Source organism: Ursus arctos, unplaced genomic scaffold (assembly GCF_023065955.2).
Source record: "Ursus arctos isolate Adak ecotype North America unplaced genomic scaffold, UrsArc2.0 scaffold_1, whole genome shotgun sequence".
NCBI lineage: Eukaryota > Metazoa > Chordata > Mammalia > Carnivora > Ursidae > Ursus > Ursus arctos.
In genome coordinates this window covers 80,633,931-80,778,109 of record NW_026622763.1, presented here as the reverse complement: position 1 = coordinate 80,778,109, position 144,179 = coordinate 80,633,931, and the positions used below count along the sequence as shown (strand labels likewise).

The 144,179-nt window shown below is 41.8% G+C and overlaps 3 protein-coding genes, 1 long non-coding RNA gene and 2 other non-coding genes across 19 annotated transcripts; 2 read left to right on the top strand and 4 right to left on the bottom strand.

The window, feature by feature from the left end:
• The first annotated feature begins 51,280 nt into the window (after window positions 1–51,280).
• CMKLR2 (chemerin chemokine-like receptor 2) lies at window positions 51,281–95,916 on the top strand. Of its 10 annotated transcripts, XM_026492110.4 has the most exons (5): window positions 51,292–51,513; window positions 55,224–55,302; window positions 63,057–63,107; window positions 83,805–83,877; window positions 92,738–95,845. In XM_026492110.4, exon 5 carries the CDS (start codon window positions 92,780–92,782, stop codon window positions 93,848–93,850), a length of 1,071 nt encoding a protein of 356 aa, XP_026347895.1. In that variant the 5' UTR covers window positions 51,292–51,513; window positions 55,224–55,302; window positions 63,057–63,107; window positions 83,805–83,877; window positions 92,738–92,779; the 3' UTR covers window positions 93,851–95,845. The 10 variants fall into 10 exon arrangements, 8 of the variants coding, with proteins under 8 accessions (XP_044237158.1, XP_044237160.1, XP_026347895.1 ...); XR_003314081.4 differs by lacking the exons at window positions 83,805–83,877; window positions 92,738–95,845 and adding an exon at window positions 63,225–63,950 and having other exon boundaries at window positions 51,287–51,513; XM_044381223.3 differs by lacking the exon at window positions 83,805–83,877 and having other exon boundaries at window positions 51,291–51,513; window positions 92,738–95,916.
• Window positions 65,967–78,071, bottom strand: LOC113250542 (uncharacterized). 3 transcript variants are annotated; one of them, XR_008956359.1, is made up of 5 exons: window positions 77,974–78,071; window positions 77,451–77,601; window positions 73,097–73,320; window positions 67,722–68,279; window positions 65,967–67,000 (listed from the first exon to the last, which is right to left on the bottom strand). It is a non-coding gene; the product is annotated as an uncharacterized LOC113250542 (long non-coding RNA). The 3 variants fall into 3 exon arrangements; XR_003314085.4 differs by lacking the exon at window positions 73,097–73,320; XR_003314086.4 differs by lacking the exon at window positions 73,097–73,320 and having other exon boundaries at window positions 67,722–68,214.
• A 6,139-nt stretch (window positions 95,917–102,055) lies between the features above and the next one.
• On the bottom strand, window positions 102,056–105,015 carry EEF1B2 (eukaryotic translation elongation factor 1 beta 2). Its single transcript, XM_026492115.3, has 6 exons — window positions 104,554–105,015; window positions 103,998–104,120; window positions 103,240–103,366; window positions 102,903–102,969; window positions 102,367–102,492; window positions 102,056–102,257 (listed from the first exon to the last, which is right to left on the bottom strand). The coding sequence occupies exons 1-6, from the start codon at window positions 104,631–104,633 to the stop codon at window positions 102,103–102,105; spliced, it is 678 nt and encodes a 225-aa protein (XP_026347900.1). The 5' UTR covers window positions 104,634–105,015; the 3' UTR covers window positions 102,056–102,102.
• On the bottom strand, window positions 102,621–102,753 carry LOC113250922 (small nucleolar RNA SNORA41). The gene has a single exon (XR_003314254.1). It is a non-coding gene; the product is annotated as a small nucleolar RNA SNORA41 (small nucleolar RNA).
• On the bottom strand, window positions 103,047–103,125 carry LOC113250920 (small nucleolar RNA SNORD51). Its single transcript, XR_003314252.1, has one exon. It is a non-coding gene; the product is annotated as a small nucleolar RNA SNORD51 (small nucleolar RNA).
• Window positions 105,012–132,980, top strand: NDUFS1 (NADH:ubiquinone oxidoreductase core subunit S1). 3 transcript variants are annotated; one of them, XM_026492117.4, is made up of 20 exons: window positions 105,142–105,305; window positions 105,390–105,466; window positions 108,466–108,530; window positions 109,251–109,342; window positions 111,291–111,398; window positions 112,104–112,180; window positions 112,836–112,917; window positions 113,007–113,137; window positions 113,578–113,763; window positions 115,419–115,553; window positions 116,622–116,736; window positions 117,497–117,642; window positions 118,344–118,472; window positions 119,401–119,530; window positions 123,073–123,233; window positions 128,550–128,704; window positions 130,273–130,448; window positions 131,014–131,148; window positions 131,244–131,316; window positions 132,642–132,980. In XM_026492117.4, the coding sequence occupies exons 3-20, from the start codon at window positions 108,470–108,472 to the stop codon at window positions 132,731–132,733; spliced, it is 2,184 nt and encodes a 727-aa protein (XP_026347902.2). In that variant the 5' UTR covers window positions 105,142–105,305; window positions 105,390–105,466; window positions 108,466–108,469; the 3' UTR covers window positions 132,734–132,980. The 3 variants fall into 3 exon arrangements, with proteins under 3 accessions (XP_057160273.1, XP_026347902.2, XP_026347903.2); XM_057304290.1 differs by lacking the exon at window positions 105,390–105,466 and having other exon boundaries at window positions 105,012–105,305; XM_026492118.4 differs by lacking the exon at window positions 105,390–105,466 and having other exon boundaries at window positions 105,187–105,389.
• Window positions 132,981–144,179: the final 11,199 nt, after the last annotated feature.

Below are 144,179 nucleotides of genomic sequence, written 5' to 3'. Positions count from 1 at the left end.
CCCAAGAGCACCGGCCACCACCTCGAGGGAAACACTGCTGTGGCTCCATGATGCACTGTCTAGGGTCCGGTGTGGCCACGATTCCCCAAACTAACACGGGGCAGCTCAGAAAGTGGGGTCCCCCTAAGCTGCCTCAAAGAGTGCGGTGAAGAGCGCCAAGCCCCCCAGAGCCCCGCAGGGGACCCAGACGAAGCCCAGACACGGCCGCATGCGGTGCTGCGAGGGGGCCACCCAGGAGCATGGATGGGGCTGAGCAAGTGCCACGGTGCGCCCGGGCTGCTCGCTGGTGCCCAGACCAGCCTCCGCAGACATAAAGAATGTTCCATGACATTTGTGAGGATGCTGAGGCAGGCATGAGTCGGATCACAGCAATAGATACAGGGGCCCCTCGAACTGGGACTTCATTTCGGGGAGAGAGGGCCCTTCAAACTAACTACAGCACACACAAGTGCGAATTATAATTTAACAGCAGGGTCGGGGACAGTGGATGGAAAAGACGCAGAGGAAACTAACAGGGGATCTGGTTAAGGTGACCACACAGGATTCTTGCTGAAGACAGCCCAGAGGGGTCAGTCACATCTGGGGAAGGATGGCATCCTGGCAATCCCGAGGAGGTATCCTGGGTGTCCAGAGATGGAAGGAGTGGGTTCTGGTCAAAGCTCACCCAGCAGAGTGCTTCCTAAAATTCACTTTACAAGGAGGTACAAAGATGACCCTCAGAGAAATTCTGGAGCCTGACTGAGGTCTGGGAAAGCAAAAACGTTGTCACGGAGGAGGCCCCCGTAGACGGTGAGCAGCACAAAGTTCCAGGGTGCCTAGTGTCGCTGCACAGGTAGGACACCACGTGCAGTGCGGTGCACGGCCCCCTTACTGTGCGCACAACACACGAGTTAGTGATGCGTGCCGAGCGGCGGTGCTGTGTCACATACAGTGCCACTTTACGGAAAACAAATAGTCACCGACACTCGTTCAGATGTGAGACACGCTTTATAAGGGACCTCGGCAATAAGTATAAGGATCTCTGACTTTGGGATTCCTGCTTTAGGGAGAGACTGGCTCAGCTCGAAATATAACCGGGGCAACAGTGACTACAGAACTGAACTAACACATGAGTTTCCCTTAGCCGCTGAGTTTGTGCCACTTCAGAGCAATAGAAAAAATTTCAGTAATCAGTTGGAAATCTATGGTTATATTTATTACACAAGCAATACACAAATATTGCCCTTACAAATTTTTAAACATTGACCTACGATACTGTATCAAACTTTAAAACTTTTGCACTTCAGGGCAAGAATCACTAGAGTAAGGTGCAACATACAGAAAAGGAGAACATAATTACAAATCAAATATCTAAAAAACAATTTCCTATCCAGCCTATTTCAGGAAATTCTGCAACTCAACAATATCAAAACAAACTGCCTCATTTACATGGGCAGAAGACATTTCTCTAAAGAAGGTACACAAACTGCCAACTAGCATATGAATGACGCCCAGCATCACTAATCATCATGGAAATCCATATCAAAACCACAGTGATATCTTATCTCACAGTATCAGAATAGCCGCTATCAATAGAACAAAAATGACTATTGCTAGGGGGATGGAATTGGGAGGTAAGAACACAAGACACTGTCCCATGCAAATGTGAACTTTGTACTCCTCCCTGGTGGAAAACCATATAAAGGTTTTTAAAAATATGAAAATTGAGACTAGGACATGATCCAAGAATCCCACTTGTGCTATTAACCAGAACTACTAAAAGTTGTGTTGGAAACACATCTGGACCCCCATGTTCATTAAAAAATTGTTCAAAATTGCAAAGAGATGATGCTATCCCAAAAGTCAATCACTAGAAGAATGGAGAGAGAAAATGGGGTGCAAACGCACAATGCAATACTCTGCAGCCTTCAGAAGAACAACAACAAAAACAGCAACAACAATTTCAGATACTATGGCATGAATGCACATCAAGGACAATTTACTCAGTAAAATAACTCAGTCCCAAGAAAGATAAATTGGTTGGCCCCACTTCTTCAAAGCATGGTACCACTGGTAGGTGCGCCAGCACGGGGAACGGTGCCATGGTACGGTGGTAACGCGATGGGCGTTCCTACAGGGCGCCACGGTTACGGGGAAAGTACACTCCATGACACTTGTTAAAGGTGGAAATGCAGCTTTCACTCAGGAACACTGCAATACGTGCAGGGACCTCTGCTATTGGGCTTTCCACGTGGGAGAGACGGGACCCACTCTGAATACAGCAAGAACAATGTGCAATTGTTCCGGTGATTTTTTCTTTTCTGACCATGTGTGCAACAGTAACCCCAGAGCAGGTGAGAGGACCGTGGATTGATGGAAAATCCTAACAGGAAACCTCAAGGAAGAAGGGTTCTGGATGTGTATCCATTGTGGATTCTTGCAGAAGGCAGGTCGAGGTGATGAGACCTCAGTGGCAGACGGGATGGGTAACAAACCCGATCACGTAGTCAAGTGATCAGGAGTGGAGGGGGCAGGTTCTGCGGACACAGACGTTGCAAGGTGGCAGTTTCTACTCGATTTGACAAGGACGTGCACAGTGAGTCTAAGAGAACGTTCAGGAGCCTGACCTCCTATGGTGAACAAAGCATTCTCCTCACCAAACAGCGCCTGCAAAGGCCTGGAAGGGAGGCGAGAGGTACCGTGCAGGGGTACAGTGGCAGTGAGGTCCCGAGGGAGGGGACAGACTTACGGTACCGAGGTACGATGCCGCCTCAGAACCACTCAGGGGCGCACGAGCGGGGCCGTGTATGACGCTGCTCACGGAGCCGAGCACGATTATGGAGGAGCGATGTCGCCCACGGTGTCCAGCAGCAGCGCATCACGTGGACCCTGCTAACGGAAAGGAGTCCTCAGTGACCTTGTTCAACATGGGAATGCAGACTTCTTCAGGACCACGGCACTGCCTATAGGGACCCCTCCAACGGGCGCTTCTCAGCGCGGGACTGACTGGGACCAACTCCGAATACAGCATGGCAAGTGCGCACCTGGAGACAAGGAGCCCGTGCGGACCGTGCATGGGAATTACTAAGAGGGAACGTCAGGGTAAAGGGGGCTTCTGGCTAAACCCATTTAACAGGAGTCCCACAGAAAACAGAAGGGGGCGACCAATTATCAGCTGGGAGATGGGGAGGCACGTGGATTCTGACTGCGTGCCCAGGGCGCTCAGATATGGCTGTTCTGGTGAAATTCGTTTAGCTTGGCTCCTTCATACATGTTTTACAAACAAGTGCACACGTGAGCCCTGGCTGAAGTTTTAGGAAGCGGAATAAAGCGTAGCGAGGTAAAGAATCTTTGTCGCCAAAGACTACCTTGGCATAGGGCTGCGGTATGGTAAGGAGAACCATCTGGATTTGGTGCTACCTACTGAACCAAGGTGTGGTGCGAAGTAGGGGACAGTGCAGAGCTGAGGGATGGAGCCAGGTAAGGCGCCCCAGGTAATGCCGGGTCAGGAGCCTGGTCTCAGAGCAGCAGTGGGATACAGTGTATCTTATCAGGCACACACCACTGTAAAAAATTAAATGTAATGACACTTGTTAAGATCATAGAAGATGTTATTCAGGACCTTAGCAATACATATAGGGACCTCCGCCACTGGGATTTGTGACTGGGGGAGAGACTGGGCTCAGCTCACAATCCAGTCTTGGCAATTTTGACTACAGAATTGGAACTAATAAATGAGTTGCCTTTAGCAGCTGAGATTGTGACAATTTTTTACACAGCAATAGAAAACTAACACAGTAATCAATGTGACCTCAATTATTATATTTATTGCATAAAATACAGAAATATATGGTCCTTATAAGTTTTTGAAAAAATGATCTGTGGGACTACATCAAAGTTTAAAACTTCTACAGCTCAGTGCAGAAATCCACAGAGTAAAAGGCAACTTACAGAAAGAGACAAAATAATTGCAAATTATACACTGATTAGGGAATTTCTATCCAGCATATTTCAGGAAATTCTACAACTCAACAAGAGAAAAACAAATAACCCAATTAAAATAAGGGCATAGGATTCAATAGACATTTCTGCAAAAAGGGAATAAATATGATTAACAAGTATATAAAAATGTTCCACATCACTAATCATCAGGGAAATGCATATCACAACCACAAAGATACAATGCCTCACACGTATCTAATGGCCCTTACCAAAGGAACAGAAAATGACAATTCCTTGCAGGGCGGAAGTGGGGGGAGATGAAGAAGTTGGAACACAAGAGCTACTGGTGTGAATGTAAACAGTGCACCCAAATACTTTACCCATGCAAATAGAGAACAGTAGGGAATTGCTCAAAAATATAAAAAGAGAGGATACCATATGATCCAATAATCCCACTTGTGATATTCAACTGAAATCACTCAGAGGAGAACCTTAAAGAGGTATTTGGACCCCCATTTTCATCACAACACTATTCGCTGTTGCCCTGTGGTAGAACCGATCCTTGTGTTCATTGCTAGATGAGTGGATGAGAAAATAGGGTATATACATACAGTGGAATACTATGCACCCTTATGGAAAAAACTTCTTTCACATGCAACTGCATGAATGGGCCTCAAGGACATCATGCTAAAGGACATAGGCCAGTCTCAACAATGACAAATACTATATGATCCCACTCGTTTGAACTATCTGAAGAACTCAAAAGTCATAGAAACAAAGTAGAATGACAGTTACCAAAGGCTAGGGGAAAGAGAGAGGAGACATTAGTGTATTGGTTATACAATCTCAAAACTGTAAGATAAAAAAGCCTTGAGGAAATGTTCAACACAAAGTGAACACACTGAACGCTAAGTATACACTCAAAAACGGCTAAGATAATAGTTAGGAAAATATTTTTTACACACAGTAAGTCCTCAATGGCATAAATGATGAGGTCAGAGGGAAAAGTAACTTGAAAGGTCTGTATGTTGAGCTCTGAGCCTTGGCTCACCATCTGGGAGAAGCAATAATTAAGCAAATACCTCGCTATCCTAAGATTCAGGACTGACTAAAAGATCCTTACACTCTAGGAGACCACGGCTGGGAACCATCACTTTATCCTGCCCAGTGTCCACACTGTTCAAACTCTCCAATCATAGTTTGTACCAGTTTGGTTACCTTGCTTAGCCCACTTTTTTTCCCCTTAGTCTTTTAGGTAAGCTCTACACCAACGTGAGCCTTGAACTCAGGGCCCCGAAATCAAGAGTTGCACGCTCTACGGATGGAACCAGCCAGGTGTCCCCTTGCTTAACCCCTTTCCGCCTGAGGAAACATCCAACAATACTCTAGCCCACAGTTTCTGCCCACCTTCACTCCCCTGACCAAACGCACGTGCTGATCATGTGGACTGCTACCCCAGTGGCCCTTCTTCTCACCCGCATCAAATGATTCTACGACACCGTAAGTATGAAAAGCTATTTTCCTATACAACAATCATTTTTGCGCCTGTGCATATAAGTATCTGCAAAACCAAATCCGGGGTATCTTATTAGAACAATTGGTGCAGCCAGCAGGGTTGATTCACGAGAAGAGGATACATCCTCGGACGGCTTGAGCTCATCAACCAGACCCAGCAAACATAGCAACCACCTAAAGGACACCGCTGCTTGTTGGCGTGCTCGCTGCTTGACTGCTACTGCATTCTGTTGTTTTTGTCCAACACGGCCAAGATTTCTCAGCTGAAAATCTGTGCTCCCTGCAAGAGCCTTCATACAGAGTGCGGCTTTCAGAGCCATGCCCCAAGCCTCTGTAAGAGCATATCCTACTACCCCACGCAGAGTGCAGCCAAGGGTGCCTGGTATGTGAGACTGTCAAGGCTAGAATCCGATCAAGCTCCTTTCCGCCCACACTGGGGTAAACATGGAAATGGATAGCAAGAGAAATAGTGAAAAATTCACAAACCTGTGGAAATTGAAGCACAAGAACAATCAATGAGTCAAACAAGGAGATCAAAGGGAACAAAAACATGATCGTGAACAGAAAAAAATGAAAACAATATATAAGAGAGTTTGAAATTCAGCAAATTTAGTTAGGAGAAGATATTTAGACTAAGCACAAGACATGAAATATAGAGAAAGATCTCAAATAACAACCTAACTTTAACCTCAGGGAAGGGTGAGAAAAAACTATTAAATCAAAAATTAGTTATTGGAGGAAAAAAAATGGATGGAACAAAAATGAAGGATAGATAGAAGGACAATAGAAAGATCAACGAAAAAGAGATTCCTTTTATTTCTTTATTTTCTTAAGATTTATTTATCTTACAGAGAGAGTGAGCACAAGAGGAGAAAAGGGTTCTAAGGAGACGCCGCGATGAGTGCAGAGACTGATCTCATGACCACCTCACGATCCTGAGATTGTGACCTGAGAAAAACCAAGAGACGAGTGCTTAACCGACGATGCCAAGAAGGCATGTGAAAATAAGACATATCTTTTAAAAAGACAAACAAAATTGACATGTGTTATTTAGACTAACCACACAGAAAGAGGGAGGAATCCAATTAACAAAATCAGAAACATGGGGCACTTGGGTGGCTCAGTCGTTAAGCGTCTGCCTTTGGCTCAGGGCGTGATCTTGGAGTTCGGGGATCCGGCCCCACATCAGCTCCTCCGCTATGAGCCTGCTTCCTCCTCTCCCACTCCCCCTGCTTGTGTTCCCTCTCTCGCTGGCTGTCTCTCCCTCTCTCTCTGTCAAATAAATAAATAAAATCTTTTTTAAAAACTCAGAAACAAAAGGAGAGACATTACAACTCTCACCATAGAAATACCCTACCTGCCCTGCCGCCTCTCCTGTGGTAGGGGACGCAGAGGGGATGAACGTCTCCTTCAGGGCAATCTTCTTCCTGTCTATGTTCCTCACTCTTTCTGCCCTAAACCATGCCGGGCAAAGTAGCTCGGACCCCGGGCCTGCAGGCACATGGATCCCCGCACAGAGCCGAGGCCACAAACCCTGAACGACTCGGGCTCACGGCCGGGACCCAAGAGCACCGGCCACCACCTCAAGGGAAACACTGCTGTGGCTCCATGATGCACTGTCTAGGGTCCGGTGTGGCCACGATTCCCCAAACTAACACGGGGCAGCTCAGAAAGTGGGGTCCCCCTAAGCTGCCTCAAAGAGTGCGGTAAAGAGCGCCAAGCCCCCCAGAGCCCCGCAGGGGACCCAGACGAGGCCCAGACGCGGCGGCATGCGGTGCTGCGAGGGGGCCGCCCAGGAGCATGGATGGGGCTGAGCAAGTGCCACGGTGCGCCCGGGCTGCTCGCTGGTGCCCAGACCAGCCTCCGCAGACATAAAGAATGTTCCATGACATTTGTGAGGATGCCGAGGCAGGCATGAGTCGGATCACAGCAATAGATACAGGGGCCCCTCGAACTGGGACTTCATTTCTGGGAGAGAGCGCCCTTCAAACTAACTACAGCACACACAAGTGCGAATTATAATTTAACAGCAGGGTCGGGGACAGTGGATGGAAAAGACGCAGAGGAAACTAACGGGGGATCTGGTTAAGGTGACCACACAGGATTCTTGCTGAAGACAGCCCAGAGGGGTCAGTCACGTCTGGGGAAGGATGGCATCCTGGCAATCCCGAGGAGGTATCCTGGGTGTCCAGAGATAGAAGGAGTGGGTTCTGGTCAAAGCTCACCCAGCAGAGTGCTTCCTAAAATTCACTTTACAAGGAGGTACAAAGATGACCCTCGGAGAAATTCAGGAGACTGACTGAGGTCTGGGAGAGCAAAAACGTTGTCACGGAGGAGGCCCCCGTGGACGGTGAGCAGCACAAAGTTCCAGGGTGCCTAGTGTCGCTGCACAGGTAGGACACCACGTGCAGTGCGGTGCATGGCCCCCTTGTACTGTGCGCACAACACATGAGTTAGTGATGCGTGCCGAGCGGCGGTGCTGTGTCACATACAGTGCCACTTTACGGAAAACAAATAGTCACCGACACTCGTTCAGATGTGAGACACGCTTTATAAGGGACCTCGGCAATAAGTATAGGGATCTCTGACTTTGGGATTCCTGCTTTAGGGAGAGACTGGCTCAGCTCGAAATACAACCGGGGCAACAGTGACTACAGAACTGAACTAACACATGAGTTTCCCTTAGCCGCTGAGTTTGTGCCACTTCAGAGCAATAAAAAAAATTTCAGCGATCAGTTGGAAATCAAGGTTATATTTATTACACAAGCAATACACAAATATTGCCCTTACAAATTTTTAAAAATTGACCTACGATACTACATCAACCTTTAAAACTTTTGCACTTCAGTGCAAGAATCACCAGAATAAGGGGCGACTTATAGAGTAGGCGAACATAATTAAATCAAATATCTGATAAACAGTTTCCTATCCAGCCTATCTCAGAAACTTCTACAACTCAACAATATCAGAACAATAGCCCTGTTAATACAGGAAGAAGATTCCATAGACATTTCTCTGAAGAAGGTACACAAATTGCCAACTAGCATATGAATGACGCCCAGCATCACTAATCATCACGGAAATGCATATCAAAACCACAGTGATATCTTATCTCACAGTATCAGAATAGCCACTATTAAAAGAACAAAAAATTACTATTGCTGGGGAGATGGAATTGAGAGTTAGGAACAAAAGACGCTGCTGGTGTGAATGTGAATTGCGCACCCCTCCTTGATAAAAACAGTACAGACGTTTCTCAGAAATATGAAAATTGAGACTAAATCATGATCCAAGAATCCCACTTGTGGTAATTAACCAGAACTACTAAAAGTAGTGTTAGAAACACATCTGGACCCCCATGTTCATCAAAAAATTGTTCAAAATTGCAAAGAGATGATGCTATCCCAAAAGTCTATAGCTAGAAGAATAGAGAGAGAAAATGGGGTGCAAACGCACAATGCAATACTCTGCAGCCTTCAGGAAAACAACAACAACGACAACAACCACCACCACCATTCCGGATACTAAGGCACGAATATACATCAAGGACAACTTACTCAGTAAAATAACCCAGTCCCAAGAAAGATAAATCGGTTGGCACCACTTCTTCAAAGTATGGTACCACTGGTAGGTGCGCCAGCACGGGGAACGGTGCCATGGTACGGTGGTAACGCGATGGGCGTTCCTACAGGGCGCCACGGTTACGGGGAAAGTACACTCCCTGACACTTGTTAAAGGTGGAAATGCAGCTTTCACTCAGGAGCACTGCAATACATGCAGGGACCTCTGCTATTGGGCTTTCCATGTGAGAGAGACGGGACCCACTCTGAATACAGCAAGAACAATGTGCAGTTGTTCCGGTGATTTTTTCTTTTCTGACCATGTGTGCAACTGTAACCCCAGAGCAGGTGAGAGGACCGTGGATTGATGGAAAATCCTAACAGGAAACCTCAAGGAAGAAGGGTTCTGGATGTGTACCCATTGTGGATTCTTGCAGAAGGCAGGTCGAGGTGATGAGACCTCAGTGGCAGACGGGATGGGTAACAAACCCGATCACGTAGCCAAGTGATCAGGAGTGGAGGGGGCAGGTTCTGCGGACACAGACGTTGCAAGGTGGCAGTTTCTACTCGATTTGACAAGGACGTGCACAGTGAGTCTAAGAGAATGTTCAGGAGCCTGACCTCCTATGGTGAACAAAGCATTCTCCTCACCAAACAGCGCCTGCAAAGGCCTGGAAGGGAGGCCAGAGGTACCGTGCAGGGGTACAGTGGCAGTGAGGTCCCGAGGGAGGGGACAGACTTACGGTACCGAGGTACGATGCCGCCTCAGAACCACTCAGGGGCGCACGAGCGGGGCCGTGTACGACGCTGCTCACGGAGTCGAGCACAGTTACGGAGGAGCGACAGGAGTCCTCAGTGACCTTGTTCAACATGGGAATGCAGACTCTCCTCAGGACCACGGCACTGCCTATAGGGACCCCTCCAACGGGCGCTTCTCAGCGCGGGACTGACTGGGACCAACTCCGAATACAGCATGGCAAGTGCGCACTTGGAGACAAGGAGCCCGTGCGGACCGTGCATGGGAATTACTAAGAGGGAACGTCAGGGTAAAGGGGGCTTCTGGCTAAACCCATCTTCCATGAGTCTCGCTGAAGACAGAAGGGGCTGACCCAATACCACCCGGGAGATGGGGAGAAATGCAGATCCTGATCGCATACCAGGGCGCTCAGATATGGACGTTCTGGTGAAAATCATTTAGCAGGTGAGAATCCTTCATACGTAATTTACACGCAAATGCACACATGAGCCCTCGGTGAGGTTTCAGAAACCTGAAGAAAGTGTCCTGAGGTAAAGAATCATTGTTACAGGGCTGCAATACGGTGGGGAGAACCATCCCGATTTGCCGCCCCCTGCCGACCGAGGTGTGGTGCGGAGTCAGGGACGGTGCAGAGCTGAGGGATGGAGCCAGGTAAGGCGCCCAGGTCACTCCCGGTCAGGAGCCTGGGCTCCGAGCTGCAGGGCTTCCAGAGCTACTCCTTATGCACAGAACGCAATGAGGAAAAACAAAGTGTAATGACACATGTTGAGATGGTAAGAAAGGCTTTGTTCAGGTCCTTCCAAATACATATAGGGACCTGTGCCTTTGGGATTTGAAACTGGGGAAGAGACTGGGCTCTCCTCCAAATAGACCCTGAGAAGTTTTGACCACACATCTTCAACAAATATATGGGTTTCATTTAAGCCACTGAGTATGTGGCAATTAGTTACCCCGTATTAGAAAACTATTACAGTTTTCTGTAATCAATCCGAAATCAATCAGCATATTTATTACACAAGGAATACACAAATACTGCACTTATACATTCTGAAAAATAGACAAATGGGGCTACAACAAATTTTAAACATCTGCACATCCTAGGAGGTAATCACCTGAGTAAAATATGGGCAGACGACTGGATAACCATTTCTCCAAAAAGGGTATGAACGTGGCCCACACACGGATAAAAAGCTGGTCACCTTGACCGATCCTCCAGAAAGCGCACATCAAAACTGCAATGAGATAATGCCTCACGTGGATGGGGATGGACATTATCAAAGGAGCAGAAAATGACAACTGTTTGGGGCAATTGGAGAAGGTGCAACACCAGAGCCGTTGTGTGAATGTAAACAGTGCCCCACGATGGAAAACACTACGGGGGTGACCCAAAATATAAAAAGAGGGAGTGCCACACAGTCCTGCAATCCCTCCAGCGGTGTTCACCAAAAACCACTCAAGGTGGGATCCTAAAGACACACGTGGACCCCCATCTTCATCACAGCATCATTTCCATGAGTTCAAGCCCCACGTTGGCTGTGGAGCCTAAGGAATAAAATAAGACTCTTGCCCCTAGTTTCCCACACTTCCCCTGCCTCCTGTCCTTGCAGCCACGTCCCCCGTGATGTTTCTGGGCTTTCCAGGAAATGTTTCTAGGGGGCTTTGAATTTTCAAAAAGTTTTTCCCTCAGGACAACATGTTTGTGTCTGTGTCTGTCTTTGTAACTGCACAAACAAGTCCAGGGTTCATTTCCAGAACACGCGGAGCGATAAGCAGCATCGCTGACACCGGGCGCACGCACTACACGCAGGCACTGCTGGCGCTCCACACTGTCCTACCGGCACGGCCACCGCCGGAGCGGCCCTGCAGGGTGTTGGCATGCTCGCTGACATAGCAGCTGCATTCTGTGGCTTTTTCTCAGGTATCACCAGGATTTCTCAGCCTAAAAATGGGGAGCTTGAAAAACCAGTGTTTGCTGAGCGGTCATCTAGAGAGCCACAGGCGAAACCCCGAAGAGTGTCGCCTCCCGCGCCACACAGAGCGCCTCCAACGGTACCGGATAGACTAGAGCGTCATATCTGCGACCATAACGTCTTCTTGTCTGGCCACACGGGTGTGAAGGGAGAAAATATTACGGGAAGAAAAAAAGAAAACTTCACAAACTCATGGAAATTGTACCACAACGCCAGCACAACCAATGGGTGAAACTTGTGACCAAATGGAACACAAATTATCTGGACACAATCAATCATCAACACACACAGACAGACACGCACTAAATAGGAATGCATCCTAACACTTTATGGGATGCAGCAAAAGCAGTTCTCAGAGGACATTTGTACTGAAAACTACTACCGTAAGAATAAAGAAATATCTCAAGTGACAACGAAACTTTAGTCTACGGGAAGAATAGTGAGAACAAGCTAATAAATCAAAACTTAGCTGTAGGAAGGAAACTGTACTGATGGTGCAGAAATTGAGGATTTATAGAGAGAAGCACAATAGAAACACCAACGGATATGCATTCCCTATAAGAAGGATAAAAGAAATCAACAATTTTCCCTAGACGGACCAAGACAACAAGAGGAAGGACTCCAATTCGTACCACCAGGAACGAAAGAGGGGACACGTCAACTCCTACCACAGAAGACCACGGACCAGAGAGAGGACTATACAGTTACATGCCCACAACACGACAGCCTAGAGGAAGCGGTTAGATCCTACCTTTGCGCGTCTCCTTGACCTTGCTTTGCTCCCTACTTCCCGACAAACAGTCTGCCCAGGCCCAGTCCCAAAACGCCCTCTCCCCTGTGCCTGCTGACCTTGCGGGCTGCTTCCCCGAGGGCCCTGTCCGCCCTGCCAGCTCCCTGTCCTAGGGGACCGTGGACATTGTACGAACTTCTTCCTTCAGGGCAATCTTTTTCCTGTCTCTGCTCCTCACTCTTTCTTCCCAAAACCATGGCAGGCCCGGTAGGTCGGATCCCGGGCCTGCAGGCACGTGGATCCCCACATAGAGCTGAGGCCACACACCCTGGACGGTTCGGGTTCATGGCCGGGACCCAAGAACACCGGCCACCACCTCAAGGGAAACACTGCTGTGACTCCGTGATGCACTGTCTAGGGTCCAGTGTGGCCACGATTCCCCAAACTAACACGGGGCAGCTCAGAAAGAGGGATCCCCCTAAGCTGCCTCAAAGAGTGCGGTGAAGAGCGCCAAGCCCCCCAGAGCCCCGCAGGGGACCCAGACGAGGCCCAGACGCGGCCGCATGCGGTGCCGCGAGGGGGCCACCCAGGAGCGTGGATGGGGCTGAGCACAGTGCCACGGTGCGCCCGGGCTGCTCGCTGGTGCCCAGACCAGCCTCCGCAGACATAAAGAATGTTCCATGACGCTAGTGACAATGCTGAGGCAGGCATGACATAGATACAGGGGCCCCTCGAACTGGGACTTCATTTCGGGGAGAGAGCGCCCTTCAAACCAACTACAGCACACACAAGTGCGAATTATAATTTAACAGCAGGGTCGGGGACAGTGGATGGAAAAGACGCAGAGGAAACTAACGGGGGATCTGGTTAAGGCGACCACACAGGATTCTTGCTGAAGACAGCCCAGAGGGGTCAGCCACACCTGGGGAAGGATGGCAATCCTGGCAATCCCGAGGAGGTATCCTGGGAGTCCAGAGATGGAGGGAGTGGGTTCTGGTCAAAGCTCACCCAGCAGAGTGCTTCCTAAAATTCACTTTACAAGGAGGTACAAAGATGACCCTCGGAGAAATTCAGGAGCCTGACTGAGGTCTGGGAAAGCAAAAACGTTGTCACGGAGGAGGCCCCCGTGGACGGTGAGCAGCACAAAGTTCCAGGGTGCCTAGTGTCACTGCGCAGGTAGGATACCACGTGCAGTGCGGCGCACGGCCCCCTTACTGTGCGCACAACACACGAGTTAGTGATGCGTGCCGAGCGGCGGTGCTGTGTCACATACAGTGCCACTTTACGGAAAACAAATAGTCACCGACACTCGTTCAGATGTGAGACACGCTTTATAAGGGACCTCGGCAATAAGTATAGGGATCTCTGACTTTGGGATTCCTGCTTTAGGGAGAGACTGGCTCAGCTCGAAATACAACTGGGGCAACAGTGAATACAGAACTGAACTAACACGAGAGTTTCCTTCAGCCGCTGAGTTTGTGCCATTTCAGAGCAATAAAAACAATTTCAGTAATCAGTTGGAAATCTATGATTATATTTATTACACAAGCAATACACAAATATTGCCCTTACAAATTTTTAAACATTGACCTACGATACTATATCAAATTTTAAAACTTTTGCACTTCAGTGCAAGAATCACCAGGCTAAGGGGCAACTTACAGAAAAGGAGAACATAATTACAAATCAAATATTTGATAAACAATTTCCTATCCAATCTATTTCAGGAGTTTCTACTACTCAGCAATATCAAAACTAATAGCCCCATTAATACGGGAAGAAGATTCCATAGACATTTCTCTGAAGAAGTACACAAATTGCCAACTAGCATATGAATGACGCCCAGCATCACTAATCATCACGGAAATGCATATCAAAACCACAGTGATATCTTATCTCACAGTATCAGAATAGCCACTATTAAAAGAACAAAAAATTACTATTGCTGGGAGGAATAGAATTGAGGCTTAAGAAAACAAGCCACTGCTGCTATGAATGTGAATTGTGCACCCCTCCTTAATAAAAACAGTACAGAATTTCTTAAAAATATGAAAATTGAGACTAGCACATGATCCAGGAATCCCACTTGTGGTATTAACCAGAACTACTAAAAGTAGTGTTAGACACATTTGGAGGGGCACCTAGGAGGCTCAGTCGGTTGGGCGTCTGCCTTCAGCTCAGTTCAAGATCCTGGAGTCATGGGATCCAACCCCACATCGGGTTCCCTGCTCGGCAGGGAATCTACTTCTCCCTCTCCCCCTGCTCCCCTCTCTCTCAGTCAAATAAACAAATAAAATCTTTTTTAAAAAATGAAACACATTTGGACCCCGTGTTCATTACAAATATGTTCAAAATCGCCAGGAGATGATGCTATCCCAAAAGTCAATCACAAGAAGAATGGAGAGAGAAAATGGGGTGCAAACACACAATGCAATACTCTGCAGCCTTCAGGAAAACAACAACAACCATTTCGGATACTAGGGCATGAATGCACATCAAGGACAATTTACTCAGTAAAATAACTCAGTCCCAAGAGAGATAAATTGGTTGGCACCACTTCTTCAAAGTATGGTACCACTGGTAGGTGCGCCAGTGCGGGGAACGGTGCCACGGTACGGTGGTAACGCGATGGGCGTTCCTACAGGGCGCCACGGTTACGGGGAAAGTACACTCCCTGACACTTGTTAAAGGTGGAAATGCAGCTTTCACTCAGGAGCACTGCAATACATGCAGGGACCTCTGCTATTGGGCTTTCCATGTGAGAGAGACGGGACCCACTCTGAATACAGCAAGAACAATGTGCAGTTGTTCCGGTGATTTTTTCTTTTCTGACCATGTGTGCAACTGTAACCCCAGAGCAGGTGAGAGGACCGTGGATTGATGGAAAATCCTAACAGGAAACCTCAAGGATGAAGGGTTCTGGATGTGAGTCCATTGTGGATTCTTGCAGAAGGCAGGTCGAGGTGATGAGACCTCAGTGGCAGACGGGATGGGTAACAAACCCGATCACGTAGCCAAGTGATCAGGAGTGGAGGGGGCAGGTTCTGCGGACACAGACGTTGCAAGGTGGCAGTTTCTACTCGATTTGACAAGGACGTGCACAGTGAGTCTAAGAGAACGTTCAGGAGCCTGACCTCCTATGGTGAACAAAGCATTCTCCTCACCAAACAGCGCCTGCAAAGGCCTGGAAGGGAGGCCAGAGGTACCGTGCAGGGGTACAGCGGCAGTGAGGTCCCGAGGGAGGGGACAGACTTACGGTACCGAGGTACGATGCCGCCTCAGAACCACTCAGGGGCGCACGAGCGGGGCCGTGTACGACGCTGCTCACGGAGTCGAGCACAGTTACGGAGGAGCGACAGGAGTCCTCAGTGACCTTGTTCAACATGGGAATGCAGACTCTCCTCAGGACCACGGCACTGCCTATAGGGACCCCTCCAACGGGCGCTTCTCAGCGCGGGACTGACTGGGACCAACTCCGAATACAGCATGGCAAGTGCGCACCTGGAGACAAGGAGCCCGTGCGGACCGTGCATGGGAATTACTAAGAGGGAACGTCAGGGTAAAGGGGGCTTCTGGCTAAACCCATCTTCCATGAGTCTCGCTGAAGACAGAAGGGGCTGACCCAATACCACCCGGGAGATGGGGAGAAATGCGGATCCTGATCGCATACCAGGGCGCTCAGATATGGACGTTCTGGTGAAAATCATTTAGCAGGTGAGAATCCTTCATACGTAATTTACACGCAAATGCACACATGAGCCCTGGGTGAGGTTTCAGAAACCTGAAGAAAGTGTCCTGAGGTAAAGAATCATTGTTACAGGGCTGCGATACGGTGGGGAGAACCATCCCGATTTGCCGCCCCCTGCCGACCGAGGTGTGGTGCGGAGTCAGGGACGGTGCAGAGCTGAGGGATGGAGCCAGGTAAGGCGCCCAGGTCACACCCGGTCAGGAGCCTGGGCTCCGAGCTGCAGGGCTTCCAGAGCTACTCCTTATGCACAGAACGCAATGAGGAAAAACAAAGTGTAATGACACATGTTGAGATGGTAAGAAAGGCTTTGTTCAGGTCCTTCCAAATACATATAGGGACCTGTCCCCCTAAGCTGTCTCAAAGAGTAGGTGAAGAGCGCCAAGCCCCCAGAGCCCCATAGGGGACCCAGACGAGCCCTGACACGGCCGCGTGCGGTGCCGCGAGAGGGCCACCGAGGAGCGCGGACGGGGCTGAGCACAGCATCGCGGTGCACTCAGGCTGCTTGCTGGTGCCCAGACGAGCCTCTGCAGACATAAAGAACATTCCATGATGCTAGTGAGATTGCTAAGGCAGGCATGACTCGGGTCATAGCAATAGATACAGGGGCTCCTCTAACTACGACTTCACTTCGGGAAGAGAGCACCCTTCAAACCAACTACACAGCATAGACAAGTGGGAATGATTTCTAAGGTGAACAGGAGATGGGAAATCCTAAGAGGAAATTAAGGGACACTCTGGTTAAAGCAATTGAAAAGGATTTTTCTGGAAAAGAAGTACGTTGACTGAATATGGATGGTGGGGTTCTCTTCAAAGCTAACCTAGTATGGTTCTTGCTAAAACTAGATTTTACAAGGACATGCACAGGTGAGCCCAGCAGAAATTTCGGGAGCCTGACCAAGGTATGGGAAACCAAAAAACTTCATCACGGCAGTAGCTGAGGTATGGTGCACAAGGTGTTAAGAGTCACTGTGCAGGTAGCCCCCACACACAGTGTGGCACATGGTCCCCTCTACTTGTGCATGAATGCAGAGGTTGGTGCTGCGTTCAGATCAGCGGTACAGTGTCGCATGTAGTGCCACTTTACAGAAAACAGATATTTGCTGACACTTTTTAGTCTTTATTTTATTTATTTATTTTTTAGATACTCTCTACCCTCAATGCAGGGCTCGAACTTATGACCAGGAAATCAAGAGTTGCTCCACTGACCAAGCCAGCCAGGTGCCCTGCTGCACTTGTGAAGATAATAAGTAAGGCGTTATTCAGGACCTCAGCAATAGGTATAAGAACCTCTTCATTTCCGATTTGAGATTGGGGAGAGACTGGGCTCAGCTCCAAATACAGCCTACACAGTTCTGACCACAGAACTTGAACAAATGGGTTCCCTTTAAGCCACTGACTTTGTGGCAATTTGTTACACAGCAATATAAAACTATTGCAGTAATAAATGTGAAATCAATTATAACAATTATTGCATAAGAAATACACCATGTATTGTTCTTATAAATTTTTGAAAAAATTGATTTATGAGACTACATCAAACTGAAACTTCTGCATATCAAAGGAAGCATTCAACAGTAAAAGGCAACTTACTAGAATGGGAGATAATAATTGCAAATCATATAGAAAATAAGGAGATTTTTTTTGTTTTGTTTCTAAAAATGTATTTATTTGAGAGAGAGAGACAGAGCAAGAGCTACAGGGGGAAAAGGGCAGGGGAGAAGAGACTCCCTGCTGAGAGCACGGAGCCCAACGCAGGGCTTGGTCTCACAACCCTGAGATCATGACCTGATCAGAAACCAAGATCGATGCTTGACCGACTGCGCCACCAGGCACCCCCAAGGTTTTTGTTTGTTTCTTTCCTATCCAGCGTATTTCAGGAACTTTTACAAGTAAAAAACAAAACAAACAAAACAAATAACATGATTAAATCTTGCCATTTGCAATGACATGAATGGAGCTAGAGAGTATTATGCTAAGCGAAATAAGTCAGTCAGAAAAAGACAAACACCATATAATTTCACTTGTATGTGGAATTTAAGAGAGGAAACAAACAAGCAAAGGGGGGGGAGAGAGATGCAAACCAAGAAACAGACTTTTAACTACAGAGAACAAACTGATGGTTACCAGAGGGTCTGGGTGGTGTGTGTGTGTGTGTGTGTGTGAATGAGTGAAATAGGTGATGCGGATTAAGGAGTGCACTTGTGATGAGCACCGGGCATTGGATGGAAGGGTTGAATCACTATACTGTACACCTGAAACTAATAATACACTGTATGTTAATTAAGTGGAATTTAAATAAAACCTTTGAAAAATATATCATGATTAAAATTTGGGCAGGGGGCGCCTGGGTGGCACAGCAGTTAAGCATCTGCCTTCGGCTCAGGGCGTGAACCTGGCGTTCTGGGATCGAGCCCCACATCAGGCTCCTCTGCTATGAGCCTGCTTCTTCCTCTCCCGCTCCCCCTGCTTGTGTTCCCTCTCTCGCTGGCTGTCTCTATCTCTGTCGAATAAATAAATAAAATCTTTAAAAAAAAAAAAAAATTTGGGCAGAAGAGGGGCTCCTGGTGGCGCAGTCGAGTAATCGTCCAGCTCTTGGTTTTGGCTCAGGTCATGGTGTTGGGTAGTGGGATCGAGCCCCACATTGGGCTCTGCGCTCATGCAGATTCTGCTTCTCCCTCTCTCTCTGCTCCTCACTGCTCATGAGCTCATTCTCTCTCTCTCTCAGATAAATAAAGTCTTTTTAAAAAGATATGGGCAGAAGATTGGATAAACATTTCTCCAAAGAGGTTATAAATATGGCCAACAAGCATACGAAAAGATGGTCAACGTGGGGTGCCTGGCTGACTCAGCATGCGACTCTTGATCTCACGGTTGTGAGTTCAAGCCCCATGTTTGGGGTGGAGCCGACTTCTTAAAAAAATTAAAAATTCAAAAATTTTAAGAAAGATGGTCAGCATCACTAATTATCAGGAAAATGCATATCAAAGGCACAACGGTATAATGCCTCACATGTATCAGGATGGCCGTTATCAAAAGGACAGAAAATGATGACTTTTGTGGGGAAATGAAGTTGGCACACAAGAGCACTGTGGTGTGAACGTAAATTGTGCTCCATGATAGAGCACAGTATGGAGGTTACTCAAAAACATAAAAAGAGAGAATGCCATATGATCCTGCAATCCCAGTATGCATCCAAAATACTCAGCATAGGATTTCAAAGAGATATTTGGACCCCCATGTTCTTTGCAGCATTATTCATGACACCAAGAGGTACACCAACTCAAATGTCCACTGCTAGATGAATGGACAGAGAAAATCAGGTATACACATACAATGGAATAGTATGTAGCCTTAAAAAAAATCTTATCACGGGGCGCCTGGGTGGCTCAGTCAGTTAAGCATCTGCCTTTGGCTCGGGTCATGATTCCAGGGTCCTTGCTCAGTGAGAAGCCTGCTTCTCCACCCCCCACTCCCACCCCACTCGTGCTCTCTCTCAAGTAAATAAAATCTTTTTTAAAGTCTTTTTTTTTAGGGGCGCTGGGGTGGCTCAGTCATTAAGTGTCTGCCTTCGGCTCAGGTCATGTCCCAGGGTCCTGGGATTGAGCCCCTGCATTGAGATCTCTGCTCAGCGGGGAGTCTGCTTCTCTCTCTCCCTCTGCCTGCTGCTCCCCCTGCTATGCTCTCTCTCTCTCTGTGTCAAATAAATAAATTAAATTAAATTAATAATAATTAATTAATTAAAAATACAATTAAATAAATAAATAAATAAAATCTTTTTTTAACTTAAATTCAATTAGCCAACATATAGTACATCATTAGTTTCAGATGTAGAGTTCAATGATTCATCAGTTGCGTATAACACCCAGTTCTCATCACATCATGTGCCCTCTTTTAACTGCCTATCACCCGGTTACCCCATCTCACCACTCACCACCCCTTCCACAGTCCTCAGTTTGTTTCCCAGAGTCAAGAGTCTCTCATGGTTTGTCTCCCTCTCTGATTTCCTCCCATTCAGTTTTCCCTCCCTTCCCCTGTGATCTTCTGAGCTATTTCTTATATTCCACATATGAGTGAAACCATATAATTGTCTTTCTCTGATTGACTTATCTCACTTAGCATAATGCCTTCCAGTTCCATCCACATTAATGTAAATGGTAGGTATTTATCCTTTCTGATGACTGAATAATAATCCATATTCCATTGTATTTATGAACCACATCTTTATCCATTCATCTGTTGAAGGACATCGCTGTTCCTTCTATAGTTTGGCTAATGTGGACATTGTTGCTATAAACATTGGGGTGCAAATGCCCCTTCTTTTCACTACATCTGTATCTTTGGGGTAAATATCCAGTAATGCAATTGCTGGGTCATAGGGTAGCTCTATTTTTAACTTCTTAAGGAACCTCCATACTGTTTTCCAGAGTGACTGTACCAACTTGCATTCCCACCAACACTGTAAGAGGGTTCCCCTTTCTCCACATCCTCGCCAACATTTGTTGTCAGAGGAAAAAAAAAAAAAGAAAAGAAAAAGAAAAAATCTTGTCACGTGCTACTGGACATCAAGAAGATTATGCTAAGAGAAATAAGCCAGTAACAAAAATGAGAAATCTTGTATTATCTCACCTCTATGAAATATCAAAATGGTGAAAATCACGGAAACAAAAGGAGAAGGGAGGGAATATTAGTGTTTGTTGGTTATAGGACTACAGGATGAATAATTTCAGAGAGCCGTTGAACAACAATGTAAATATACTTAACACTGATTAACCAAATGCCTAAAAATACTTAAGATGGTACAATTTAATGCTATGTACTTTTTACACAGTGAAAAATAATTTTTTTAAAAAGAAAAGCACCAAGGACATAGAATGATGCGATAAGTAACTCTGAAGACTGCATCACGGGCTCCAAGCTATAGCTTAGTGCCATGGAGAAGCAGCAAGTAGCCACGATAGCATGAGTTCTGAGATTCAGAATTTACTAAAAGATCTTCAGACTCTGTGGGATGAGATTTTACGTGGCAGGAGAACCATGCTTAGCCCAGAGTGAGCCCAAACTTTTCAAACTTTCCAATCATAAGTTCATATTTCTTGCCTACCTTGCTTCACTCATTCCCTCCCCCAAAAAACCTCCATTAAGGTTTCCACTACAGCAATTCCCTTCTCTCTCTCTCTTTCTCTCTCCCTCTCTCTCTCTGCCTGCTGATCTTGCAGACTACTTCCCTGGTTACTCTATGTACCCCGCAATGCTTCCAGTGCACGATCATAATAAAAATATTCTTCCTTCACAACAGCCATGTTCATGACTGCGTCTCTTACTGTTCTGCTCAAAACAAGTCAAGAGTACATTATTAGAACGATTGGTGCAGTCAGCAGGTGGTTTCCCCAGAAGGAGACGATAAGCCCTTGGACTGCTTGGACTCACCAACTGGACCCAACAGCTGCAGCCACAGCCTAAGGGGCACCGCTGCCTGTTGGCACGCTTGCTGCTTAATGGCTGGTGCATTTGTTGTTTTCGTCGAGTATTGCCAAAAAATTACTAGCGGGAGAAAAATTGGAAAATTCACAAACATGTGGAAAATAAGCCCCAACTCCGGAACAACCGATGGGTCAAAGAGGAAATCAAAAGGGAAATCACAAAGTATCTTAAGACAAATGAAAATAAAAATGCAACATAACAAAGCTTATGAGATACAGCAAAAGCAGTCCTAAGAGGGGCATTTCTAACATTAAATGCCTACGTTAGGAAAAAAGAAAGATCTCAAATAAGCAACCTAACTTTAATCCAAGGAACAAGAGAGAGAGGAACACACTAAACCCCAAGTTAACAGAGGAAGGAAACAACACAGATTTGAACAGGTCAATGAAGGAGAGACTGAAAAGACAATAGGAAAAAAATCAACAAAATTAGAGTCGATGTTCTGAAAAGAGACAAAATGGGCAAAACTTCAGCTAAACGAACAAAGAAATAAAGAGGCAGGCCTCAAAATCAGAAATAAAAAAGGAGTCAGTGTAACTGGTAGGAGTGAAATACAGAGGATTATAAGTGACTACTGAAACAATCATAGGCCCACAAATCGGATACCTAAAAGAAAGAGATAAATTATGTTTGTACCCCTTGCTTACCTCATTCACCCAAAAACTTCCGCAAAGCTCCCAGCGACAGGTCACCCCCTCCTGTCTCTCTCTGCCCGCTGGATTCTTCTCCGGTCGTCCTGGTGGACTGCCAGTGTCTTCTGTTTCTCCGGGGGCATGAGTATAATAGAAAACGTCTTCCTTCAATTGCAATCATTTTGGCGTCTGTATGTCTTACTATTTTTCCTCAAAACTAGTCCAGGGTACGTTTTTAAAACAACTGGCGCCGCGAGCAGAGTAGTGCGCACCAGGACGTGGTACAGCCATCCTGGACGGCGTGGACTCATCCACGGGACCCACCAGCAGGGGCCACAGCCTAAAGGGACATTGGCTGGTCATTGGCCCCTTTGTCACTTGATGCCTGGGGCACTGTGTTGATTTTTACAGAGTATTGCCATGATTCCCCAGCCTAAAATTGAGGCGCTCCAAAAGCTACTACGCAGAGAGCTGCTTAGGGTGCTCTCCGCCCCCGGGTCCTGCGCACGGATCTGCGCAAGGTGCCCAGAACTTTGTCACACGTGCTGCGGGGGCTACAGTGTCGAGAGTCTGAGACTCAGGGCGGAGGGGTGCTCCATCGTTTCCCCACACTATGTGCTCCCGGGAGCACTTGAAAAACCACTTTCCACTTTCTCTGACTTTTTCTGAGTCAAATACTAGCCTCTGCCGAGAGGTGAGGCAATGCCCTCCCTGCCTTTCCTTCAAGCGTCTGGGAGAATTGCTGAGCCGCTGCACACTCTCTTCAGATCGCGCCCTCCGCGGTCAGGATTGGTACTCCTACCCACCGGTAGGTAGGGGGTTTGTGTTTGCAGAGAGAAAGACAATCTCAAACAAAAATGGAGCTTGCTGCTAGTAGACCTGCCTGCAAAAATTGTTCAAAGTTTTCTTTAGAGGAAGGCCTGGCTGGCTCCTTCCTTAGAGCATGGGACTCTTGATCTCAGGGTTGTGAGTTCAAGCCCCAGCTGGACGTCCAGCTGACTTCAAAATAAAATCTTAAAAAAGAGTTTTCTTTAGAGAGAGAGAAAAAGTCTATAGCTAGGAACTCAGAGATAAACGTAAAGACAGGAAAAACATCAAAGGAATAGTGAAGGTAAAATAAAAACTTTTCTTTTTCTTTTTTTTTTAAAGATTTTGTTTATTTATATGACAGAGAGACAGCCAATGAGAGAGGGAACATAGCAGGGGAGAGGGAGAGGAAGAAGCAGGCTCCCAGCTGAGGAGCCCAATGTGGGACTGGATCCCGGAACGCCGGGATCATGCCCTGAGCCGAAGGCAGACGCTTAACGACTGTGCTACCCAGGCGCCCCCCAAAACTTTTATTTTTCTTATTCGTAATTGAAGTTACAGATAACAGTTCGTTCCCAATATTAATATCCTCAATGTATTAAGGTATGTGTGCTTATGTACATATCTTGACCATATATATATATATATATATATATATGCTTCATCATGCTTATGTAAGTGAAATGAATGACAGCGATGATACAAAGGACAAGAAGGAAAAATTAGGACTCTTCTGTTTTTGTAAGATACTTAAACTATCCCAGGAGTTGTATGGAGTTTTTGGAAAGTGGACTTGGACTTGTTGTACATGTTTATCGCAAACTCTAGGGCAATCATTAAAAACTTTTTGAAAAAGAAATCAAACGAGTGAAGAAAATCAAGCTAGACACTGAAATTTACTGGAGTTTGCAAGGAAAGCTATACAGCGTTTGTCTTTGGAGGTGTCTATGAGAAAAGAAATGTGGGCCTGTACATCACAGAGCTGAAATACTTATTGACTGAGTAAATAAAAACACAGTCTTAGGGAATTAGATAATCACTTGCATGAATGAAAAATTCATGTGATTGCTTGCCATTCTTATTCTAAAATGCTTGATAATTTTAATTCTCCTCCACTCTCTTCCCACCTTGGTCAATCCATTTCTCTTGTGCATTCAGGAGCTGGTGTGCTTTCTTGCTTATATCTGAACAATTATATGTAATACAGCATCCCAGAAACAAAACTTGGTTCTATGAAAGGACTAATCCAGTAAACTTTTCACTAGAAAAAGCTATAATTAATTAACTAATTAATTAAAATTTTAAAAATAGGGCATCTGGCTGGCTCAGTCAGTAGAACATGTGACTCCTGATCTCAGGGTCCTGAGTTCAAGCCCCACGCTGGGCATAAAGTTCACTTAAAAAATAAGGAAAGAAATTTTTTTTTTTAAGGTGAATGAATGGAGGAAAATATATCAGCTAAGAACAAGGATAGCTGTATTTATTTCAGACAGAATGGACTTCAAAGCAGGAAAATGTATCAGGGATAAAAAAGGGTACTAGGGGTCAATTCTCCAAGAAGACATAACAACCCTTAACAAGTATGCACCTGACACCAGAGTCAAACTATGTGAGGCAAAAACTAATAGAACAGCGAAGAAAAATCGATGAATCCACTATCATAGTTGGAGACTTCAACATCTCTCCATCAGAAATGGACAGATTCAGCAGGCAGAAAATCAGTAGGGATGTAGGTGAGCTCAGCAGCACCATCAATCAGCTGGATATAATCAACATCTATAGACAACTTCATCCAACAACAGCAGCATAAGCATTCTCCTCCAACTCAAATGAGACATTGACCAAGAGGGACGCCTGGGTGGCTCAGTCGGTTAAGCGTCTGCCTTTGGCTCAGGTCACGATCCCAGAGTCCTGGGATGGAGCCCCAAATCAGGCTTCTTGCTCAGTGGAGTGTCTGCTTCTCCCTCTCCCTCTGCTTGCCGCTCTCCCTGGTTGTGCTCTCCCTCTCTCTCTCTCTCTCTGACAAATAAATTAAATAAAATAACCAAGATAGACCACATTCTGAGCTATAAAACATAACTTACTACACTTAAAAGAATAGAAATTATGCAGTGTCTGCTCTCAGACCACAATGGAATTAAACTGGAAATCAATTACAGAGATAACTGGAAAATTAGGAATTGTGGGGAGATTAAAAAGTACACTTCTAGCCTTTCTTTCTTTTTTTTTTTTTTTAAGATTTTATTTATTTATTTGACAGAGATAGAGACAGCCAATGAGAGAGGGAACACAAGCAGAGGGAGTGGGAGAGGAAGAAGCAGGCTCATAGCAGAGGAGCCTGATGTGGGGCTCAATCCCATAACGCCGGGATCACGCCCTGAGCTGAAGGCAGACGCTTAACCACTGTGCCACCCAGGCGCCCCCACTTCTAGCCTTTCTGTGCTACCCAGAGTGAGGGTCCATACAGCATTGTTCTGGGTTTCTATTATAACCTAGAGGGAAACATTCATGACGTCTGGAGCCCTTGATGTCCTGCAAATCACAGAGGAGGATGTCCTCAAATTCCTCGCAGCACAAACTCACTGAGGTGGCACCAACCGTGACTTCCAAATGGAACAGTGTATCTATAAAAGGAAAAGCAATTACATCTTCATCCTAAGTCTGAAGAGAACCTGAAAGAAGCTTCTGTAGGCAACTTGTGCCATTGAAAACCCAGCTGATATCAGAGTCATATCATCCAGGAATCCTGGCCACTGGCCTGTGCTGAAGTTGCTGATGCCTGGAGCCACTCCTGTTACTCGTGCTTCACACCTGGAACCTTCACTAGCCAGATCCAGACAGCCTTCTGGGAGTCATAACTTACGGTGCTTACTGATTCCAGGGCTGATCACCAGCCTCTCATAGTGGTGGCTTCGTTGTATGTTTGTTTGTTTGTTTAAGGTTTATTTATTTATTTTAGAGAAAGAGGGTAGGGGGGAGGGAGTGCAGAGGGAGAGAGAGAGAGAATCTGAAGCAGACTCCTCACTGAGCGGCCAATTGGATCCACTGGAGTGATAGTCCTGCCATAAATAAATAAATAAATAAATAAATAAATAAATAAATAAATTGGAGACAAGAAAAACAACAGAAAATAAGAATGAAACTAAGAGTTGGGGTTTTAAAAAGATAAACAAAATTGACCAACCTTTAGCTAGAGTAACCAAGAAAAAGAGAGGACTTGAAGTTATAGATGAGAGAACAGACATTGCAACTAACACCACAGAAATACAAAGGGTGTTAAAAGGTGACTGTGGACAATTATATGCCAACAAATTGGATAATCTAGAAGAAATGGATAAATTCCTAGAAAAATACAGTCTATCAAGATTGAATCATTTTGAAATCAAAACTCTGAACAACTAATAAAAACTAAGGTGATTGAAGCAATAATCCCCACCTTCCCAATCAAGACAAGCACAAACCAAATGGTTTCACTGGTGAATTCTACCAATCTAAAGAAGAATTAACACCAATCCTTCTTAAACTCCCCCAAAAATTTGAAGAAGAGGAAACACTCCCAAACTCATTTAATGAGGCCAGTATTACCATGATACCAAAACCAGTTCTCACTATGAGAAAAGAAAACTAGAGAGCCAATATCCCTGATGAATATAGATGTAAAAATTCTCCACAAAATTCTACTGAACCAAATTGAACTGCACACTAGGATCAAGTGGGATTTATCTTTGGAATAAAAGGACATTTCAACATATGCAAATCCGTTAACATGATGCACAACAGTAATAATAGAATGAAGGATGAAAATCATATCCTCTCAATAGAGAAAAAAGTTTTTCACAAAAATTCAACACCTTTTCATGATAAAATCTCCTAAAATTGGGTACAGAATAAGCATATTTCAACATAATAAAGGCCATGTATGACAAGCCCACAGCTAACATCATACTCAACAATGAAAGAGTTCCTCAAAAATAAGGAACAAGACAGGGTGCCCACTCTCACCACTCCTGCTCAGCATAGTACTAGAAGTCTTAGCTAGAGTAATGAGGCAAAAATAAATAGATAGATGAGAGATGCGAGATAGATAAATCAATAACATCCAAGTCAGAAAGGAAGAAGTAAGATTGTCTCTGTTTGCAGATTACATGGTCTAATACAAATAGAAAACCACAAAGATGCCACTGAAAAAATTGTCAGAACTAATCAATGTATTCAGTAAAGTTGCATGATAACGAAATCAATGTACAAAAATTTTTTGCATTTTTGTACATTAACAATGATGTATCTAAAAGAAAAATAAACAATCTCATTTACAATAGACTCAAGAAGAATAAAATACTTTTTAAAAAAGAATAAATTATTAATGAATAAATTTAACCAAGGAGGTGAAAGATCTGTACAATAATAAGATATTCGATAAAAGAAATTGAGGGAAAAAATGTAAATCAATGGAAAAACATCCCATGTTCATAGAAATAATATTATTAAAATGTCCATACTACCCAAAATCATCTACAACTTTAATTTATTTTTAAGATTTTATTTTATTGTAGGTCCACCTGGGTGGCTCAGTCAGTTAAGCATCTGACTCTTGGTTTCCCCTCAGGTGATGATCTCAGGGTCATGGGATCAAGCCCCAAGTCAGGCTCCAGGCTCGGCATGGAGTCTACTTGGGGTTCTCTCTCTCCCTTTCCCTCTGCCAACCCCCCTGCCCCACTCACACTCTAAAATTTTTTTTCTTTTTTTTTTTTTTGACAGAGAGAGAGAGCACAAGCAGGAGGAGCAAGGAAGAGGGAGAAGCAGGCTCCCTGCAGAGCAAGGAGCTTGATGCCGGGCTCAATCCCAGGACCCTGGGATCATGACCAGAGCTGAAGGCAGATGCTTAACTGATTGAGCCACCCAGGTAACCCCCCTCTTTTTTTAAGTTTTTTTTTTTCTCTCTAAATAAACAAGATTTTATTTTTTCTTTTTAAGTAAACTCCACACCCAGCATGAAGCCCAATGTAGGGCTTGAACTCATGACCCTGAGATGAGATCAAGAACTCATGACCATGAGACCTGAGCTGAGATCAAGAGTCAGACGCTTAACTGACTGAACCACCCAGATGCCCCTTTAAGATTTTATTTTTAAGTAATCTCTACACCTGACGTGGGACTTGAACTCATGATCCAAGATCAAGAGTCACATGTTCTACTAACTGAGCCAGCCAGGGACTCCCAAAATCATCTGAAGATTCAAGGAAATCCCTATCAAAATTCCAAAGTTGTTTTTCACAGAGTAAGCAATCCTAAAATCCATATGGAACAAAAGACCTTGAATAGCCAAAGCAATCTTGAGAACGAATGAAGCTGGAGGCATCACACTTCTTGATTTCAAACTATGCCACAGAGCTATGATAATCATATGGTACTGGCATAAAAACCAATACATAGACCAATAGAATAAATTCAGGTGCACTGGAATCAATCCAGGCATATATGGTCAATTAATATTTGACAATAGAGCCAAGAACTGAATGGGGAAGAGATAATCTTTTTAATAAATGGTGTCAGGAACACTGGCTATTCACATGCAAAAGAATGAAATTGTACTCCTCTCTTACAGCATTCACAAAACTTAACTCAAAATGGATGAAAGGCTTAAATGTAAGAGTTGAAGCCATAACACTTCTAGAAGAGAACATAGGGAAAAAACTCCTTGACATTGGTCTTGGATATGACACCAAAGCCTTTTGGATATGACATCAAAAGCACGAGCAACAAAAGCAAAAATAAACAAATGGGACTAACATCAGACTAAAAAGCTTCTGTTCAGCAAAAGAAACAATCGACAAAATGAAAAGGCAGCCTACAGAATGGGAGAAAATATTTGCAAATCATCAATCTGAGAAAGGATTAAGATCCAAAATATATAAGGAATTCCTACAGCTCAATAACAAAAGAAACAAATAACCTGATTTAAAAATGGTCAAAGGACTTGAATAGATATTTCTCCAAAGAAAGCATACAAATGGCCAACAAGTATATGAAAGATGCTCAATGATCACAAATCAGAACCACAATGAAATATCACCTCACATCTGTCAGGATGGCTGTTATCAAAATAACAAAAGATAACAAGGGTTGGCAAGGATTTGGAGAAATTAGAACCCTTGAACACTATCAAATGGTGTAGCCACTATGGAAAAGAGTATGGATGTTCCCCCAAAAATTAAAAATAGAACTACCATATGATTCAGTAATCCCACTTCTGGGTGTATATCCAAGAGTTGAAGTCAAGATCGTGAAGAGATATGTGCACACCCGTGTTCATTGCAGCATTACTCACAATAGTCAGATATGGAAACAACCTAAGCGTTCATTGACAGGTGAATAGATAAAGAAATGTGGTATATACATACCAAGAAATACTTTTTCAGCATTAAAAAAGGAAATCTCATAATATGTAACAACATGGATGAACCCGGAGAACATTATGCCGCCTGAAATAACTCTCTTACAGAATGTGAGGTACCTAAAATAATCAAATTTATAGAAGCAGAGGATAGTTGCCAGGGGCTGGGGACAGGCAGGGGTGGGAGTTGTTGTTCAACAGAAAAAGTTTGAGTTACGTGAGATGAATAAGTCCCAAGATCCGCTGTGCAACATGGCACCTATAGTTAACAACACTGTATTGTGCACGTAAACAAGGGATAAATAACCTGTCAAATGTTTGGATCACAAAAAAAAGGCAGGGGGCATAAGGAAGCTTAGAGGTGATGGGTATGTTAGTTACCTTTATTATGGTGCATAGGTGTCTTCGTATGTCCAAACTCATCAAATTACATATATTAAATATTTGCAGATTTTTGTATATCACTTACACCTTAATAAAGCTATCTTTTTTTTTAAGATTGTATTTATTTATTTGACAGAGAGAGAGAGAGAACACAAGCAGGGGGAGCAGCAGGCAGAGGGAGAGGGAGAAGTAGACTCCTCGCTGAGCAGGGAGCCAGGACCTGGGATCATGACCTGAGCCCAACGCAGATGCTTAACTGACTGAGCCACCCAGGCTCCCCAATAAATAAAATCTTTAAAAAAATGTTTTTAAATCCAATGTACTACTGAGAAAAAGAATATTCTACTTTCTGTGTGATTTATTTCCCATCAAATTAACGAAAATTTAATGGAATAATATTGAGGACTGGGAAGAGTGATAGAAAACAAGCATTCTCATATAGTGCTGGTGTCGGTCTAAATCAGAAAAGCCTTCCTGAAGGGAAATTTGATGGTGTATGTGAAACCTTAGGTTGAATATACATTTTGACCAGGAAATTCCACTTCTAAGACCTAGGTACAAGCATTTACCCACACATGCACTCAGAAATTTATGCTGGTGTATTTTCTAAAACATTGCAATTAGAAAAAAAACTGTAGGGACACCTGGGTGGTGCAGTGAGTTAAGCGTCTGACTCTTAGTTTCAGCTCAGGTCCTGGTCTCAGCGTCGTGCTCTCAGGCTCATGAGATCAAGCCCTGCATCAGACGCCGTGCTCAGCAGGAAAGCTGCTTGAGACTCTTCTCCCTCTCCCTCTGCCCTTCCTCCCACTTGCTCTCTCTTTCTCTCAAATAAATAAAAAATATTTTTCTTTTTTTAAGATTTTATGTATTTATTCATTTATTTGACTGAGAGAGACAGAATGTGTGCACTGGGGGAGGAGCAGAGGAAGAAGGATAAGCAGATTCCACGCTGAGTGCAGACCTGGTGAGGGACGTGATCCCACGACCCCAAGATCATGACCTGAGCCAAAATCAAGAGTCAGACGCTCAACAAACTGAGCTACCAGGTGTCCCATTAAAAAAAAAAAAAAAAAAACTTAAATAAACCTATAGCTTCTAAATGATCTCAATAAGAATATTGATCCCCCCCAAAACTTTGATATATTTGTACCACAGGGCACTATCCAGCCATTAAAAAGAATGAGGTTAGCTCAGGGGTCAGCAAACTATGACCCACAGGCCAAATTTGTTATGTGGCCTGTTTGGTGCGGCCTCTAAGCTAAGAAGGTTGTTCATATTTTGTAATGATTGTAAAAAAATTTTTTTTTAATTAAAAAAAGCAATAACAACAACAAAAAAGAAGTGACAGAGACTACATGTGGTCCATAAAGCCTAAAATTATCACTATCTGGCCCTTCACAAAAAGTTTCCCAACCCTTAGATCTTTATGTTCTGACATGGAAAGATTTCTAAGCAAAGTTATAGACTGCTGTTACCACACTTATTTTTTTTTCAATCTCAGATATGTGTGAACCCACACAGAGAGATACATGTGCAGACAAAAGATCAGGCAGACAGAAGGTAAATGGGTGTCAGTAATTCCCTCTGGGAAATAAGGTGGGAACTGAGGTGAACATTCACTTTTTACTCTACAAATTTCTGTTGTTTAATCTTCTGCAAAGTGAATATATTCATGTATTACTTTTATAATGTAAAATAATGAAAAGATAAAAATAACAATACCTTGACAAAGCATACTAGAGTGCATATGGCAGATTGGTGCTCAGTACACATTCTTTCTTTTTTTTTTTTTCTAGATGTCCTATTTTATTTTTTTATTTTTTATTATTATTAACATATAACATATTATTTGTTTCAGGGGTACAGATCTGTGATTCATCAGTCTTACACAGTACACAGCGCTCACCATGACATATACCCTCCCCAGTGTCCATCGCCCAGCCACCCCATCCACTCCAGCAAACTTCAGTTTGTTTCCTGAGATTGAATCTCTTATAGTTTCTTCTCTCTGGTTTCACCTTATTTCATTTTTTCCTCTCTTCCCTTATGATCCTCTGCCTTGTTTCTCAAATTCCACATATCAGTGAGATCATATGATGATTGTCTTTCTCTGATTGACTTATTTCTCTTAGCATAATACCCTCTAGTTCTAACCACATCGTTACAAATGGCAAGGTTTTTTTTTTTTAAGATTTTTTATTTATTTATTTGACAGAGAGAGAGAGAGACAGCCAGCGAGAGAGGGAACACAAGCAGGGGGGAATGGAAGAGGAAGAAGCAGGCTCCCAGCAGAGCAGAGAGCCCGATGCGGGGCTCGATCCCAGGACTCGGGGATCACGCCCTAAGCCAAAGGCAGACGCTTAGCGACTGACCCACCCAGGCGCCCCGGTAAGATTTCATTTGTTGATGGCTGCATAATATTCCATTGTGTGTATACACCATGTCTTCTTTATCCATTCATCCGTCAATGGACAGCTGGGCTCTTTCCACAGTTTGGTTATTGTGGACATTGCTGCTATAAACATCAGGGAGCAGGTGCCCCTTCAGATTCTCAGTTTGCATTCTAATCTCTTTCTAGTGTGTTCTCCTATATCAATGATAAAAAGATTAAAGAAAAAATATCCCACATTTTCCAAACCCCTTCACAGCTAAAGCTCTGAGCATGATTTAGATTCCTCACATCAGATCATGAGGTAAGAGCCCTGCTTTTCTTCTTTCTATGTTTCTATGTTTTGTTTTTTGTGTTTTTGAAGACTTTATTTATTTGAGAGTGAGAGAGAGAACAAGTAGTGGGAGCAGCAGGCAAGAGAGGGAGAAGCAGGCTCCCCACTGAGCAGGGAGCCCAATGCGGGGCTCCATCCCAGGACCCTGCGATCATGACCTGAGCCAAAGGCAGACACTTAACCGACTAAGCCACAACTGTCTTAGTATAAGCATCATTCTCCAGGCCACACCAGTCAAAACAGACATCGTCTAGAAGGATAGTCTCGATTCCATTCTTGCCGATGCTGTGGGAATTCCAGCGTTCCCTCAAACTCCTCCCAAAGGGTGCTGCTTGTCTGTGGTGGGTGCCTTCGACGTACCCTCGAAGCAACCCTCCATGGGCAGCTGTTCTATTGGGTGTCAGGGCCTCTGAAGCCACCACGACGTTGCCAAGGCCTGATGTCCTTCCTGCTCTCACCCCCTGAGTCACTGTGTCCTCTGCCTGCTCCAACAGCACCCAATGAGGAAAAATATCCTTTTGGGTGGGCGTCAAAATAGTTAAAAGCAAGCTTAAAAGCTTAAAAGCAGTGACTTCTGCCTTTCAAAGGCCATGTATGTACACAGTTCCTATCAAGAGACAAAGGAACGTCTTCACTGCCTCTTTCCACGTGCAGACGCTCGTGGGGGAGAGAGGAAAAGCAAGACTGAAATTTCAAAGACACTGGCATCTCTAGGTTGCTAAGCTGCGTGTTACCAGGTCGGTGGTGCACGGCTTTAGCGGAGGTGTGAATGCCACATCAGCTCCAAGAGGAAAGGCTTGAAGAATGAAGAGAGGTTAGAGAATTTAAATTGGTGGCAAGGCAGGAAAATACAGAGAGTGGGTGTCTTGGTTTACATTTTCCCAAAAAGCAGCCCCTGGGGAGCGGCGTAGGTGCAGGCAGTTTGTTTGGGAGGTGTTGCTAGGAAGCAGAAGAGAAGGCGGGGAGTAAAGTGAGAGCCAGCGAAAGATATGCTAATGAGGGCATTACCGGCGTGGGCAGGTTTGTCCCAGTCCTGCTGGGGACCCCTGAGGAGCTGTGCCGAACTGCCCCCAAATTGTCCCACTGCAGGATTGGAAAGCTGGAGCATTTATCTACCTGTTTATGCCCGTCATCGGTTGGGGGTTGGCACTAGTGCATTAAACCCCCGGTCCTGAGCCTGAGAAAGCCTTTTACGCAGCAAAGCAAAGCATTTAGGACCTTGAAGTAGAGGGCAGGACCTGCTTGGTGACAGGCCACCAAAGTGGAGGGTGGATACGGAGTGCCATGCGAGCAGGAGTCAGAGGTGGCCGTGGGAAAGCGCACCGGACATCAAAAGAGCAGGTGCTCTCAGATGAGTCTTCCAGGTCATTTCTCCTGACCCTTCGTGCATCTTCCAGAGGTTAGACATGGGACAGCTCTTTCCATTTGCACGTGATTGTCTATTGCAGCTCCTTCTCCCAGGACTCGGGAGTGCAGCCCAGGGGAGCAGCCCCGGAGGACAATCTGAGTGGCAGCCACTCCTCCCCCCCATGCTGTCCTTAGAAGCCCCTGTCCTCCAACACTTGCTCTCTCCCTGTCTTTGAACTGAATTCATGAATTTCTTCTCCATGAGTCTCCTAATGCAAAAAGACCAGCTTCCTGGCACAGGTCAGCCCCCCAGATCAGGCCACAGCAAGTCCAAATCCTGGATGACCCCAGTTTAGGCTGTTGCGGAGGGCTCCCAGCTACTTGCCTGCAAACCTGCCTATGGGGCAAATGGGCTTAGCCTCCCAGCCTCCGGCCCTGGCGGGGTCGTAAACAAACCACCCTATGGGCAGTTTGGTTAGTGCTCAGAGGCAGACCCTGCATTGAGCCAGAAAGAGCTGTTTTTCTATCCACTGGAAAATATTTCTAAGACAAAGCCTGGTCCTCTGAAGCATTAGCTAGGATTTTGTGCCATGGGCGACTTAATCACATTCCTGCACAGTGGGCTCCACGGAGGGAAAACTGGCGGAGTTGCTAAGTTACCACTGCAGTGCCTGAATGACGTCAGCAAGATTAAGGCAGGTCACAAATTCCAGATCCTGCCTGAAGATGGGGAAGGAGTTCCTAATATTCCGTCGTGCTTGGTTCTCAGAGTTTCCAGGCCTGGACAGGGTCAGATTTTCCAACCTTTCCTTTCGTTAATCATGTTCTTTGAACGCTTACCAAGTCCTCTACAGACTTCCTAAAATTTGGAGTGCCTTGTCCAGCAATTGCTTTCATTCTTGTGAAAAGACACGTAAAAACCTTCTGTGAAAACATAGAACAATGGTGTGGGTACTCAAGAAACAGATACAGCTGTTCCCAGAGTCAACAAACAAAAGTCAACAATTACCTGCCACTGTTCCTGCCACGGGAGACACCGACAACTAGGGGACAGAGAGATGGAGAATGCAGAGAGGATGACATGAACTTCTCCCTCGGCCACACCGGGAAGGTGTTGTCACCAACATCTCACTAAGAAAAGCTGGTATCAGAATCCATTAAGCATCTTTTATATTTTATTTCATTAAAAAGTATCCTATGGGCCACCCAGCTGGCTCAATCCGTACAGTAGGTAGCTCTTGATCTCAGGGTCATGAGTTCTAGCCCCACCCTGGACATAGAATTTACTTTAAAAAGAAAAGTATTCCTAAATCAGATGGGCTGAGTTCTGCTATAATGACAAGCAACCCCAAAATGTCAGTGGCTTGAAACAGGAAAGGCTCAGGGGCTCCTGTGGCTCAGTCGGTTAAGCATCTGCCTTCAGCTCAGGTCATGATCCCAGAATCCTGGGATCAAGTCCCCTATCGAGCTCCTTGCTCAGCACGGAGGCCTGTTTCTCCCTCTGCCTGCTGCTCCCCCTCTTTTTGTGCTTTCTCTCTTTCTGTCACTGACAAATAAATAAAATCTTTAAAAATAAAAAAAATTTTTTTAAATAAAAGTTCTTTTCAGTTCTTAAATTATATTCTACAAGGATGTGCAGGCAAAATATTGTTTTGGGTTTTTTTTATTTTTTTATTTTTTAAAATTTATTTATTATTATTATTTTTTAAAAGATTTTATTTATTTATTTGACACACAGAGATGCAGCCAGCGGGAGAGGGAACACAAGCAGGGGGAGTGGGAGAGGAAGAAGCAGGCTCCCAACCTGATGTGGGGCTCAATCCCAGGACCCTGGGATCACACCCTGGTCCGAAGGCAGACACTTAACAACTGAGCCACCCAGGCGTCCTGCAAAATATTGTATTTTAAAGTCTCTTAAAGTACTGTACTTTTTTTTCTCTGTATGGATATGCTAAAAACTTGATATGTAGTTAGGTTCACTAGTGTTAGTTTGTTTTCGATTTTTTTGTAAGCTCTATGCCCAGTGTGAACTCACAACCCCGAGATCAAGAGTAGCTTGCTCTGCCAACTGAGTCCGCCAGGCACCCCAGTTTGTTTTCAGTTTTTAAGGATTGTTCCTGAAGGAAACCAGAATATGTCACCCCAAAATAGGCCAGGTGGACATACTGAATAATTTGAATTAAAGGCATTTAAGAAAGAGCCAGTGCAAGAAAAACTTTCTGACCCTCGTATGTCCTCCTAAAAGCAGGAGATCTCTCTCTCTCATGTGAAAGATGCCCTCCCTGTGCTAGCAGAAAGGAAGACATTCCTACCAGAGACAGGAATTTGGGGCCAAGAGACCTGTACAGACAAATCTTGTTGAATTAACTCTTACCTTCCTAGTGAATTCTTCACCATTTCCCACGCTTAGCCCAAACGCTTTGTCTTGCCAGTTTTTCACAAATTTCTAGTTATATTGTCTAAAAGGTAAAAAAACTTCCTGCCCTGGTCACATCCAGTCGTCATTCCCTTGTGAAGGATCCCATGTAAGTGCAACAAACTTAATAAGAATTTATACTTTTCTCTTGTTAATCTCTCAGGATTATGTCAGTTTAATTCTTTTTTTTTTTTTTAAGATTTTATTTATTTATTTGACAGAGAGAGACAGCCAGCGAGAGAGGGAACACAAGCAGGGGGAATGGGAGAGGAAGAAGCAGGCTCCCAGCGGAGCAGGGAACCTGATGTGGGGCTCAATCCCAGGACCCTGGGATCACGCCCTGGGTCGAAGGCAGATGCTTAAGGACTGAGCCACCCAGGTGGCCCTATTTCAGTTTAATTCTTGGACCCAAAAAGGATAGAGCTTTTCTTCCCCTAATATTCTTTTAATGTGATTCAATTCAATTCATTATCAAAAACAAATATAGTTACTAACAAAGATTCTTTGATCAAACTTTAGTCAAACCCCTGAAACTTCTCCTAGACCCATCTGTGTACTTCCTTATAAAATCTGATATTAGCAAGAACCCTGCTAAATCAGCTTTGTGAGAGTCCCCCATCCTCCATGGGAAGGGTCCAAACCACTATTTGTCTAATATATCCCATAATTTGTCCTTTCCATGGTGAGTCATGCTGGGTAAACCGTACACAAGGAACTGAGAGTTAGACTTAGAAGCGACCCAGCAGCCATCTTGGTGTTTCCAAAGTCCATTTAAGTGGATTAAACATCCAGCTTTTTAAGTTGTTATTTGGGCCTTCCTTAAGAGGCATCCTGAAGAAGTTTTCTCTCTTGAGGAGGGTGAATAATCCTGCCAAGGGTCTAGGGCCTTGAAATGGGACCTAGGGGCGTAGTCCCAAGGCTTGGAAACTGCTTGGGTTTCTTGAATAGTTGGAGAAGAGTTCATTGTTATCATGGTGGAGAATTCTCCTAAGTTGACTTAGCAGGATTCTTGCTAAAACTGGCTTCTACAAAGAAGAATCCTTATTGAGGAGAAGGTTCAGTGGATAAAGTCTGGCCAAGCAAAAAATCTTTGTCAATATATACACATATACATACATACATGCATACCCTGTCTTACTCAAAAGATAGCATACTCTGATGCAGTTCTGGACCCATCTTTCTGTACTCAAATCTATCTTGCTGAACACTGTCAGTATATAGAGATGCTCTTTAATCCTTTTTCACCCACAGAAGGCTCCTTAGTGCAGAAGAACCATCATCTCTTTGATTTAGGTGTGCCTCAGATACAACATGGCATTGAGTTAGCTTGTAAAATGTCATGAAACGATTTATAATTCTAAAATTATAAATTTTAGAATGCATACTATATATGTATGACATTTCTATGAACGACTGCCATAGAAAATGTTTCCTTCCACTTGAATTAGGTCATAGTTTGGATAAGCAAGGCAAAATGCTGGGAAAGCAGTAATCTTACTCCGTACGTGTTTTGCACATCATCTTGGACATTGGGGCTGTACAATAAGACGTCTCAGGACCCTGCCAAGAATTTTCGGAGAAACCTCCCTCCAGAGTCCGGCGAGACTAAACTTAAGATGAGATAAATACACATTGTCTGGGAGCTGTCGCTGACATTTTATTGCTCTTTGACAGCTTAACTAAAGGAAAGTTGGTGCTGACACAGACTGGGCCGATACAAAAATGCTCCTCAGCGTATGAACTGTGACGTCACTCAGGGCTCTTGGCAATGATACCCACCTGAAGGTTGCAAAGTCGCCCATTTTGTCACATTGGCTGTTCGGGTAAAGGTCCTTGTGTGTTTCCACCATTCAGAAACTTCACCCTGAGCCACTGGGTTCATCCCGATTCTGTGTTGTGATACTATAGTTGACACACTGGCAAATAGGAGTAGAGAATCAGGAAATGGTGAGCCAAGCCCTCAGGACTTTTCTAAATATACATCCTACCTGACATAATCAGTTTAGAGCTTAGAGATAGGGCACGATTATAGCATTTCTCTCCTATCCCAGAAATAACACCAGGAGATTACACCTTGTTGCCTGGCACTCTCTGTGAGTAGAGGTGATTTCTCTTGTACTTCTAGTCTTATGAAGGAAGTTCACCGACTTTCCTTTATGCCTTGCCTTCTCAATCACCTGTGAGCTGAAATCCTCCTGAATAATGAATTCATCAGACAATGAGTTTAGGAAAATAGTAATGATCTAGAATGTCAACTCATGAGCTATAAAAATGATCATCCTTGGTTTTTAGCCCAAGGACAAAGCAAGATTTTTGTCTAGTGTGTTTTCTTTTGCAATGGCCCTATAGCGGTAGCCCACTAGCTTATACTATAGCCTATACCATAGCTGATAGTATAAGCCAAACCATGACGACGTGCCAGGGACTGTATTAGACAAGTCAATTTATGTGCTTTTTTCTTTTTCATTCCATTCTTAGAACAGCATTGGGAGGTAGAGTCTCAGTCAGTTAGGTTTTTTGTTTGTTTCGCAAACGAGCTTACCCGGGTTACTTCTACAATGAGACTCTGTTATGATGATCCCTTGAATGCTGACGGTGTCATCATTTTTCGGGAAGTCTGATATGGCTGGTTTGTGAGTCACAATCTGCTTTGGTGACAGCTAACAGCAAACTCAAAGTAACAGTGACTTAAACTCATTAAAGGTTTACATCTCTCACGAAACAGTAAGTTTGGAGGTAGAATATTGCGGGCCTCACTTTAGTGCCTCAAGAATTTCAAGGCTGCGAGCTCCAGGATTTTAGATTCTTTCTAACTTCTCCGCTGCACTTCTCGTTCCTCTATAGTTCCAAAGCGCTGCTGAAGCTTCCATCATTTTGTTGACCTTCCAAGGCATACCTCCAAAGCAGAGCCAGCTTGAAGCCCCAGCCAAAGTTTTCCACATTAATCCCTGTGGCCATTCTCAGCTTCAGGGGAAGCCGGGAAGCCTAGTGTTTTATCTGGACACACTGCTGTCCTAAATAAAATAGTGCTTCCGATGATGAGAAAGAAGGAAGGAAGGGATTTTGAGGAAGCAATTGTGGGCACTGGTACAAAGTGAATAGGTGGTAATAGCACCTCATCCACAGATAATAGAACTGGAAAGTACCGTGGGCAATTCATGGCAAGTAATAATAACAGAAACATTTATGGAGACGTTACTCTTTATGTGCTTCCTGTATACTGTCTTACAGAAACCTTACAACAACACTGCGATGTAGGTAATGCCATTATCATTCTCAAGATGATAAAAACCAGGGCTTGGAGAATTTCAGAAACTTGCTTAAAGCCATTCAGCCAGTCAGTGGGAGAGCAGCCAGAATAGAATCCAGGTTCTCCTAAAGCCCAGATTTTGCCATCAGTATGTGGTAGTTTCCCCTTTTGCCCTGAACCAAGTAACTAATCACAGAATTGAGAGTCTGTCTAGAGAGCAGAGACCTCTCCTAGAAAACCTTTCTCGGGCCCCTTGATCTCAAAGTGCAATGTTACTTAATCAGCCTGACTCTGCTTTTTCTCCCAGCGAATAATATCGTCAAACACCATTTCCATATTCTGTTTTGGCCGTTAAGTGCCCTCTCTTTGCGTTTATCACCCTTATGTGTATTGGTACCATAATGATTTGGGGGAAGTTTTCCAGGTAAGTTTCCAAGTGTGACATTTACTGCAACACTTTGATAACCGAAATGACAGGAAAGAAAATAAAATATTAAATATGCTCTTTAAAATGCCATAAATTTGTATTCATTGGCGAGGGTTCCTGGACTCTAACTGAAGCTATAAACTTGCAACTCTGTTGCTAACTGACTCTGGAGGATGCAGGAGAAGCTTTCATTTTTCCATCTAATATGCTTATAATTCAACAAAATTTGTTCTCACTTTGCTTCCTGGACCTCATAAAATTTAAATGGAAATATTAAATGGTTTAATAACTGGGCAACACCAAATAGCATGCTTGGCGTGACTTAGCATTTTTAAAATACGGAGCCTCATTATATTAAATGTGTCTCATTATTGTAATTATGGGGCTACAAATGTAGTGGATAACACATCACATCATTATTTAATTTTATGGAAAAGCTTTCTAAGTTATTTGTTGACAGAGAAAGTACCGGATTCTGTTTCTATTTGCTTAAATTGCAGCCTGTGTTAGGGTTTTGTGGGGATTTTTTTCCCCTATGCTAGGATTTTATATTTCACTTCAGTATTTCTTAAAATGTGCTTATCTTTGGGATCCAGCTTGATAGTGTTTATTTCACTATTTTAAGATAGCATGAATTGCTTTGAAGACGGCACTACAACTTTTGTGTTCTAGGATGACAATAAAATTGCCACGTTTTAAAATGTTTTAAAGAACTTCTGTGATATTATGCAGTCATTAAAAATATGTTTTTGGGGGCCCCCAGGTGGTTTAGTCAGTTAAGCGTCCAGCTCTTACTCTCAGCTCAGGTCTTGGTCTCAGGGTGGTGAGTTCAAGCCCCACACTGGAGGTAGAGATTGCTTTTAAAAATTAATTAATTAGCTACTTAATTAGAGTATAGAAGTATGCGAAAACATCATGGGTTCGGTTCCGTAAATGGTGGATGTTGGGATGATTTTAATTGTTATTTTATGCTCTTTTCTATTTTCTGAAAATTCTATGATAAGAATTCTACTTTTTTTTTTAAGATTTATTTATTTATTTGAGAGAGAGTGCACACGTGTTCATATGAATGTGAGGGGGGGAGGAGCAGAGGGAGAGGGAAAAGGAAAGAAGCAGACTCCTTGCTGAGCACAGAGCCCACCAGACAGCCGGCAGCCGTAGAGCTCCAATTCACAACCCTGAGATTATGACCTGAGCCGAAATATAGATTGGACGCTCAGCCTGAGCCACCCAGGCGCCCCAACGTTCTGCTTCTTTCATTGAAAAAAGTTAATTAGTTTGGCAGTTACTTTGAATGAGTGGGTGGAAGGTATTGTAGCATGACATTGACTAAGAGCAATAAAGCTGAAACAAAGCAGCTGATACCTCATTTCATGGATAGTTTCAGTCCAAGCATAACAAGCATCTTCAAACATGAGAGACTATGGACTATGAGAAACAAACTGAGGGCTACAGAGGGGAGGGGGGTGGGGGAATGGGATAGACCGGTGATGGGTAGTAAGGAGGGCACATATTGCATGGTGCACTGGGTGTTATACACAACTAATGAATCATCGAGCCTTACATCGAAAACCGGGGATGTACTGTATGGTGACTAACATAATATAATAAAAAATCATTATTAATAAAAAAAAAAAACAAACAAAAAAAACAAGCATCTTCAAAGACTATGGTAAAAAATAATGGCCTGGGCCCCTTTCTGACTCCTCCAGGAACTCCACCTGGACCTCCGCCTCTCCCAGCAAATCAGGTTGTCCCTGGCAGGACCTGCTCATATCGTTCTTTCTATGCACATTGCTGCTGAGATTGGTTCCCTCACCCCTTACCCTGCCTTTCTTCATGCTGGTTACTTAGCCTGAGGTCCCTTCTCCGTCTAACCTGTCCACTGAAGTGCCTTTTAAAAAAAAATCTTTTTAGAGTAATTTCTTCGCCCTACGTGGGGCTTGAATTCATGACCCCAAGATCAAGGGTCGCATACCCCACCAACTAAGCCAGCCAGGTGCCCCTTTTTGAAATGTCTTTTAAAAATTCAATTCCTTAATGGGTATAGAGTTGCACATTTGGAAGATTTAAAAGTTCTTTTCCACCACTGGGTATTTAGCAAAAAAGAAAATGAAAAGACAAATTTGAAAAGATATAGGTACCCCTATGTTTATAGCGACATTATTTACAATAGCCAAGATATAGGAGCAACCCAAATGTCCATCAATAGATGCATGGATAAAGAAGATGTGAGATATATATATATATATATTTCAACAAAATTTCACACACACTGGAATATTACTCAGCCATAAAACAGAATGAGATCTCACCGTTTGTGACAACATGGATGGAACCTAAGGTTGTGATGCCAAGTGAATTAAGTTGGACAGAGAAAGACAATTACCATTTGATTTCACTTACATGTGGAATCTAAAAAACACAACAAATGTACAAACAAACAAAAAAAGCAGAAACAGACCCATAAATACGGAGAACAAACTGGTGGTTGCCAGAGAGGATGGGGGTGAGAAGATGGGGAAAAAGGAGTGAAGGGGAGTGGGAGATAGAGGCTTCCAGTTATAGAATGAAGAAGTCACAGGGATGAAAGGCACTGCATAGGGAATATAGGCAGGGGCACTGCCACAGTGTCCCGTGGTGACAGACGGGAGCAACACCTGAGCTGAGCAGAGCATAGTGCATAGACTTGTTGAATCACTGTGTTGTACACCTGAAACTAGAGGAACACTATGTGTCAGCTACACGTCAGTAAAAAAAAAAAAAAAAAAAAAAAAAAGTGGAAAAAGTTTTGAAGATCTTTTTCATGACAGTGTGAATCCTGAGCTATTAAATTGTGTGTTTTAAAATGGTAAATCTGGTAAGTTTTATGTCACGTGTTTCTTTAACCACAATTTTAAAAAAAGAAAAAAGTGTTAAAAAATCAGTACAGGGGCGCCTGGGTGGCGCAGTCGTTAAGCGTCTGCCTTCGGCTCAGGGCGTGATCCCGGCGTTATGGGATCGAGCCCCGCATCAGGCTCCTCCTCTATGAGCCTGCTTCTTCCTCTCCCACTCCCCCTGCTTGTGTTCCCTCTCTCGCTGACTGTCTCTATCTCTGTCAAAAAAATAAATAAAATCTTTAAAAAAAAAAAATCAGTACAAAGAGCTCCAACAACAGAATAAGCCCAGTGATTCTGAACACATCTTGCTGAGTCCATGAGGTTAGTGACATTTATGCCACTTTGGCCTTAGGATTATTTTGACCCGAAGACAATTAAGAAACAGCAGACCCAGAAGGAATTCTGCCGAAAAGCAGGGCGTAAATGAACTTCCCACTTATAAAGGTGTCTCCCCTCCGTGGACCAGGAAGAGGAGACTGCCTGTTATCACTAGTGATGGCCCTGACTTGAGTCTGCATCACCAACCTTACTGTCTTAGTCCATTCCGGCTGCTGTAAGAAAATACCACGGATTGGGTCGTGTATAAATGATGTAAATTTATTTCTCACACTTCTGGAGGCTGGGGTGTCCAAAGAAGATGCCAGCATAGTTGTGTTCTGGTGAGGGCGCTCTTCCTGGGTCACAGCGGCACTTTCTGCCTGTGTTTTCACGTGGTGGCAGAGCGAGAGGGCGCTCTGGAGCTCTTTTATAAGAGCACGGATCCCATTCAGGAGGGCTCCACCTCATCACCCAAACACCTCTCAAAGTCCCCCCCCTCCTAGTACTGTCACTTCTGGGGGTTAGGACTTAACACGTGAATCTTGGCAGGGACACAAACATTCATACCATAGCACTTACTAAACAACCCTTATCTACTATATATTTCCTAGTCATCTTCCCCCAAATTTATCACCCGTAGAAGCCCACCTCCCCCTCTTCTTTAGTCCATCACTTCTTCTCAATGTAACATCCTTTGTTAAAATGGTATATTAGTTCCCGGGCCTAACTGCTTCTTTTTTTAAATTTTTTTTAAGGTTTTATTTATTTATTTTAGAGAGAGAGTGCAGAGGAAGACGGAGAGAGAAACCCAAGCAGACTCCACGCCGGGTGTAGAGTCCAACTTGGGGCTCCATCCCACAGCCCTGAGGTTGTAACTTGAGCTGAAATCAAGAGTCGGATGCTTAACCAACTGAGCCACTGGGGCACCCCTGTTTCTTTTTATATCTAACTAACAGTTGGTAGATCCCTTGGTTGCAGTCTGATATAATAATATCTTATGCAAATAATTGTCCAGTGACAGGGCTCAGGACTTGCTACTCTAAATATGGCACCTTGCCATACTGAATATTTTAATCATGAAGGGATTTGAGAAAGAGCGCGTGCAGAAAGAGCCTTCTGACCTTCTCCTGAAGCTGTCCTCAAACCCTCGGGTGCTAGGTGCCCTCCCTGCTACACCTGAGGAAAAGAGCAGCCTTATACCCACGACTCCAGGAGGAATTTGAACACACAGGCCTGGCTGTTTCCCCAGTCTATACACCTAGCTCATACCCTTCTTTGTCCTACCACATTTTTTCACAACTTTTCGTTCTCCACCAGAGAACGAACTGGCATAAAACACTCTTCAGGTCTTCATTTCCTTGTGAAGACTCCCATGCCATGTAAAACTGATATTAACTAAATTTGTATGTCCTTCTCTTGTTAATGTGTCTTTTCTTACAGTGGGGCCCCACTTAAAAGGTTAGGAGAAAAAGATACTTTTCCTCTCCTACAGCAGCAATTAATAATTGAATTTTAATGAAACAAATCTGTCTACAGAAGATACAATTAAATTCCGTCATTGCTGTAATGCTTCTACTTCTTGAATCAGTCTTTCAAATATTGTTTTAAAACAATTTTGCTAATGTTTTATTTATTCTTTTTAAGATCTTATTTTTAAGTGATCTCTACACCCAATGTGGGGCTCAAACTCACAACCCCAACATCAAGAGTCGCATGCTCCACTGACTTAGCCAGGTAGACGGCCCTTAAAACAATTTTTAAAAATGATTATCAAGGGGCGCCTGGGTGGCTCAGTTGGTTAAACATCTGCCTACAGCTCTGGTCATGATCTCAGGGGTCCTGGAATGGAGCCCCCAGTCAGGCTCCCTGCTCAGTGGGGAGTCTGCTCCTCCCTCTGCCCCCCACCCTGCTCTTGCTCTCTCTTCTGCTCTCTATCTCTTTCAAATAAATAAATAAAATCTTTTTTAAAAATGATTTTCAACTTTAAAAACACTCTCCAAATTCAGTAAAAAAAGAAAAGTTTGTGGACTAAAATTTACATTTGCCAAATAAAAAACAGCAGACCTTGCAGCTCTCCTTTTGTCTTACTGGTCCACATTTTAAATAGAACGACGAACTCTAAGTGGTACGGTGGAATGAAGAGACCGAAATGATTTAAGTTCAGTTTCTTCATTTTTACCATGTGCTATCGCTGTGTGTTTCAAATCTATAGTTGAAATATAAGCATTTGTAGTATCACCGTGGGGAAACACGACCTACCAATGATTTAAAAGCATTACCAACTTAATCTCAAAAGAAAGCAGCACTGAGTGCACTCATGGCACTGGGGCATCTCTACAGTAGGGAGTTTTTTCAATCAACTTCCATGCAAACTACATTGTCTATTAAAAAATAAGTAACAAAAATTAAAATGAGAATAAGTAGTTAAGTTTCGTGTAAAACACCTTGTCAAATAAAATGTATGTGTACATATATGGAATTCTATAATATATACATATATATATATATAATTAAAACTCGTAGTTTTCCAAGCAACTGTTTAGACCTTAAGCCAACAAAGGATTTTTTTGAGGGAGGAGTATTTCATCACTGACCTTGTTTAGAATTGCTGGCACATGGTGATCACACAAAAAAAGCAGAAGGGCTTTAATTGGTTTTATTATTGTTTTTAAATTCCCTGCAGACAGTGCCCTCCCTTATCAGCTGCACCTGGGCAGATGGCGCCCCAATGCACCTCCTTTGGCATGCCACTCTTCCACAGTTAAGCTGGTTAAAGTTGGTTTTGTTAATGTCATCATATTTTATAATGCATTCAGGTTTTACTAGGGAAAGGCAGAGGATTCTTTTTTTTTTTATTAAAAAAAAAAAAAAAACCGAAAATTCCTCATGTAATAAAAATGACCACCCAGTGACTCCTCTCTCTGTGCGCTCAGTTTTCCTAAATTGAAGAACTTCAACAGGAAAAGAATTAGAAAGGAGCACAAGGGTTGAAAGGGCAAATTCCTGGAGGGTCAGATGGGCTATTGTCCATGAGTCAAGGAGGGCAGGGGAGAGAGGGACGGAACTGGCAGCAACGCTCTGCCCCAAGTGAGCCAATGGTTCTGGGAGCAGCCGCTCTCGGCCTCCTGCCACTGTATCCTTTTGGGACGCAGGCCCATTGTTACCCGGATCTGTCCATTTTTTCATGAGGAAATGATAATCAGGAGGGCTGTGTAAGATCTCCTGATTTTTAAATGATGGAAATTAATTCAAACTCTAGAAAACACCGTGCAGTGCAAACAAAACACGTCTCCAGCTGCAGTACGCCCCTAGGCTACCAATTTCCTAATGAAAAATGCAAATAGTGATTGAACCAGTTACAGAAGTCGAGAAAATATGCTTTATTCTCTGACCCTTTTCCTTTCCCAAAATGTGACATTTTAGAAAAATACAGATGTACTTACATCATACCCATAATCAGCAGTTTAACGAGCAAAGTAGCATAATTAGAGTAGATAGTTGGGAGTAGCCTGAACTCCCAGAGCAGTCCTTTCTCTTGAATGAGGACCAAGGATGGTGTCACCCAGATGCCTGTTGACTAAGTGATATACAGCAGATTTATTTAACCACTGGCAAACCACATTTCTTTTTCCAGGGCAATAAGTTAAAAGGTTATTTACTTCCCTTGGTTACAAAAAGAGGAAATGCTTCTTCCAAGAATTAGGGGAGCTGCGACCAGTTCTGGCAGAGAAACTATTAGCCATAAAGATGACTGAGAACACAGAGCCCTGCCTCGGCCTACTTGCCTCCCTGCAGCTAGCTGCAGGGCACAGGTACCCCCGGAGAGGGGTTTGCTCTGCCTTCCAAAAGCTTTCAGGCCCTGAACATCTGAGATTTGTAGTTAAGAAAACCAGTCTAAATCCTTCTGATGAGATCTCATTTGATGTGGCATTTGCCATATTAAAAGAGAAGAATCTCTAATTCATTCAAATTAGAGATAACAATAGAAGCAGTTCCCCACATTTCCGCAGGTAATTAGAGCTTTGTGTATTTTAATTAAAAAGATGTATAGCTAAATCCTCTAACAGACTTCCTGAGCATCCTCAAGGCTCTGTTCCTGCAGGGGCCATACAGAATTAAAAGCAAGAATTTGGAGAAGGCCTTTGTCCTCAATGGCCTTTCAGAATTGTCCGCTTTAAGTGGGTCCGGGCTGGTTAGCCTGGCTCCTCCGTGCGCCCTCCCAGAGCCACCGGGTCTGCGCCTGGGAGTCCGTTTCAGTGTCTAGGAAAAGCTTTGCATGGTTCCAGCCACACTGTTCAACCCAATAAAGGCCCCAGAGTTTAATCTCTGACCCTGAAGAGACAGGCCTAAGAAGGGCACTTACACAAAGCGACCGTCGTCTCCCTGTACAACAAGAGGGGGGAAAAAATGAAAAGAAGTGAAGTTTTCCCATTGTTCCCATATCAGCTTCTTGAGTAAGAAAATTATCTCTTTTCCAGTGTTCTAGGCTGAATTCTTCTTTTTCTTTTTTCTTTTAAATAAGTGACAACAAAAAGATTAGAAATGATCATTAACAAAAATCAATGTGACCGGACTGTATTTTCCCAAATACCTATTTCTAAAAGTTCTATCATCAGGAGTATTCAGGTGTTTGGGGCAAGTAGTCTATTTTAACGACAAACAAGAGAGGAAAAGAATAATGATCTTGATCATATCAAAAGAGGGGAGACCAAGCTGCTGACCCCAATTTTTTTTTCTGGTGGGGATGGGTGGGAAGAGGGGACGATGATCTTAAAATTGCCCAATCCATTTTACCTAGTAGAGCATCACCAGATTAATACAAAGCTTTTCTTCTCTTTTTAAAAATTTTTAAGAAGATTTTACTTATTTATCTGAGAGAGAGTGAGTGAGAGCGAGCGAGCACGAGCTGGGAGAAGCAGCAGCAGTGGGAGAGGGAGAAGCAGACTCTCCTTCCAACAGGGAGCCTGACCCATGGCTCCTGGGATCATGACCTGAGTGGAAGGCAGACCCTCAACCAACTGAGCTACCCAGGTGCCCAGAAAAGCTTTTAGAGAGAGCCATATTGTTACCCAAAACAATATGATAGAAGCACTGTCTCCTCTGGGCCCAGTTGGTCCTACAAAGCTGCTTACACACAGGACCCCTTGAAATCCTAACCCCAACAGTCCTCAGAGAATTTGCAATGATTTGAAAAGTGGTGGAACTGTCCTGAAAGCCTCTAATTTGGCAGAAGTCATTCTGCCCCTTCTTCCCCTTCACTCAATTCTGGAAACATCTCTTCTCATAGAGAGACAGTCTAATGGTTAAGTCTCTCTCTCTCTCTCTCTCTCTCTTAATTAAGTAGGCTCCAGACCCAACGTGGGGCTTGAACTCATGACCTTGACATCAAGAGTCACATACTTTACCGACTGAACCAGCCAGCTGCCACTCTACTGGTGAAGTCTCTCGAGAGCATGGTGTTTGGAGTCAGAATGCCCAGGACTGAACAACTATGCAGCTTACCGTAGAGGCTCTCTTGACCCGTCTCCAATGAACTGACTCACCCGCTTAACCAAAACACCCAGTAGCCTGGCCGATGTCCAGTGCACCAACGCATGCTCAGGGTGGCACGTAAGTTCTCTCTACTACATCTGAGCACTTCAGCTTCGACTAGTTTTGAACAACAGATCAACTATAAGGGGTGTTCAAGGGGAGCTCTTCAAATGCACAGCAAACTATAGGGAGATTTTGCCTACTGTTCCCGAGTTTTGGGGACCAATTTCAAAGATAAGTAAGCATATGTTTCAATTCTGTTGTTTTGGGTGCTAACTAAATCATTAAAATAAAAATGGTTACGCTGGGGAACCTGGCTGGCTCAGTCAGTGGAGTGTGCAACTCTTGATCTCGGTTGTGATTTGGAGCCCCATGTTGAGTAGAGATTACCTAAAAACAAAATCGTTTTTTAAAAAAGATTTTATTTATTTATTTATTTATTTATTTATTTATGAGAGAGAGAGAGAGAGTGGGGGAGAGAGATCGAGAGAGCACAAGCAGGGAGAGTGGCAGAGGGAGAGGGAGAAGCAGGCTCCCCACCCAGCAAGGAGCCCCATGTGGCTCCTTGACTCCAGCCGGAGGCAGATGCCTAACCGACTGAGCCACCCAGGCACCCAAAAATAAAATCTTTTAAAAAAATGTGCTCATACTTTCCGTGGTTTCAGTGTATAAACTGCGCTTGGTACACAGTAAATGCTTGCTGTCATTTCTCTTGTCTTCTTTCTCTTTCCCTTGCTACTCAATGCTTCCTGCTCTACCGCTAAAAAATAAAGTCAAAACTATGTAAAGTAACCAGAGCTTCGTGAAATTCTCCTCAAAATGTGTTTTGTGGATGAAATTGTGCTTTGATGTGGTTACAGAAGATTACATATGATTATTAAGAAATACTAATATTGCTGATACAAAGGGGTAGGAACTGGTGACTAGCCAGGAGTCTCCAGCAGATCGCTCTGCTGCTACCACCTTCAAGACCATCTCTAGGCTCAGATCAGACTGAAAAGAAATATGCAAAGATTGTTAATTGTGGTTATTATCTGTGGAAATCAAGGGATAGGGGGCAAATGTGGGAGAGAGTACGTCCTTATGGGGCTGTGGGATATTTGTATTTTGAAAAGGCATGGGCACGCAACCCCCCAGGGTTATTCTGATATGCTCCCACCCCACCCCACCCCCACATGAGGATGACTGCATTAGATTTTCTAGACTTGGTCTTGTAGGGGAGGAAAAATAATTTTCCCTCTACCTTTCACTGTTCTTGGCTAAGACCCCCTCCTGTTCACCACCACCACCAACAAAAGATTAACAGGAGGAGAAAAAAACCCATTTTAATTACATACATGGGGGGGCCCCACTAGAATATGAGACTCAAAAGCCCAGAAGATGGAGGATTACGTACCATCCAGAACTAAGGAAAGAGATAAGGGTCTGGGGCTGAAAGCAGGGGAAGGCCATTCACCGGAAGGCAATTCACGGGAAGGTGAGAAGAGGAAATGTTTGGTAAACAAAGGTTGCCTTGCCGGGCAGATAAGTCTCAGGTGAAAAAGTCATCGCGGGTAATAGCTCCCTTCCTGATACAGGCCCCCTTTCTAATGTAAATTTCCTTTATAAATATCAATTTCCCTCACAAAATGGTAACTTCTATTCCGTTTTCAGAGCTTGTTCTGTGTCTGCAGTTTCTTAAAAATAATCAGCTCAAAATCATCGTTATGCCGAGGAGGCATGTTTTGGGGTGGCAGAGTAGGCTACCCCTTCGGTCAAATACAAGATCGTGTGCTTCTCTGGCGGCTCAGCTACCGATGTTCAATTAGCCAGCCTAACAATGTTTTATGACCTAATAATGTTCAGTTTCCAATATCACATGATAGAGCTGATGTGAGAGCTTACAAAAATCAAGTTAGCTCTGCAGAGAGAAGCTAACCACATCACGGCTTGCTTACCTTCAGCCTCCATGTTTCTCATCCTGGGAATTTCTGAATTCTGAGCCCTGCCTCAGATACACAGATGTGCTCACATCTGCCAGACCACAGAAGGAGATGAGGGATTTAAAAAAAAAAAAAATCAATCCTTTCATTTCCTCAGATCCTAGAGAGTTGTCGCTCAACCTACCTGGCAAAGAAATGAAAACTAAAACACATAATTAACGTGTGATTACAATTCTCCACTCTCAGAAACACACTGAAACCCAGTAAGTGAAATCTCTCTCGTAATGAGCCCCAGAGTTTGCTGTGCAGTTGAAGAGCTCTCCTTTGACATTCTAAGGTTCTTTTCATTCCCTCCTTAGAAAGAAATTTAACTTGACTTTTCATAAGCAAAAGCCCACCAAACAAAGGAAGGATCGGTGCCCCCCCCCATCTCTTTTCAGCCTGAGGCACCGCAGCCAATAGCGAGGATTGCCATTCAAAAAACAAACCTCAGTTATGCACACATACACGCTGAGCAAAAGAATTAATTTGTGCAGTATGTTCATTGCTTACTTTGCTCCTGGAATACATGATGAATTTTTATGGAGGGTGGTGGAGGAAGGGAAGAACCACATTCAAATGAAACCCAACATCACTCTCCCTGTACAGTGTCATTTCAAAAGCCAGATAAAAGCCAAATGAGGAGGCTGGGAAAGAGTGTCCAGCGTAGCCGTTCTGAAAACCACCCTCCATTTCATTCTGGAGCCGGGAGGTCACACCCAGGCATCAAAATAGCTTCTCTCCTCAAAGTAAATTAACTGGTAAGTGCTTTCTTGTTTGTTTTCCTCAGACTGACACATTTGCAGCTGACCTGATGAGGATTTTCTGCAGATGATTTATTTACAAAACAGTATGTTGACGAACTACCAGCTGGCAAAACAAGAAAAAAGACTCCTGATAGTTTAGGAAAAGCTCTGTGTGCAGATTCATATTTTTGGTCCTGTCAGAGTGTTTGGGGAAGGTCATACCCGAGCTTGCTACGGCTGCCGATTAAAACCTCAAACACGGAAAGAGAGAACAGGAGGATGTTGCTGGGGGGAGGAGGGGGGGGAGGGCACAAAGAACTTTCAGTAATTCCCTCGGCTTTTACCTAGGAAATTACAGCTCATAAATGTGGATTTTAAGTCGTTGTGACTCAGAAATAATCAAACATCATTTGTGGAAAGGCCACTTAGAGAAAACTAGTAGGAGGAAATGGTGCTCTCAAATGAAAATTGATTTTGCCCTCCTTAGATGACAAGGTAGGGGAAAAGTTCTAAATGGAGCTGTAATGTGGTTTGGTTGGTTTTTTCCCTCTCTTTTAAAGATGAATAGCTTGTGGTTCGTCAAAGCAAACGTTTCTTTGTTGTTGCTGCATTTTTGAAATCTCATAATCAATTGCTTGTGAGAATAATTGGTACCTGGGCCCCCCTAATGAAGGACAAATGGCTAAATGCAGGGAAGTCGCTGGAAGAAAAGGTTCAGCGAACTCGATTGTTCTTTTGGGAGGCAGATCACTGTGAGCACAATTGCTTTCTGCCTAATAGTTGATCCTTCCCTCCAAGTGAAAGCTAATGAAAACCGAATGAAAAGTTGATAACTTTCATCAGCAATTATTCTTTCCAATTGGCCGTTTCACTTAAAACAGAGTCTTTCGTCCAGCTTCCACAAACTTGTTGCTCAATGAATCCACCACTATTTTTTTGTTTATTGTGTGGGGGGAAGAAAAAAAAAAGGCCAAGGGACCTTTCTCTGGGTCTTCAATTCTAGTTCAATTAATTCCTCTTACTGAATGAATTCTCATCACATTTGCACATCTTCCAGACACGAAGTGCTAAATGCCCTTTAAGTTTTTTCATGGCCTTTATTTATGATTTTACCTGAGACTTTAGGCATTTAATTTATAACAGAATGTCACATATTTGCTGTGTTACTTTACTACTCATTGTCATCTTTCGGAGACGGATAGTTAAGTCAACATTCCCTTTTCGAAGGCCACAGCCGTCGGAGATAACCCATGGAAGTAATTTTGAAAGGAGAAAAGCTTTACGCTCAAAAATTTTTCTCCAAATTATTTATAATTTTTTAAAAATCAGAAGCAGTCAAATATTCAATGGTAGGAGTCTAGTTAAGGAACTTCTTATACAGGCTCTCATTGAAATATTTTGCAGTCATCAGGAAATCATAATTTGGACGATTATGTTGCATCATGAATGAGTGCTTATAATATTAACAATGATTATAATTAGTAAAAAGTAAATGCAGTTGAGAAAACTGAAGAAAATATGAAAAATTGAAATAGTTGCATTAAGCCAAAAGTGAGTTTATGATGTATCGTTGGTGAGCTGATGGTATGTTAGGGAGAGAAAACTTTCCTTCTATCCTCTTAGGTTCAGTTCTGAAGATCTGCGAATTAAATGACTAATGACAGATTAATAAGAAAAAATACCAAATTTAATCACATATTTTTATTAACATTCAGAGGGTAGTTCAGAGAAAAATGTGACTCAAAGAGATGGCTAGAATTTGGGGTTTATATACCATCTTAATAAAGGAAGGTGAAGAGAAAAAAGGACACTAATGGGAAAACAAACGACTTTTTAGAAAGATAAATGGGCCCTTAAAGGAATAGATGTGATTGTTGTCTCTTTAGGTGTGGTGTGAAGACTTCTCATCTCTGATGAGGAGTCAGTCTTCCTTGGTTGCTTTCCAGGAAGGGCTTTATGACAATTGAGTTATTTTGTGACCTCAAATACCTTCTGCTCAAAATAATTTTTATGCCACAGTGGTGTATGCTGGGACCCTTTATGTGATACATCTCTTCTTTTTTTCCTAAACTTTCTCTAATAATCTGTTACTTTTATCATTTAAAAACTCTATCATATTGAAATTTCCTATTTTTTTCTTCAGTCTTCAATTTTCATAAAAACCACAAAAAGTTAAATCCTTTGATCTCATGGGGGCTCTTCAGTTCTAATTCCCCTGGTTTCTTTGGTGACATTAACTTTAGTAAAGGATTCTGCCTCACAAAACTTCTAATGAAAGTAGTGAAAGCCAAGAGTACAATAAAAACTGATAGTATAAAACTTAATAGGAAAAAACAAACTACTTAAACGAAGATTACTAACAGCATTCTGTCAAATCGGACAATGTCCAAATCTATGATTGCACGATATCTTTACACTTGCTATTTTGATTTTGCCTGTCACCCCAGAGCTGTAGTACCAACTCTGCTTTTAGCTTGTTTCACTGTTTGAGGCAGAACAAACTCTCCGGGCCTCAGTTTCCTTTTCTCCAAAATAAATCTGATGGGCTGGGTTTTCTTCCAGCACCACAATCCACCTCCTCCCCCCGCTTTTTTTTTTAAAGTAAGCTCGATGCCTAATATAGGGCTTGAACTCATGACTGTGAGATCAAGACCGAAGCTAAGATCAAGAGTCAGATGCTTAACCAACTGAATCACCCAGGTACCCTACCTCCCTCTCTTCTTAAATGTCTGGTTAAGTCATTGCTCAATGTGACATATATAATAGGTACCTAGCACAAACAGTAGGTACCTAATAAATATTAGTTGAGACAACTCTTTCATTCAGACTGTTTTTTCATATCCTTCAATTATTATAGTATGTTTTGACTATTCCATTGATACTCAAATAAGATGAAGAATGCTCTTCATTGTTAAAGACAATAGTGTCAGTTGGAACAAAGTATACATGATTGAGGCACAAATGTTTTGTTAGAAATTATGCAGTTGTGCCTTCAGCTAAATTAATATATTGGTCAAATGATTAATTAGAGGGTGGAGGGCAGAGGTTAAATAGGGCCTAGCTTTGACTGTGGAAGAGTTTCTCTCTTGAAAGGAACTGACCCAGGGGAGAGCCAACCTTCTGATCTTGGCCACGTTGGCTCTTGTTCATTGTTAAAACAACAGTCAACTAGCCCATGTGAACTTGAGTGTATGCAATATTGCATATAGCAGCTCTCTTCAGGATGCATGCAAATAAAGACTTGGTTTGTGATAAAGGAATTCACCAAATCAAATAAATAAAGTGTGTTAGGACTTTCTGAATGGTTTAAATATTCTTTTGTTGTGTCTTACTCTATTTCACCACCATGTGAAAGATGGAAGATGGGGGGCACCTAGCTGGCTCAGGTGATAGAGCATGTGACTCTTTTTTTAATAATTTTTTAAAAAGATTTTATTTATTTATTTGAGAGAGAGTGCATGCACGAGAGTGGTGGTGGGGGGGGTGTCTCATGGCTCCATCTCATGACCCCAAGATCTTGATTTCAGGGGTGTAAGTCTGAGCCCCATGTTGAGTGTAGAGGTACTTGAAAAAAATAACTATAAAAATCTTAAAAAAACAAAAAGATGGAGGTTGGAAATTTTGGTTGCTTATTTGGAAGTCCGCTATTTTTCATTTTGTGGGGGAGAGAGAGGTTATTTGTTTATTATTAACTAAGAGAAGCTGTCTGTACATGTCCTATTCAGTCAAGCAGATATCCATGGAACCCTCAGCTCTGGTGGTAGAAGAAGACACAAGAATTTTAAAGGAAGATCCCTGCCCTGGGTAAGCTTCAAGTTGTGCTGCCTGGGGGACAAAATGCTTACCGGGCCTCAAACTCATGACCCTGAGGTCAAGAGTCACATGCTCTGCTGAGTCAGCTAAGTGCCCTAAACTAAAAAGGTTTAGAAGTGGGGCGCCTGGGTGGCTCAGTCAGTTAGGGGTCTGTCTTCCACTCAGGTCATGATCTCAGGGTCCTGGGATCCAGCCCCACATCAGACTACTTGTTCAGTGGGGAGTCTGCTTCTCCCCCTCCCTCTGCCCCTCTCCTCTGCTTGTACTCTCGTTCTCTCTCGCTCTCTCGCTTTCTCTCTCTCTCTCTCAAATAAATAAAATCTTTAAAAAAAATGTTTAGGACTGTGGAATGCCTATAGAAGATGGCGTTCACAAAAGGGAGGCGGGATATTAACAGGAGTATATAAATTAATGGTTCAGGGAGGAAGCGAGGCCGTGAGAGAGGTGGATATCCGTGTCCCATCATGAGTCAAAGTGAGATGAGTAGATTTGGACTGGACTGAGGAACTGATGGGGCAGACCCACCAGAAGTCCTCCTCAGCCTGAGACGCTGGCGGAAGAACTTGCTAGGAGGGAGGAGCACAGACCTTTGACCCTGGAGAGGAGAAGGGGTATGAGAGCAGCACGCTACTGAAAAGCAAAGAGCTGTTTCCACTAAAACGTCAGGGCATAGCAGCCCTATTTGGGATCTCCTCTAAGAAAAAAAAATCCAGGAAAGAGAATTCTCCATTCCACTACCCTCACTTCATTGGGAAGCTCCACCCAGCTTTGACAGGGCAAGCAGCCCGGGTCTCCAGACGCCCACCCCATGGAGTCGTGGCGCCCAGCAGGCACAAACTTGAACACAAACACCTGTAATTCACCTCTGGGAGGACCCGGAAATACTTTTTGGTGAACTCTTCTCACGTGTGATGTATTTATTGGGCAAACACAGTGCGTACTACATCAGCCAATGGAGACACCCCAATGAATCCTGAATTAAATCTCAATTACTACCCCGTTTGTGCCCACTGTCAACTGGGGAAGTTTTCAGGTTACAGTAGAGATATATTTATATAACACTTGATGTTTTTCACTGCTATTTTCAGCAATACTGCTGACTACTGTCCTCTGGAATCCTCATCTAACTCAATTCTGCATTGAAGGTTCTCACTTAAGTCCTGAAAACCTGTATTACCAGTGTGGTTGAGCTGTGTGAAGTATTTCAGAATTTAACCAATCCGGTAATACAGCTGGGCTCAAAGTCAGACTAACCCAACTAGGACCAGGAAATTTCCAAGCCAACTTTGTTTTGAGTGTACTTTTTATCTTTTATTTTTTCACTTTTTATTTATTTAAGATTTTATTTTTTTAAGTCCTCTTCTGCACCCACTGTGGGGCTCGAACTCACACCTCTGAGATCAAGAGTCACTTGGTCTACCAACTGAGCCAGCCAGGAGCCCTTAGAGGGTACTTTTTTTTTTTTTTTTAAGATTTTGTTTATTTATTTGACAGAGAGAGAGAGCACACAAGCAGGGAGAGTGGAAGAGGTAGAAGCAGACTCCCCACTGAGCACGGAGTCCAATGCGGTACTCGATCCCAGGACCCTGAGATCCTGACCTGAGCCAAAGGCAGACGCTTAACCAACTGAGCCGCCCAGGCGTCCCTTGAGTGTACGTTTTAAACTGAAGACGGAAGTAGAGTAGGAAAGGTATTCAGGCCCATCAGTGCCTTAGGCAGACATTTTAGAATACCAAAACAGGAGGCCTTGTTGGTATTACTGTCAAAAAGGCAATCTCAGGATTACAAAGTTCCAACTAAGGTGAAGCCAAGAAAGTAATTCATTTCATAAAGTTTAACACATAAAGAATCCCGTGAGGAAACATCATAGTGCTCCCTCAGGAATCAGGCAGAAGCAAACAGGTTTCACTTGTGTTCAAAATGGCTTCCAGGGTTACTCTCTGAAGCTCTAATTTTGTATTTCTTTTTAATGCCCCCCCCAAAATGTTATTAAAGAACTGTCTATGGTCAACCAGTCAGTCATCTAGTATAATAACTGAATCAGTTGGGTTTAATTCTGCCATTTCAAATGTTTTACATAATTGCATGTAATAGACCTCGCTATTCAACAAAAAGTGATCATTGCAAACACATGTAATGTAATCATTACAAAAGTGTTCGAGGAACACTAGGGGGTGTATCAGGGCTTGGGATAAAGGCAGAGTGGCTATGAAAAAAGGGAGGACTTCACGGAGAAGGATTTTGAAAGGAGGTATGCAACCTGGCAGCTTGGAAAAAAATTTAAGCCAAGTCTAATAAATGTTTGCGGTTGAATTTTCATTAAGACCAAACCGTCCCTAATGGAATGAAAAATAATTTGTATATAAATCTGTATCACTGGAGCTAGAACAAAGTGCTTATAGATATGACATCCTTAATTTTTCATAAAACTTCCTCTTTGGAAGTTTATAATGATAAACTTTGTTTGAATAGAAAAAAAATATGGTAATGGAGTATTCTGCTTAATTATATAGTTAAGAGTTGACAGTTTTTTTTTAATTAGGTTATACCATATAAAATCCTATTATTTGACTTGACCATCTGACCTATCAAAATGGCAGTTTCTTATACTTTAACAGAAAACATGGAACTAATTTAATAAAAACAGTAAGATATATATATATATAAATAATTACTTGTTTTATTATATAAATATGTGTTTGATTTGTGTATTTTATTTATATACATGATATAGTTAACTATATTTAACATACTATAGTTTTGATGACTAAGAAAGCACTTTCTCCTTCATTCACTAAACTTTTATTGAGCACCTATTATGTTTTCTGCACTGTGCTCTGTGCTCGACACATAGGACAAGCAAAGCATAGTCTTTGCCCTTGAGGCTCTCACAGTTTAGTAGGGAAGATAAACACATCCACAGATAATTACCACAGAGGTTGTGTACGAGGGTTAAGAAGGACGTCTCTGAAGTCAGACAGACCCAGAAGTCTTGTCTGAGTTTCAACACAACTGCTAAATAGCCAACTTCACTTTGCCTCATGGAAATAATAACAGTATCTCACAGGGTTGTTGTGAGAATTAAATGTGAAAATGCATGTAAAATTGCTTAGTATTGTATTGTACTCAACAAGTATGTGGGAAATGCAGGGTATTGCCATATAGTGTTAAATGCTATTAAATAATTAGGTGTGCCCGGGATTTGCATGTGGTTAGCTGAACTGGTTTTAATTAAGAGTAGTACATGATTAGACAACCATATGGTTAATAGTGAACTGGTTTGCTTTTGGTAAGATGTCAGAGGAAAATTTCCTCACCTTTCCCTGGAAGTAAGATCCATTGTCAACCAAAAGTCCTTGTCTAATTAACTGACTGAACAGATTTAACACATCCCTCAGGAGTGAGGCTCTTTCCTAAGTACTTGACATTCGTTTAACACCTTTAATAAAAAAGAGGAACTGAACACAGGAACTAACGAATTTGATGATAATCAAGAACTTAAACTCTCGCCTCAAACTCACCTTTGCCATCTCACATAAAAATTATTGTTAGTTATTGTCGGGATGCCACAGTCTTAAATGCCATCCATCAAAAGCCACTAAATCGTCTTCCTGCTAGTCAATAAATATTATTGAGCTCTACTATTTGCCAGGCACTGTGCTAGGATCTGAGGTTATAAAGGCAAGCAAAAACTACAGCCTGCTGGAGGAGAGACATTTATCAAATAAGTATTCAAATATATAACTAAAAATTATAAGTAAAGTAGAGAGCCGTGACCCTGATTGAGACTGAGGGACAGGCTCGTGGCAGTCAGAGAAAAGTTTATTTAGGGAAGTAACATCTGGGGGCTCAGTCGGTTAAGCAACCAAATTCTTGGTTTTGGCTCAGGTCGTGGTCTCAGGGTTGTGAGATTGAGCCCCACGTCAAGCTCTGAGCTCAGCAGGGAGTCGGCTTAGGATTCTCTCTTTCCCTCTCCCTCTGCCCCCCCCCTTGTGCACACACTCTCTCTCTCTGAAATAAATAAATAAATCTTAAAAAAAAAAAAAGTAACATCTGAAAACACTGCTTACCCTTGAGTAGAGCAGGTGATTTCCTTCCAAATTCCAAAACTATTTTAAATAAGGTATTTGTATATATAGTTACTTGTTTTATTGTTGTGTTATAAGGAAGTAAAAGCTTAGTCAAATCAATTATCTGGCTACATTATGAAAAATACTAAGCTGATATAAATTACTTACTCTTAGCCAATCAGATGACTTTCCTGTTCAATTGCCATTCTGTCCCACATAGGCTTTCATTCCATTACCCTATACAAAATAAAGGCCTTCACCTCTGGGGTGGTTTTCTCATTGTCGACACGCTCGCACAAAATGTGTACTTCATTACAGCCCTTCACATGCACTAACCAAGAAGATGGGGAAAATTTAGAAGACAGTAAAATGACTAAGTTCTTACCTTATCTGGGATGATATTTAATGTATAAACATGCCATTTCTCCATGGCTTGCCTTTTTTTTTTTTTTTGAGAGATTAAATAAGGAAGGGAGAACGTCAGCACACACTTAAGATTGCTTATCTCATAGGAAGGATTGTAACATACCAACCACGATATAAAAGATTTCCTCAGAAAGGCATTGTGTCTCCCAGAACACAGTGGTGGTGGGGGTGGTGGCTGTAGAGAGTGTCTATCCACTTTAACTTTTTATTAAAATATTTACAGGGGCACCTGGGTGGCTCAGTCAGTTGAGCAACTGACTCTTGGTTTCTGCTCAGGTCATGATCTCCTGATTGTGGGATCGAGCCCCGCATCAGGCTCTGTGCTCAGGGCAGAGTCGGCTTCAGATTCTTTCTCCCTCTCCCTCTGCCTCTCCCTTGCTCTCTCACTCTCTCTCTCTCAAAAAAAAAAAAAAAAAAAAAATTTACAAGAATCTTCACATCCTTGGCTGGCTCAGTTGGAAGAGCATGTGACTCTTGATCTCAGGGTCATGAGTTCGAGCCCCATGTTGGGTATAGAGATGAACTTAAATTAAAGTTAAAAAAAGAATATTCACATTCATTTATTTCAGCCTCAAATAAACAAAAGCTTGATTTTTTAAAAACTAGATCTATTTTTGCCATGTCCAATGGAATCTGCTCAAATCCACTGAGTATTCTTCAGTAATCTAAAGAAAAACAGTTTCTTCCATTTTACATTTTTCTCAAGGAATCGGTAAATAACTTACTCATCAAACTTGAGAGAATGCCCCAAAAGAATTTCTTCGGAAAAGCTGGTTTTCTTCTCGCTGAGCCACACAATCACTGTGTTTTCTAGCCAGTTGGATTACAGCTAGTCAGTGAGATCACAGCAAGAAGCCCAGCTATGTTGTACCCGTTTTTATCACAAGAAATGAACTCATCTACACGAATCATTTGGTGCAAAATAAATAAATTCCTTTAGTAGAACATTATCACAGGATCAGAATGTCCTACTTTGGAAAGGAAGGAATGAACACAATGTAGCTTTACAGTAACAGCAGGAAACCATTATTTTGTTGCTCACAGTGGTGTGTTTCAGCCCATGTTTTCTTAAAATGAAACATAAATCCAAAATGTTAGCTAAACTAATCACGAATAATATCAGATGAGCTCTCTGAGCCAGTGATCATTACATTAGCTGGAAGCCTACGAATTTATTACCTTTCAACAGTCATGTTATGTGAATTATTTCATAATATGCCCTAATAAATAGATTAATTAAAGATAATAATAATAGCTCACATGGGATGCCTGGGTGGCTCAGTTGGTTAAGCAGCTGCCTTCTGCTCAGGTCGTGATCCCAGGGTCCTGGGATCGAGTCCTGCATCGGGCTCCTTACTCAGTGGGGAGCCTCCTTCTCCCTTTGCCTGCCTCTACCCCTGCTTGTGCCCTCTCTCTCTGTCTCTCTTTCTGACAAATAAATAAATAAAATCTTTAAAAAAATAATAATAATAATAACAGTTCACAATTCTTGAGCTCCTCCTGTAAGCCAGGCGCTGTGAGACACATATGTATCTTGCGTAGTTTTTTTAAGTGAAATATAACCTCAAGATTATATTGTCTTTGTAATAAAATAAAATATGACACTTAGAACTAGATCATTTGGCCCTTTCTCTTCTTTTTTTTTTTTTTTTTTTTTTTTTTTTTTTTTTTTTAAAGATTTTATTTATTTATTCAACAGAGATAGAGACAGCCAGCGAGAGAGGGAACACAAGCAGGGGGAGTGGGAGAGGAAGAAGCAGGCTCATAGCAGAGAAGCCTGATGTGGGGCTCGATCCCGGAACGCCAGGATCACGCCCTGAGCCGAAGGCAGACGCTTAACCGCTGTGCTACCCAGGCGCCCCTGGCCCTTTCTCTTCTTACCAAAGTGCTTGCTTCTCTTAATAGCCAGCATTCTCCTAGATCCGCAGTTGGGATCAACACATTCAAGCCTCAGCACAATCTTCTTCATAATTTTAGCCTTTTTCCAGAAAATCCGTCCGCCCACGATAGCCACTCTGCTTCCTGTCATAACGCCGCTTTCCCTGGGCATACAGAGAATCCTTGCCCTTCTTGTAATGTGTCACTTTGTGGGGTTGGTGTTTGCCACACTGCTTACAGAAAGTCTGGCGGTTTTAGGAATGGTCACCATGTTTGTAAGAGTGCTATCTGGGTGGTATCTGGTATAATTCTTACAACAATCCAACAATGGTTTACTCATGGGCTTTCTCCCCAGATCACAGATAGAGAAACTGAAGTTGATTGTAATTAAAATGATGTGATACCCTGGACACTGTCTTTGATTTGCCATTATAGGAGAGGGAAAAAAAAAACTATCTTTTCCTCCTCCTTTTCTAAATTCTCATCTGGGGCCCCTCTAACAAAGGACGGAGTATCAAGAGAAAAGCATACAGATTTTTTAATGTAAATTTTACATGACACGGGAGCCTTCATAAGGAAATGACCCAAGGAAACAGTTAAACCTGAGTTTTGTTTTTTTTTTAAAGATTTTATTTATTTACTCGACAGAGATAGAGACAGTCAGCCAGAGAGGGAACACAAGCAGGGGGAGTGGTAGAGGAAGAAGCAGGCTCCCAGCGGAGGACCCTGATGTGGGGCTCGATCCCACAACGCCGGGATCATGCCCTGAGCCGAAGGCAGACGCCCAACGACTGTGCCACCCAGGCGCCCCAAACCTGAGTGTTTTTATACTACGTTTGAGCAAAAATGGGGACTCATGGAAAATGTGCCAGGACAAAGGGTAATGAGCAGAGAGTAGTACAGTGGGGGAAGCAAAGCAGGGCTTGTTGGTTCAGATTCTTCTCAGAGTCCCTCCTTCCTCAGAGGTGCTTTCCTCAGGGTGTAGGGAGGGCACCTCTCACGTGAGACTCATATGAGCTGCTTCAAGGAGACCAGGAAAGGTCAGAGAGTCCTTCCGAAACCTGCTATTTCTCAAGCTCCTTCGCTTAAACTACTCAATATACCGAGGTGCCGTATTTTGGGGTAGCATGTCCTGTACCTTATCAGTATCTACGGTGGATTGAAAAAAAAATGTGAAATAATACCTACAAATAAGACGGTGGGACATAGAAGTACACTGGAAATAGGGGGAGAATGGGAAACAGGGCGTCTGAAGGCAGGAAAAAAACAATTATAATAGTAGGCAGACACTGAGCGTCACTGGACTGCCTCATTTCATCCCCACAGCGACCCAGTCAAGTAGGTATTATTATTATTATCCCTCTTTTACAGATGGAGAAATTGAGGCTTGGGGCTTTTGACTAACTTCGCAAGGCCACACAGGTAGGTAGTAAGTAGAACTGGAATTTGAAACCAGGGTCTGCCTGACTCCAGGGCCCCAGGGCTTCACTCCGAAAATACCGCCCAGAAATGCTCACGACTGCTGTGGATCTCACCCAGGCACTTGGAGAGGATGGACTGGTGGGAGAGAGAGACGAGGGTGACAGAGAAGACAGACATGGAAGACTGGAAAGGAAATGGAGAACTAAAATTCAACTTGGGGCGGTGCCTGAGTGGCTCAGTCGGTTAAGTGTCTGCCTTCGGCTCAGGTCGTGATCTCAGAGGCCTGGGATCGAGTCCCGCATCGGGCTCCCCGCTCAACGGGGAGTCTGCTTCTCCCTCTCCCTCTGCTCCCCCCCCACCCCCCGCTTGTTCTTGCTCTCTCACTCTTTCTCTCTCTCACACGCAAAAGTAAATAAATACAACCTTTAAAAAAATAATAAAAACAAAATAAAATTCAACTGTATGTAAACACCCTACCCTAAATATTATTTAGATATCTCAAGGGGGAGTGGGGAGCAAGGGCAGTGACAGATGAGACATAACTGGAGTGTCGTTGGGGGCTGCCATGGCTTCTCTTCATCTCACATTGGTGAGCCAGATACGTATCCTCGGGCCAAGGAAGGCAGTCTGTGTTCTGGAACTGCAGCGTCGATCAGGCAAAATGCCACATCTAACCAATTATCTGTAGTTTGGGGGTGGCTAGAGCATGGGCTTGGCTCCCTTCCTCTGGGTAGCTGCAGCAGCAATTAAAGTAGCCTCAGTCTGACTGCAGGAAAGAGAAAGAAAGAAAGAAAGAAAGAAAGAAAGAAAGAAAGAAAGAAAGAAAGAAAGAAAGAAAGAAAGAAGGAAGGAAGGAAGGAAGGAAGGAAGGAAGGAAGGAAGGAAGGAAAGAAAGAAAGAAAGAAAGAAAGAAAGAAAGAAAGAAAGAAAGAAAGGAAGAAAGAAAGAAAAAAGGGAGAAAGAGAGAAAGAAAGAAAGAGAGAGAGAAAGAAAGAAAAGAAAGAAAGAAAGAAAGAAAGAAAGAAAGAAAGAAAGAAAGAAAGAAAGAAAGAGGGAGAGATAAACGGAGAGCTGTACATATCTGAGTACTGGGTTAGTGTTCTGGCTGTGCAAAGCAATTCTATTCATCTTATTTATTGGTCTCTCGATTCCAACAGTCCTACTAGGGACCTGGCTTCTAACACACGGTCCTTAAAGAGGACAGGTAAGGGTGCGGGGAAGAGAGTCTGGGATCCCTCAAGAAAGAATTTGCATCTGTAATACCAAACTTGGAGTGCTATCAGAATTTTCTCTCCTGAAGCCCTTCCCTGCTTGTCTGGAAGTCCACTTAGCCCTCCTTTCCTCTGAGGGACTGCTTCCCCATCTTGATGTTCAGTTCCATCATTATTCTAGGAGTGGGAGGTAAATTTAGGTTTTGGAAATTGAGTGGACCAGAAAGAAATTTCATATACATTTTTTAAAAACCTTACCACACCCCCATCCTCCTCTCCCTCTTCATTGTCCTCTCAAGGTCAGACCAACACTTTTGGACTAAAGCTCTATTAAAAGATAATTTTTTAAACAGTTAAATCATGACTCGCATACAAATATAAAATTAACATGTCTCAAAGTTCTTTTTTTTTTAACTCATTAGTGAATGATAGACTCAGTAAGATGTTACCATGGGTTAAAAAGAGAATTCAAAGTATCACGCATGTATAAGCCATCAGGAACGTTGAAATGAGTTTATAAACCGTTGCAAAATTGGCAAAACTGCTTAGTAATTCACAGGGCAACAATCACTTGCATTCCACTGGAATTCATTCATATTTCTGTGGAAAAGGATCATTTGCATTATTGTAAGTTATCGACAATGTGCACAATTGTGAAATATTCAGATAGTAACAGGCAGAGAACCCAAAAACACACACCAGATAGGATACTCAGAACCTGTCTTCCCATTTCAGTATCCTTCACAATTTTTCCTGACAGGCCCTAAATACTGAAAAAATTATATCCCTCTTCATATGTAATTCATATGTAAAAAAAATACATATATATATATATACACTAAACCAAACTCATAAATTTCGTAATGGAAGTAAAATAGTTTTTTTTCCAGAATATCCTTCCTGCAAAACTATACATTGACCCATAAAGTTAGACCTTTTTGTTGTTTCACTGCCTCTGCTTTGCAGGTGTACTAACTTAGTCCCCTTTTGGAGTGATAACTCCTCCCATGACAACTCAGCTTTTGGCCACGCTGGTGACATCTTTAGTAAAGTCCTCTTATAGGCCAATAAGCTGAGTATTTTCTAATGAAATAGATGGAAGAAAAAAAATGGAAGAAATATTATGTAGTACTGTCACTGTAAATGGGTAAAATATCTGAAATAAACCCCAGCTGTAGGGAGGGCCTGGCTGCCTTGGTCGGAACAACATGCAACTCTTGATCTTGGGGTTGTGAGTTCAAGCCCCATGTTGGGTGTAGAGATTACTTAAAAAAATTTTTTTTAAATCTTGAAAAAACCACAACAACCATAAATTGTATTTTTCAGGACACCTACACATCACAAATCATGTCTTACAATATACTTCTGTGTTAGGACCGCTGTAGTGATTTTAATTCTAATGTTCCACGTCAACGTGTCAAGAGGTCGAGGAGTATTTGTGTGTGTGTTTGTAAGCAGCATGATAAGATGTCACCTGGAAAACACCAGATATTTGCTGGGTCTGTTAGTTAAGCGGATATTTTTTTATTATTCAGTGTAAAATAACTAATTACAAATTATTGGGTTTTTTATAGTAACTTTTTATTATGTTATATTAGTCACCATACAGTATATCCTTAGTTAACTAATTACAAATTTAAACAAATTATTTTATTTTATTTTTTAATGATTTTATTTCTATATTTGAAGGGGGAGGGGCAACAGGAGAGGGAGAAGCAGACTCCACACTCCACACTGAGCAGGGAACCTGATGCAGAGCTCAATCCCAGGACCTTGGGATCATGACCTGAGCTGAAGGCAGACGCTTAACTGACTGAACCACCCAGACACCCTTAAACAAATTGTTTTAAATAAAAGTTGCCTAGGAAGCAAGCAGCTTTCTAGATTTGAAAATTAGAAGGTGGGGACTGGACAGAGGGAGAAAAGATGAAAAACTGAAGGCTCTTGGTTATACTTTGCTCAAAGGGCTCTAACTCTGAGCTTGGAGTAGAAACAGTCTGCACAGTATAGTCAAGTAGAATCTAAAGGGTGCTCCGGCTGACAACAGCCAGCACGTGTCCCAGGGTGACCCTTGCCAGCTGGGACCGAGCCCCCGTGGCCACCAGCACCATCAGCAAGCACCAGTGGTTTGCCAGGAGGACGTGATCGTGGGAAGGCTGTTGTTCCGTGGTTAACACTTCCACCCAGCTCCATGTGGGCAAACATCCAAATTAGACAAAACTGATGGCCAGGCTACTGCTCTCTATTTCCACATCTGTTTAGGTTCCTCTTGGTTCTTGCTCCAGTCATGATTTCTGGCTGATTCGGCTCCTGCAGCTTTGTTTGTTTCTGGTCTTAACGGAGTGAGATCCTTGGCTAATAAATAGCTACCTTCTCTGACGCTTGGCTCGCTTTAGCTGGCTGCCTTCATTCCGCCACATGTGGTGGAACATCGGTTCTCTGCGATCCGAGTCAGCTCTATCCTGGGTGGTGAGTCCTCCCCTCGTAGGTCCCCAGCAACAGCGGCTGCACCTCCTTCCTCAAGGGCACTCTACACTTCATGCCCTAACGGGCTTGCTTCCTCAAGGCTCTGCTGCTCCCTCCAGGAGCCCAGCAGCCCTCCCTCAAACTATTTCCTGGCTCAGGTTTATCCAGATAAACGACTTGGTTGTTGAGATGATTCCAGAATTCTGATGCTCCCACCTTGCAATAAGAAAGAGAAAGTAAGCAAAAAAAAGTAAAGCCAAATGTAATTTTGACCATAATGACGGAAGTTGATGTTTCGTAGGTAAAATTTTTTTTGACTTATACCCAAGTCTGTATTTATTTAAGATCTTCTTCACTTGTTCTTTCACCAGGTATTTATGGACCATATTCCATGTTCTGGGAATTGTTCTAGCAACTAAGGATATAGCAGAGACTAAAAAAAGACAAAGCTTGGGGACTCCGAGCTTACACTGTACATCTAATGGGGTTTCTTAGAGAGAGGAGGTAAATAATTAATGATTTAAAGAGCTCTCCTGTAGAGAGGGGAGAGCTTTCAGAGCCTAACCTGTATGCTAAGATGTGCTCTGTTCATCACAGATAAAGTAACCATGAAATCTGTGGCCCCTACCTGAAATCAGGGCACAGGGTTCCAAACAGTATACTCTTGCAAGCCTTAAAGAGTTGAGACATAGCAAATGTCCTGGCCTGTATTTTTTTCCAACTTTTTATTATGAAAAATTCCAAACACTCAGGAAAGTTGAAAGAATAGTGCAGAGAACAATTAAGTACTTATAATCTCGATTGATTATTAACATTTTGCCATATCTGGTTGACCAGTAATTATGTCTATATTTTCAATTTATTATTTGACAATAATCTCAAGCTTGCAAAAGAGTCACAAGAAAAATTCAAAGAATCCTCCCAAATCCCTTTTTACCTCTGTTCACCGATGGTTAAATTTTTGCTCCGTTTGTGTTTCTGTTCTGTCTGTGTATCTGTGTATGCAGTTTTTCTGAATCATTTGAGAGGAAGTTACATGCTTCATGCCCCCTTCTCCCTGTGTATTTTAGTGTCTGTTTCCTAAGAGCAAGGACATCCTTCTACATAATCGCCGCATACTTGATAATCACAGGAAATTTTAAGTTGCTGCAATACTTTTAGCCAATCTCTAATCCACGTTCCAGTTCCGTCGATTGCTTCAATAATGTTCTTTTTGGCCTTTTATTTTTCTCTAGTATAGGATGGAGTCCAGCATCATATATTACATTTAGTTGCCACGTGTCTTTGGTCTGTTTTAATCTGGAACATTTCCATAGCCTTTCTTTGTCTTTGATGACGTTGGCATTTTAAAAGAAAACAGAACTTAAAAAAAAAAAGTTCCTCATTTAGAGATTGTCTGATATCCATCTTGTGTCACAGGTTGAGTTCTTCTAGAAGAAAACTCAGAGACAGAGTTTAATGATCGGATATTAGGTCGTGAACTTAGGATCAATACCTGTGTGCAGAAAGACAATTGAGCAGGGGGAGAAATTGAGCTGCAAGGTAGGACTAGCAAAGATAGCCAGAGGTGGACCTATGAAGCTAAAATGGATCTATCAGAATTGTCCCCCACTGGGCCACCATGGCCCAGGCTTTCTATTTCCATGCTAACCCTCACTGGAGGTGAGCCGCTCTAGAAGGGCATGGCCCCGGGAAGGGAGCTCTACGTAGGAGCAGCAGGCCCTGAAGGGCTGCTAATTGGACACTACCTCCTGATGATTCTCCCACGAGCTAGGGCAACAAGTTCGGGATCTAGACTATGTAGTAACTATACCTCAGTTAAAAAAAAAAAAGATAAATGCAAAAAATCGATATCTAGTCAATTGTCACAGATTACATTTTTTTCCTTTTTTTTTTAAAGAAACCTCTAGGGGCACCTACCTGGGTGGCTCAGTGGGTTCAGCGTCTGACTTTGGCTCAGGTCATGATCTCCGGGTCCTGAGATTGAGCCCCAAGTGGGCTCAGCGGGGAGACTGCTTCTCCCTCTGCCCCTCCCCCAGCTCATGTTCTCCCTTGTGCTCTCTCTCTCTCAAATAAAAAAACATGGGGCGCCTGGGTGGCACAGCGGTTAAGCGTCTGCCTTCGGCTCAGGGCATGATCCCGGAGTTATGGGATCGAGCCCCACATCAGGCTCCTCCGCTGTGAGCCTGCTTCTTCCTCTCCCACTCCCCCTGCTTGTGTTCCCTCTCTCGCTGGCTGTCTCTACCTCTGTCAAATAAATAAATAAAATCTTTAAAAAAAATAAAAATAAAAATAAATAAAAAAACAAAAGCTTTAAAAAAGCAAGCAAGCAAGCATGATGTGGGTCTTGCACTCATGACCCCAGAGCAAGAGTTGCATGTTCCACCCAGAGCCCGTCAGGCCCCCCATCTTTTCTCTTTTAATCTGGAACTACAATTTGTTTTTCCTTGACAAAGGCTAAACAGAACAGGTCTGATGTCTTGAAGAACCTTCCTGTTTTTCGGTGTTTTTTCAAATTTGAGTCTTGTGACTTAATGTCACAGGAACTGAGGAAAATATGATTTGCTTTTAATTCGATGATTTTAAGTATTAATGCAGATGAAACAATTTTCGAAGATGTGGACTATCTTTGCTAGCATAGTCATTGAAGGCCCGCTTTTATATTCATTATTAATAAAGGAGAGTCATAGAGAAGTAAAGAGATAAAATGACTTATGACACCAATTTTATTACACATGTATAAAATCGAGTTAACTCGGTATTTGTGTGTGTTTGAGTGTGTATACGTAGCCAGATACTACTTAACCTTCACATTTTCTTCTGTAGCAAAGAACGAAACAAAAGCTGCTTTGTGTTTTTTTTTGTAATTTGCTAGTGAAAACAGGAAATGAAAGAATCATATTATCTTGTCCCATCATATTATATTGTACCATAATCATATTATATTATATTGTTACTAAAGCTTCTTTAGTCCTTTAAATGTAGCACTCATTATAAGCAGCTCTAATCCTCTTAAAATATTATGACTCATTCATTATAACAAATTAAGGAAGACATGAGACACGAAGATCTTTTCAGATTATTTCCAGACAGCCTTCTTTAACTAATGTCCTTCAATTGAGCTAGTTATAAGTTTTCTGATGGAAAATAATTATCTCTGCTAGGTATTAGTCAAATACTTTCAAAATTTGTCCGTGGCCACCACCTTGACAAGGGACAGGAGTATCTTCCTCTTTCCCCCCTCCTTTCCTCCATCCCTCCTCTCTCCTTTTTTCCCTTCTTTTATGGAAAGAATTTACCGCTAAAACTATATTACAGTACTTTTTTCCCACCTAACCTAAGACATATCCCATAAACATTAAAGAAGTGGGAAATCATCAACATAAAATTTACAACTTTATATGAGATAAATATAAAGCTAAAGATTTAGTGTTTTGTGAGGATAAAGTATAATAGAGAATTGGTCAATTTTGCCTATTTTGAGCCAATTTGTTTTAATTCAATACCATTCCTTGAATATTCATTGTGTTTAAGTCCCTGTACTGGACCCTTTGATGAGAAACAAATTTGACTGTTTGATTGATTCATGTATTCATTCATTCACTTTTATAGTCTCTACAACTAAATTAAATTTAGGGAGGAGAAGATGGTGGGAAAATATACGTGTTTCCATAGGAGTTTAACTAGTAAGCAGGCTAAATTACTATTCTTAGACTTAATATGCCTTATTTTTTATTTGTGGGGCTTTTTTTTTTTTGAAGATTTATTTATTTATTTCAAAGAGAGAGAGGGTGAGCAGGGGGCTAGAGGGGGAGGGAGAGAATCTCAAACAGACTCCAATTGAGCGCAGAGCCTGACTTGATCAGCCTGGCTTGATCTCATGACCCTGAGATCAGACCGGAGCTGAAACCAAGAGTTGGACACTTAACCTAGGCACCCCTCAGCCTAATTTTTTAAAGAACACCATGCTATTTGAGCCACGTGGTTCCCATATGCACAAAATATGCCTGTTCAAACTCCCCATCTGGGTGACATGAGCAAAACAAGCAAAGTCAGGACCTCAGAAAATGCTCTCCTCCACAAAGCAACAAGAAACGCAAAATGGTCTGAATCCACTTTTCCAGAACTCTAATCCTAATCCAAAGGCTTGCGACAATCCGGGAGTGTTCATCGAAAACAAACAAAATTTAAAACGGCTTAATCTCAGTACAAGAAGTGAGCTGCGTGGCATTTGTGACTTGCTCTAGTCTTACCCTGCCTGGCAATCTTCTGGAAAACTAACAGTCCACCCCCTCAGTGAAGCCCGGCCGCCTCATAGCAAGCGAAAGGAAGAGAGAGTAGTTTTGGGACTCCTTAAAAGCTTCACTCCCAGGGAACTATTATGTGACCTGGCTGGTGGCTCCCTGGAAAGCCTCGCTTGTAGGATTATCTATATTTGACCTAAGGCAGCTCACCAACGGTGAAAAGCTTTTTCCCCATAAGCATTTATCGAAAATAATAACAGGAAGTTACTTAGCTTTGCAGCTGCCTGAGGAGATGGATACCAGTTGAGGGAAAGCATTAACCAAAAGCTTTATTTAAAAAAAATTTTTTTAAAGATTTATTTATTCATCTATTTGAGAGAGCACGCGCACGTGCACGCACATGTGTGAGGTGGGGAGGGGCAGAGGGAGAGGGAGAAGGAGGACGCTGACTCCCCGCTAAGCAGGGAGCCCAATGCAGGGCTCAGGAGCAAGACCCTGAGATCATGGGGCGCCGGGGTGGCTCAATTGTCCAGCGTCTGCCTTGGCTCAGGTCATGATCCTGGGGTCCTGGGATCCAGCCCCGCATCAAAGGGCTCCCTGCTCAGCAGGAAGCTTCTCCCTCTCCCAGTCCCCCTGTTTGTGTTCCCTCTCTAGCTGTCTCTCTCTGTGTCAAATAAATAAATAAAATATCACACAAAAAAAACCCCAAAACAAAAACAACCCTGAGATTACAACCTGAGCCAAAACCAAGAGTTGGACGCTTAACTGACTGAGCCTCCCGGGCGCCCCTCACCAAAAGCTTTAAAAGACTGAGGAATAAGACAGAGGGGCTTTGAAAAGCTCTGCCCTATACCTGAGAATGAAGAAGGCCACATGCAAGTATAGGGCTGTGCTCATGCCCAGGGTCCGGTGCATTGCCAAGAAAGCCATGAAAAGGCCCTAAGCTTTCACCTTGGATGACCTTGAAGGTTCTGCAAGCAGAAAATGAAGCCTAAGGCAGACTTGAAAGTGTGCCCCCTTGGGGCACCTGGGTGGCTCAGTAAGTTAAGCGACTGTGGGAAGCCTGGTTCTCCTTCTCTTGCCCTTCCTCCGGCTTGTGCTCTCTCTCTCGCTCACTCACTCTCTGTCTCTCAAACAAATAAAAAGCTGAAAAAAAAATTAAAAAAAAAAAAAGAAAAAGAAAAGAAAGTGTGCCCCCAACATGCATCCGTGCCCCCTGGCTCCTCAGCAAAACCTGGGAGACTTACTGGTTCCAGGCATTTAAGGAAATTTCCAGGTCTTACATTATACCTTCTTAGCTTTGCATGGTGGTAACAACAAAGGAAAGGTTGCATAAGCCATGGCTTTGATGTTTCTCTGCATTCCTGATCCCCCCATTTGAGTTCAGGCCCCTACGAATTTCCTTTACTTTCTCGCCAGCTCAGCCATACATTTAGAAAGATGATTTTGTTATGTTTAATCCAGTGTTTTTCGAGGTTTTGTAGTGAGAAGTGTTTAAAGAATACCCGGATATCCAGAGTCCCATATTGCTGGAATCATAATTCCACCCAGCTTCCGAGCTATTAGGAACGGTCTACCAACGCTGTCATTTCATCTGAATACATACACAGTAAGGCGCAGGGCGTCGTGTGGATTCCACTGACTGCATTGCTCAAGAGGCCCACTCGTCTGTTTCTGCAGCTCAGCCTCAGAGCCAGGCTCGAAGCAGCTCCTGTTTTCTCTCCTTATCCACGAGGGGCCCCAGGACCTCAGACACCTCCCTCTTCCTCAGTGGCCGACTCTACCCACCTCTCTTGTTGCACGTCTATCCAACTGCCATATTCTTTGCTCCACAAACATTTATTTTTACCTTAAATCTTTTACTGTTTTTTTTTTAAGATTTTTATTTATTTATTCGACAGAGATAGAGACAGCCAGCGAGACAGGGAACACAAGCAGGGGGAGTGGGAGAGGAAGAAGCAGGCTCCCAGCAGAGGAGCCTGATGTGGGGCTCGATCCCATAATGCCGGGATCACGCCCTGAGCCGAAGGCAGACGCTTAACCGCTGTGCCACCCAGGCGCCCCTTACCTTAAATCTTTTACTGTTAATCACCAGAGGAGAATAGTAGATACCAGAAACATGATTGGTATGAGAAATTTCCAAGCATTTCATAATTTTACAAAAGGTCTTAGAATCATGGTCCTGATTCCCTTCTAGAATGAGTTTGTATCTTCCATATTTATTCTCTTAGGGCGTTGTTCCATATTGGGTGAAGGCCAAAGGGATGCTGTTTTCAAACATGACTCTTCTTCCTAAATTGAAGATAGAAGGGCCTGTGGATGCTATCAGGGCAGAACAAAGGTATCCCTGTCCTCTCCCGAGTCACCAGATTGAATGATCCCCAAATCAGTCAACCTCTGTCCTGATCAGGAATATTATGGGATGCCTGGGTGGCTCAGTCAGTTAAGTGTCTGCCTTCAGCTCAAGTCATGATCCCAGGGTCCTGGGATCGAGTCCTGCATCAGGCTCCTTACTCAGCGGGGAGCCTGCTTCTACCTCTGCCTGCCATTCCCTCTGCTTGTGCCCTCTCTCTCCTTCTCTCTGGCAAGTAAATAAACAAAATCTTAAAAAAAAAAAAAGGAATATTATGGCCGTTACTTTATAATCCTATTTTTAGATGCTCAAAACACCCACATATCAACTAGACTTTGACTGCAGACCTACTTTTAACCTCCTGGTTAGCACAAGGCTTTATTCCCTTCTGTACTTTGATTTGATAATATGATAGACTGCTTTACCTTCCATCCTTTATGTTTTAGACTTTCTTTCCTATTTTCCATCTCACTGTTTCGCTGCGCTATGTCTTAGGTGCCCTCCTCAGATACATCTTCTAGTTTACAGTCTCCCTTTGACTGGGCTAAGCTACTATTTTATGCATGCGGTAAAATAAATTTCAATATCAACTTTGTAATTTCTAGAAGTTCTGCATGATTCTTTTTTTTTTTTTTTTAAGATTTTGTTTATTTGACACAGAGAGAGACAGCCAGTGAGAGAGGGAACACAAGCAGGGGGAGTGGGAGAGGAAGAAGCAGGCTCCCAGCGGGGGAGCCTGATGTGGGGCTCGATCCCAGAACGCTGGGATCACGCCCTGAGCTGAAGGCAGACGCTTAACCGCTGTGCCACCCAGGCGCCCCGCATGATTCTTTATAAAACTTTTTTGGCCCAAAGTAGATGTTTTGCCTAAAATCCTAGTAATTATTAGTGCTTCTGTCTTAGGATTTTTTTTTTCTATCCCCACCACTCCATATTCAGGTATTTATGTGTTCTACTAACTCTGTTTTTCTCATGTATAAAATGAAGGGACTAGACTAAATTGTCTCTGCCATCTCATTTCACTTTAGCAGACTGTAATTCTAAGATCTTTAAAGATTTATTTATTTATTTGAGAGAGAGTGAGCACTCGCGTGTGAGCAGGGGGAGGGGCAGAAGGAGAGGGAGAGAGGGAATCTCAAGCAGACTCCCCCTGAGCACAGAGCCCGATGCAGGGCTCGATCCCACGGCCCTGAGACCATGCATGACCTGAGGCGACATCAAAAGTCTGGCACTTAACCGATTAAGCCACCCAGGTGCCCCAATAATTGCATAATCTTTGGCCATACTAACTTCACCCTCTTTGAAAGAGATTAAAGAACAGAAATTGGTTTGTAAAAGGAGAACTCCCCTTCCCCAACTAATAAGGGCAAGTTGAAAAAGATGAAAACAAATAGAAATGGCAGCTACATCTTCGGGGGTGAAAATGAGACATGAGAAAATTGTTTCCCTTCACAGCACATTACATGGCACGTTTACCCTTCATGGCACCGCATCCCTCCCAAACCCCTTAGTGAAGGAGGCACTGCATATATGCATGGATTGGTAGGAGATTATGGCCAAGCCACAGAATCAGAACGACATCCTGACCAATGGCCAGGAGAGCCAGCAAGCTGTGTCAGGTACCTCAGAGTTTCCGGGTTGGCAGCGCTTTAGACATCATCAAGCCCAGTCACACTTAATTCCTGGTTTCCTCCTACAAAACCCTCAATTCGTGGTTGCCTCATTAAACACCTCCACGTATGAGAAATGTCCCATCACCTGACACGGCTTTGCACCAGAAGGAAAGCTCCGTGGGTCGGTCACTGCTATTCACTACTATTTGTTCAGGGCTTAGGACATATAGTAGATGCTCAATAAATATTTTCTTAAATGTTTTTTGATAAATATTTTTTAAATAAATAAATGCCTATTTTTAACAACTATCATCTTTAGAAAGTTTTGCCTTATGTTGAGCTAAAATGTGTCCTTCTCTCGCGTCCTTAGTTTTGCTCTCTGGCCAGATAAAAATTCCCTCATCTGCATACCAGACCTCGAACCATTTGAAAAAAGTTATCCCACTCTGAGGCACCTGGCTGGCTCAGCCGGAAGAGCATGCAACTCTTGATCTCAGGCTTGTGAGTTTGAGCCCCATGTTGGATACAGAGATTACCAAAAAAAAAAAAAAAATTTTTTTTTTAAGTTATCCTGTCCTTTCTCTTCTAGAATAAATAACTTCCACCAATTCATTCAGCGTTCCTCACATGATGTAATTTTAAGCTTTCTCTCTGTCCTGTTGTCTCTTTTCTGGACGCGCTCCAGTTTATCATTGTTCATCTGAAACTGTAATTCTCAGAAAAGAATACAATACCCCCAGCTGCAACCTGACCAGTTCAAGCAGAGTTGGACAAACACTCCCTTAATTCTATTAGAACAGCTCAAGGACAAATTCACCATTTTCCCCTTTTTTAAAGCAGTCACATTTCTTTGTGGACTCACAGAGAGCTCGTGGTCAAGGAGAAGTCTTACTTTGGTGCAGAAACTTCACACGTCTAAACTTCAGAACAGATTGCCACAGGACATGAGTCACACTGCCTTTGGGGAATGGTGCACATCGTGGAAATGCAAGTGGAGGTGGGGGGCTGGGACCCCGCCCAGGCAGGCCACATCAGCTCCCTTCTCCTGGGTGATAAAAAGGCACTGAACACGCCATTAGCCCATCTTCTGTATCTCTTTGATGTAGGCTTACCAAATCCATTTTAGGAAAAAAATCCAGGGCCTGTAATTGCTGCCTAAGCACATTACCAACTAGGAAAACCTGTCAGGAGACGATTTGTTTTCTACAGTAACTGGCACAAAGTTCAATGCAGGTGTTGCTTAACAAGTGAATTCTGAAGTGAGAGAAGACAGGTAATTTCTAACGAACATTCTGGACACTGCCTTGAAGTCCTATTTTCCAGGTCAGTATGGTAAAATTAGATTTTTTAAGAAGTAATAGGAAGGCCATTCTGAGTATCTCTTTTCGGAACCTTCGAAACTTGATTATCTTGAATGCAAGCAAAACGAAAGTGTCTTCAACTCAAGATCTCTATGGTTACTCTTAGTATGACTCTGTATGGTGGTTTTATTTATTTTTCTAAGATTTTATTTATTTATTTGAGAGAGAGAGAGAGGAGATCGCACAAGCAGGGGGAGGGGCAGAGGCAGAGGGAGAAGCAGGCTCCCCGCTGAGCAGGGACCCTGATGCAGGGCTGATCCCAGGACCCTGAGATCATGACCCGAGCCAAAGGCAGATGCTTAACTGACTGAGCCACCCAGGCGCCCCTGTATGGTGGTTTTATTTTTTTTTAATTTTTTTTTTTTAATTTTTTTTTAAAGATTTTATTTATTTATTCGACAGGACAGAGACAGCCAGCGAAAGAGGGAACACAAGCAGGGGGAGTGGGAGAGGAAGAAGCAGGCTCATAGCGGAGGAGCCTGATGTGGGGCTTGATCCCATAACGCCGGGATCACGCCCTGAGCCGAAGGCAGACGCTTAACCGCTGTGCCACCCAGGCGCCCCTGTATGGTGGTTTTTAAATATGAACTTAGAATGGCCATGCTTTTGCTGCTTCTATTTGTTTATTTATTTTTATATTTTTAAAGATTTTATTTATTTACTGGAGAGAAAGGGAGGGAGAAAGCACGAGCAGGCGGAGGGACAGAGGGAGAAGCAGGGTCCCCACTGAGCAGGGAGCCCGATGAGGACTCAATCCCAGGGCCCTGGGATCACGACCTGAGCTGAAGGCAAATGCTTAACTGACTGAGCCACCCAGGCACCTGCTTTTTCTGCGTTTAATAACTTTCTGTAATTGGACTTTAGGCTTAAAACAGTTTGTCTAAATTTGCCTTGTTAGAGGAAATCTATGAACAGAAAAGATACAGACAGGAACCTTTGCTAAAAGTAAACTTTTTAAAAAATTTTATTTACAAGTGGTTTGTTACTGAATTCCTTCCAAGTTCCTATCCAGGAAACAAAATGCTTATATTATGTTTCTCTGAAGATATATTATAGGACTTGTATAGGTGCCAAGATATTTTCTGATTTAAGTACCTGGTGAAGCACTTGGCTGTTGAGTTCTCCGAAGCAGAGATGATAGGAACAGCGCGGGTAGAGGCATCCGTCCTTCCTCTCTCCCGCGCCACTGTGCTTAATGACTTTCACAAGATCCCTTTCCTTTTCCTCAAGTACCAGACCTCCATCTCTGGGACAAGGTGAATCGTATCAAAGATGAAAGAAAGATATTAAATAAATGCAGATTATTTTATTGTATAGTTACTGTGTCCAGAACCAATTTACAAAATAATACAGTGAAGAGGCCTTAGAAGTGGTTCTTCCCTCTCATTTCTACCACTACAGACAGCGAGCAAATGGGAAAGATGCCTATTGTAAAATGAATTAGGAATAAAAGAAAGCTCTTAAAATATAGTCCTATGTTTTACCACTGAACCAGGATCTGATGATATTCTTTCCTTGCCCACCCCCTTCCTCTCTTCCTTCCTTCATTTAATATTTTTCTTTCTTTCTTAGTCAAGGAAAGAAGAGGGGAAGATATAAATGCTCTCTCTCTCCTTACCTTCTAGTTATGCGAACGTAACTACGCAGACCTAGTTAGGAAGCGGAGATTCTACTTCTCCCGCAGTTCTACAGCTGTTTTGGGCACCACTGCGTGTTTATAACCTTTTCTCACAGATGTTACATTTTATGAAATCTGACTCATTAGGGTGGTACTAGTATCTTTAGATGGAAAGAAATCCCTGAGGGCTGATTACACAAGTCTGCTTCACTCAAAACCTGAACTATTTGAACAGAATATTTCCCGGAAAAAAAAAGAATTTGTCATAATTAAATAAATCAGAGAGCAATGATTTTAAATTCTTTTTTCTTTTTTTTTTTCCAGGAAGAATGAGGGAGGGACCATGTTCTTGTTTGGGGAGGTTTCGGTTTTATTTGCAGAATGTTTCTAATTTGTGTGGGCCTTTTCATTTTGGACCTTGGTCTATGGTTTTGTTTCAGTATGTAAAAAACACTGACTAGAAGACATTGTTTGCCCACTCTGTGCAAATCACCAGATTTGATACGACTTGGAGGCATGGAGGGTAGTAAAAGAGCTAGAATACATCGTCCTGCCATCTTTGTGCTTCTCATAAGAGTTTAATGTCCCCGTATTTTCCAGATGAGACCCCTGGGGTCCTCAGAGGGAAGGTGACTCATCCAGAGACATGCTGCTAGTGACATGCAGAACTAAGACTAGAACCATCTCTCCTTAGCTCCAAAGTTTTTTGTTTTTTTTTTTTTTTTTTTTTAACACACCAGGCTACTAGGATCCTGTGGACTTAAATGGGGCAAGAGTTATGGCACGGCCAACACTAGGATAAGACAACTGACACAAAATTGTCACAAGTACCGAAAATCTCATTAATCAAAATGGATGCAAAACATCTTCTAAACAAAAAAATATCAAAATGTTAAGCGAAGTCAGGATCTGGCCCTGCTCTTGTATGACCCCGCCTCACCTGCCTTACCCTGGTCCCGGCCCTACGTCATGCAATCTGAGCTCTTGGGTGAGCTAAGGAGTCAAACAACAAGGAAATATTCCCATGGCTGGGATAATAGTAAATTATTATTGTAAGTTGTCATGGAATCCTTGAATCTTTAGAACGGGATGCCCAGGTGTTCAGGGATAGGTCCCGAACTCTCCACAGTATTGTGTTGAGATGAAATGGCTCACATTTGTTTTATTTTATTACTTTTTAAAAAGACTGTATTTATTTATTTGTCAGAAAGAGGGAGAGAGAGCACAAGCAGGGGGAGTGGCAGGCAGAGGGAGAAGCAGGCTCCTTGCTGAGTAGGGAGCCCGAGGCAGCACTCAATTCCGGAACCCTGGGATCATGACCTGAGCCGAAGGCAGACGCTTAACCAACTGAGCCACTCAGGCACCACAAAGAAAATCTTTTAAAAGAGAAAAAAGAAAGAAACAAGAGCATGGGGGAAAACTCAAAATGTGACAGTGGGTCATGCTAATCTCTAGGGAACACTGTGTCTATAATGAACCTGTTTCCCTTCAAAGGCTCTGGACAAAGTGGAGCCTTGCAGTGAAGTCTGGTTGGAGGGCTTTGATCAGAAGTAGAAACTGGGTTAAAATTTTTCTTCCCTGGGTGCCTTGGTGGCTCAGGTCATGATCTCCAGGTCCTGGGATCGAGCCCTGTGTCGGGCTCCCCACTCAGCGGGGAGTCTGCTTCTCCCTCTCCCTCTGCCTCTCCTCCTGCTTGTGCTCTCTCTGTCTCTCTGTCTCTCTCAAATAAGTAAATAAATCTTTTAAAAAAAGTTTTCTTCCCCTTTTTTGATTTTCTTCTCTCTCATCAATGTCCTATGACCGAAGTGGTAAGCTGGGACCTGGGCACATACCATTTGAAAGTACCCTTGCCCTTAGGAAGCCAAGAAGAAATCCCAGCGAATCCAGGAGGACAGGAGAAGCCTTTGGCAAATTCGGTCCTCCAGGTTCATACGTGGTCCAGTTCACCAAGAGAGACTTGACCTGCTTCAGGGCCGTGAACAATATGCACTTGCCCGAGTGTCCTCAGACATCCAGCGGCCGCAGAGCTACATGGGAGTTGGTTTAGATCCCTGGTCAGACAGTTTGGTTCTTCACTTTTCCACATTTTGCAGGGACTTTAACAGCAGAGTCAGAACCAGCCCCAGGAACAGAATAGGTTCTGGGTAGATGGGGGCCTATGACATCGGCTTACTATGCACCTGTGACAGGAGCTCAGCGTTACAACCTGTGCTCCCAGTCCGCTCCCCTGCGCCTAGGGCTGCGGGTGGCAGGTGGTGAGTGGTGAGGAAGTCGAAGAAAGAACCCAAGCAACTCTCTCGTGTCGTTCTCAGCTTCCTCCTATCCAGTAACCCTCGTTTGTAGGGAGGAGTGCTTCATTTTTTCCTTTCCTTTCCTTTTGTTTTGTAATCATTTAGCCACAGGTATAGCTCTAGTAAAGAAAGTAGGATTATTTGCTAAAGTCAGTCTCGTTCTCAGAAGCTCTACTGCTTGAGAAAGGCTTCTTGTGCCTTGGGTGTCTAAAGGTTAAGGCCATGTGCATTCACAAATTTGGATAAGAATTCGAACCATGCCCGCTTGCCGGCCAAAGGTTTTTTCCAAGTTCTGCGATTTTCCTCGTCTTCAGTCTCCTAATCAGTAGATAGAAAATAAGGGCTCAAAAATCATCTCAAAAACAGTTGTCATAGATCCTTCCTCTTAAAAGATGAAGTTAAAGACCCCCCTCGTGCGTGTATCCATGCCTTCTGGAGCCTCCCCATCCGGCAGCCAGGCTGTGCCCGAACCCCCCTCAGTGCCCATCCAATGCTGTGCGTCTGTTTGCTCGATTTGTTGGCTGGTAGGTTTTTAACATTCTCCGTTTTGAACAGCTATAAATTCTTGTTTCTACTAAGCCAAAATTTTCCTGGCTGTTATGGCAACATTTTTTTTTGCCCTAGCTCCAACATGAGAAACACAGAGAATAAATGTCTCATTTTTTCCTCATCTTCGAGTATCTGAAGACAGCTATCAGACTCCTTCAGTTTTCCTTTCTCGCTGGTTTGCTTCAAACATGCCAACAAAGACAGAACTTCGAGTAGCCTCAGTCTCCCGAGTCCTTCCTTTTACACTGCTTTCACTTTCCAGTGGTCTTCTCAAAATCTGTTTTGCCGACCTCAATGAAGTACTAATACAGATTGACCATGACGAGGTGGAGGTGAGGCTGCCAGCTGTGTTTTCATTACCATGAAATAATTTTAAATGTTCATGACGAATGGCTCTAAACCATCAAAATAATGGTTCCGGCACCCAACTGTTTGATAATGATCGACTGGCAAGACTTTTGACTTAGGCTTCATTTTATCTTCTGTGACTACGTTTTATCCCACACCCCCTCCCATGTCCTCCCCGAGGGGGCAAAAAGGCAAAAATATTGTCAGGCATAATCTTACATGAATGGGAGGAAGTTCTAGAATTGTTGCCCTTCCCTCCACCCCTCACATTCTTGCTGCTGTGTTGGAAGAACATCACTGTTGCAACCGAACAAGTTTCCCTTCCACCTCCTTGACCAAGTTCACTTACTACCTCTCTGAATGATACACAGTATTGTTTTGTGAAGTGGCTACAAATTCAGTCTATTCTGCAAGTCCCTTGACTTTCCTTCCTTCTCCTTTACGAGAATAGCCTTCTCTCTCCTTTTAAATTTTTTTTTAAGGTTTATTTATTTATTTTAGGGAGAGAGAGCAAGAGAGCATGAGAGCATGCGAGTGGGGGCAGGGGCAAAGGGAGAGAATCTCAAGCAGACGCCCCACTGAGAGCAGAGCCTGATGCAAGGCTCCATCTCAGGACCCACGAGATGATGAGCTGAGCCGAAATCAAGAGTCTGACACTTAACCTATTAAGCCACCCAGGAGCCCCAGCCTTCTCTCTCAACAAAGGAAATATCTTAGCATAAATTAAAATAAGACTCTAATGGCTGCCCTTTCAGTTTCCACCCTAAACCTGGTATTCCCCTTAGGCTTCTGTAAATGTCGTTGACTATATGTGATTGAGAAGCAAAACGTCTTCAGTGTCAAGTAATGATGAAATAGAAAACAGGTATGTTATGGTAGGCTGCGCAGACTTTCACTGTGCGCCCCTGACTTCAGAATTTAAACCATGGGTGGTATCTACCTATGAGAAGTCATGTAATTGGTGAGGTGCTCTGTTGTGACTCCTGCTTCCAAAATCAATTCTCCAGGAGACATAACACTGTGAGAAAACATTAAAAAGGATTAAAGCTTTAGCGTTGACCACTTACATGAATGAAAATATCCAAAACGTAAATTGGGAAAATTTGGATCTCCAGCAGCTGCATAGTCACATGCCCTACAAAAATAAAGTTACCCAAGTCCTATGCCACTGAGGTTTTCAAATTCAGTACCCGCATTCTTTCTGCTAAAAAATTACTTGGAAAATCCTGTTTCAAGGAAATACTGATTTGGAGATTTCTCTTTGCTATGACCAAGGCTTTGAAACATTACATTATTGATGGTGGTGATTCTCCCAGACTCTGGGTAAAATTTGGAAAGAAGTGAGATAAAGACCTGGACTATGTTGGGGTGCCTGGCTGGCTCAGTTGGTAGAACATGTGAGTCTGGATGGCAACTCTTGATCTCAGGGTCATGAGTCCAAGCCCCATGTTGGGCATACAGCTTACATTTAAAAGGAAAGAAAAAAGTAAAAAGACCTAGACCATATCCTTATTCAAAAGTAAATAAGTAGCTTATGTAAAAGAGAGAAGTAAGAGGAATATAATGTTCTATGGTATTCTATTTTTTCACCACTCTTGGCCAGATATGGGGATAACAATGACATCTGACGGCTAGATACAGGGGGCCCCCAATTCACTTTCAGAAGGCAGGCATCTAACATTGTGTGAACTCCATACAGAGTTAATATTTTTAAAAATATGAAGCTCACAAACAAAACAAGTTTTTTAAAAAGGATTTTTTAAAAAATTTATTTGAAAGAGAGAAAGTGCACAAGCAGGGGGGAGGGGTAGAGAGAGGGGGAGAAGCCGGCTTCCCGCTGAGCAGGGAGCTGGTTGTGGCGCTCAGATGTGGGGCTCAATCCCGGGACCTGAGACCATGACCTGAGGCGAAGGCAGACACTTAGCTGACTGAGCCACCCAGGCGACCTCTGCCAAAATAAGTTTTTTAAGTCTGTGCTTAAAATCTTCTCATACTTTTTTTCTTTAAAGATTTTATTTATTTATTTATTTGAGAGAGAGTTAGTGAGAGAGAGAGCACAAGCAGGGAGGAGAGGGAGAAGCAGGCTCTCTGTTAAGCAGGGAGTCCCATGTGGGGCTCGATCCCAGGACCCTGAGATCATGACCCAAGCCAAAGGCAGCCACTTATCCGACTGAGCCACCCAGGCATCCCTCTTCTCATACTTTTCATGAAGTAACACAAACAAGTCCTCTCTGTTCTATGCCCCGCCCCCACGTGTGCCGCATCCAGTCCTGAACTGGTCATCATCAGTAGCTACAATTATCGAGCGTGCTTTATGTGCCAGGTCCTGAGCAAACCGCTTTTTGAGGATTTCCTTACGTGATGATTGCAGCAACCCTATGAGTTAGTGCTATTACTCTAGCTATTTTACAAGCGAGGAAGCTGAGGTTTTGAGGTAGAAGGTGATTAGTCTGACATTCCACAGCCAGGAGGAGATGGGACTGGGAACTGCTCTCAGGCATTCTGATTCCAGAGCCCACAGGCCACTTTAATGCTGGGTATTTCAATTACACCTGGGTGTTCATTAGCTTGAAGTCTCGCAAACAAATTAAGCCTGAAGCTTTCTCCCTGACCCAAGGTTAATTATTCACTGTTCTCTCCCAGCAATCCACAGAGCCATAGAGATTGTACAAATCCGGACGCTAATTTCTGGGGGGAGCACTGAAACAACTGAAACGTAAGTAGGTGCTGACTTTGCAAATATGTGCTATGTCCTCTTCAACTGTTCAGGGGAACCCTGGGGTTTAGACTCGCAGTCAGCCTTTTTATGAAAAGACCTTGACCCCAACAGAGTGAAAATAGGTATCGTTTCATTTCCACTTGATTCAATTGTTCTTTTCACATAAAGGAAGTACTTTCTCCCAACCCCATTGCCTTCGAAAGTGAATAAGACATTTGTATGCCTACAATTAGTTAGCTTTTCTATCTGAGGTTGATTTTAATGCCAACTCAATATAAAAGTTACTGTGAAGATTATACTCAGTTGAGCTAAGCTTCCTGAAAGCGTCTATTAATTTCTTAAATGAATGTCCATCAAAGACGTCTCCCTCATCTTTATTCTCACTCTCATGCCTAAGGCCCTTCCATCTTTGAAGTCAGTCGTGGCAACATTCTCCCAAACCGCTGCCAGATGACCTTTAGGAAAACAAAGTTTCAGTGCTGTCACTCCCTGCTACAAACATCTTTATTTGCTCCCAACTGGCAGTGAAATAAAATCCAAATACTTAAACATGACATTCAAGGGCTTCATTACCAGAATCCTCCCCTATTTTTGTTGTCTTTTTTGAGCCAAACCAAAATACTTCCATCTTCCTAGTATGCCAAGGACTGTTGTTATTTATCTTAAAGTCTGACATTAAGTCCTAAATGACATAGGAACTACAGATAGGCAAGATGCTTCTCTATTAATGGATCTGTGTTGCCAGGCCTTGGGGGGGGCGGGGGAGGCGATGTGACAATCACTGTTCTATCACCTCCCACCCCGCCGGAGCCACCTGCTGGTCGCTGAGACAACCCAACCTTTAGTTCCAATTTTAAACCTCCTTTGCTTCCCTTGACCGAATCAATGGAGTAACTTTATAAAATAGTTCTGTGTACTGCAACATCTTCCAAGTAGAGATTGCTCATCCGAAGGGCAGCAAAATATTCTGCTGGTGTCAAACATCTTGAGTACCATCTAGGGTGTGGTATAGGGCTGATATTTGATAGCTGGTGGAAATTATGGAGCAATGCCTCCAGATAATCCCCCCCACACACACACATTCTTTTCAAAAAAAAAAAAAAAAAATCTCTCTTCCCTAAGACAACAGCCCTTGAAAAATAAAGTTTGCGGGGTGATGGATCTGTGGTTTTTCACCAGAGTTTCTCTGTCATATCCGTCGAGTCTTTCTACTCATTCCTGTCATTCATTCAGCAGCGAAATACATGTTCACTCAAGGTTTTCGCAGGGGGCACATCCAGCTCTTGAGTTCTTTTTTACCAGGGTTTCTGGGGGACCTCTACGCAGGCAATCCTCACAAAGGTCAGCAACATCAAATCCTTCTCTCTGTTCCAAATAGATTAGAGACTACATTTTCTTAAGGCTTTTGCAATTGTCCATAAAAATCCATCTAACGCATCACTATGGAACTAAATTAAACCCCTTTGCATTCACTGAATGTCCTGCCAGAAGGAATCTTTGTGTTTTGTCAGGTAGAGAAACACAATGTTTCCCCCTGTAGCTGAGCCGCGTTTAAAAGTTTAAAAGTTGAAAGCCACATTTCAAAGTTTAATGATACACGTTTCTACCAGATGTCCTTCCCCAAAATCATCTGGCTTTTGCAGACTATTTATCACCATGCTTTCTGCCAGGACTCTTGCAAGTGAAATCTGTTTATTCAGAGAAGCGTTTAGGCTTTACTATCTATTAAATCTGAATAGATCAGAAACCAATTTATTTATTTTTAAAAGCAGTTCTGTGCTCCAGGTCTGGACATTTGCCGCTTGAGTAGCTGGGTAAATGTAACCCAGGAATGTGATAACTTGGGTCCTCCGAGAATCTAAATCCCCCGCGGTAAACAAACCTCTTCACATTCTTTGGAAACCAACCCATACCCTTCAGGGATAGTCCTGTGACCTTTGCTCCATGCGGAGCGGTTTTCACACGTTTCTAACCGACTCGGGGGAGCCCGCCTGGGTTCGCACACACCGCGAAGCCTAGCACTTAACTTAAGTGGCCCGTCAAAAGCTGGTGTGGTCACGTATACCTTTGTTAGGCTTTCTCTCAGTCAGAAGCATTTATTTGCCTTTCGGCAGCACATATGGTCTAAGACAAATACAGTAGCTCTTTCCTCTTTTCAGTCAAGTCTGAAAGTCTCATCCTGGCATTGTTATTGTGCTCTCCGAAGCATTTCCACGTCGAGAAAGCTGTATGAGGTCCCGATGGAAAGTCACTGCCGGCCAACACCGATTGACTCTGCTTGTTTAATAAATGACAGTGTTTCCTTTAGGCCTGGGTTGAAACACTTAATCCGCTGCTGTTCATCTTCATTTCGGGTGACTGCCCAGCAAGGCTCATTTCTCTGGCCCAGATGTTTCTCTGGTTTTCAACCGCTGCGGCTGATTCCCATCCTTCCATCGCTTCGCAAAGCCATATGTGTCTGTGTAGATAAGCCTGTGTATGTACTATATCCACATGATTAAACTGAGGACCCATTTCCTCATGTTTTCTTTCTGTATCTCTTTTTGCCCTTTCTCTCTTAGCCCACCGCAGCTAAACAGATCCGTTTAACACAACACGATTGATGACACAGCAGAATATCAGTTTTTAAAAGTTTAAAAAGTCATCTCTACAGAAAAAAAGTCATCCCTAGGGACGCCTGGGTGGCTCAATCAGTTGAGCATCCATCCATCCTCGCGATTTTAGCTCAGGTCATATGATCTCATGGGTCGTGAGATTGAGCCCCATGTCGGGCTCCATGATCGGCACACAGTCTGCTTGTCCCTCTCCCGCTCCTTTGTCCCAACTCATACCTAGTCTGCTGTATTAACTGGTAGAAAGTTAAAGTGAGGGTTTCTGGAGAGGCTTTGAAGTAGCCTGAAATGACCATTGCCTCCCTGGGACCAAGGGGCAAGTCATTTGCAGAGGCCAATCCAGAGTTTCTATTTCCATTTTAATGTACAGCCGCCTCCTCCACTGTGGAAAGCTCACAGTTTTTAAGAGTTGGCCCGCCCCAGGGGTCCCAGATTCGTAGATGGGCTGAATGTGGTCTGCAGCTGTTTCGTTCTGAAATAGTAGTTTAGAAGCTGGAAGCTTTTCACATTAGTAATGTAGATATCCAGCCGTTCTCCAAAAACTCTGGCAACACTAAGTCCTTATTTCCCACATGGAAACAATTGGCTGGGACGGAGTGACTGCTGTCTGCTGTGGGTGAGTCTGTGGTTCCTTGGTTCCCTCCAAGCCCATTATCTCCCCAGCCTGAACTACCGTACCTATTATGGTTCACCTGCTCCCCGGGACATTGAAATTTGAAATACTCCAAGAGAATAGGTCTAATAGCATCACAACTCAAGATCTGCCCCTCATTTCCTTATAAAGGAGGAGTCTTATCAGCTTACCATGGTCAATTGCAGAAACTCCCTCGTATTCGGGTCTCCATGGTTGAAAAGGGTGTTCCTTAAATGACTCTGGCTGGGGTAAAGAGATCCCCCTTACAAAGTCAGTTTCTTCCTCTTTCTGTTGTCCCCAAGGGAAGCTCCCCACTCTCTCTCTCCTAGTAAGCTTCCAGAAGCCGTGGCCATTGGTAGGACTAGCTGCTTCCTCAAGGGTTTCTTACGGCGTCTTTTCACAGGACGTGGACACGGCCAGGTCTCCGCCACAGTGCTTAAAGGCAAGGCCCAGAGGGCTGAGTTAGGATACAGGTCCTGCTGCTTTAACAGAAGCCCAAAAGAATAGCAGGGCAAGGATGTTCTCACTTAGCAATCCAGAAGGGGCAAGTCCAGAGAGGTAGGGCAGCTCTGCTCCACGAGGTCATAGGAGGGCCCATGCTTCTTCTATCTTATGAAAACACATGTTTTCCTCATTCACATGGTACAAGATAGCTCATCACTGCATCCATATTCTAGCCAATGACAAGAGGAAACATGGGGTAGTGGAGGGCCTTAGTACAGAATGGGGGTCATTTTTTACTCTTCTCTTTCACATCTGATCTACTAAGAAACCTGTTGATTCTGTCTTCAACATATAAATTAGAATTCAGTCCGTCCTTTTTTTTTTTTTTAAGACTTATTTATTTATTTGAGAGAGAGGGAGAGAGAACATGGGCATGGGGGAGGGGAGGGCCTGAGGGAAAGTCTCTCTAGCAGACTCCCCACTGAGCGCAGAGCCCGACCAAGGGCTCAATCCCACGACTCTGAGATCACGACCTGAGTGGAAATCAAGAGTCAGATGCTCAGCCGACAGAGCCATCCAGGAGCCCCAAATTCAGCCCTTTCTCATCACTTCTGCTACCACCCTGATCCAAGCCACCCTCATCTTTGGCCGGAATTATTCCCATAATCTTCGAACTGGTCTTGCTACTTCTCCACTTGCTGGCTGCCACCGCCACCACCACCACCACTCACAATGGTCTATGCTCAACATAGCAGAAGGAGGGACTACACTGTAATAGAAACAGATTACACTTCTCCTCTGTGCAGAATCCTTCAGTAGCATCCCGCTTCCCTTAGAATAAAAACCAGAGTCCTTCAGTGGCCTTCAAATGTCAACATAATCTGACCTCCCACACATCCTCATTGCCTCTTTTCTGCTACTCTTCCCCTTGTTCACTTTGCGCACCCTCTTCTAGACATGCTGGTGTCTTCCCTATTTCTGGAACACGTTAGACGCACTTCTGCCGTAAGGCATTGGCTGCTCCCTCTGCCGAGAACACTCTTGCCTGCAATATCCACATGACTAACTCCCTTACCTCCCTCCGACTTTGTGGTCACTGGCTTCCCCATGAGTCCTTCTCTGACCACCTTACTGAAAATTAAAACCACTTCTCCTTTCCCCTTTATTCCATTCTTCCCTCCCCCACCCCCATTTTTCTGCAGCACTTACCAGCTTTTAACACACTTTAACACACTGTGTAATTTGCTTTTCTATTATGTTTATTTTTTTCCGATCTCCTGCTAGAATCTAAAATCTAAAAGGGAAGAAATAATTGTCTCATTTAGTGAAGAAGCACAATTAACTGGAATAGTGCCTGAGAAATGTGGGCACTTATTGAATAGGTGCTAAATGAACGAGTGATTACGATTCAGAAATGGTGGTCACCAGCTCTGGGTGAATGCTGCAGGTGGAACCGGGCCCCTCCAAAAAGGTACGCCGAGGTCTTAACCCCCAGTATCTCACAATGTGATCTTATTTGGAATTAGGGTTTTTACAGAGGTCATCAAGTTAAGACTAGGTCATTAGGCTGGATCGTAATCCAGTATGATTCGCATCCTTATAAAAGCAGGAAATTGGGACACAGAGACAGACACCCGGGGAAACCACCATGCAGCGAAGATGGCAGATATTGGGGTGACACGTGTACAAGCCAAGAAAGGCCAAAGTTTGCCAGCAAATCACCAGCAGCTGGGAAGAGGCACGGGACAGATTCTCCCTCAGAAGGAAACCACCCGCCTACACCTGACTTCAGACTTCTAGCCTCCAGACTGGGAGACAATAAATTCTGTTATTAAGAAATTATAAGTTTAGAGCACTTTGTAATGTCAGCCCTATGAAACTAATATAGTTAGTCTCTAGATGCGTGGGTAGGTGTGAGATTTGGAAGCTTAATTAGATCCAGAGGTGCCCATAAACTGTAAAGCAACATATAAACGAGCTGTAATAATTAAACGAGAACATGTTCTTAAGGGCTGGCCGTGCTTGTCTAAGGGCTCAGGGGGACACTTGCTGAATTCTGCCTTACTTCTCTCTTTTCTCCGTCCTACCCATACCCCTCACCATCGCCACCACACAAAAACATCTGCTCTAAGTCACAGGGGAATTCCTAGATTATATTTCCTGTGAAGGTTTCAGCTGGGCAGCATTCAGCAACTCTTGAAGATCTTTCTCCAAGCTTGAACTTACTGGACCTTGTGTCTAATCAACTCATCTGCTTTCTGGAAGATTGGGGACCTCTCTGATACAGGGTTTTCTGTCTGAAGGGGTTCTGAAACAGAGGAGCTGGATCACTCATCCTCCAGGTACCTTCCCCCCACCAAGAGAACTGGGAAGAGAGGTGATTGGTGTCCTGCAACTGGCCCTGTGACCATTTCAGTAATGGCATTGGAGGGGGGAGGTTTCTGGCTTTGGTGAGGATAATGGTTCTAGTGCTAGTAGGGGTCTTCCATTGGCTTTCTATGTTTGGAGAATCAGGGTCCTTCTACTTAGTGCTTAGGATTTTGTAAGGTGACTTAAACTGCCACCTGGGCCATTGGGCTTCAGAATTCCTAATAGCCTAAAAGGTCATAGGCACGAGGAGGGAAGGGTGTCCCGGCCCAGTGTACAGCAGGCAGAAAACAGAGACAGGGAGTTAGACACAAGGCTAGAAAAGATCTGACACTGAGGACGGTCAGCCACAAGAAGCAGCGGGCAGAGTAAGATCCCAGACCTGCCAGAAAAGGGCAGCAAGAAGGGAGCCAATTCTTGCTCAGTGAAGTAGGATATATAAAGGAAAAAACTTGGTGTCAAGAAAAAGGCCAAGATCCTGGGGATGAAATTGTGGGTCAAGGTCAGAGATTCTGGCAACGACAGTGACTTAGGGGTGAACTCACAAACTCTCCCGTTACATTTGGTTCTTTTTTTTTTTTTTTTTTAAAGATTTTATTTATTTATTTATTCGACAGAGATAGAGACAGCCAGCGAGAGAGGGAACACGCGTAGGGGGAGTGGGAGAGGAAGAAGCAGGCTCATAGCAGAGGAGCCTGATGTGGGGCTCGATCCCATAACACTGGGATCACGCCCTGAGCCAAAGGCAGACACTTAACCGCTGTGCCACCCAGGCGCCCCCGTTACATTTGGTTCTGAATAGGATTTGTAGCTGAGCCAATCATTTATTCAGCCCATGTGAAGCACCTGTGATATGTTAAGATGTGTACTAAGGCACCAGGGGGTTCAGAGATGACAGGGATTGTTCCCAAGCAGTTAAGAGTTTGGTAGGGCAGAAATGAAAGATAAACCAATGACAATTTAGTGCCTTAAGCACAGTAAGAGTACAGTGTCATACAAAAGCATAGTAACTAAGAGCTCAGGCTCTGGGTCCAATGATCTTAGTCTAGATTCTGACTGTCCAGTTATAGGTCGTGTGACCCTGAAGTCCCTGAACTTCCTCAAACTTCAATATCCTTTCTTGTAAATGGGAATAAGAGTACCTCTTACCTACTTTATAAGATTCTCGTGAGGATCAAATTAGACCATACATGCCTGGCATTTAGACAATTTCCAATAACATTGACTTTTTAAAAAAAATAATAATAGTGATTATTATTGTAATTATCTGGGGAAAGGTAATGTCAGGAAATGTTTCCAGGAAGAGGTGGCATTTAAGCTGAATATTGTAAAACAAAGAGAAGGTGGCTGGGCCTTGGATTGGGAGGGTGCTAATGAATGGCTTTTATTTTTTAATTATGCCCTGCCAGGTTCCTCAAATAATTTGAGGTAGGATGATGAAGTCAGCATTAGTGGAATTGAATGTGAGATGTCTCTGAGCAACAGTACATGTTTTGCCCTCTTCATTCTAACCCTACTAAAATCCCATATTTTTTTTCTTTTAAAGATTTTATTTATTTATTTGAGAGAGAGAGAGAGACAGAGAGCATAAGCAGGGGGAGGGGCAGAGGGAGAGGAAGAAGCAGACTTCCAGCTGAGCAGGGAGCCCCACGCAGTGCTCAATCCCAGGACCCTGAGATCATGACCTGAGCTGAAAGCAGATGCTTAATTGACTGAGTCACCCAGGTACCCCTATAATCCCATATCTTATATGTTTGCCCCATTAATTATTGTAGCTCCGTGAAATAAATACAACTATTAATCTTCTTTCTTCTTGATTTTGAATACTAGCAAACAGAAATAACACAAAATAAAATTGATGTAGTTAAAATTGTACCCAGTAAACTTTGTTTTGATTATAAAAATGGCTTTTACCTCTTCTCAACCCAGAAAAACTGGTCTTGATAGTAAGGGGAAAAAAAAGATCACAAAAGAAAACTGAACGTTGGGTGAAATTATAATAGATAAATTTTGGTATGGGCAAAAATAAACAAAATAAAACTGATTGATAAATCACATTTTTGTTGTAAATGTAGAAGATAATTAATCCAAATTAATTCAAAACAAAGGAATTTCAATAAAATAAACATTTAAATAAAATTTAGTGGCACTTTATAGGAAATTGATATAGAAATTAAATGGTCATAGTCAGTTTTACTCCAAAAGATACCTTTTAGCTGAAAAGTCTTCCACACTGATATAATTCTTATGAACATGTTTGCATCCATAAACATAGAATCAAAACATCCATGGGTGCAAAATAGTGTGTCCGAATTTCTAGTACTTGCCTGTGACATCTGGATGCGTGGCTTGGGGAAGCAGTGGAAACTCTCTGTCTAGAGCTTAGGGAGTCAGGGTATCACTAAGGGCTTTGAAGTCATCACCGCGTAAGTATTCAATTGTTTTCTACTGTATCTTCCATAAAATAATAATGCAGAGTCAGAACCTAATAAATGCCTATCGAATGTTAGATTCTCTCCAGTCAGGCCTATAAGCCTTGCAGATATAGGAATTGCACCTGTAGGGTCAATCATTTTAATTTAGCACTTACTGAACACTTTGCAAAAATGAGCTCTTGCAGTTTTGAGAGTAAGCAGAGCAAAACTGAGGTACCCCAAGATTTGGATGTCTAGAATATAATCACAGACCTTACCAAAAATTATACTATTTCCATCCAGTTCATCAGATGAAATATTTTTATCTTAATGTTCCCTGTTCACCAGACATTTCCTCTTTTAAAAATTGTCTTCTTTCTTTTTAGATTTGCTTCTATAGATATCCTCATTCTCCACTTGACAAGGTCATGGAAGATCTAGAGGAAACATTATTTGAAGAATTCGAGAACTACTCCTATAACCTGGAATATTATTACTCTTCAGAGTCTGATTTGGAGGAGAAAGCCCACCTGGGAGTTGTTCACTGGGTCTCCCTGGTGTTATACTGTTTAGCATTTATTCTCGGCATTCCAGGAAATGCCATTGTCATTTGGTTCATGGGGTTCAAGTGGAAGAAGACAGTCACCACTCTCTGGTTCCTCAACCTGGCTATTGCAGATTTCATTTTTCTTCTCTTCCTGCCTCTGTACATCTCCTATGTGGCCATGAATTTCCACTGGCCCTTTGGCGTCTGGTTGTGCAAGGCCAATTCCTTCATTGCCCAGTTGAACATGTTTGCTAGTGTGTTTTTCCTGACGGCGATCAGCCTGGACCGTTATATCCACTTGATCTATCCCGTCCTATCTCATCGGCGCCGAACCCTCAGGAACTCCCTGATTGTTATTATATCCGTTTGGTTTTTGGCTTCTCTAATGGGTGGTCCTGCCCTCTACTTCCGGGACACTCTGGAGTTCAATAACCACACTCTTTGCTATAACAATTTCCATGAGCATGATCCTGACCTTACTTTGATGAGGCACCATGTTCTGACCTGGGTGAAATTTATTGTTGGGTACCTCTTCCCCTTGCTAGCAATGAGTGTTTGCTACTTGTGTCTCATCTTTAAGGTGAAGAAGCGAAGCATCCTGGTCTCCAGTAAGCATTTCTGGACCATCCTGGCTGTGGTCATGGCCTTTTTGATTTGCTGGACTCCTTATCACCTGTTTAGCATTTGGGAGCTCACAATCCACCACAGCAGCTACTTCCACCACGTGCTTCAGGCTGGCATCCCCCTCTCCACTGGCTTGGCATTCCTCAATAGTTGCTTGAACCCCATCCTCTACGTTCTGATTAGTAAGAAGTTCCAAACTCGCTTCCGGGCCTCAGTTGCTGAGATCCTAAAGCACACACTGTGGGAGGCCAGCCGTTCCGGCACAGCGAGCGAGCAGCTCAGGAACTCTGAGACCAAGAACCCGTGTCTCCTGGAAACAGCTCCGTGAGTTATCAGTAGAAGGCTTTTGTTGCGGTGGGGGGGGGGGGGGGGTCCCTGACCAACGCTTTCAGATTATTTGGTTTCCAAGGTATGGTAATAACCATCTCTTTCTGTTAATCAGTTTAGTGGCATGACATTTTTGTGTGGGTATAGAATTTAAGAAAGATCTTCATTTTTTCCCCCTGCAAATTAAATTATCTGTCATTCTTGTTAATTATACCATAGTGGATTAGTCACCACTGTTGATGCAATATCAGCTATGATGTTTTTAATCTTAATGACTTTGAAGTTCTAAATCTGAATATTAAGTAGATGATTAATTCATTTCAAAAACGCTGACGTATGTGCTTCAGCTCACTTTAATTTTGTGCCGGTAACCCTATTAGACATATTTTTAAAATGCAACATGTACCTAATTTCTTTATTTCATGAAATCTATGTACATACATTTATATATTAAGATAGTAGTTGGTTATAGTAATTGAAAACATTGTGAACTATTCATGCTTAGTGAAGTGTCCCAGAATCTAGTTGCTTAAAATGACAGTTTATTACTATAATATCTCACAATTCTGAGTCAGAAACTCAAGGCACAGAAAGGGGGTTCATCTCTCTGCGTCACAAGGTCCAGAACATCATCGGGACTGGGATGACCCAAATGGCCAAGTTTTGGAACAGCTTGTCTCCTCTGCCCTACTGTCCCTTCTCTTCTTTTTCTTCACACAGCTCGTCCAGTATGGTAGCTCAGGGTAGCCAGACCTCTTACGTGGCAATTTAGGGCTCTAAGAGACCAAAGGAGACATTTCTAGTCCTTTTAAAGCCTCTGACACGGTATCACATCCGCTGTCCTCTCTTGGTCAAACTAGTCATGGGCCAGCTCATGTTCAAGGGGAGGTGACATAGACCCTACCTGCCAATGGGGATATGCTCCTATCTCTAATCCCCCATGAAATCATTATCAATATTAACATTCTTGGGAAATTCTGGGTATGTGCAAGTATGTAAACACAAAACCCAGCCCATCTCAGAATGAATTCAGAAGAAGAAAGCATGTGTGACATTGATATATTTCTACCTTCTATTCCTCTGTGTAGATGTAGACATCAGTACAAGACCAATTAAGCATATGTTTAAGTCAATAACCTCTTCAATTTTAGAAAGCATTTCATTTTCTGTAATTTCTTGATTTTATTTTGAAAGTTGGGAGGGGAGCAGTGTGATTTCTTGAATCAGTATCCTTTTTTATTTCATCTCTCAGCTTTTGGAAATGCCAATCTTGGATCACCTGTTGGCTGTGTGCTTTACTGCTAGCCCATAGCAATAATCAGATCTGGTTTCGGAAATTATTCCCCCAAAATGTGTGGCATAGCTCAGCATATCCCAAACTTCTGTCATCCCCAGATTTCATGGTTTCTGCCACACCCAGTGTGGAGGGAAGGCAGGGAGAGAAGGGCTCATTGTGAGTGTCTGTCCCCTCCACCAGGGGTTTAGGACATTCCCCTCTGGGTTTAGGACATTTCCCTCTGGGTTCCCCGTCCCCGTCAAGGGACAGGCCCTGATTTCCCAGGATCAGGAGAGAAGCTGGAGGATCGAAAACAAAGAGAATTCCTTAGGTTCATCCTTAGTTTGAGCAGATGGAGAGATTCTCAAGGCTGTGGGAGAAGGAGGAAGGCTGAGGAGCAGGAAGGGGATTAGGCAGCCCAGGGCAGAAGGAAATGATGGACAGGTGGTGTTACCACCTAGGAAGCCGGAGCTCACCAAAGGCCTGTGAAAATATTTGAGATCTTAAAAAAAATGTAATTGGGGGCGCCTGGGTGGCACAGTGGTTAAGCGCCTGCCTTCGGCTCAGGGCGTGATCCCGGCGTTGTGGGATCGAGCCCCACGTCGGGCTCCTCTGCTATGAGCCTGCTTCTTCCTCTCCCACTCCCCCTGCTTGTGTTCCCTCTCTCGCTGGCTGTCTCTATCTCTGTCAAATAAATAAATAAAAATCTTTTAAAAAAAATGTGATTGGCTCTAGAATACAAAAAAGGAAACTTGAGAAGTCAAAATTAATAAATCTTTAATCACATGTCACCTTTATGTCAATGAGTCAAATGAAATATTTCATAGTTATATAAAGATATATTTCATATGGACTTTCAGTATGTTTCGGTGTTTGATATGAGGAGTGAAACTTCCAAAAAAATGCTTTAAGGAAGGTCTACAAATGTCTTTTTTTTTTTTTTTTAGATTTTTATCAATTTTTTGAGAAAGAGAGAGAGGGAAAGTATAAGCAGGAGGAGAGGCAGAGGGAAAGGGAGAAGCGGGCTCCCCGCTGAGCAGGGAGCTCGACAAGGGGCTCCATCCCAGGCCCTTGGGATCATGGCCTGAGCCGAAGGCAGTTGCTTAACCAAGTGAGCCACCCAGGCGCCCCAAAGTCTACAAAGGTCTTAAAGGAACTCTGAATACATTTGAGAATCTAAGGAAGGTTATGGGTCCTTTCTCTAGAAACATATAAATTTTCTTTTCTTTTCTTTTCTTTTCTTTCTTTTCTTTTCTTTTCTTTTCTTTTCTTTTCTTTTCTTTTCTTTTAAATCTCTGCCCAAACATGGAGCTTAAACTCACAACCCCAAGATCAAGACTCAAGTGGCATGTGACTGCCGGGCACCTCTCCCTAGAAACATGCTTTTAAATAAAATATCAGAGAATCCCTAGACCCTGGGCTAAAGACTCTAGTTTTAGTGGCTTTTAAAATAGCTGATAGTGGGGATGTAACAGAAATCTGCTAGTGGAAAGTAGCGGCCAGTACAAGCACTTCCCAGCAGAGACAGGAGTTCATGTTTTATTCTCAGTTTGAGGGAAGATTCCAAGTGTAGCATTGGGTCCAAGACTGGGGACTCCAAGCCTCCTCCCCCGACAGTTGGAATTTGGTTAGTGGGGCTTTCCAGGGGTCTCCTGATTAAGAGCAGGATGAATGACTAAAAGGACCGAGGCTGCAGGAGAGGACAGGCACTGGAGCAATTAGGGAAGGAAGTGAGGGAGCCCAGTGCCCAGTTGGCAGGGCAGTAAAGAATCCCAGGCTCTCAGGGACTGGGGCATAGACACGAGGAGACAGACCAGCCTCTTTAATAAAAAGCAGCTCTTTGAAGAGGGCAAGTCCCAGAGCCTCCAGAGGCAGGATATCTGGATTTGAACTAAGGTTCCAGCACATCCTTGGTCTGTGTTCTTGGCTAAACTAATTCAAATTTCTAGACCGGTTTCCCCCATCTGCAAAATGGGAATAACGATCATAGTACGCGCTACACAGTTGTGGAAATTAAATGAGGTGCTGCAGGTAAAGCACTTAGAGGGGTACTTAGCCCTATAAATAACTTGATCAATCCTAGCTGGTATTAATCAGTGAAATTCTTGGCATTTTCCAACCTAGTAACTGCTTAGTAAGTGTTAGGTCCTTTCCTCCTGGATGAACATAAGCATTTCGGAGGAAGAATAAGGGAGCTGCACAGAGAAGTTTAAAACGAGGTAGTTTATAAGTACATATAGAAGACTATATGCCTAGCGGCTGCGAAAGACAAAAACCAAAACAAAGTTTTCTTGGAAGATATATTTGAAGTGCATCTTGAAGAATGACTCCAATTTTAACAAGTGCAGATGAGAAAAGAGGCTTTTCGGGTAGGTGACACAGTAAGGGCAAGTACAGAGGAAAACAGGCTATGATCAGAAAAAATAGTAAAAAAAAAAAAAAAAAAAAGGAATAGTCCCATTTTCTAGGGACAGAGTGAGGATAGAAGATTCACAAGTTGGTGTCCAGCCTGAAAAGTAAGCCATGGTTCCTCCATGTTCTTACACATGGGCAGCTCTTTGGGGGGATGAATTTAAGAAGTCCATGAACGTTTTCCTTTGATTTTTACTTTACTGAAAGCTATGCAGGCCAGTGGCATTCCGAACAACAGATGCTCACTTGGGTCATTTCTTGAACGCATCTATTACCATCCATACAGAGCGCGTAATGAGAAAATGTGTATATCAGTCCCAATTTCCATTTTGAATTTACCCTTGTGTGACTTTATCTTCTCACCCTCCCTAATTGAGGATGCGAAGCAAGGGTAACACCAATAAAATAGGATTAAATTGTCTAAAAGCAGGGATGAAGAACTTTCTTCATTCTATTGCCAGCCCATGACCTAGCCGAGGACCGGAGTTGCAGTTCTCTCTCACTAGGTGAATAACCGGGAAGTCATGTTTCAGAGTTCAGTTTCCTCATCTAAGGGGTGATCACAGTGTCTGCTTTGCTTATCTCATAGCTTATAATGGGGTCCAAAACGGACAATGTGTATGAGGCATGTATTTGTGTACTTTTTGCTTTTTTAATCTAAAGACAATAATTGCCATTGCCAAATTGGATTTGTTCAGGGGGAAAAAATACATGTAGATCCCAAAATGAATGCAACTCCTTTTGTATTTGTCTTTGTCCATAAGCTTATCTTCTCATAATAGGGAAAACACTCTAGCATTTTCCATGTTGCTCTAGCCTGTCACTTTTTAATTATATTGTTTATAAAGTACTTCATCGAGTGTATATGCATTAATTCAGCCATTTCCATTCATGTTAGGACTGTAACAATCCTTTTATTCACATGCTTGCATCCATACCACCTCCAGGTCAGAGCTGTCTGCCTTTGTCATTTTCTGGCTCGGAAACCTTCAAGTCCTTCCCCGCCCCGCCCCCCCGGCACCCCCCCCACTGCCCTCACAGAAGGAGCCAGCCTGGGTGTGCAACCTGGCCCCACCCTATCTAATCCCAAACAGACACTGCACAATCCAGCCAAACTGATCTAATTGCATTGTAAATGTCACTTTGTCTATTCTCATTCCTGTCTTTTATCCCCTCCTGCAATACTCTTTTTTTCTTTTCCTTGCCTTTTTCTTTTTCTCTTCCTTCCTTCCTTCCTTCCTTCCTTCCTTCCTTCCTTCCTTCCTCTCTCTCTCTCTCTCTCTCTTTCTTTCTTTCTTTCTTTCTTTCACAAATTACCGATCAAGGTCCACCCAGCTCAAGTCCCAACTTCTCCAAAATATGTTTCTTCAATTCCAGTCTTCCCTGACCCTCTGAACTTTTGGATTACTTGCTTAATCACAAAATGACTAATTTTTAACAATTTTATGTGTGTTCGAGCCACCTCCCTATTGTAATTCTCTTAACTCTTCTTTTGTATTTTTATAGCTTCTAACATAGTGACACTGAATGAATCATTTTTAATTCCCACACTGTTCTCAGCCTTGTGTGAGGGATGCCAAATAGGAAAAGTAAGTACGGTCTGAGTTGCTGTAATCATTTATGGAGCATATGAAAAAAAAAAAAAAAAAAAGCTGGCCTCTTTTATCTTTTGTTAATACTCCAAAGCCAGAAACAAACCAAAAAAATCTCTCTCTGTGTCTGCCTATGCCTTCAGAGCCTGTTGGTTCAAAAACAGGTTATTCAGTATACAGGCACACAGACAAATGTGGGCATTGCTTAAAACAAGAGAAAACTGAAAGCAATCTAAAGCTCGCCTCAATAAATAGACTGGTTAAATAAGATATGAGACAATGGATTATGTAACTGTTAGAAAACGAGAAAGCTTTGTAAGTACTGACATGGAATATTCAAGATATAATTTCCAAGACATCCAAGTCTATTTTTATGGACAAAGTAAAAGGTGCAGAACAGTTTGCATGGTATGCTACAATTCCTTCACGCATATGCTCACACTAGCTCTGGAAAGAGCTAAGAACCTGTTGACATTGGTTGCTTTTATGGAGCTAAACAAGAGGCCTGGGCGAGGGGGAAGGGGAGGGACACACAGAGACTTTGCCGTATAACCTCTTGTTTGGAAATATGTGACTGTATTATCAATTTTTTAAAAAATAAAATTAAAAGATACCACTAAATATATTTATGTGAGGCTGTGGAGTCAAGATTTTTAAAGTCACATGCTTCATTTATCATTTTAAGGTTTACAAGACAGCTGTGGTTTGAAATGACCATTCTAAATTTTTTAACTCCTTTTACCTTTAACTACATTTTTAATCAATAGTTTCTATCGTTTTTGTTAATACTTCTCCCAGCTATTTGGTGCTCAATCCCTTTAACATGTGGATCATTGTGAGTGATTTGGGGCTACTATTCACTAATTGCTACATCTCGATCCTTCCATGGCAACATTTCCAGAATCCCCAGGCTCTGGTTCTACAGAAAATGAAGTGCTGCCCTCTGCTGGCTCTCATGACGCTTACAACCGGAAAGTTTCTCATGACGTTGGAAATACTGCTTAGTGAAGATGATCGTAGTCATCAGTACATACCTGTACCGATTAAATAAATTTTCTCTCAAATTTAAACAATTTCCCACATTTAGGGTACTCTCCCATATAAAGAAAATCAGATTGAGAGGTAAAGAATAGCACTGTCTGGTTTGGCTAGGATAATTCTGACCTCAAACAAATCATTTAATGTTTGGTCTACAGATTAGAGACCACAAAAAAAGACTTTTAGAAGTCAGTAATTCTTGGGGCAGCTGGGTGGCTCAGTTGGTTAAGCATCCGACTCTTGATTTCAGCTCAGGTCTTGATCGCAGGGTCTTGAGTTCAAGACCTTCGTTGGGCTCCACGCTTTGGTGTGGAGCCTACTTCAAAAAACAACAAAAAGCTGCCTTCACCTACTTACCGGCAGCACTACCTCATTATTGAAGTCCCTTCACCCCAATAGGTTCTGATACCCAAATCCAAGTAAAATGTCCCACTCAGTCCCCACCTCCACCCAAGCCAGGTTTATGAACCACAGCCTGGGGATCAGTTACTTGTATAACCTTCCTGTGACACAGCGCTACTCAAAAACCACATTTTCAAAAACACAGATCAAGCTCTCTCTCCATCAGGGCACCGGGGTGGCTCCGTTGGTCAAGCATCTGCCTTCCGCTCAGGTCATGATTTCAGTGTCCTGGGATTGAACCCCATGTGGGGCTCCCTGCTCAGCAGGGAGTCTGCTTTTCCTTCTCCCCCTCCCCCACTGCTTGTGCTCTCGCTCTCAATCTTTTTTTTTTTTTTTTAAGATTTTATTTATTTGACAGAGAGCTTGCACAAGCAGGGGGAGCGACAGGCAGAGGGAGAGGGAGAAGCAGGCTCTGCGGAGCTCCATCCCAGGACGCTGGGATCAAGACCTGAGCTGATGGTAGAGGCTTAACCGTCTGAGCCACCAGGCGCCCCTCAAACAAAAACTCTTAAATTAAATGAGCTCTCCCTTAACAGTGATTAAGAACAATCTTCAATTTGCGATACTTGCTTTGACAAATGGTAGTCATTTTAGGGTTTTGAGAGAGAAGCACAGAAATGCAGTGAGGGGCAGAGGGAGAAGCAGACTCTCTGCTGAGCAGGGAGCCTGACACCAGAACCCCCCCCCCCTGGGGTGTCATGACCTGAGCTGAAGGCAGACGCCCTAACTTGAGCCACCCAGGCGCCCCAATGGTTAAAATAAATTTTGGGAATTCTTCAACCTAACTTCCCTCCTCTAGGTTAGGTGTCCTTTAGTACAACCCACCTCCTATCGTATTGCTTTCCAGTAGGATTTTTCAGTCTGGAGTAACTCCCAACTTGAAGATCCTAACTGAAAACAAATTACTTCATCTGTCATTGGTCCATCTCAACATTTTTTTCCCCCCAAATGTTTCATCAACTATTCCAGCAAACAAAGGACATTCACTGTGTCCAGTTTATCCTCTTAAGCACTTTACATGTATTGACCCCATTTCTCATCATTAAGGTACTTCCAACATTTCCATTGTGGAAAACCAGCCCGGGTATTACTTTGTAATTCCTTGCAAAAAGCCCAAGGTCTGAACCATTATGAATCTACAGGGCTAAAAATTAGTTGAAATACTTGATTCAAAATTTCCACAAGTGAAGTTTATCTGATTTCTTTCGAAAACAAAGCAAATACGAAACTTGAAATAGTGTGGTAAAGCGGTATCCTTGTGCACTGGGTATAGAAACTATAGCAAGATTGAGTCCATTTCTATTAATTTGTTTATAAAATCTACTCAACACCTACCTGTATTCATAGTATTTGATAGATATTTTCCTCCTTTTTGGGCTAAATATCTAACGATGCTGACCCAAATTTATTTTTATGAATTATATTATCCATTGAATTTCTTCCCTCAAGATAGAAACCACCCTATGTAAGAGTCAAGAGCCAACAGTCGTCTTTTAAGGTTTTATTTAAGGGCAATGATCTATGATGTAGATTTCAGATCTTATTAAAAGCAGCCACGTCCATGGACTGCACACAGTCCTCGAAAGCAGTGATCCGCTCCTCCAGCATATCTGTTCCCACTTTATCATCCTCCACTACACACTGAATTTGAAGCTTTTTAATTCCATACCCCACTGGAACGAGTTTTGCTGAAAAAAAATCAAGAAAAATCTTAGTCAGCAAAGTCCTATTGATTAACAAACACTGTAACTATGTGACTTCCAGATGGCACTCTCAAAAAGCAAAGATTGAACTCACAAGAGCCCCAGACCAAGCCATCTGCCTGAATGCTTCGGACGCACTCCTCTAGTTTTGCCATATCTGTCTCGTCGTCCCAAGGTTTCACATCTAATAATATGGAAGACTTGGCAACAAGTGCAGGTTCTAAAAAATGGTACAACCAGTATTCAGACACTCAATTATGTTTTTTCATTTTAGCTGAAGACACTTCTAAAACCTTAATGTTTCCTAATGGATCATCTCCACAGCCAAACAAAACTACAGAATACATCTTATGTTTGTTACTCACATGCCCACTTTCTGTTGTGCTAAGAAAGAGGTGTTTAATTGTTTAACAGTTTCTTTCCCACAGAGGAATGCCACAACTGCTACGGCAAGAACAGCTGCAGACCAGTAGCTGTGGAAGTTTTACGAAGAACCACCTATACAGGCTTATAAATACTGACCTAGTCAATAAATGCGGAGGCAGTTACTTTGGAAATCAAGCTTCAAAAAAGATTACTCACATTATTATGAAATGAAGTTAAAGCAGCACTAATTATAAAATGACCTACTTTTGGCTTTCTTTGACTCATACTGTGCAAGGCGTTCCTCTCTTAGCCTCTTCGCTTCTTCGCTTTCCTACAAAGAAAAATTAAATGTTTCACAAAGCTGGTTGTTCTTCAGCTTAAAGTTAGTGGAACCATCACAACAAAGACCAGTTTTATCAGAAAAAAGCAAATCCATCAGGAGCTCAGCCGAAAGATGGTGATTTGATTTTATTCATCATGTAACCAGTGAGAATTTTTGAAGTCAGGTAGTGAAGTGGTGAAACCAGAATTCAAATCCAGGCAATTGCACCACAGAGCCTATGATTAAACTCACTGATACACATATTAATTTATGCCATACCTCCTCATCATCAGATCCAAAGAGATCAATGTCATCATCATCTTTACTATCTGTAGCTCCACTTCCTGTGGTGTCTTCCACGTTAGCAGGGCCATACTTGCCCAGAGCTTTCTTCACTCCTGGAAGGCTTGAAAAAAAACTCAAGTTCAACCACCACTAGGTCAGTATGTCCTTTTTCAGACAGTACCCGAGAACTTGTTTCCATCACTATTTACCAACAGATCCCTTTTGTACTAAGAATTTACCCCTAAACACTCCCAGGTAAATACTTTTGTATGTTTAACTCCTCACCCAACAAACATTAGTAGCATGTGAGACATTATATTCAATACTCACTATGATTTACTCTTTCAGTATGAATATTTCTGTTTGAGATTTCATTAAGTATGCTCAGTTCCATTCTTAGTGAACTGGAGTCCACTTCCCCAAACTTCCACCCTTGTTGGCAGTTTCAGAAGAATGGCCAAGGACTGACTGAATGAGCCACCCTCTCACCCCAGAGGTGGGCCCCCCAGGTCAGGGTCGAGGCACATTGTCAGGGCACTGTGGGGAAAAGTTGAACTGCTGTTGTCCATGTTCTACCTGTTCTGTGAAAAAATGGAGGACTTCAGTCTCTTGGCCTTCTAAAGTCACAAAGATAATTTAGCTTACAATATCCCAAACAAAACTAACGTAGCCTGGGTCCAATTTTGTCAGGTGAAAATCCGGAGTTTAAGCTTAGAAAGCGTTCTGGTCTTCAAATACAAAGGTAATTTTACCTGGCCTTTTCCTTTTCGTAAGACTTGATGTGATTATACCAACGGAGGGCATGATATAAGTCGGCAGGTGGGGGGCCGGAAACTGCTTCAAATACTGCCACGTCTGCTTGTGATGGCACATACCTGCCGAGGTTACAAAAATTACGCCTTTAAGAGACCATGTACAAACCCAGCAAATAAATGACAAACGCCACATCCATCAAACTAATTACTGTGAACTGGCCCATTTGCTACTGGGCAACCTAAGCTGCTGTATTTATTTTTTTTTTAAATAAGGTCAAGATCAGGGACCATGTGTTTGGTTTTCCGCCCTACCCTGGGAATCCCTGCCACTTCGTGGACCTCCCAAGTTGGCAATCTCTGACGGAGGCCTATAGGCTTACTTTCACAAACCGAGTGAACAAGGTGGAAAACCTGGCTGAATCAAGTCAGTGGAAAGCAAGCACATGTTGGCCTTGGCCCCTCGCAGCCCGGCTGCCTTTCCCCCAGGGGCGGCAGAGGCCGCGCCACGTGGCCCGGCCGCAGCGACCCGGCCCCAGCCCGGGCCCGTCCTCACCCCTCGATGTAGCTCTTGTCCGCTAGGTAGTCGTTCAGCACCTGGAGGCCGGCGGGGCTTTTCAGGTCTCCAAAACCCATGGCGTCGGCTGATCCTAGGAACCGGGCGGCAGAGAAGGAAAAGAGGAGCGGAAGAACTCGGCGCCTAGCGCTAAGAGGAAAAAAGGGCCGCAAAAGGCCGGAAAATGCCTTATATAGAGACGGAGGCGTTTCCCTCTGCCGCACCGGGTCGAAGGTTAAGGGTCAAAGTACGTTAATATCCTCACTCCTCCACGCAAAATTCGGGGGCTCTGAACTGAACAGCCCACCAATGATCTGCGGGTCTCTCTTTGTATTTAGAAATAAATTAATAAAAGGGGTATTTCTTAAATTAGTACCTTCGCAGACCCGGAACACTACAGGAATCGCCCCTCGAAGCGCCGGAGATGACCGAAAACGCTCGGCCCCAGGCTCCGGACTACTTCCGGCGGAACTGCGGTTCCAAACTGTCTACTAGCCCCCCCCCGCCCCCGCCCCCTCCAGGCTGCGCGCCCTCCGCCCCGCCCCCTGTCCTCCTGACGGAAATTGCCGAACTCAAGCTGAGCGGAAATTGTCGAATCTGGGGTTTCTAGTCCCTCCTGGCTTCCCGTTCTCCAGGCCCGGCGGGCGAGGTTAGCCGGGGCCGCCATATTGAATAAGCCTAATCCGGCCTCCAAGGGGGTTGGTGCGGTACAGACAGTTCTGCAGAGCGGCTTCGGCGGCTCCAGGGAGAAGGTGAGGCTGTGATAGCGTGAGGAGGCTGAGGTTCCTCTTGCCATAGGAGCTGATTTCTTGACGAGACTGTTTCTTTTGGCCCAGGTGACTCATTCTACTCTTGTCCTTGACTGGGCGCCACGTCCCACCCCGCCTCCCCCGGAAGCCCCTAGGGCCGGCAGGTGAGGGCTATTGGCCATGGTCCCCCGTCTCTTGGAGCGGAAAGCAGGTGGAGAATCTGGAGGCCCTGGGAGCGCTGGCCCAGAGGCAGACTTGTGGGTGACCTTCATTCTGCAAGGGAAATGCAGGACATTCCCCTTTGTGGAGCGGAGGGCGTTTTGTTTCCTGGGAGAGGACGTATGTCAAGTGACTTAGGCCTAAAGACTATCTCCCCCTCAAGTTAACATATACTTGGTACAGTCCACTGTTCAGCAGCTATTGCCTTAGCAACCATCCACACCTCTGGGTTTTGTTGTTGTTGTTTTGTTTTTGTCCATTGAGTGTGTGGGGCAATATTTTTTATTCCTTTCCCTGGTGGGGAAACTGAGGAAAATGATATTTAAAAAATTCGCCCAAGGTCGCACTGCGAATGACATAGCTGCGTTGTTTAGTTATGTTGGGATCTAATGCATGCACCGTAAGACCGTGGGTCAGACACAACTCTGCTGCAGAACGATTTGAGGTCATTGAAAATGTGCCGTGAACTTTCTGATGAATAAACATCCAAGCTGTTTTCCTTAGGGAATGTTCTTTTTTCCACCGAATTGCATGTGCATCGTTATCAGGGTGTTACAAGGCTGTGAGAGCACCTACACTTTTTAATTCCAGGGAAGTGGAAGTTTCGGCCAGAGATTTGAGATAGAATTCATTTAGCGAATAATTATGAACAAACTAGAAATGGTTCCACGAAGAAGAATAAAATGGGTGATATGACTGGGAAGTAGTTAGGAAATTTAAGATAGGCTGATCAAGGAAAGCCTCCCTGAGGAATGTCTTTTAAGCCCAGATTTGAAGGACAAGAAGTCAGAAAGCTCTGAAGGTAGAGCATTTCAGTCTGAGGCCACAGCCTGTGGGGAGAAGGGAGAGGCTGTGGGGTCAGTGTGGAAGCTAAGAGACAGACTTGTTGGGGGGCTATTTAATAGTCCAGGCAAGATGATGGTGGCATGCAGTAGAGTGGTACATTTGGAGACAGAAAAGTGCATGGATTCAGCATATACGGTGAGGAATGTGGAATATTACTGTTCTTAACAAAAGAAGTGTCCACTCTAGTTTTAGAAATCATTAACATTTTCCCATTTAGAAATGACTATTTCCGTTCCTATGTGGTAGATAAATATGTGTAAAGTACATTTTAAAGTTTTGTAAAACTGTCTTCTGTTGGGACTACACACTCTTCCATTTGATGCCGGATTTTCAAGAGACAACCTAGTTCTGGTTGATTTCCTAGCTAACGTGGGCAATACTTTAAGATTGTATTGGAGACAAAATAATAGTAAGAAAGTGTTTACATTGTATGAAATACTGATTGTTGGTTTTCGTCTGTCATTATTCTAATTCAGCAAATTCAGATTTACCTTTATATTATCAATAGAATTTAATAAGACAGATGCTACTCCTTTTGGAACTTGGTGATAAGATTATTTGGTGGTTATTTTTTCAAGGGCTAGGTCTTCAGAAAAGGGAAATGAGCAAACTGCACCATTTCTCTTCAAGGAGCTTACACTTTAGTAGGTATTAAAATTGATTACTAATCTATAATTTAGTAGGTGGAATAATAAAGTTATATACACAGTGTGTGCTGATGATACAGAGGGAGTACCAAGGAAGAAGACTTTGAAACTGATCTTCAGTGGATAGTACTGTCTGAACTGAATTTAGATTTAATTGACATTTTTTGAACTCCTACTAATAATGCATAGCCTAGGAAGTATCGTTTTCTTCCTAATCAATAGGTAAAGAAGCAGAAACTCGATTTACCAAAAATCATTCACTTGTAGGTGATAGACTTCATGTCTGCAAATGTAGTATCACAGATTCTGAATTAATGAATGTTATGAATTAACTAAAGTCTGAATTAATGAAATTTTCTGTTATACCTCTTCTGTAACAAGTTTGTGAAACTTCATGCTTAGAAGTTAGGTGTACTGACTATCTTCTACTCTCTTTGCTTTTGAAAGTCATTACGTTGATACATTCAGATCACATAATTTCCATTTTTAGAAGTTCTAAGTGAAAAATTATAATTTAGATGCTTAGCCTAGACAAAAAGTTCAGTGCTTAGCCCTTATGATCAAGTGAATAGATAAAAACTCTTAAAAGTTCAGATAACTTTTCTGTTTGCTTATGTATATCTTTAATTGGTGTTATTTATATAATTCACTCCCATTTCTTTTAGTAATTCAATGAACGTTTATTATGGGAGACTCTCCTGTGCATTGTAGGCTGTTTAACAGCACCCTGGCCTCTACCCAGTGGATGTCAGTAGCTTTCCCCCAGTTGGCAACAGTGTGTCCAAATGTTGACAAGTGTTCCCTGGGAAGTGTCCCTGTTTGAGAGCCACTATTTTAGAGCTTACTGTGTACCAGCCTTGGAAATAGGCACTGAAGATAGAAATATTCAAGAAGTTCATAATACAGTGAGGGTAGAACAGACATATAATTGCAAATCTGTAAGATAAATGTACTACGCACAGAAAATGGCACTCCAGACCTTTAAAAGGCTTGGACTTGTGAGCCAGCTCAGAATCTCAGGAATATTTAGTAGATCACAGCTTAGAACATAGAATGTTAGAATGAGTAGTGGTGGGAAATGAAGGCAGAAAGGTAGATGTTATTTTACATAGCATTAATGGTAAGCTCACTGTTGTTCGAGTTTATTTTACTTACATAGTAGTGTTTTACATTTGATCATTTGCTGTTAGTTAAAAACAACACAAAACTGCCCTTTACATAGATTTATATACCAGCCTCTCCTTAGTTCCTTGACATTGTACAAGTAAGTTAATCTCCTGAGACTGGGTATTCTCATCTTTAGAATTGGAGGGAAAGCATCAGGACTTATGAATGTTCAAAGTAATAATGTTTGTGAAGTGTTTAAAATTTATGAACTATTACCAAAAGGTTTGTGATTAGGGTTTTATTTTTTCCTAAGATAATATAACTCTTCTTTGTTTTATTCTTAGCAATATGTTAAGGATACCTCTAAGAAGGGCCTTAATAGGCCTTTCTAAGTCTTCTAAAGGATGTGGTGAGTATTTTTTTTTATTTGCACTTGTGGGTAGTGGACTTTCTATCTTTGTAAATTCATTAGCTTATGGAATGTTTCTTGAAATACACTAAACTGTCATTTGTTTTAAATAAATAGAAACGAGTCACTCTAGTCGAATAGAATAATTTTTTAAAAGATTTATTTATATATTTTAGAGAGAAAGAGCACATAAGCAGGGGGAGGGGCAGAGGGAGAGAATCTCAAGCAGACTCCCCACTGAGCACAGGGCTTAATCTCACAACCCTGAGATCATGACCTGAGCCAAAATCAGGAGTAGGCCACTCAACTGACTGAGCCACCCAGGCGCCCCTAGAGTAATTTTTTAAAATGAAATTTAACGGTTTATAGAAGGTGTCATGAAATAGAAAGTAGTAGGAACTGCCTATCAGTGTCAGAATGGAAAAAGCAGTCATGCTGCTTTTGAAAAGTGGTATTCCCATGAACATACTTTCACTGGTATTAAAAGTTTGAACTTAAGCTACCATTAAAAGTGGATAGCCATATTCTCTCTGGTATTCAGGATTGGAAAAGCTTTTGTCTAATTCTGTATTTTATAGGTTTGCATCTAGAGAAATAGAGGGGAATAGTATAAAATGAGGAGTAATTTTAGGCTTGTAGGGTTAGACTCAATCCATCATCCTCTGCTATAATAAATTTAACTCTTAATTTATTTCTCATCTCAATATTTTTGATGGTCAGTTCGAACAACTGCCACGGCAGCAAGCAACTTAATTGAAGTATTTGTGGATGGTCAATCTGTCATGGTGGAACCAGGAACTACCGTCCTGCAAGTAGGCATATGTTCTAATTCTTTATTTTTGTATGTGTTCTGGGTTTTTTTTAGAGAATATCAATTTATTTCCTTTATACTGTTTATTTACTTGTAAAAATTTTAAGATTCCTTGAGAAATGCTCATAAAAGAACTACAGATAGTAAAATTATATGAAAATAAGTTGGACTTAAAATCTTAGCATTTCAAAGTGAGCTATCATTTATCTGTTTCTGACTTTCTTAGTGAATTATGGTAGTTATTTTGTTTCAGTTCTGCTTTTCAAGTAAATACTGCCTAGAAATTTGAAGTTACCAAAAATAAATTATAAGTTAATATAGGTAAGTTTGGGGAAAAGGTAATCTTTGTTGTGAACCTGCTTGATGCTTTTCACTTCATGTAACTTCTCAATTTTTAGTAATATTTCTAGGACTGTGTCCTACAAAGCAGGTAAATGGAGGGTAGTACGTTCTTGAATTAATGCCCTGAATATGTAGTTTCTCCAGATTCCTTCAGAACTAACAGAGTTGGTCAGAGAAGTGATGCTTCATTCCATCTGTGAGTTATCAAAAGCTAAAATGCTCTTTATTCATGTTAGCAGTAATTTCTAGACTATCTGGCAGGCACAGTCGTGCAAACAAGAATATAACAGATGTATGTGTTCAAGGTACAGTGGAGAGTATTTTTGCCAGGTATAGGAGGTGATAGAAAGAGATGTTAGGGGTATCTCAGGTGGTCGCTGAGGAGATCTTAAAGGATAAGTAAGTTTATATTTGGACAAAGAAGCTTCAGATAGTTTGGTAGAGAGGTCCAGTCATGAAAGAAAATATATGTTCATGCTAAAGAGCTTAGAGTTTGATCCATCAACAGTTTTCGTGGCAGTTAAACAGTATGGCAGTGACTGTAGAGGATATTGGTTTGGTGAGAATAACAAGACTGGTGGGAGAGACAAAGGAGAAGTATCTTGCATTATTAGAGCAGAAAATGAAAGGCCTAAAACAGTAGCAATGGGAATGATAGTAAGAGGATGGATTCGGGGAGAGTGAGATGTAGATAGATCTTTAGGAACAGTGAAGAGCAGGGGAATTTTTGTGTGGTTTCTGTTTTTTTTAGCTTATTTGGGGATGTATCATAGGAGACAGAAATAGGTTGAGTTTTAACTGTCTGTAAAGCATACACATGTGCATGCTTATTTAAGTCTAAAGTTTGGAGAAGTGGTCAGGGCTACAGATGAGGATTTAGATATAATCATCATCTGGAATGTGAGCTAGTATGAAGGTTGGGACAAGATCTTGGTTGTTACTTACTATACCCTCTGCATCTAGCACACAGGAACATTAGAATTTGAGGAAGTTGCTTTAGAGTAAGGGCTAAAGATGGAAGAACTAACCCCAGGGGAAATTTGAATAGGTTTGTACGCCTCGAGAAGGAGGAGTGATAATTAGGAGAGCTGGACTAATTTCCCTTGGTAGGCAAATGGGAACTAAGAAGAGCTTCCACCACAGTGGGAGTATGAGTCCTAGGTGGGGTATATGGAGCCAAATATAGAAGCAGATCATAGCCAGCTAGACAGTGTGAGATGGAGTCTGATCCAAAGGAGGAGAGCTAAGCAAGGAGGACGTCCCAGTATGAAACCACTGGGACAGAGTTTGAAGGGGTATCTTTGTGGACAGTGGTTTAGAGTGGAAATGCGGAGTCAAACCTTCAGCACAGTCTGAGGGATTGGTTCATTCAGTTTCTTCCACATGAGGTGTGAGTATGCTGAGGATTCTTAAGGAGGCAGCTTCAGAGCAGACGGGTAGGAATCAAGAACAAAGAAGAAGGGAAATCTCTTCAGAAATGACTGAATGAAGGTATAGATAGAAGTAATAATGTAGGTGGGGATGACTTTTTTTCTTCTGTGTTTTAGGCAAGACAAGGATAAGGTTAGGTTATTCTAATGCAAAAAAATGTTTACTTTGTCTTCTAGGCTTGTGAGAAGGTTGGCATGCAGATCCCTCGATTCTGTTATCACGAAAGATTGTCTGTTGCTGGAAACTGCAGGATGTGCCTGGTTGAAATTGAGAAAGCTCCTAAGGTACTTGATACCTAAAATTCCACACCATGCTGTAGAAGTTAGAAAACTTTAAATCTTGCAGCAAACTTTATTTAGAATCATTGTTGTAGTGGAGAAACCTAGCCCTGTTTAATTGTATCTAGAAATTTATTTTTTCATGTGCAATTAATTCTGTTCATTTCAAAACTGGAAATGCATTGATGAAAGTTCTTTATAAATGCAAGCACTATATAACTATAACAGATTTAGAAATTAAAGGTGACTTCTCATACCTGCCAGTATTTCCAAACGGCTAATGACCACAGCTAGGATGTGGAATTGCCAAGCAGCACATTGAAAGCGCTTCTGCCGTTCCATTTTCACTAGGGAAAGGAATTGTAATGAAGAGGTTCACTTCCAGTTTAATTTCATTTTGTCTCATACTGTTGTAATTCAGTAGTACCTGCTAATCAAAACATAGTTATTTGATGTTCTGTTTCAGAGTCTCTATATAAAGTTGCTTTAACTGTGAGAATAGAATTTAGAAGTATGATGTCTTACTTTTTTCTAAGAGAAATTTAAAGTGTTGGGTTATCATATTGTGAATATGAAAACTGAAAATTTGAGTCTTGAAAAGTACTGTTCTTTGTTTCTTTTCAGATGTATGACTTAATGTTTTTATATGTTGGGTTGCTTATAATTACAAGTAAATATAAGTACTTAAAGATTTTTCCATTGAAATTCCAGGTTGTAGCTGCTTGTGCCATGCCAGTAATGAAAGGTTGGAATATCCTGACAAACTCAGAGAAATCTAAGAAAGCCAGGTACTTTAATGTTACTTAGCATAGTAACTTTTGTTAGAGCAGAAAATTGCTCATTTCAGTATTTAGACCTCTCATAGACGAGAAATTCAGTAGCAAGCTCTGAGAAAGTTGTCATGTTCAGCTCATAGGAGCAGTGGAAATAAGTACACATTAAGGAGGTGAAGTCAGGTGTTTATGATTTTGAGTCTAGAATGGAATTAGCACTAAAAGCTCTTCTTTAGTAACTTGTTCAACTTGTGATGAATAGTGAATCTGGGGCTTATCAAACTGAGATTATTTCAGTAACATATTACTATACTATACAGGCATTGAATGTTATTTGTTTTTGCTGTGCATTTGTGTGTTTGTTTTTGTTCTGAAATAATGTGAATGTTTTCTGAAGACCATTTAGCAATTTTCTGTAATTTTGTATTGTTAAAAGTCATAATTTTCTAGGTTCTGTAATGATATTTTATTCCTAGACTTCTATAAACATTTTTTTAGATAGTGTGTCTAATACTAGAATGATGGTTGCATTGGCATTTCTGATAATCAATGTAAAATTAATACTCTCTGAAAGGATACATCTCTGAAGGTTATTTAGATAGCCTATATCCAAACCATTTTGAGTGTCAAAAAATTTATATCATTTTATATATTAAATTTTTCCATACAGAGAAGGTGTGATGGAGTTCTTGTTAGCAAATCACCCACTGGACTGTCCTATTTGTGACCAGGGAGGTGAATGTGATCTGCAGGTGTGTCGTCTAACTTCATAAATCTTTTTGGTTGTCTCAAGTTTTAATTTCACTAGCAGCAGTAGACTAACTCTCCTAATTTACTTAAGGACCAGTCCATGATGTTCGGAAGTGATAGGAGCCGATTTTTAGAGGGGAAACGTGCTGTGGAGGACAAGAATATTGGGCCATTGGTAAAGACCATCATGACTAGATGTATACAGTGTACTCGCTGCATCAGGTAATGTTTTTCCTTCTCTCTTCTAGAATATCATTCACATACTTACTACTCACAAATTTGGTGGAATAACAACACTAGAAAAAATGGCAACTTTTTTTTGGTGGTAGAAGAGGGATGTTTTTAATGTTTTCTGCATAAGCCAATAAAATGAATTGTTCACTTTCAGTGAATATCAACTTCCATTGAATTTACAAATCAAAATCTATAAGCATTAACTCTGTGATAACTTGTCGAGCTATACATGATTTGTGCAATTTTCTATATATGTGTTACACTGTGATTAACTTACAAGCAAACATTTATTCAAGGACTACGCTCACCATTGAAAATATACTCATGTCTTTTTAGTGTTTTGAAAATCATTATCTCTGTGAGCATAGATAGGAAAGGAGATAGTTTTGCTGGATTTGACCATTTGACAGTACGTTTTTATCTTGCAGGTTTGCAAGTGAGATTGCAGGAGTAGATGATTTGGGAACAACAGGCAGAGGAAATGATATGCAAGTTGGCACGTACATCGAAAAGATGTTCATGTCTGAACTGTCTGGAAATATCATCGATATCTGTCCTGTAGGTGCCCTGACCTCTAAGCCCTATGCTTTTACTGCCCGTCCTTGGGAAACAAGGTATTCATAGTTGTATTTTTAGACAATTTGTTTTTTGTCCTTTAATTGGCTACTGTTCAAAAAAATTTAAGATTCATGTTCTTCCTGTATTCTAATTGTTTTGGTCTGCTAAGTTTTTATGTATTTGCTTTAGGTAAAACCCTCTTACTGGAAAGGATAGGATGAACCTGTGCAAATTAATTACAGTTTTCTTGGAAATGAATTCCAAAGTACTGAACCACACAATTATTTTATTCACTTGTTCTTCCAAAGAGTAAGATTAAAATTGTCTTGATTTTTTAAGATTTATAGCTTCTTCTCATTGTATATTAAGTTTTCCACCATGTGGATATATCATGCTTTCTTTAGTCAATTCCTATTTTAGACATTTAGTTTGTTTCTGTATAGTTGTAAACCTATGATAAAAATTGTTATTGGGGTGCCTGGGTGGCTCAGTCACTTAAGCGTCCAACTCTTGGTTTTGGCTCAGATCATGACCTCAGAGTCTGCTTCAGATTCTCTCTCCCTGTCCCCCCAGCTTATGCTCTTTCTCTCTCTCTCTGTCTCTCAAGTGAATGAATAATAAAATCTTTTTAAAAAATTGTTATTCATAAATTTTCTTGTATATCTCTGATTTTTAACTAAACCGGGAAATGGAAGTTGCAAAAAGTTTGAATATTTTTAAGGTTCTAGAAACATATCATTAAATTGCCCTCCTGTTTTTAAACTTCCACTAGAGTATATGGGAGTATCTTAAAATTCTAGGTTTTAAACCATGTGTTTATGTATATAAAAGGATTAGGGGGATAGGGCACAGTACATAGCTGAGATGTAAGTAGAGATTTTTCTCTTTTTCTTCTGAGTCTCCCATAATGCAAGCAGAAAAGAAGCTTCCATCTCCACAGCCTACCTCAGCCTGGCAGAACCTGTTCAAGGTGGTAGGGAAGGGGATGAGAACAGGCCCCAAGGCACACCGCCGATTTCCACCTTTACGTGAAGTTCAGTAGTTTTGCATGCATAAAAGCTTCTCATGATGGTGTATGCCTTTGGTAGATTTCCAAAGTGGTGGTTTTTGTTAATTTTGCCTCGCTTTATTTTTGCTTTTTGTGGGGCGGATTTGTCAGGCTTTTTTAATCAGCCATACTTAGAAATCGTACCCTCTTGCTATTTATTTTGATAATCATATTTCCCAGATTTGGCCATTTGGAATCCTTACCATTGGCTTTTGTATTAGATAACAGTCTGTGAAGGTTTTTTTTTGTTGTTGTTGTTGTTTTATATTTTATTTATTTATTTGCTTGCTTACTTACTTGAAAGAGCGCACAAGCTCATGCACGTGCGATTGCAGGGAGGAGCAGAGGGAGAGCGACTGAACATGACATAGAGCTCGATCTCACTACCTTGTGATCGTGACCTGAGCCAAAATCAGCAGTCAGACATCCAACTGACTGAGCCACCCAGGCGCCACTGAAGCTTTATTTTTACAGTAGGAATTTGTGTGAAGCAGTCAAATATAAGGGTATTTTTTTTACTGCAGTTTGTCTGGATCCCATTATTTTTAGAAATTCAGAAAGGCAAGTCATTGTAAAATTTTTTGTTTTGGATAAACCGGGTAACAGAAACTTTGTCCTTATTAACAAAATCAGCATAGTAAATATATGTGTGTATTTTCTTAGAAAGACGGAATCCATTGATGTCATGGATGCGGTTGGAAGTAATATTGTGGTAAGCACAAGAACAGGAGAGGTGATGAGGATTTTGCCAAGGATGCATGAGGACATCAATGAAGAGTGGATCTCTGATAAAACCAGGTTATATGCTTCATTGTTTTCCTTAACTTTTGCAATTGATTTGAAGTACATTTTATGGTAATTTTAATTTTAAAACTGTTTTTATACTTGCAAATTAGTTAATAAATATAGACTATTGAAAAATCTAGACTGTTTATTTGGAGAATTGGACAAAACTAACAATAGTCTAGGTATATCCCTGGCTTTCATATTAACTTTAACAAGTATCCATCCTCTAATTTCGAAGCGGATTAAGATATTTATTCCAGGGGCGCCTGGGTGGCTCAGTCGTTAAGTGTCTGCCTTCGGCTCAGGTCACGATCCCAGGGTCGTGGAATCGAGCCCCTCATCGGGCTCCCTGCTCGGCGGGAAGCCTGCTTCTCCCTCTCCCACTCCACCTGCTTGTGTTCCCTCTCTCGCTGTCTCTCTCTGTCAAATAAATAAAATCTTTTTAAAAAAAAAATTTATTCCAGTTCGTTCATTAGGGAAAAGAAGCTGAATGTAAGTTAGAGCTTGTACATCATAATTTTGATAAAATATCTAAAAGTATTCAAGTTTTTTTTTTTTAAGATTTTATTTATTTATTTATTCGACAGAGATAGAGACAGCCAGCGAGAGAGGGAACACAAGCAGGGGGAGTGGGAGAGGAAGAAGCAGGCTCATACCAGAAGAGCCTGATGTGGGGCTCGATCCCAGATCGCCGGGATCACGCCCTGAGCCGAAGGCAGACGCTTAACCGCTGTGCCACCCAGGCGCCCCTAAATGTATTCAAGTTTTATAAATAAAAATGATTGGGCTTCTTCAGCTCAGATTTTTTTGTGTTGTAATTTTAGGGTTATTCAGGTAGCTGAAAACAAATTATAAGAACTCAAACTTTTTAGATGATATTTTAGTTGTAGATGATGTGCGTAAAGTGTTCATCTTCCAAAAAAAAAAACTGGAGTAATTATTTGTATCCAAGTATTTATCCAAGTATTTTGACACTTTAGCTGCTACTATATTTAAATAACATTTTTTAGATTTTAAACTTGAAAACTGTAGTTGCCTCTTTGGCAGGATTCCACAAATGGTGTCATTTCTGTTATCTAGATTTGCCTATGATGGGCTAAAACGTCAAAGACTTACCGAGCCGATGGTCAGAAACGAAAAAGGGCTTTTAACCTATACCTCCTGGGAGGATGCACTCTCTCGTGTGGCTGGAATGGTAAAAAATCGAAATATTGAATAAATAGTATTTGTGATTTTCAAGGAACATCTTTGTAGCAAAGTGGGGGATGTGTGTCTCTTCATTTCTTTCCTTTTATCAAGATTGCCTTTCATTTAACAAACATTTATTAAGAACCATATGCCAGATACTGTGCTGGAAGTAGGGATGTAGAGACCACTAACACATGTCCCTACTTCCCACAGTCTTGTAGTCGGAAAAGACCTACAGTCAGTCAGGTATCATGTGCTGCTCTGGGTAATTGTACAGGAAATGATGTGTGAGAGAGCACATGGGAGGGGTGCCTATGAGGCTAGCATATCAACGATGCCTTCCTACATAAGGTGAATTAGGCAGAGTCCAAGAATGAATGCAACCTTGCCAGAGCAAATATGGAGGGAGTGGCTTTCTAGTCAGAGAAGGGCAATATACACAAAGGGCTTGAGGGAATGGTAGATACTTCGGAAGAAGTTGTATTTAACTATAATTCCCAGTCTTCATCCTCCAGACCTCATCATGAGGTCCCTTTATTTCTAATTTAAAGCAAATACTTTCCCTCCAAGCTGGTGGTAGTATTAGCCTTGGCGTCACATACACCTTTGCTTCTCACTTTTAGGTTAATAATTAGTGTAAACCTTTTTAGTCAAAAGTCCGTTGCTTTTTTTATACTTTAAAATGACTACTTTATTCTTTTGTTTTCTGAGCAGTGGTCTTTGCTGAATGGAGGTTTTTTGGTGATACCCTTTTCATCCATTTCTAGTTGCAGCGTTTTCAAGGCAATGATGTGGCAGCAATTGCAGGTGGCTTGGTGGATGCTGAAGCCCTAGTAGCTCTCAAAGATTTGCTTAATAGAGTGGACTCGGACACCTTGTGCACAGAAGAGGTCTTCCCCACTGCAGGAGCTGGGTGAGAACTGTGAAGCGAGCACCTAGGCCTGCTTTGTTGTTGTTGTTGCGCTGCTGCTGTTGTACAAGCTGTGTATAAATCATTACATCTGGTGCACCTCGCTGGTTCAGTTGGTAGAGTGGGTGACTCTTAATCTCGGGGTCCTAAGTTCAAGCCCACGTTGGTGGTAGAGTTTATTTAAATAAATAAATAAACAAATAAATAAGTAAGTACATCTGTGGCATCAATAAGTGATACATGACAGCTTGGATTCTCCATCATACCCACCAGTTTCTTTTCACATAGAGACCAAAGTCAAGCCAGGAACTATTGGAGAATCCCAGTTATCAATAACTATCTGAATGGCGCCTAGGTGGCTCAGTTGGTTAAGCATCCAACTCTTGATTTTGGCTCACATCATGATCTCAGGGTCCTGGGATCGAGCCCTGAGTAGGCGCCCCACTCAGCAGGGAGTCTGCTTGTCTCCTTCTGCCCCTCCCTCCCCTTGCTTCCACATGCACGCTGTCTCTCTCTCACTCTCTCTCTCTCTCACATAAATAAATCTTTAAAAAAAGATATGAAACTTTGATGTAATTTAGAAATACTTCATAAGACTTTTTTGTCTGGGAATACCATGGGTTTGTTGACATGAGAATATTGCATGGATTGTCATTGTGTATTAGTTTTGAAGTAAACCTGCATTTTTTATTTTGTGTTTCTAGCACAGATTTGCGTTCCAATTATCTTCTTAATACGACAATTGCTGGTGTGGAAGAGGCAGATGTTGTCCTTCTGGTTGGTACAAATCCACGTTTTGAGGCACCACTATTTAATGCTAGAATTAGAAAGAGGTTAGTAGTAATGTTCAGGGTTTTAAAATGTTCATATAATTATTTTAAGTCTGAAAAATGATTGTTTTAACTAATTCCTAATAGTGTTAGTGGGAATGAGATTCCAAAAGGTAATTGGAGTGCAGCTTCTAACAGGTCCGTTGCCTCCCTCTCCGCCTGCTGATCTTTATACTTTGTCTTCTTATTTCGAAATAATTCAAGATGCACCAGTTTGCCCATAATTTCTTTTATAATGATTTTTTTCCTGCTCATGATTCAGTCTGAAGTCAGTTAGTGTCATGACTCTTCAGTTTTCTTTTTTGACATTTTTTTTGAAGAGCACAGGCAGTTACTTTGTAGAATACCTCCATCTTTTCGTATCTTAGAGACTTAAGAACAGGTTGGTATAATTTATTGTCTATACTATGACACTTGAGAGTGAGAGGGGGAATTGTTAATGCTGCAGGATACAGATGAAAACCAGCACTGTCTCAGACAAACAGAATATATGGTCACCATGTTTGTAACTAGTTCTAGAAGAACTGGATCCATACTTCCCTGTCAGAATAATTATGACTGATGTAGTTTATTTTTATTAACTATATTTAAATCACCTTAATGGCTAATTAGGAGATAATTGACTCTGCTGTGTAAATATGGTAAAATAAAAATTACATATCATTTATTCTAAAATTAAAGTTTTTATAGCTTGCTTAGGGTTAGCATTCTTAAACAGCAAATTAATTCCTGACTTAACTTGGTGTGCATTTTCATAACACTGTTATTTTGAAAGGTACACAATAATATCTGTTAAGGCTAAATGTTCTGTGACTTGCTTTGTGCTTTTAGTATTTATGACATAAGTAAATGTAGCCCCTAGCATTGATGAGACTGGTGACTATGCTAATTTAGTGATTTAGCTCTAAAAACTGTGTCGTTTTTATTTCAGCTGGCTTCACAATGACTTAAAAGTGGCCCTTATTGGCAGCCCAGTGGATCTCACTTATAGTTATGACCATTTGGGAGATTCTCCCAAAATTCTTCAAGACATTGCTTTGGATAGCCATCCATTCAGCCAGGTGCTCTCATTTTATACATAATCTACTTTTGTTCATTTTCTAAGTAGTATTATTTTTAAGAGTTATTGTTTTTGTCATAGTATGTGATTACCGTTAAAAATTACGGCAACATTGGGGCGCCTGGGTGGCACAGCAGTTAAGCGTCTGCCTTCAGCTCGGCATGATCCCGGCGTTATGGGATCGAGCCCCACATCAGGCTCCTCCGCTGGGAGCTTGCTTCTTCGTCTCCCACTCCCCCTGCTTGTGTTCCCTCTCTCGCTGACTGTCTCTATCTCTGTCAAATAAATAAAAAAAAATCTTTAAAAAAAAAAATTACAGCAACATATTGAAGAAAAATGGAAAAAAGTAAAACATTATCCCAGGTTCCACCAACCCAAACAAGAATTTATTTTTTAGTCTTTTAAAGATTTTATTATTTTTTTATTTTTTATTTGACAGAGAGAGCAAGTGGGAGGACAAGTGGGAGGAACGGTGTGCAGCGAGAGGGAGCAGAGCAGGGAGCCCGATGCAGGACTCCATCCCAGGACCCTGGGATCCTAACCTGAGCTGAAGGCAGCCACTTAACCGACTGAGCCACCCAGGCGCCCCTGAACAAATATTGATGAAACATCACAATCATTTCTCTATTCATATGTAGAGCAAGATGGATGAATAGATAGGCAGACAAAAATGAGATCATATTATACATGCTATTTTTATGTACCAGAGTTTAATTTTACTTGAAGTTATCAGAAAAGAAATTCACATAAGGGGCCCCTGGGTGGCTCAGTCCGTTAAGAGTCTGACTCTTGATCTCAGCTCAGGTCATGATTTCAGGGTTGTGAGTTCAAGCCCTTCCAAGTTGAAGTGAAACTGAAGCGATTAAACTTTGAAGTTAAAGGAAACCTTTCTTTACTGCAAACGTTACTGTTCTTAAATTTCACTAGTCCTTTTAAAGACTTTTTCGTTACTGAGTACTTTATTTGCATTAATTTCTTTGCTGTCTGGTATTTATCGGTTTTTATTTACTTTTCCAAGAGAGTCTTGTAAGTACACTATTCGTTGAGTTCTTGCTTGCTTGCGAATGTCTGTTTTATTCCTGAAGAGAACCTTGGCGGAATACAGAGTTTTAGGGTCACACTTTTTCCTCTCTGAACTTTATAGACACTGCCTTTTGTTACTGTTCTACTGTGAAGAAGCCTGGTGTCAGTCATATTTTCTCCCAACCCTGTCCTCATTTTGTTTTTTTGTTTTTTTGTGTTTTTTTTTTTACTGTCTAGATACTTTTTTTGAACCTTTATACTGGGTTCTTTATCTTTGAAATTTAATAACTTCAGAATATGTCTTAACTATGGTGGTTCTCTGTCACTTTTTTGTGGGACATGGTGCACCTTTCGTTGTGAAAATTCAAGGTTCTTTTTATTTTAGTATTTGTGCATGTGTGGTGGAATGCTGATTATTAAAAATTTAAGAGGTTTCTGTTTTTCACGTAACAGTTCTGGAGGGTAGGCAGTTTAACAAATGTCCAAGGATGTCATCAACGAAGAACATTCCTTCTTGCTTTACTACCTCAGTGCCTTTGCTTACTCATGTGTGTTTGAGTGAGCTTCTCCTCATGGTTCCAAGATGGTGTAGCCTTAGGTGTAATCAAGTGGTACAAAGCAGCTAAACCCAGTTCCTTTGTTTTGAATAGGAGAAACATTATCATGATTGCAGTGATCAAAAATTTACTTATTGAAAAAATCCCTCTTTTCTAATTCCTGTCTCCATGCCCCAGAAAATGATCAGTGTTTTTCAGATGTTTTTTTCTATACTGGATTTAAATATATTTTCTGTTCATTAGTGGTGTTCTCTTCATTAAGAACTCCTAACAAGGGGCACCTAGGTGGCCCTGTCGGTTAAGTGTCTGCCTTCTGCTCAGGTCATGATCCCAGAGTCCTGGGATTGAGCCCTGCATTGGGCTCTCTACTCAGCTGGGAGCCTGCTTCTCCCCCCCACCGCCCCTCCCTGTGCTTACGCGTGCGTGCCCTCTCTCTGTCAAATAAATAAATAAAATCTTTTTTAAAAAAAAGAAAACAAAAAAGAACTCCTTAAAAAAAAAAAAACAACTAAGCAGATATTGGATCCCCTTTTGTATCTTTTCTGTCATTTTTCCTTTGTTCTTTTGTTCTTTTTCAGTTTGTTTTATATGATTTACTATAGCCGCCTTTTTTTGTCCCTGTATTTAAGGTCATGTTTTATTTTGTTTTTTATTGTTTCTGGAATGGTGTTCATTTCTGATTTGTTTCTCTTCTAGTTTCCTGAGTTCTGTGACAAAAATCTCCTTCTGTTGTATAATACTCTCTGTCGTGTCACTTTTTTATGCTTTTTTTTTCATGTGAGAAAAAGTGTGTTTCTTATTTTCTCTAAAGCTATTGGAAACTGTTTTTCTGGGGTGCCTGGGTGGCTCAGTCAGTTAAGGGTCTGCCTTTGGCTCAGGTCATGATCCTGGGGTCCTGGGACTGAGCCCCGCATCAGGCTCCCTGCTTGGCGGGGAGCCTGCTTCTCCTTCTCCCGCTCCCCCTGCTGGTGCACTCTCTCTCTCTGTCAAATAAATAAGTAAATTTTTTTTTTTTAAAAGAAAACTATTTTTTAAACTCTTCACATTTTCTTGGGGAATTCCCAAGGAGGACATTTATTCTCCTCTGTAGTATGTAGGCATAATTCTCATGCTCATTCTTTGATTTGGCCAGTTATTTATTGAAGAATGATATAGAGGTTGGTTAGGAGAGTGAACTCTATACTCTTCTGCTTTACTTTTAATTTTTTCCATCCTCCATTAAATCTTTGCTTTTGGAATGCACTCCCCTTTGGTTTTGGCATTCAGGGACTTAACTATGATTTAAAGCAGTGCCCTTAAAGTTTTAGGTATTCTGCATTGTAATCCTAGCGTTCATTGCTTTCCTACCTCTTCCTCCTTCTATAGAGCATGGTGAGTAGAAAGAAGACTATAGACATGATACTTGAGTGTGGCTTTTTCTGTTAGAAAGTACCAACTGAATTTCTATAGGGACATTACCCAGTTTTTCTGGAACGTACCCATAATCATTCTGACTGAAGAATATTTGGGAAAGGTTTTCATTCCCAGTACTTACTTTTAGAAAATGTTTTATCTGATAACTCATTTAGCCATTTCATAGTAGCATTGGCGAGGTGTTTTTGGTTAAATCTGGTTGTATATATGTCTGTATGTTGACTCTTAAAAATCAAAGACATTCTGGGGCGCCTGGGTGGCTCAGTCATTAAGCGTCTGCCTTTGGCTCAGGGCGTGATCCCGGAGTCCTGGGATCGAGCCCCACATCAGGCTCCTCCGCTGGGAGCCTGCTTCTTCCTCTCCCACTCCCCCTGCCTGTGTTCCCTCTCTCGCTGGCTGTCTCTCTCTCTCTCAAATAAATAAATAAAATCTTTAAAAAACAAAACAAAACAAAAAAAGACATTCTGTATTAAAACTAAAAGTTGGGACAACATATTGTAGATGCAAATTTAAAAAAAAAATTTTTAATCAAAGTTCTTTTTTTAAATAGGTATTGCATGAAGCTAAAAAACCAATGGTGGTTTTGGGCAGTTCTGCACTCCAAAGAAATGATGGGGCAGCAATTCTTGCAGCTGTTTCCAGCATTGCTCAAAAGATTCGGATGAGTAGTGGTATTACTGGTGATTGGAAAGTTATGAATATTCTTCATAGGTACGTTTAATAATTGTTCTATATACTGTAAGATTCAAGTAATTTTGTGTACACGTATTACTGTTACACGTCACGTTTAGATTTACAAATAGCTTAATATTTAGCAGTGTCTCAGTAGTAGATGTGAAAGAGATACTTTTATTTTCTGTGTGAGAAGAACCCAAGATAATAAACAGTATTTAAAATGTTTGAGGGGTGCCTGGGTGGCTCAGTTGGTTACGTGTCTGCCTTTGGCTTAGGTCGTGATCCCAGGGTCCTGGGATTGAGTCCCGTGTTGGGCTCCCTGCTCAGCAGGGAATCTGCTGCTTCCTCTGCCCCTCCCCCTGCTTGTGTTCTTTCTCTCTCTCTCTCAAATAAATAAATAAAATCTTAAAAAAAATAAAATATTTGAAATAGCAGCGCTGAGAAAATCTTGAAGATCTGTGTTATGTTAGTATACCTTGGTACAAAAAAAGCCCTCTGACTTTGTTGAAATGATAAGAATGTAAGCTAACATGAGAATTCAATGTACGGAAAGTTTTTTTCTGACTATATTAATAATACACATTTGGAGTGCCTGGGTGGCTCGGTTGGTTAAGTATCTGACTCTTGATTTTGGCTCAGGTCAATGATCTCAGGGGTCGTGAGATTGATCCCCGAGTCGCAGTCTGTGCTGGGTGTGGACCTGCTTGAGATCTCTCTCGCCCTCCCTTTGATCCTCTCCCCGACCCTCAAGTGCACACTCTCTCTCTCTTAAAAAAAAAAAATAGTAATGCACATTTATTTTAGGAAGTTGAAAAGAAGAAAATATGAAAATGGAAATTTTTCTTGTACAAATTATAGATAATTACTGTTGCTATTTCCTTCTGGTTCTCTCCTGTGTAAATATTTTTTTAGTTATATAGTTGAAATCATACTGTGCAAACAGTTTTGTATCCTGATTTTGATCAGTTTTCATTATCAGATAAAATTTCTTTCTATAATTAGAAATTTTTTATAAATATAAACTTTAATGGCTATTTAATATCATGAATATGTACAATTTTTTAGCTGTTTCATTCTTCTTAACATGTAAATTGATACTGGTCTTTGAACTATAAATAATGCAATGATACACAGATACATATGAACTTTAGATTATTTTCTTACAGTGGATTTCTAAAAGTAGAGCTCTTAGGTAAACAGGATAAACATTTCTGAGACTCCTAATGCGTATTTCCAACTTGTTTTAGAAATGTAACAGGGATGCTTGGGTGGCTTAGTCAGTTAGCATCTGTCTTCGGCTCGGGTCATGATCCTCAGGTCCTGGGATCAAGTCCCGAATCGGGCTCCCTGCTCAGTGCGGAGCCTGCTTCTCTCTCTGCCTGCTGCTCCCCCTGCTTGTGCACTCGCTCGCTCTCTCCCTCTGACAAGTAAATAAATAAAATCTTAAAAAAAAAAAAAGTAAAAGAAATGTTGTAACAATTTTACCTTAGAAAATGAGTTTTCCCATTTCGCATAATCCTTTCTAAAGTATTATTTTTCAGGGGTGCTTGGGTGGCTCAGTTGTTAGCGTCTGCCTTCGGCTCAGGGCATGATCCCAGGGTCCTGGGATCGAGCCCCACATCAGGCTTCTCCGCTGGGAGCCTGCTTCTTCCTCTCCTACTCCCCCTGCTTGTGTTCCCTCTCTCTCTGGCTGTTTCTTTCTGTCAAATAAATAAATAAAATCTTTATAAATAAATAAATAAATAATTATTTTTCAGATTTGTTTAAGGATTGAGGCTGAATGCTTTTAAATATGTTAGGCAAATTTTTAAAATTTAAAAGTATTTGAATACATTTTTTTTTTCTACAAGATGTTATTTGAGACAGAGAATGAGCGGGGGGAGGGGCAGAGGGAGAGGGAGAAGCAGGCTCCCACTGAGCAGGGAGCTCAATGCGGCACTTGATCCCTTGACTCTGGGATCATGACCTGAGCCGAAGGCAGACACTTAACCAACTAGTTGAGCCACCCAGGCGCCCTTAAATAAATTCTTAAACATTAATTTCAATTTCAGTGTTATATTTCCCTTTGATTGGTTTAATTTGGCATTGTAGATAATCATGTAAACATTTCTAAAAACTTTATATTTTTTAAGTAGAGTTTATTTGCACTGATCACCTCTGGATCCTTTCTAGCCACAATTTTTACTTCTTATTTTTAGTTCACTTTTCCATCTGTGTCTTTATACAGTTTTGTTTTTCTGAATGGGTACCAAAATTAATAACTTTTTTAAAATTCCCAGATGTCTAACATTGTATTTCTGATTCCTTCTCACAAATGACTAGTTGGGTAGGTACAAAGATGAGAGTCTTTTTTCCTTTAATACTAAGTATTTTTGCACCCTTTCTTCAATTTAATATTTTAGAGAGGATCTAATGTAATCTCAGTTTTGTCACTGAGGATGACCTGACTTTGTATATGTATGTGTGTCTGCCTGCTTACCCTTTGGGTTCCTTATTTTTGATGTTAAAAAAAAAAATTCTGCCAGATTTTAAGTAGGTGACACACAGATGTCATTGCCTGGGAATATCATAGATTACTCTCCATTATCAAATTGAAATGTTTTGATTTTTTTTTTCTTTTAAGCTCAGAAAAAGGTTATTGGTTTAGTTTTACTTAGTTACTTGCTCTCATGCAGAAGCTGCTTTTGTTATGCATTGATTGGCCATCAGACTTTTGGGTCTTTTCTCTCATAATTTTTCTCATATCATTTTTCTCTGGGTTTAGAGAAAATTTCTTAAATTTTATTCCATCATTTTGTCAGTTTTCATTCTGGAGAGCACTGACATTGTTATATTTTTAATTTATTAACCTTGTTTGTCATTTCATTCTTACAAGATTTCCATTCCATGAAAGTTCATTTTAGTTTATATCTTTTTTTTTTTTTTTTTAAGGATTTTCTTTATTTGTTTACTTGAGAGAGAGAGAGAGTGCATGAGCAGGGGAAGAAGCAGAGGGAGAGAGATAAGCAGACTCCGTGCTGAGAGCGTAGCCTGACACGGGGCTCAGTCCCACAAACCAGAGATCATGACCTGAGCTGAAACTGAGAGTAAGACACTCAATCAACTGAGCCACCCAGGTGCCCCGGGATGTGTCTTTTATTGTAAAGGCAAACTCTTTTTTTTCTTTTTTTTTTTAAAGATTTTTTTTTATTTATTTGACAGAGATAGAGACAGCCAGCGAGAGAGGGAACACAAGCAGGGGGAGTGGGAGAGGAAGAAACAGGCTCATAGCGGAGGAGCCTGATGTGGGGCTCGATCCCGTAACGCCGGGATCACGCCCTGAGCCTAAGGCAGACGCTTTAACCGCTGTGCCACCCAGGCGCCCCTGTAAAGGCAAACTCTTAAGCTTACTCAATTTGTTTTCCAGGATGAGGTGGACTCTGCTATAAGTTAATGTGAGTCTCTGCCCAGGTCTTTGAGAGAGACATATCAAGACTTATACTGAGGGAAATTAAGAAAAAACTATTGGGGGCAGAGGGATTTGTTTTGAAATTGGGAAGTATGAGTCCTCCAACTTTGTTCACTTTTATGATGGGTTTGGCTATTCTGGGTCCTTTGCATTCCATATGAATTTTAGTATCAGCTTGTCTGTAAAGTACTCATCTGTGATTTTTGATAGGGACCGCACTGAATTTGTAAGCTCAGTTGGGGTGTATTGCCATCTTAACAGTATTAAGTCCTCTGATCCATGAACATGCAATGTCTTTCCATTTAGTAAGGTCTTTAATTTTTTTCAAAGTTGTTTAGTAATTTTCATTATATAAATCATATATTTATTGTTAAGTTTTTTAAAAAGCGTTTTATGCTTTTGATGTTATCCAGAGTTTGGCAGAGTAGTAGCATCTAGTAGGAGTTGGTTTGACCTGTCCTCCTCCCCTAACAAATAAGTGAAACACCAACTTGCTTTATATACAGTAGGTCCTCAGAATAGCTATTTCTAGAAAGAAAGTTAGCAATAGCAAACTGGACCAGACTCCAGTTGTTCAGAGTATAGTTATTCCAGACCTCTTTTTTTATTTTTATTTTATTTAAAGATTTTACTTGGGGCGCCTGGGTGGCTCAGTCACTAAGCATGTGCCTTCGGCTCAGGGCATAATCCCAGGGTCCTGGGATTGAGCCCCACATCAGGCTCCCTGCTCCTCTGGGAAACCTGTTTCTCCTCTCCCACTCCCCCTGCTTGTGTTCCCCCCTCACTGGCTGTCTCTCTTTCTGTCAAATAAATAAGTAAACTCTTTAAAAATAAATAAATAAAATTTAAAAAAATAAAGATTTTGCTTATTTATTTGAGAGACAGAGAGGGCACAAGTGGGCTGAGGGGCGGAGGGGGAAGCAGACTCCCCACTGAGCAGGGAACCCATTGTAGGGCTCAATCCCAGGACGCTGGTATCATGACCTGAACCAAAGGCAGATGCTTAACCAACTGAGCCACCCAGGTGCCCCCAGACCTCTTTTTTAAAGGATTATTTTCTGCTTATAAGAGTAATATATGCTCATAGAACATATGTACTAATTATATCGTTTTCTCCAAGTTACAGTTTTATGAGTGGTGTTTTAATTTCTCCCTTTCGGTTTTCAAAATCATCTGACTTTTCTCTAATGACTGTTTTTGGCTTATCGTGGTTTATATCTGGCTGTATTGAATAGGAATCAATTTAGGACAATTTCAGTTGGCAGAAGTTTCCAGAATTATTCCATTAACTACTATCTCATGAAGTGTGGTGCCTGAGTGGCCCAGTTGGTTAAGCATCTGACTTGATTTTGGCTCAGGTCATGATCTCATGGTCGTGAGACTGAGCCCTGCATTAGGCTCTGTGCTGGGCATGGAGCCTGCTTAGGATTCTCTCTCTCCCTCTGTCCCTTTGCCCCTCCCCCCAATAATAAATAACAAATAAATAAATATCTTACGAAGAAACAGTGTTCTAAGCATCTTGTTTCTTTGTTTGCCACTCTTAAAACAGTAAAATATTGCTATTTCTGGTTTTGATATCTATTTTAAAATGGGTTAAGAAAATGAGGAGCACCTGGGTGGCTCAGTCAGTTAAGCGGCTGCCTTTGGCTCCGGTCATGATCCCAGAGTCCTTGCTCAGCGGGGAGCCTGCTTCTCACTGCCTGCTGCTCCCCTGCTTGCGCGCTCTCTCTCTCTCTCCCTCTCTCTCTCTCCAAATAAATAAATAAAATTTAAAAAAAAAGATAAGGGAAGGTCTTTGTCACCATTGAATAGAAAAGAGATTAAGTATCATTCCAAGAGTCACATTTAAATTTTTTATAATGATAATGCTGCAGGTGTGCTAAAAACCAGTAATTGTTTTACAGGATTGCAAGCCAGGTAGCTGCTTTGGACCTTGGCTATAAACCTGGGGTGGAAGCAATTCGTAAAAACCCTCCCAAAGTGCTATTTCTCCTGGGAGCAGATGGAGGTTGTATCACTCGACAGGATTTGCCAAAGGATTGTTTCATTATTTATCAAGGTAAGTAGCATCTGTGACACCTGAAACAGAAGAGAATCCTACGTTGTGTAGATTAGAAACTGTATGGCAATATATTTAGTGGATTGAATATTTTCCGTTTAGGAATTTCCTACACACCTCAATATTTTTTTAAACCAAATCATAGGTTTTATTAGTTATATAGTTGATACTGCTATTAAGAATTAGTACCTGGTGGGGTGCCTGGGTGGCTCAGTCAGTTTTAAGCATCTGCCTTCGGCTCTCGTCATGATCCTGGGGTCCTGGGATGAGCCCCAGGGAGCCTGCTTCTCACTCTCCCTCTGCCTTCCCCCCCCAACTCATGTGCGCGCGTGTGCTCTCTCTCTCATATAAATAAATAAAATCTTAAAAAAAAAGTTATTACCTGGAAAAAAATTATTACTTGATGATATTTAATAACAAAGAATTAGAAGAAACCTAAATGCCTCAGTAATAGGAATGGTTAAATTATGGTTTATTTATGCAATTAAATATTATGTAACATTAAAATTCAGCTTTTCAAAGAATATCATTATATAATCAGAGGAAAGCACTTTTACATAAACAGTTTAAAAAAAACAGGGTAAAAAGTTTAAAAATCATTCTGAGTTATAGGACATTAAATGAAATATAATTGATAGTACTTCTTTGGCTTTTTTGTGTTTTACTCATTTTCTTGAACTCTCACTCATTATAAATATAATCAGGTTTCCCTGGAATAAATGGAGTCCAGAGTATTCCTGGATATTTTACAGAGAAAAGTATTATATAACTCTCCATTTTACACGAACACCATAAATTGATAATAGGCTTTTTATTGCCATGGCACATAAAGAGCATTATATAATATCTTATATCTTTAGTTTGATAAAGTTAAAGCAAAATGTATAATTTACATCTGGTTCCTACTCCTATCCAGAAGTAATCATTGACGATGGCTTTGAGGAATGTATCTTTCATATATTTTTCTGTTATATACGAAAATGTACACAAGTGAGATGAGACTTTATATATTGTTCTATAACTTTCTTTCATTTAACTCAAGGTTTTTTTCCCTTCAAACAGTTTTGTTAAACTATTAAAACTTTCATTATACTATTTCAGTCTTCCGTTATACTGTTTTCTATAATATCCTGCTTATGTTCTTTTCAGTATTACCACTGTCATTCCTCTTCTACATTTCTTGTTCCTCCACCATTTCAGTCTGTTTTACTGAATTTCACTAACATACATCTGAGCATTTCCACTTTGTAATCATTAAGAGAAATAATATACCTATTTGCCCATGATGTATGTTTGTATAATATTATACACATTTCTGTATTTACAAAAAATAATCTAGGAGGATACATAGCAAATGCTTATCAGTAATTTTCTTTGGGAAGGGAGTTGAATTGTGGGCAAGGTGGACTTTTTATTCCAAACTTTTTTTATATTGTTCTATATATTATAATTTTGTAAACACTTTTGTAATTCTTAATGGGATTTAAAAAGGGTATGTTGTGTGTTCATGTATGATACCTAATCAATTTTTTGCTAAAATATGGTTTGCCACCTCCATCTTTTCACAGGACATCATGGTGACGTTGGCGCTCCTATAGCTGATGTTATTCTCCCAGGCGCTGCTTACACAGAGAAGTCTGCTACTTATGTCAATACTGAGGGCCGAGCTCAGCAGACTAAAGTAGCAGTGACACCTCCTGGCTTGGCAAGAGAAGACTGGAAAATTCTAAGAGCCCTCTCTGAGGTATTTGTTCTTAGTGATGCTGCCGATGGGATGTTTGACTTGTTAGCTTGTCAAAATGATTTTCAGACTCAAGGACGATGCAAGTCTGATGTGCAGAGATCATTTGAATTATCTCTGTAGGACAAATGTATTCAGAAAATGGGTGCTTGATTTTGGTATTTTCATTTTTGGCTTGTTTTTTGCCTAAAAACGACTTATTTTAAGTCTTTTTATTATAAAAAGAAAAAGCATGAGATTTAAAATAATATACAATTGTCTGTAAACTTGTATATGATCAATATCGGGTTAGCAAAAGCATTCCGATTTGGCATAGCAGCATCTCTTTAATCATTCGTTTCATTCTCAGTCTGATTTCTAAAGGAATTAGTAATGTACTGACAGCTGTTTATGAATTAGAATTTTTGACAGTTGTGTTATCCACTTAACCATTTAATGTACATGCAAATGGATACCAGTAGAATTTCCACTAACACAACATTATTTCACTATAGTTGCAGTTATGTATGATTTGAATTTTTTTAAGTACTAAAGCTTCATGTCAATTCTGGGGACTTGATATTTATAGATTGCAGGTATGACTCTTCCATATGATACTCTGGATCAAGTAAGGAACAGATTGGAAGAAGTCTCTCCTAATCTTGTCCGCTATGATGATGTTGAAGGAGCCAATTATTTCCAGCAAGCAAATGAGCTCTCCAAGGTAAAAACTTGCCTGTATTCAGTTTTCATACTAGTGTGTCCTCTGATGTTAGTTTTCAATTCTATTATTGACCTCATAATCCTTTTTTTTTGCAGCTAGTGAACCAGCAACTTCTTGCTGACCCGCTTGTCCCACCTCAGCTGACAATAAAAGACTTCTACATGACAGGTATGCATTTGTTAGCGCAGCTGCCGGACACGAAAGGTGGGAACGATTAAGATCACCTAATTTAGCATTACAATTCCAACCTGTTTATGAGAATATTGGATATTTTTATTTAATCTTTGAAAACTTTGGAACATCACAAGTAATATAATTTATATTTTCTGATTTTACTCTTAATTGCTTTTGTTTCTGAAATGTAAGCAGATTTTAAATCTAAAATTTACTGTTGTGTATATAATCACCATACAGCAATTTAGGGAGGATGTTTTTAAGTAACAACTGTGAAGGTTTTTCTGAGAATTACAGTAGAAACATCAAAACACCTAAATGTGAAGTATGTTAAAGAGTGTTTCTGATGGACATTGTTAGGGATGCTTTTAAGGAATGTGGACTTACTGAAACTTTTTACTGAAGATCTTACATTTGATGTAACATGATATAACACTTGATATAACATCTGTGTTATGAGGTAGTTGACAGATGATTTTAAATAATTTTCTATCTGAAAGCAGATAGTATATTTTTAAATTTTTTAAACCTTATTTATCTAAGATTATTTTTAATTGGTTTTTTTGTTATGTTATAAAAGTTAGTTTGTTGTAGAATACATACCTAAGCCCAAATGGCAAAGAACAGTTACTATGATCCCACTATCCAGAAATAACTACTTTTATTCTTTTAACATTTTGTCAATCATACAGGGATATACACATATTTATTTAAATGAAAGATAAGATTATTCATTTACTGGGGGGAGGTGTTGACAGCTCTATTGAAATAGCATTTGCATGCCATAAAATTCACTGAATTCGGTGGATTTTATTTTTTTTATTATTATTTTTTAAAGATTTTATTTATTTGAGAGAGAGTGCACACACACACATACACGAGTGGGGAGAAGGGGCAAAGGCAGAGGGAGAAGCAGACTCCCACTGAGCAGGGAGCCCACCATGGGGCTAGATCCTAGGACCCGGGGATCATGACCTGAGCCAACTGGGCCACCCAGGTGTCCCTGGATTCAGTGGATTTTAGTACACGTACTATTTTATAAATTTTTCTTCAGTAACAGTATTGTGCACGTATTTGTCCTATCTTTAGTACTTCTCTATAATATTTGTAATGGTTGCATACTGGTATATTGTATGGCTATATGTAATTATTTAATCATTCCTACATTTTCTGGATTTGTTGTTCTCCACATTAGATACAGTTACATAGAATTTTATAGTCATTTTTGTTGTTGTTCCTGAATGTGTCCAAGAAAGTTTTACTGTGTGCTTTTTTAAAAATTGTGTTATCAAAATACACATTTTCTTAATATCTTTCAGACTCAATTAGCAGAGCCTCACAGACAATGGCCAAATGTGTCAAAGCTGTCACAGAGGGTGCCCAGGCAGTAGAGGAACCATCCATATGCTGAAACTTCTGCTAGGAACCCCATTTTGTTACAAATAATTAATGGACAGTTATGTTGGAGTGATCTCCTACAGGTGTATCTCTCTAAAAAATAATCTGAATGTTGTAATATTGAAGGTTGTACCTTGGTTATTTGAAAATGATACTGCGATTATCAGTGAACTTTGAGGTTTCAAAGACATTTATGTATTGTGTGTAAACGTTGTTAAATAGCTTAATAAACGTGTATACAGATGCTCTTTCACATAAAAGTATTGGCAATCTTTGTGACACAAAGAAAACTCTTAAAGTATGAGTTTTTATTTTCATTGACCATTTATGTTTGTAAAATGGATAAAATAAGAAGAGCTTCCCTTAGGACCCACTGTTTTCTAGTGCTCAAGGAAAGATTTGAGCATTCTGTCAAGCTAGGTAAATAGAAAAAATACGTATAACATAATCACATATCAGATATGTACTTGGACAACTATAATAATAATCATAATAATGATAGGTAATGATTATTCAGCTTTTTGTGTGCTAAACACTCTGGTTTTACACGTATTATCTTGTTTTGTCCTTGCTACAACTCTGTGAGGTAGTGTTATCTCATTTTACAGATGAAGAAACTGAAGCCTAGGGATATTTGGTAGCTTGCCCAAGGTCACAGAAAAATAGTCAAGGACTCCAACCTAGTTCTCTCTGACTCCAAAGCTCATTGTTCTTACCTGCTACACATAATTCCGTCCCATTAATATGGATCTTACAGGTTGTTACTTCTAAGAATTAGCATTGAGAAGCTTAATGGATAGTACATTTTTCTATTTTCTCTTGAATCTGTTTATATGTCATGGTGATTTATGTGACATTTTTCTTTGTGTAAGAGATTACACACACATGCACCACTGGAGTGATGGAGTTAAGGGGTATAATTTAGGTCTTTGTTGATGTTCCATACTCATTATATTAACCATCTACAGTTTTAAGTCAACTAAATTATTCCAATAATAAAGACAAAACTAACAGCTTTCATAATTTTCAGTTGTCAAAACAAAAAGGAGGTAAAATTTTATAATTAATCTAGGAGATAATTTAAAGCCATATTAAATGTTTTTCAGACTCTATGGTCAGAATCCTTTTGTTCTGTAATCCTTATTCCTGCTTTCACTAAAGACATAGCCCAATTATAGGATGCAATATTACTGATACAACAGTAAGATTTTTCAAATAGTAGTATGTAATCGATACTTTATCTTCAAGAAGATAAATTGTACAGATTTTGTCTCCTGTAAGTTTTTTCCGAACTGTTTATTTTTTCATTAGCCATTACATTATGAAGTGTATTTTGCTTAAAGTACTTAAAATTCTAATTGCTTGAAATTGTACAAATTCTTGCTGAAATTCTTTGAATTCACAAACTTTGTGTCCCCCTCTACTTTCTTTACCCCTTAGCACTGTAGCTGACCTCAAGGGGGCATATGCTGCCAGTTTTGTATTCTACACAGTAACTTTTCAGTGAATGTGTGTAGACTTCATAGGCTTGGGGAATTCCCTTGGTGAGGAAATATTGTGTTCAAATGGAGAAGAGGTGATATATGACCAAGATGGTCCAGAATCCTTGGACTGCCATCTAGGCAACATGTGTTGAAGTTGTAATTCTATAAAAGAATACCTTGTCTGGGGTAAGTAGTACTCAATAAAATGGGCTGGTTTTTACATAAAGTAAACATGAAAGTCTGTCTAATGGGCACTTAATTAAACATGTAATGCTAAATATTAAGGTTATTGTGAATATAAACATTAAAGGTGGTTGCTGGGGAAAAAAAGGCTTTCTGAAGAAGATCCTCCAAATAGAAGAAAAATGCAGATAGGTGAGAATAACCTGGCTGATGGAATTATGATCCTAAATAATGAAAGAGTCAACAGTGAGAAAGTTACAGAGGCTCAAGGGCCAGGTCCCTTTCGGTGAAGATGGCAGTCTGGAAATACCCTCTCATTTAAAGAGGACCTAAATATGTATCACTAAAGCTTTAAGTACATTGTGTCTAATTTTAAGTACATTATATCTAAAACCCTGCAAACAATAGGTATCGAGACCCAAGAAATATCAAATAATTTGCCTAAAGTTACAGAGTTAGAGACCAAAGGCAAGGAAGTTTAATTAGAGATGTTTTATTGTCCCATGTTGCCTCAGATATAAGCCTCTTGGACAGCTATGAAAATTGAATAGATGTGCAAGAAAGATCTTAAAGCCTAAGCTCTATACAAAACGCTTCCCAAATTTATTGTGAATTGTATTATAACAAACACATTAATAAAAAGTATGTCCTCTTAGTTATACCCAGTATACAGTCATTTATCACTTTTTGTTGCTGAGTTATTTAAACACCACTTCTTGCCAGATCAGAACTTTGGAAAGGTTACTAAGAAAAATTTTAAGATTATTTCTTCATTTGTAAAATGGGGATAAAAATAGAATAATTGTATTTACCTCTACCTCATAATGTTGTTATGAGGATTAGGTCAGAAAACCTATGAAACTCTTAACTTACTTCCTGACACAGTAAATGTTCAATGTGCTCAGGAGCCAGACCATCATTAGAGGGAAATATGTATTCAAAGTTTTTCTAACAGTTTCAAGAGGTTGCAGCTCATCATCCATGGGAGTTTTGTTGTTGTCTTTTAAACTAAGCTCTATACCCAGCATGGGGCTCAAACTCACAAGAGCTCAACAGTCGCTCTACTGACTGAACCAGCCAGGCGCCCCTATGGGAGTTCTTGATGCTAAAATTAAAAGTCCCCGTTCTAAATGAATGAAGTGAAAAACTCTCAAACGATTGGTTGTGAGGGAAAGTCATGCCTAATATAACCTCCAGCTTTTATTTTTCTAAAGAAATGCATTCCTTTCCTAAGGCTCCCAGGAATTAAACGACTTACCTGAGGTCAGCCTAATCAACAAAACACTGCTACTACATACCATCCACCAAGGCTGTGTGAAAACCTATTATGCAGAACTCTGTGCTTATTTTGATGGGAGATTTACTGAGTCTGTTGGGTTCTAACCCTTAAAAGATTACTTCTAAGAGCAAAACCATAAAAATAGTGCTATCAGAAGGGGAAGATTATTTGCTAGTGATAGAAAGGGTACTGAAAGAGGGTTAGAGCTATTGATGTGCGCAAAGGGGGCTGGTGGATTCTTTTGCCAACATAAACTTTTGATTAATGTAAACTGTCAGACTTACTGTTAAACAAATTACCCTACCACTAGTCAACACCTAAGGAGAGAAGAACTAAAGCAGCTTAAAGCAGTGCTAAGAGGTGTTTTTCAAAATGTAAGTATGTCATGACTGCTGTTAAGATGTCACTAGTAACACTGCAAATCCCTTGTTAGCAAAGATCTGGTTTGTCTTTGAAAATGAGGGCTTAAGCAGAAATTACGGTATGCATGAGTATGACTAGCTATTTTTTAGGACATTTTGTGAGGCTACTCCTATATTAGCAGAGCTAGACCTCACGTTTGTGGTTGATTCAACGTTGGGAAACAGTCGGCATGAAAATAATCTGATAAAGAACTATTGGAACAAAAACTTGTGTATAGACATATATATGGCCACCGTTTAATAGTGAAGATAGCTGATAAACTCCCTAATAATTTTTTAATAACCAGTATTTTAAAATATTTTAACAATGGCATAGTACTTCAATTAGCTTGCTTATTTAATTTCGCCCAAGAGACAATGAGAAAACTATGACTAGACTTCAGATCTAGATTTTAAGAGAATAAGGATCTTGAACCAAATACCTTTTGCTTGAAGTGTTTGTAGACTTTACTACTGAAAAACTCTAAAGATTGATTTACCTATGACTGATTATTCAAAAATCTTTGATATCTTAAAATTTTTAAAATAACTTACACTGGAAAGCATATGTTGGTACTGAAAAATACAGTGAATGTGTGGTTTAGGACTAATGATTAGTTTATAGTATTGAATTTTGAATTGGTATGTAAAGAGATCACAAGATGAATAACATTAATTTCCTTTTAGAAGCATATAATTTGGGGTCTGAAAAGGACTGTAGAAAGAAACCTAGTATTTATTTCTTTTTCTTAAGTAGGCTCCATGCTCAGCATGGAGCCCAACTCGGGGCTTGAACTCACAACCCTGAGATCAAGACCTGAACTGAGATTAAGAGCCAGACGCTCAACCTACTGAGACATCCAGGTGCCCCAAGAAATCTAGTATTACATGTGCATTTTGTAATTGTGGAAATAGAAGCCAGAGAAAATTAGGGAAAAATTAGGGGCAGGTTTTTTGGGTTGAATCAGCTCTTCAGACTCCTGGTTCAGTGACATCTTAAAGTCTTAAATTCAACTTTGAGATTTATGAAACATTTGCAGAGTATTGTGTGCCAAGTATAATGCTAAGAGAAACGTACTTTAGTTTGTGTCTTCAAGAAACTAACAGTGTAGTAAAAGATCTGTAAACATCAATTATAGTAATGTCAGAACATTTTAATACAGGTATACGTAATACAGTGGTGGCCACGGCTGAACCTAACAAAATTTAAAGTTTAGTAATAACCAGTGTTAGCCATTATCTAGGGAAACACATACACTCATACACTGTATGATATCCATAAAAACTTTTATTTATTTATTTATTTATTTATTTTTAAAGATTTAAAGAGGAGGGGTTGGGAAGAGGCAGAGGGAGAGAGAGAATCCTCAAGCAGACTCCCTGCAGAGCATGGAACTCAACACAGGGCTTGACCTCAGAAGCCAACATCATGACCTGAGCTGAAATCAAAAGGCCCCTTAACCAACTGAGCCACCTAGGTGCCCCGAAAACTTTACTTTTTAAAGATTTTATTTTTAAATAATCTCTATGCCCAACATGGGGCTCGAACTCAACCCTGAGATCAAGAGTCCCGTGCTCCACTGACTGAGCCAGCCAGGTGCCCCACCATCAAAATTTTAAATGCTCATTTTTAGACCAAACAATTCCACTTCCAGGAATTTATCCTAAAGATTACCAGCACGAATTTGCAAAGACATGAGTAGGATGTACATTCACATTGGTCATCAGAGAAAACAAAAAATTTAAATGTCCTTCAGGGGAGGACATAAAATATTTTTGGTATAAAATACACAAATATTTAAAAGCATGAACTAGATCTCCACTTGCTGTTACGGAAAGAGCTCCAAGATACATTGAGAACATTGTGTTTTTTTAAGATTTTGTGTATTTATTAGTGAGAGAGCACAAGTAGGGGAAGCAGCAGGCAGGAGAGGAAGAGGAAGAAACAGGCTTCCGGATAAGCAGGGAGCCCGACTCCAGGCTCGATCCTAGGACTCTGGGATCATGACCTGAGCCTAAGGCAGATGCCAACCAACTGAGGTACCCAGGTGCCCCCATTAAGAACATTAAGATGCAATAATATGTATCTGTATGTATGTATGTGTTTACCCATGTGTTACCTCTGGGTAGTTCAGCTAAAGCGAGGATAAAGAAAAGGATTTTACACCTGTATCATTTGAACATTTGAGTTTTTACGGCAAGAATATTTTGCTTTTATAATTTTTAAACACATTGCTTAAATGAAGAATATGTAGCAAACCAAGATATATAAGTTGATGAAAACTAAAAATAGCAAGATACAAAATTGTGTGCATGTGACACGTGGTAGGCAGCTTCTAAGATGGCCCGCATGATCCCTGCCTGCTGGGATTCACGCCCCTATGTAATCCTCTCTCCTTGAGTGTGGGCTGGACTTACGGATTCACTTGTAATCACTAGGGATGTCCCTGCTTGGTTTTTAAGACTGGCTTCCATCTTGGGCCCCGCTCTGATTCTCTCCCTCTCAGATCACCACCTGCCATGTTGTGAGGACACATCAGCCTCTGAAAAGGACCATGTGGTACGGAAGAAGACTAGTTTCCAGAACCACGTGAGTGAGCTGAATCCTTTGGCCCTCGACTGAGTTGAGATGACTCATACCCATATACTTCTAGATTCCCGACACAGAAACTGAGATACTAAATGTTTGTTGTTTTTAGCCACTAAGTTTTGGGTTATTTTGTTATGTAATAATAGCTAACTAATATGCCGTACTTATAACCTAGCAGAAGCATATGGCGTGATGACCCACATACAATGGCTGATCCATGTGGGAGTATAAAGGCCTGACCTTCTAGACCCACTGGCGGACAACTCTGAAGGGCTGTCTTAGCTCCTAAGCTCTCTGTGGGGTTGGCTGAGATTGTCATTGGGCCTGCAATTGCAGCTTCGCTTTGCCTCTGCCCATTCTTGCTTTCTTTCCCTCCCTTACAGTGTTGACCTCCAGGGAACTCATTAATAAATGTTCTGTACACTAAACTCTTCTCAGAGTCCACTACCTGGGGAATCCAATCCGTGATAGCCATCCGGAATATCTATGTATCCTGGAGAGCTGCTCCAAATATCACTGTCTCAGCCAGCAAGACGTGCGTGAGAGAGAGGAAGCGGAGGACAAGCTCTAAACGTTTTATTGACGTGACTTGGCAATTGCATCATTTCCACTCAAATATCATAGGTAAGACTTACAGCCACATTCATCTATAAGAGAGGAGGCTGGGAAATGTAACTTCTAGTCATATAGCCATCTACCCAACTAAAACAGAGATTCTAAGACAAGTGTTCTAGTTATTTTTTTGTTGTGTAACAAACTACCCCAAAACTCAATGGTGTAAAACAACCACCATGCTATTATGCTCATGAGATGATTCCATGAGTGCAAAATGCAGAAGGGGCACAGCAGAGACGGGAGTGACTCATCTCTGTTCTGTAGGCTGGAACGTCAGCTGCATGGCTGGAATACTAGAAGTTGACTCCGACAGCTGGGCCTGGAGCAGCTGTAGTGGAAAGACCCAGTTCCCAGAAAGCATCTTCACTCACATGATTGGCTCTTGGGCTGGAATGGTAGAAGGACAGGCTCAGAGGGGACCGTCTTCCAGAGCATCTACTTGTGGTCTATTCCGCATAAGAGTCTCAGGATAATTGTACTTGTAGAGTGTTCAGGGCTCCAAGAGCAAGACCATGGAGGAAGGTTTTTATGACTTAACCTTGGAAGTTATAGAGCATCCCTTCCACTGTCCTTTATTGGTCAAGCCAATCTGGTCAGAGCCCACCCAGATTCAAGGGGAGGAAACCTCCATCCTATGGGAGGAGCGTCAAAGAATTAAAGCCACCACAAGGGTAGATAGTGGGGGACGATTAGCTCCTGCCATAGGCCCTGTATCTGGACCACAGCAGTGAAGAAGGAGACACAGAGAGAAAAAAGAGAGACCGTTAACAACTATAAAATGAAGTTTCTTTTTTATTGATTTATTTTTAAAATTATTATATATAAATATATTGCTATTATTATTACTGTTTTTTTAGAGAGGGGGAGAAAGAGCAAGAATGAGAAAGCACAGGGTGGGGAGAGAGGGGGAGAGAGAATATATATATATATATTTTGTTTGTTTGTTTTTAAGAGAGAGAGAGGGGCAGAGGGAGAGGGAGAGAAAAAATCCCAAGCAGGCTCCATGCCCAGCGTGGAGCCCAACTTGGGGCTCAATCTCACAACCCTGAGATCATGACCTGAGCTGAAATCAAGAGTTGGATGCTTAACTGATTGAGCCACCCAGGTGCCCAGATGAAGTTTCTGTAATATACCAACTAATCTGTAACTATTTTCTAATTACCACATATACAGCCCCACTGCTTTTGTATCCAGTATAGAGTTGCGAAGTCCCTTATCATATATAGGATAGGGTTGAGGCTCTTCCTTTGGACTCAAATTCTTTAAGTTTTTAAATATAATTTAAGAACTTTGGCATATGGAACTGCAGTGCTCTTTGTGGGATTAAGGCCATTTACAGGAGGAATGAGTCTTTGTTAGGTTGCTTCCAGATTGTCCAGCCTGGGTTGCTATAGATTGGGTAACTACTAGGTCCAAAGTAGAGTTCTTCAAGTAACATATTTAGTATCATACTTTGAGTACCATAGTGGGACCCAAACTAATTCTCCAGGGTCTTCCATTCCATTTCCACTTTATAGGATTTACTACATTTTTCAGCAGGATAAGTTACCTCCCTGCCAAACAATGTACTGTGCATTATTAATATAATTTTTTTTCTAAATGAAAAAAAGAAAGGTTTTTGGAGCTCCTGGGTGGCTCAGTTAAGCGTCTGCCTTCGGCTCAGGTCATGATCTCAGGGACCTGGGATTGAGCCCCACATTGGGCTCCTTGCTCAGTGGGGAAACTGCTTCTCCCTCTCCCTCTGCCTGCCATGCTCCCTGCTTGTGCTCCCTCTCTCCCTGACAAATAAATAAATAAAATCTTAAAAAAAGAAAAAAAAAGAAAAGGAAAGGAAAGAAAGGTGTTTAATCACAAGGGAAAACTCGGACAGGAACTGAGCCTACTGGGATCTTTAAACTCTTCCAACACTTTGGGATTTTCCTCACGTTCCTAGCGGTAGGGTGATGTTGCCCCATGACTCTAGAACAGAAGCATCCACTTTGCTGCTGTGAAGTCCTGGGATAATGTTGGAAACCTAAAAGGAGCAGTGAAGCATTACTAAATTTCATTAATCTCAATTTCCCCTGTCAAGAAGAATAAGGGCCACAATTTATCTCTATCTCTATCTCTATCTCTATCTCTATCTCTATCTCTATCTCTATCTCTATCTCTATCTCTATATTGATTGCCTGTTTCTATTTCTTTTTTAAGACTAGAAGCCACCTGGGGGTGCCTGCGTGGCTCAGTCAGTTAAGTGTCTGCCTTCAGCTCAGGTCATGATCCCAGGGTCCTGGGATCGAGTCCCGCATCAGGCTCCCTGCTCAGCAGGGAGTCTGCTTCTCCCTCTCCCTCTGCCTGCCATGCCCCCTGCTTGTGCTGTCTCTCTCTCTCTGTGTCAAGTAAATAAATAAAAATCTTAAGAAAAAAAAAAAGACTAGAAGCAACCTGGTGTTTTTCTGAGGTGCAACATTACATGGATTAAGTTAAGTAATAGGATTACATATGCCTTCCTGTAGCTCCCCAAACCCCAAACTGCAATTCCCATAAAGCGTGAAGTGGAAATGTATTGTTTGCTTAGTGGCAGGAACTAAACAGCCACACCCCATCATGAGATGGGGCTTGTTTTGTACCTGCAAACTCAGAGGGAATGAGGAGGGAAGGGTAGGGTATCCCTGGGCAGCAGTATTCCCTTGGGAAATTGGGATTATTCCTCAGTAACTCCTGTGTATGTCCTCACTCTGTGACCTATGCCCTCTCCTTGTTTATCTGCTTTACTAGCCGATGTGTGTGTTGTCTCTCTCAACCTTTAGTTCCATAGGAGATGAGATGTGTTCCTTACTCCTTTCACTCTATCTCTAGTGTTCTACCTGGTATTTCCCTCTCACATCATTCCCACTCATACGTGAGGTACATTTTCTACCAGTTCTAATTTATCATTGTCCTCCCATGGACTCTGCACCTCTTCCTCACCATGACTCAGTCTACAAACTGTGTTGCCCTTTGGTAAAACGAGGACAATTGTCATCCAGAACCAGAATATAAGGACAAATATCTTGTAAAGGGAATGGTTTTAGGAACATGTGGGGCCCTGTATGAATCAATTGATGGCCAGAAAAGAGATACCTAATCATTTTTAATAATATATTTGAGTCTTGAGAATCCATATCTTATTCCACTGTAAACATTTTGATTGGAATTGGTTCTTCCATTCATGTTTTAGGGTTTAATTCATTAAGTCCCTGTACAAGAAAAGCAATTTTAAGAAGGAAAATGAAAAACACCCTAAGAGGGTAGGAAACCTTTCTGCTAGGTGACCCACCAAAGAGATTATTAGGAGCTTGTATGCTTTTAACAGCTACCTGCTAATATCCTTAATAGCTTTATGATTAAGGCTACTAGGCAAGAGCTGTGCCTATTCAATTTTAATCCCGGGGCAATACCCAACATGCTCTCTCTATATATATATTTTAAGATTTTATTTATTTGAGAGAGAGAGCACAAGCAGGGGGAGCTGCAGAGGCAGAGGGAGAAGCAGGCTGCCCACCGAGCAGGGACCCGATGTGGGGCTCCATCCCAGGACCCTGGGATCATGACCCGAGTTGAAGGCAGACACTTAACTGACTGAGCCACCCAGGCGCCCCATGCTTTATATTTTGAACACGCTGATGTTAACTCAAGTTACGCCTGATCCTCAAGGTTGAGTAGAACAAGTCAACTGCTCATCCTTGGGAATAACAGGTAATTTTTCCTGGGCACCAAGATACTATGATTAGGGCACTGGGCAAGGTTTTCCTAAATTCCTTTCCTTTCCCCATGTGAGTACCTCTCTCCCAGAGAGCTGCATTGACTCACCCTCATGGTTACACACAGTAAACAGTTGAGAAATTAATTGTCTCTGCTAAGAGTTTCTGATGCAGGAAAGCCCATTGATGCGGTTAGTGACCAAAAAGATACCAGATCTCAATTTCCCGTAGGTCGCCTAGTTCTTTCCCTGAACACACGCAGAGAGCTAATACATGAGAAATGTTGGCTACCCTTTTTCCCCTCACACCCTTTCACCTTCCTTCCCCAAACTCCCAAATGCTTTTTCTACCAGAGTTCAAAGAATTTGCTCTTTGTTCTTCAACATATATACACCAAGTTTAGCCAAGTTAAGTTTAGTCAAATTTTCTCTTGGGCATTGGAGGGAGGGGGATGAACCGAGTCGGCAGAGATGCTTTCTGGTTAAGTACAGTCCATCGAGTGCTCTGTTTAAAATAGTTGCCTCGTGTTCCACTGTGCCCCTCTACCAAAATTTATCCCAATTCCCTATCAATAATGGTCACTAAAATGTACTGGGCATATACTATGGATTAGGCACGGTGCTAAATATCACAGCCCAATGACATAAATTCTGTGATTAGCTCTACTTTACAAATGGGTAAAACAAAAGCACAGTGGGGTAATTTGTTCATGATCACACGGCTAGTAAATTGTGGGGACGGGATTTGAATCCAGGCAATTTTTTTTTTTTTTTTTGTTAAACATTTTATTTATTTGAGAGAGAGAGAGAGAGCATGAGCGGGGACAGGGGCAGAGGCAGAGGGAGAAGCAGACTCCATGCAGAGCAGGGAGCTGGCCGTGGGACTCGATCCCAGGATCCTGGTATCACGACCTGAGGCGATGGCTGACGCTTCCCCGATCGAGCCACCCGGGCACTCCGAATCCAGGCAATTCTTAACCACAATGCTATACTGCTTCCCTATTGGTGGGATATTTAGGCCTTTCTCTAGATTCCTCCAGATTTTTTTTTATTACAGATAATATAGTAATGAATACCCTTGTACATAAATATTTGCATACTTTTCTAAGTATATCACGAAGGACAAATTCCTTGATATGACATTATGGGGTCAAAGAGCAGCACACTTTTATTCAAACAGAAAAAG

Coding starts and splice junctions, on each gene's coding strand:
- CMKLR2 (XM_044381225.3), top strand. CDS start 92,780: ATGGAAGATCTAGAGGAAACATTATTTGAAGAATTCGAGAACTACTCC.
- NDUFS1 (XM_057304290.1), top strand. CDS start 108,470: ATGTTAAGGATACCTCTAAGAAGGGCCTTAATAGGCCTTTCTAAGTCT. Junction 112,181..112,835: donor GAGAAATCTAAGAAAGCCAG/GTACTTTAATGT, acceptor TTTTCCATACAG/AGAAGGTGTGATGGAGTTCT. Junction 112,918..113,006: donor GAGGTGAATGTGATCTGCAG/GTGTGTCGTCTA, acceptor AATTTACTTAAG/GACCAGTCCATGATGTTCGG.
- EEF1B2 (XM_026492115.3), bottom strand. CDS start 104,633: ATGGGTTTTGGAGACCTGAAAAGCCCCGCCGGCCTCCAGGTGCTGAAC. Junction 104,121..104,553: donor GACAAGAGCTACATCGAGGG/GTGAGGACGGGC, acceptor TAACCTCGGCAG/GTATGTGCCATCACAAGCAG. Junction 102,970..103,239: donor TTGGATCTGATGATGAGGAG/GTATGGCATAAA, acceptor TTTTCTTTGTAG/GAAAGCGAAGAAGCGAAGAG.